General features: G+C 37.9%; 1 protein-coding gene across 1 annotated transcript; it reads left to right on the top strand.

The window, feature by feature from the left end:
• Positions 1–6,163: 6,163 nt before the first annotated feature.
• Positions 6,164–72,869, top strand: SH2D4B (SH2 domain containing 4B). Its single transcript, XM_086752379.1, has 8 exons — positions 6,164–6,347; positions 20,165–20,324; positions 21,434–21,581; positions 30,767–30,911; positions 39,405–39,615; positions 42,296–42,423; positions 68,559–68,779; positions 72,456–72,869. Exons 1-8 carry the CDS (start codon positions 6,164–6,166, stop codon positions 72,546–72,548), a joined length of 1,290 nt encoding a protein of 429 aa, XP_086608505.1. The 3' UTR covers positions 72,549–72,869.
• Positions 72,870–144,179: the final 71,310 nt, after the last annotated feature.

Genomic DNA, 144,179 nt, shown 5'->3' on the forward strand with positions numbered 1-144,179 from the left:
TGACACTGTAAATCATCATTGCACCATTAAAATCCCAAGTTAGCATCACTTCACTTACAGCTATGTGACTGACAGTGTGATAAGACATCTTGACGCATTAATTGGTTTGTAGCTCTTTTGCTGCATTTTGTTTCTTTGAGAAGAGTTTTTAATCTATTTCATTCCTATTTTGCTATACAGACCTCATGGGGCTTTTTTAATTTTTTTTTTTAAATTTTATTATGGCAGTGTCTTGTAAAAATATCAGTCTCGAAATCAGTACAAAGATGATGACAAACATGCACAGTCAGTCCATGCTCCAAAACGTCATGGTCTGATTTACTGATACTCTCTCCGTATGGAAAAGGAACGTCTGGGAAAACATACCCTCACTCTTGTTCTGTGTGATGCTGTATAATGGAACAGCAGCCTCAGGGAAATGCTCATTCTGATCCAGCTGCAGATTGTGCTGTTGAGGAGCTCGTTTTAGCCCTTAGAGGGAGCCACAGACTGGACTATGGAAATGGAGGAACACCAGGCAGGTTTTGTTACATCCATCTGTGAGGGAGGAGGTGGGGAGGGGATGGTTCTCAATTGGTTTTTGGTTTGGTTGGTTTTTTGTTTTTTTTCCAGGTTTTAATTGATACCAACGTGCAAACCAAACACTAAACTGATTTGTTGTGATGAGTGCCCTAATGTATTTGCTTTTCTAGTGATAGATTTGTAGAGTTTAGAAGGCGTTAACAACTGTTAATTTTACTTTTCCCCTTTCCCATTTTCAGCTCCCTCCTACAACGTTCAGTTCCAGATTCTACTGTTCTCCTTTTGATACTGACACAGCAAGACTTGAAAAATTCAGATACTGTACACTCCTTTCTCTTAAAAATGAAAAATATAAGAAAGACAAACCACAAAAAATTTGTTAAGGCTATGGAGTTCACATTCTGGAAAACACGATTGTCACATTTTCTGTTTATTGTTTCCTTCTTAATTGTATCCTTTTCTTTACAGAGATGTACACTACCCCTCCCCTTTTGCTGTAGTATGTAGGTTATAGCAGAATATTTTCATGTAAATGACATGGCTAAAGTAGGTTATATGGCTGTGTTGTAAAATCCAAATGAAAATGCTGTTCTGCTGTCTCAGCATTCATCCGCGTTGCTAGTGAGCTGTTCAGTTCAGGGAATGGAGGATGCATATGCTCAGAGGAAAATGGATGAGGAGACTTGCAAGCCTTGGCCAGTTAAGCATGTCCCCTTTTCTTAAAAATGAAATTAAACTGTTTTTCTCTGCCTTTTCCTCTCCCTCCCTCTCCCTTCCCCAGCAGATTTATTCTAGTGGCAGTGCTAAGAACTGCTTAGCCAGAAAGATGCTATACCACAGGTGGGACAGAGTATGTCTCCTCCTAGAAGATACCATTAAAGATTAAAGGAAACTCCAGACTTAAATTTTAAACAGCTCTGAGCTACTTGCAGAGACTGCTACTAATTAGAGCATCAAGTTGTGTGGCAGTTATTGTAACGTAATGACTGCCAACAAAGAGCTGCGTTAATGGTAATTTTAATTTTGTGTATAGGCTGCTAAGATGTAATGTCTTTCTGTAACGATTTTAGCTTAATTTGGACTGTTGAACTAGGGGTAACCAAGATGGAAGAGCAACGGAAAGGTTGCTTCTAAACTATTCAAAATACTTCCCAGAAAGGCTGGGAAGATGACGAATGGCCACAACCACAAAGTGGGCACCATTACTTCTCATTTTCCTGCTCTTCTAAGTCATTAATTCATCCATCCCTTAATCAGGTCTGGGAAAAGAGGGGAAGAGAGAATTTTTATTTTGCAATATAAAGTTTTACTTTGTGTTTCGTCTGAGCTATCTCCTATTCCTCAGCTTTCTGACTCTGGATTGGATGGAACTGCAAAGCTCATCCATTACAAAATATGAGCTCATCCTAGAAGTAGCAAGACTTTTAAAAGTAGATTTGGTGTTTCTTCAAGGTTTTGGAGTTTTGGACCTCATAGATTTTCCAAATTTTCTGCAAAATCAGGAAAGTTCAGATAATTTGTTCATGATAATTCAGACTATTCACTTGGAATAGTTATGGAAAGGTGAACTATACTGACAATCAGTGTCTACTAGGTTAAAAATCCAGTCTTGGATTTGCATAGGATACCGCTGGGAACATTTCATATACAGACAACAGGGTCACTGAGATAGCCAAGAAACAAGCAGCCCTTTTATCTCTCTAACAGGACCATATCTTCAATGAAGAGAAAAATCATGTTTTAGTAGGCTGACACTTCATCTCCCTCTAACAGGATAGGTATAGAACTGGAAATTCTGTTCTAAGTTATGCAAGGAAATCTGTGACCTGTTATTTTTTAACTTTAAATGTGGTAATTGAGAGTTCTCTTTGAGTTTTTGATTGTTAGACATCTCTCATATCAGAATCTGTTAATTTTTACCTGAGGTCATTCTAAACATCATTTGTAGAGGAGTTGGGTGTCTAGCTTTGTCTTAGTGAAGAGGGTGAGCAGGAAGCAAAGCTGCTCAGGTGCCTGTGTCTTGCTGGTCCTCCTGACACCCCTGTGTGTGACGGGAGGGGGCTGTGAAAACAGTCTACTTTTGAAGATCACTAAAGGCCAGATGCACAGAGGGCCTTAACATCTAAAATGATGCCTCCGATAGGAAGACAAGCAGTGCAAAAAGAGAATTCTTTTACACAATTATTCTTTCCTTCTGGAAAAGGGTCACAGCTAGTTGGGAAGGCTTTTAGTCTGGACTGCCAGATGAGGAAACCAGCTTCTCAAGAAGCTACATCACACTGGGCAGGAAAGCAAGTGGAGAGGCTTGGAAATAAACTGGACTGGAAAAAGAATGAGGGGAAGAATTTTCCTGCTGTCCATCCTCCCCATGATGGTTATTACAAGAGGGGGTATGGCTACATTTTGTGTAGTCATGTTTTGTTATTCCTTTTGCAGTGCATGTTTGGGGTTATTCTGCCTGTATCAAAGAGGTCATTTAATTGTTTTTTAATAATTCTTCAAGAATATTTCTTCCAAGAGGCAAAACGTGATTTTGAAAGGACTGGTCAGATGCAGAAGAGATTTGAGGTACTGGATTGTTGGTAATGACAACGCTTCATTGCCTGAATGATTTATTGCTCCATAGTGCTTCCAGTCTGGCGAGGGTATATGGGAGGTGGATATCAAATTCTTTCATATCCTGCAAGGTGCTCAGCATAGAGAGGTTGAGTGTTGCCAGCCCCTGATAAAGGAGCCTTAGTTCCTGATGAAGCCAACAGGCTAGGCCTAGTTTGGGCCAAATACCTCATTGGCCAAAAATATTAAAAGCTTGTATGTCTGGGAACACCATCATTGATCTTTTCTGATAAGTAGAACATCAGATGGTTTCTCAAGCAAGCCTCGTATTGACTGACATGACTGAGACTCTCTATAGCTTTGTGATCTGCAGCTGGTAACCATCTTCCATTCACTCCATTTCCAAATCGCTATAAAATCAAATGTTAATTAGTAAGAAAAGGAAGGGACTAGTGAAAACACTTGATTCTTCCCATTGGTGATCTTGGCTTTTCCACCCCATAAAGAAACATAAGTCTTAAAACAAGCTTAGCTACCAATGAAAGTAAAGGGAGAGAGTTGAGGAAAAACTGCCACCCATGTGAGAGTTCAAAGACCAAATATTCTGAGGCAGAGTAATTTTATCCTGGATGAGAAACTAATGGCAGACTTTATGATGTGTCTTTCTACTACTATTGGATGTTGGCTTATGTCAGATAAAGTATTTCTTTATCTTCCTTATTTCCCCTTTGCATTTCTGCAATTTTTTATTTTGAGGTTGGTACAATCCAAAGAAAAAAGGCTACCACAGGGGAAGCTGATTAGATTCATTGCTGTGATTAGGTGATAAAACTTCCATGTGTGACTTAAAAAAAAAAAAAAAAAAAAAAAAAAAAATTCCCACACAGATTAATTCCACTTGATCATTTGGCTACCATTCTCAAATATTTTTGGTGAATGATCTTCAAGCAATGAGTTCTTTGAGAAGTATTTATTTTATTTCCTTGTTCTAGCTATTTTCGTTGCGTGACTGCTCACTGAACATTACCAGTATTTGCCTGAAATTTTTTTGTGTGCTATCATGTATCTCCATCCTGAGCTACTTCTGCAGCTAAACATGGTTCAGAAATGGTGGTTCTTATAATGCTTAAATGCACATGATCCTTTATGAAGAGTTTGTTCTTTGCACTCTGATAGCTTCTGATCAGGATTTGATTTCTGTTCTGTGAAGTCAAGTAAAATAAAATAAGAAAGATGACAAGCGAGTAGAACAGCAAACCTCTTGCCCTGAAGCCTTTGCAAACGCAAGTCTTTTTCAATTAGTGCCAAAATGTGGAGCCACAGCTCTAATGTAATTGAATAAAAACAGAGAAACAAAGGCCAGCTCCCCGAGGCTCTCCCCTTTCTGTACCTGGCCAAGTGAAATAGAAGAAAGAAGAAGTAACAAAGTATTTCCTACCCTGTTTTTTTTTTTTCTTGCCGAACTGTATTTCTTGAAAAATAAAAATAAAATTCAAGCATTTTATTTTAGGAGACAAAATCTGTACCTAAGAGAGATCTTGAATTGCAGAGTAACATGCATGTGAACTGAACTCTGTAAAGCCCAAACTTGATGGGTTCTGAAATTCTGTTTCAGCGGAAGGCATCATTCAAGTGTCATCTTCGGATTTATCCTTCTTAGGTAATACGGTGTTTTCCCTTGAATTTTATTTTAGATCAGATGTATTTTCTGCCTAAATTCAGATGATAGTATTTTGCTTACCTCAGAATACTGTTGCATGAATGGGTACCTTAGCAGTATAAGGTTTTGAATGTGAGGATCATGGAAGTCATATAAGAGTTTGATACGTATCTATAATGCAGGTTTCTTGTGAGGAAATACAGATCTGCTTTTGCTCTTCATTCTTGTGTGTCCTCATGCAGTGGGATGCGGCTCAGCCTGCACATGTGATCCATGTTTTGTTATGACTCGTAAGTGGCCACATCTTGGTTCGCCTCAGAAGACGGGCCCCTTCCTGCAAAGTGCCACCGCTCCCTCGAGCCGCTGGGCACCTGCCCTGTGAAAGCTGGCTCTGGAATCCTCCGGGTTTGGGGTTTGGTATGTTGTAGGGTTTTTACATCATTATGTGGCTGTTGACTCTGGTGCTGAAATAATACTATTTTACTGATTTTGATTAAATTCTGTTAAATAGTGAAAAGCCACAATTTGCTTGAAGAGCAACATTGTGACTTTCTCCAGTCAAAAGGTGGAAAATGAATTAACAGCAGGACTTGCATAGTCTGTGTGAACTGCTGAGAACTCAGTCCTGTTTAATTAATATTAATTTACTATTTATAAAGTGATAACAAGATTCTTGTGGCTTTTGTTACATCTGCTTTTAATTTTAAAGGCCTTTTAATCAATTTGCTGCATGACAATTTTTGTCAACACCAGGTAAACAGGACCTCTAATATGACCTACCCTGTTGAGACTGGTTAGCGGGCTAGACTGGGAAATAATATGCAAACTTGTTTCTCCTCTCTTATCAGAAGAGATCAGTTCCCAATGTGACATGGATATTGTTGGTGTAGGTGATACCTTTAACCATGACATCACTGAAAGCCCCTGGGCAGCGCTTACACCCTTGGGAGAGGGCATTGCTGCTGAAGGGAACCGCTTGAGCTGCAAGTCTGAGACTTTCTCTATGTAGAATTTCCTTCTGCTCAAGGGAGCAAAGCGGATGGTTGCAATCAGCAATCCCTTATTTTTACCAGCTTGCAGTCAGGAGCACTGAAGTGACTTTTTTTTTTTCCTCCTGGCCTTTTTTTTTTTTTTTTCTTTATTCTTGTCTGTTCCTCCCCCTTCCTTTCACTTGACACCTGTCCCTGCCTTTGGAGGATGAGATAAGCAGAGAACTCCGTCCCTGTAAGAGACAAGGAGCAGAATATGCCTGCACAAAGAGAGCCAGAGCAAGAATCAAACATCTCCTGGGCAGGCAAGCGTGAGAGAGCCCCTGTGCTGCAGGTTGCTTTCTGGAGCGCTGTCGGTGGGGTTTTGTCACTGTAGTGAGTATAACTGGAAGCACGTTTATCTCTTGGATTTGTTGGGGTTTTTTTTGGAGTCGTCATGCTACAGCAAATTTTGCGTGATATGTATATTGACCCTGAGCTCCTGGCAGAGTTGAATGAAGAGCAAAAGCAGATCTTGTTCTACAAAATGAGAGAAGAGCAGCTGAGGCGCTGGAAGGAGAGGGAAGAAAAAGCACGAATGGAGGAGGCCATGCTGAGAAAGACAGCGAGGCGCAGACAGAGTAAGATTTGTGATCTTCTTCTGTACTTGAGAGCTGGGGATGGCGGGCATGCAACTGGCTGTAGTGCAGCATGCACATGGAAGGGATTACAAAGAAAGGTGCCAGCTGTCCTCATCGGCAAAAAGATAGCTGTGGGCAGGAAAAGCACAGTGTTCCTGCTCCTTGTCTCTCAAGACTGGCTCTTTCTGCTGGGGAATAGTTCAGTGTGGGACTAAGTGGAATCCCTTTGAAGTGTCTCTTTCAGCCAGGAGTCACTGTTCCTGTTCTCTCAGTGGTGACACTGGTACCATGACCAGCCTTCCTCTCCAGTCCTAAGGCTTTTTTCTTCACTTATCATCTGCACCCCTCCATGCCCCTCAGTCAGGCAAAGGCAGCCTTGCTTGTGCTATTGAGGTTTCTTTACTTGGCATTAAATGTTTCCAAAAGACTCTCTCCAAAAGACTATGTTTAGGGAGTAGAATAATGGTGGGGTGAGCATGTAAGAAAAAAAACAACAATCAAAACCAAAAGAGATAAAAATAAAAATGCATTTTCATGCAATATGTAGTTAAACTATGGAGCTCCTTTCACTGACTGTTATGGATGATAAATACATGTGTTGACTTAGAAAGAAAATAAGCAAGATTGTGGAAGAACACATAAAAAAAAAAACTTCTCCAAATGTCATTTCTGAGTGTCTGGTCTTGGGTCCAAGTGGTTTGTAATAAACAGAAATACTTCCTTGCTATCTTGTCTGAACAAGTGGTTTACAACTCTTTCCCCATACACAGGATGAATTTGTTAGGCTAATAGATAGAAAGCATTTTCATCTCAGAAATGCAGTTGCAGTGATTCCTCGCTCAACAAGGAAATGTGTCAGACATATGTCAAACACTCCTTTCCCCGTGAAAAGCCAAAGATCTTATCCTATCTTTAAAACTATTAAACCGTTAATATTTCTAATAATTTTGGGTGGTTGATTTTAAGAAAGCACTTCAATATCTGTGTGACTCTGCAGTCAGTGTTTAAAGTTTTGCTCATCTTAACACATCCATGGTAGAAAGCTTTGCTTGGAGCACCTCAATACAAATAGATTACTGGATTCAATTGTCAGACTTCTTAAAACGTTCAGAGCCTCTGAAACCTACAAAATGCCCATTAGATAGTTAACAATTCAAAGACTGTTATTAAAGAAACATGTTTCAAAGCAAAACTAGTTTCCAAGACCGACTTGAAGCAAAGACCTTTATGAAATGACTCTGGAGTAAGTTACGATGGTAGCCTTAAAATGAAGGGGGAACGTTCAGAGCACCCTAATAGAATAGCTGTAATAGAAACTTAAAATGTCCCCTCACAGATGGTAAGGTGCACACTGGAAAACCTAATTTCATTTAATTTCTGTTTTCTTCATGTTAGTGTTCCTACTGTGAATGGCAGTCTCCTCAGAGGTATGGCATCAAAATAGCTTCTCTCCTACAGCACAAAAACCCTGTTCGTTTTGATTGATTTGTAGCTGAGAAAAAATTAAAAATGCAGTTCACCTCCACATTCCAAAACAACATATCATTGAGATAATCTGTATTATGCTCATTCTTTGAGGAAGACAGATGCAGAAAAATCTAACTGCAAAAATATTTATGTGATGATTTGTCACAGTGTTGACACCTAAATTTCCATATATAAATTATACATTACACCTGTTCACGTTCCTACTACAGGAGACCATTTTCTGGGTAATTAATTTTCTGACTTATAAAGAATAAGAGAAAGGAGAGCAGCAGAATAACCTATAGATTATGTTTGCTCTGACAAAAGTATTCACAAATACACATGGAGTTAAATTTCACAATAGCCCATTTCCATTTTACCTACTTAAATTGCCAATTTAAGGTATTGCTTAGATTTGACTTTTGCCCGCTGTTAGAAACTTTCTACTTCTTTCAGAACAGCACTTAAGAACTGATGTTACTGATGTTTTTGTTCTAGCGAGAACTATTGGAATTAGAGTTGCAAGTCAGGCATTTGGTTCCGCTGAAAATATATCTTGATTCCATAAACTGACGTGTGCAAGAGTTTCAAAACATAACTTCCATCTTTCAGGCATGCCGGTCATTAACTATACATATACTTGTAACTGATTTCTACTGTACAGTTCCATAATACAGTGGTAAATGGTCTTATAGTGAAGCTAGTTTCCTATTAAAAAAAAAAAAGTGAAAAAAATCAATCAGAAAATATGAGTGTATGATAGGAATTACTGTGGAATATTTTTGCATATATGACTCAGAGTCAGAGTAGATTATAAGTGTTTCTTATCTTAAAAAGTGATTTTTTTTTTTTTTTTTTTTTTTACCCTAAAAGACATCAGCACCAATGTTTTTTGGACCTTGAAACTACTTAGTTTTCAGTTTTCATTGATGTCTAAGTGAATTTCCAAAAATTCTCCCCACACTACACTGTGTAGAATAAGGAGCTTTTTTATTCCTCTTTAAAATTAGTGGCTAGCAGGAAATTTAGAGCTACCACAATTACATGTTCTTCCTTCCTTTGAAACTGAGGGATTTGAGCAGTTTCATCTGCAAGGTTATGTTTTTGACTCTACAGCATGACATAGGTTTTATGTTTGTGTTATTTTGTTGAAGCCAAGAGTTAGTCTGGCTTTATAGAGATTTTTGTGGCCTGACATATAGTAGAAAACAAAGATGAGACTTTAATATCGCTAATGTTGTGACAAGTTTCTGAAATTTTCTAGCTGACAGAAGAATATGTATGTTGTTTGTGAATATGACATAACATTTGTATACAATATTTTTTTTTTACTGATTTAATCATAGTTATCTTTATAGGACTACCTTTCAAATCCTTCTGTTTTCCTCATAGTTTGAATATGAAAACTTTGCCTCACCTCTTTGGGACAGGACAGCGCGAAACAGAACAAAAGGAATTAATGACAACAGACACTTTCTAATTTAAAAATGTTCCAAAAAGTTCTTGGGCTTGATCTGGAGTCCTATACCCCAGGTGGTACAGTTCTGCATCAGTTCAAGAGCTTACCTGCAATGGTCCGTGTTAGTCTAGCAGCACAGCAAAAGGCGTGGATTTTTCGCAACAGAGCAGTGGTTGTGAATCCAATTTTGATTTTCTGCAGTGACTTGAGGATGAAGGGTTCTTGTGCAAGGTTTAGATGTGCTGTCTTACAGAAGACACAAGTACAGAGTTGGGGAGGATAAAAGTGGTACATGCAGGTCAGATTTGCCTTGTTCTAGGGTTAAAATCATCAGCAGGTTTAGGGAATGCTTGTCAGTGTAAGAATTTTTTGTTTGGAAACTAACTAGCAAAGGCCCAAAATCTACAGTGATTTTTATAGAAGCGCCACTGAATGCAGATTGTCCATAAGTCTCCTGTTGAGTACTATGAAATTTGCTGCTTAGAAAACAAAACCAAGTCCTTACCATGAAATAAGGTGTAAGTTGTTGGTAGTGTTTAGCAAGCCAAATAGTGTAACAGTCTTATTCTTCATTTCTAAAGAAAATAATATTAGTCAACTTCAGTAAATGCTAAGTTGTGCTTGCTTTTTTTGTTTGGATTGTTTGGTTTCATGTGTCTTGAGGAAAGGCTAAAATTGAAATTTTTATCAGAATGAGTCCATGTTAAACAAATTGTTTCACTTTGGGGGTGAATTAAATGTTTTCAGATTATTCAAAAGTTTTAATTTCCTTCCCTTTTTAAAAGCACAGATCAATGTCTAGAAGGAAGCAATATATAAATATTACTTCAGAATGAAATATTTTCTTTAGAAGATATTGAATAAACTGTTTCCATGGGTTTTTTTTGCTGTTTGTACCTAGCCTACATTTGTACCTTGCCTAAAAATACTAGTAGAATTTAAGCATCATTTGGGTTCTCCCAAAAGTACAGTGTTTAGTGAACTTATTAAAGATTAAAAAAAAAAAGTATTTTGTAGCTCTAATTAAATCATGACTGCTGCCTTGTACTGAAATAGCTTCACAAGTGAGTTGAATTCTTGGAGATCTGTCTCCAGTTCATTTACAAATTACTCCTGGGCAGATCTTTCAGGAACATATTTTTATTGTAATAAAACAGATTGCCTTTTCTTATTGTGCTAAAATCACTAAGGGATGTCTCCTCAAAATTTCAAGACCCCTTTGAGATTTGCTGAAGGTTGACTGACAGGCAGCTTTGCCATTTGCAAAGAAACATATTTATTTGATTAGGCAGGAGCCCTTTAACCAGTATAGCTGAGTTGGGAGTAAGCGGAGGACCCTGCCAATTTGGATTTTGACTCTGATGCAGTATCCAGAGCTGTCAGCATACCCAAAATGAGATCTCAAAAGCTATTGAGCATTAGGTAGCTGAAGGACAGCCATGTGGGAGTGAAGACAATGCTGGTCTGCTGCTGCTTATTCTGACATTTATTCATTGTGAACTGCAGCTCATGATGTTCAGACAGGAGCTATTTGTAAACACTCTTATTTACCTGTCCTTAACAGGAGTAGCTGGGAGAAAATTAGGTAGGCTTATCACAGCATGGCTAGAAAATAATTTATTTAGCTAAATGGCATTTGTGTTAGAAAATCATTAGAGAATAGATGAAGCTATTTGGAAGCAAGCATTTCAAGTATCACAAGTGTATGGTTGGAGGATACATCAGTGTCACACGTGAAGGCCAGCAAGTGGGCGTGTGTTTCAGTGTGTGTATGAAGGGTGGGCGGGTGTACACGCAGTGACAATTTTTTCGAAGTTTTTGAACTCAGAAATGTATTCCTCATTTAGCTAAGCATTACCAGGCCTTAGTATAAGATTTTATCTCCTACAGAGGTGTGCTCCTGGCAATGTTCATTGTGTTTTTCTCTGTATCTCTGGATATGGGTCTAACCAGAGACATCAGACTTGAGTATTTCTAAAATTTCTGGCTGTATGTGGTCTTGGATTTTTGTAGAGCCCTGTCTTTTGTTTCCAATTCAGATACAACTGAAAAAATAACAGGAGAACATTAGTGAGAATGTGTTATATTTTAGCCCCACTCGGGACCAAACTACACAGTCTCTCTCACTCCCCCACCCTCTGAGAGAATAGGGAGAGATAATATAAAGAAAACGGCTCGAGGTTTGAGATAAAGACAGGAAGAAATCCTTAAAGTCACCATTACAGGCAAAACAGACTTGACTTTGGGAAAACTCTTCATTTATTACTAAAACCAAAGCAGGATAATGAGACAGAGAACAAGATAACTTCCCCCCACCCCTCTCTCTTCCCAGGATTAACATTATCTCTAGCACCTTCCCTCCACGAGCGGCACAGGGGGGAAGAGGGAATGGGGCTTGCGGTCAGTCCATTACACCTTGCTTTACGCCGCTGCTTCCTCCTTGGAGGAATAGCTCCTCACATTCCTCCCCTGCTCCTTCGTGGGGTCCCACCCACGGGCTACAGTCCTTCTTCAAACTGCTCTGGCGTGGGTCATCTCTTCCACAGGGTGCAGTCCCTCCAGAACAGCTGCCCCAGCGGGCCCTCCACGGGCCACAGCCTCCTTCAGGCATCCGCCTGCCCCAGTGTGAGGTCCTCCACGGGCTGCAGGTGAATCTCTGCTCCTCCGTGGGCCTCCATGGGCTGCAGGGGGACAGCCTGCTCCACCATGGTCATCACCACAGGCTGCAGGGCAATTCTGGCCAGGGTCCTCATTATTCCTCCCCTTCCTTTTTCACTAACCTTGGGGTGTGCAGCCATTCCTCTCACAAGAAAATTCTTTACAACAGGCAGGCAGATGCCTCACAGGATCTTTTCACATCTGATCTCTCTACTTCTTGCAACCAGGCTGGGCTGAGTCGGGCCCAGTTGGCTGCCCAGCAGGAGGCCAGAGGGTGAGGCCTGCAAGGCCCACAAGGCTCGCGCCTCCCCCTGTCTGCCCCCACTCAGAGTCTTTACACCTTCTCTTTTTTTTTCTTTTTTTTTTTTCTTCTCTCTATTTTTCCCCATCCTAAATATATTATCACAGAGGCGTTATCATGGAACATTCTGCTACCAATTGGCTCGGCCTTGGCCAGCAGCAGGTCCGCCCTAGGCCCGGCCGAGTCCACCAGACAAAGGGGAGCGACTTCCAGCAGCTTCTTACAGAAGCTGCCACCTTAGGCCCCCCCCCCCTCACTAAACAAAACCAGAACAGAATGTTAGAATAATTTTTATTAGTGGACTGAGCCAACTAATTTGAAGTAATTGGAAAAGTTTTAATGTAGCATTTGCAACATGTTTAGCAGCTTGTGACAAGAAGTGTTTTGTTAGTGCTGTGTACCCTGGGGCCAGAGCTCAGCTGCTCAGAGCTCGAGCTCAGTGTGGCTGCGTACTGAGGTACAGTTAAACAGCAGCTTCTAAATCGTCCGTTCACTTCTCAGAACCTGGGGCTAGAAAGAGACCTCCAACTACCATATGACCTACATATGTACCAGATGGAACAAATCCAGAGGGACTTCTCTCCCCTCTTAGGATTAGCTGTAAGTCTATGCTTTTTAGTTTCATATCCTGCCCTGCAGCTGACTTCTCTGTTTTGCAGAAAAGTAACAGCAGAATATTGCTGGCTACCTGGGCCTTACTGCACTGGAGGTTTCTCTTGCATGTGTGTGATCCTTGGCGCTCCGGTTGCCTGAAGCATCTGGCATCAGCACTTTCTGAGAGAGGCTACTGGGTTAATTGAGCCACTGGCACAGACAGCATTCCTCTGTTCCTCTGTGGCATTGTGTTTCTCAGCCTCTCTGGACAGAGTGGTGTTAGATGGGCTTTCTTGTACCTACTAGTGTGCTGGTAGTGATACGAGGTGGTGACTGTCTGCAAGCTCTTGAATACTTGATACGGAAAGAGAGCAGTACTGCAGCCAAGGGGAGAATGAGATTCGCCCAAGCTAATTCAATATTTCTTTGCTGATTATGCCAGTTTTTAGCATAAATTACTGAAACATTCAAAGACCGAGGCACCGGGTTTTGACAGCAGGAGTTGGAAGACATGGGAAAACTGAATGTATTCCAGTCAGCAGTGGATTTAGCCAGTCTAAATGATGGTGGTTCATTAACCTTCAAGTCCGCTCATGTGCTGTGGTGCTAGAAAATCTCACTGTAGTGGTATAGTTCTTCCTGATTTTGTAGTCCTGTGTGCCTGGTAAAAGGAGTCCGTGCAAACCTGCCATGCTGCATTAAGTAGGGGAGTTTGGTGCAGAGGGTGATCTACAGTTCTCTGTTCATTCTGTGACAGAGAACTCAGTCTGTGACAGAGAACCCTTATCCTTCTGCTTTGAGTTTCCAGCAAACCCTGAAGTAGCTGTGCAGACTTGTTTTTGTTTATTCTCTGGCAGTGGGAGAACCTGCATGCTTTGTGGTAGCTCTGATTATAGCTTTTACTCTTTACATGAGACAATTGGGATCAGGAATCAGAAATTATAGTGCTATGTGCTTTATTTTTTATGAAGAAAAAAATCAAATTAATGATACTCATGTGAATGATTTTACAACCTTTGACTTTGATCTGATGTGTACCTGCAATTTCATACTGTTTATAGTGAAAGGGTCATGAAAATGGACAGACAAGAGACTACCTCTAGATTGCACACGCAGTTAGAACAATGTCTTTAAGAATGAGTTCTGAATGTTATCTCCCAGTTGAAAGTGGGCAAATTACAAAATTGCTATGTTTAACAGCGTGCCTTGGCCAGGGATCCAGGAATATCTGGGACATACTAGGTAGAGACCGCATAAACAATACTTTATTTCTGTGTTTCTTTTTTTTTTTCTTCTTCTGTTTTGGTTTACAATATGCAAACGTATGTATACATATTTCATATATACATACCATGTGATAATGCAAACCCACTTAACTGTGAGTGTTATGTACAGTTATCTTTGCTACATTTGTTAATTACCAATAGTATTATTTGAGTAACTGTTTCCTCCCTTAATGTTTGCTCTCTTGCAGTCACTCTTTCTTTATTTGATCCTGCAGGGGTATATTGCAGCATAATTATTTCCATGGTAACAGGCTGTAATTCCATAAACAGAAGATTGAGTTTGTTATATGATCAGGAAGCAGCTGGAGAGCCGTGAAGGCTGATTTTTCAGCAATACTCAGATCCTGCAACCCTCATTGATATATTAATGTAAAACAGCTGAATGTCTTTCTGCCTCTGCAAATCCTCCTTTAAATAGAAAGGCACATAATACAGTGTTGAAATTGGAGCGTGTGTAATCTGAAATGTTGGGGGGATGCTTGAGAGAAGTTCAGAATTTTTCCCCATTTTCTTGTTGTTTTAAGAATTGAAGTGACTGGTTGTTTTGAATGTATTCTTGGAAGAGACGAGTTCATGGTCCTATGAGTATTAGCAAGGGCAGCCCACAGAATTAATTCTAGAAGGTCCTCAGTTTATTGTGAGATTATATTATTTTCTTTACTTTCATCATTACCACCTAATTATTCTGTATGTATTTGAATAGATTTATGGCAGTTAATGTTTGAAAAAGTGCATTGTCCAAAGTATACCAGACAAAGTATACTAAACTCCAAAAGGATAAAAAACCCAACCCTACAACACACCAAATTCCACAAGCTACAGTTTATCTCTGAGTAACAAAAGTAGATCAGGCTGATCAGCCTGGCATCAGCAGTGAATGCTTATGCAGCCTATTTCAAATGCAGGATAAATTTTGGGAGCCTTTTTCTAGCAGAGAGAGAAAATAAAAGGAATATTTTCTAAAGAAAGAGTCAAAGGGTATTTGTATGGCTACAGAGCTTTCCAGTGAGTGAGGAAGGAGAGTCGTAGTCAGTTGCTGTTGCAGAGATCTGTAGATTCCAAGCAGGAGAACTATGGTGGGAAGCCCAGCCTCAGGGAAACAAGACTGTTCATGGAAATAGCAGACTCTTTTGAGAAAGTTTAAGCAGACTTTGAATGCTATTCCATGTTTCTGAGATTATCAGTCAGTGATCTTCTAACTTTCTGAATCTACACTTGATGCAGCTTGCAATATTCCCTATGATCGAAAGGCAGTTGGGGTTGCTGGCACTCTTATCATTTTGCTGGATTAAGCAGGCAGACTGTGGCTAAGTGACAGCACAGCTGGGAGACTTGACACCAAATCCGGCCTCTGATGGTCCTTGGAGTAGTTCCCCTGTAAACACTGGAGATGGTCCACCAATGGGAATTGTTGGGGATGCTGTAACTGTTAAAGCAATGACGGAAAAGTTTGGAGGAAGCAAGCTGACTCCAGCAATATTCTGTTTGCTCTGACTACTGTTATTTTTAAAGCACTTTTACTTAGAAACGTGTGAAAATAAACCCAGATATAACCCAAAACTGTCACACATTTCCACCCCCCACAACTCCCCCCCAAAAAAATCCCCGAACCAAACAATCCAGCTCAAAAACCCAAAACCCGGTCTGTGGTTCTACTCCTCCTCCTCCTCCTCCTCCTCCTCCTCCTCCTCTATCCCAATTAGCAGAGGCAGCATAAGACCCTTTGTGTAACTCCATTTGTTTTAAGCCTGAGTCACAACGTGGAAGTCTGAACCGATTGGAATTGAAGCCAGATTTACCCTGAGCACAGCACTCAGCCAGGATTCCCTCTCCCATACACCTTACAGGTGCTGTTTTCTTCCTCTCCCAGCGTGGCTGGTAGTTTGTGTTTTCTGGCAGGGTTCAACCGTGGCAGTCAAGATACCCTGCCTACACCAGGTAGCAGAAAGGCCGAGAGTACAACTCATGGTTGGCCTCCAGCACTCTGTGTGTGTATGAGATTAGTAGTGCTGCTGGTAGAGGCTAATAAGTCTTATAGGTGAGAGCCTTGAGTTTACTATTGCTCTCCAGGGCATTGTTTTATAGTTTTATTGCTGGTATAGAATTGACTGCATAAATACAAACAAATAGAAAATACGATTTGGTGGTATTTTTGATTCTGCAGGTTTGTATGTGCAAATCTGTGTTGGTTCAGGCTGTAGGTCTCCAAGAAAGTTTTCACTGTGATCCTTTTGTGCTGCAAATTTGGGATACACAATTTTGCATTGGTCCAATTTTGCAATTGGAGCAATATCTAGAAACCAATTTACTGGTCTTAAAGTGGTATAGATGTGATATAGGTTAGGGGAACTCCGTGGAAGACACTAATTCATGGAGGAGCTGCAGGTGAAAAGAACTGCAAGAATTAATGTTGCCTTCTTGTGGCCCTACAGAGTTGCTTCTGACAAAAAAAAATGGTAGAATACTACAGCTGATAAATTGTTGTTCTGAAGAGTAGAGATGGAAAAGACTTGGTAAATTATTTAGTACATTTTCCTGATAAAGCACTTTTTGTTTCTAGAACACTTTCAGTTCTACTCTCCACACTAATTTTGATGTCCACTACTGCCTAATGGTAATTATTTGCAGCCTACCACAGTATCTCTGGGAAAATAAAACTACTTTTGTGGTCAAGGCACAAGAGTGGGATTCAGGAGATTTGATTTTTATTTCCTGACTCTACACTAGGCTTTGTGACTGGGCACAGAGGCTTGCTTCTGAAGAGGAAACATGAGGTTCCCTCACCTAGATTTCAAATTTGTTTAGTCAGGGCTTGTCTCTTCCTTTTGGAGTTTTTTTTTTTTTTTCTTTTTCAGTTTCATTTGAAAATAAAATGTGTTAAAAATATCTTATTTTGCAGAAAAATGTAATACTTGAGAGGCATCTTAAAGCAGAAATTATTTTGTAATAATCAGACCTCAATGGTGGTAATTCTCTGCTTGCAAAGCAGACAGCACTAGTTTCTTAAAAATATTAAGGAAAATAATTTTCTGTACTGTCAGCTCAGATCTTGCAATTGGTTCTACAGTTTAAAAGTGCAAGCCCAGTATCATTAGCCTGGAAGAGCTGACACTGACCACTGTAAACTTGATTCTGCAGACTGCAAAGACTTTTTGTATGGCAGGATTCTGCTTTCACAGTGACAGATATCCTCCCTGAGCTACTTATTCCTTTCCCTGCATTCCCATTTTAAAATGCTGTTCTGTGCTAAGAAACTACCAAGTTTTATGATGAGATTGTACAGTAAAGCTCATCACCAGCTTTATGGGAGTGTAGGTTTAAGGGGAGATTTGCATGGGAATCATTTCTTGAAGTAAAACAAAAAGGGTGGTTGGATGTGAAAAAGACCTTCTCTTCTTGTTCTAAAGAAAAACCTAAATAAAGCCATATGTCCTCAGATTGAATTGTTCTAAAATTGTACACATGGAGGTCTGTCTGTGTAATGCTGAAGCTTAAAATTGCCGAGTTGTTTGATCCTACTGTTATCTTTCAACTTGAGCTATGGATGTGTACACAGTACTGTACTGTAGTATACGGTAGTTAGTGCTGAACCAACAATATGTTATCCTGACGTTTTCAAAAGAGTTTATACATCTACTGTCTATAGCTTTAGACAAGAGATCCATTGTTTTAAAAGAAAGAAAAAGAACAATTTCTCAGGATATGTCCACAAATCAACTATTTGTTTTATGAGGCTGGGTAGTAATGGATAAGCTGTGCCTCTGAGAAACATATTAATAACTTTTTGGCACAGAAAACCTAGAAAGAAGCAAAGATAAAATTTTTCTGCTTACCTGAAAAGGTTTTTTTAATTCTCTTTTTATCTGGTGATCTCGTAAATGAGCAGAAGTAGGGAAGTTGTCTCAGAACAGTGGAAGTATTTGGTGTCTACCAGTTACGATACAAATAAATTAACATGAGGCATGTTGTTTGAAATGTTTTCTTTAAAGTACTAAATACACAGGAAAGACTAGGATCCAGATTCTTCCCAGGAAAGAGGACATGGGTGGCTTTTAAAACAAAAGCCGCCATTGGTTATGTGGGATCAATACTCCTGGGAGATCATTCCATACTTCTCGAGATACTTTACCATGAAATGCAGAGGTGAAAACCTTGCAGGCAAATACTGATATGGCCAGTCAGTTCTCAGCAGATGGTATTTAAATGCTGTATCCAAAAAAACCCATAATATATAAATGTTGTGCTGACAGGAACATGGGAATGTACAGAATAGGAGCCATAATAAAATACATTCACATTTATAACCTGAGACATAATCTGATAGACTCTGAAAGAGCAAATGCTTTTGAGAGTTATTGAAGGAAAACATTATTAGCTTAAATTTCCACCTCCCTCTGAAGTCAGTACTGTTAGGCCAACCCTGGGAATTCATATAAATCACATTTTCAAATTTGATATAGAATATTAGCTTTCATTGAGAGATCTGATATGGTTGTGCCTTCAGTTCGTATTGTCAACGCTTGCCAGTGGGTTGGCACTGGCACTGCCTGCTGTCAACAGCCCCACGTCATTGCCTCTTGCAGTTTTCTCTCTTTGGTCTGGGATGTCAAAAACACTTTACTGATTGTGCATTGGGAAACTTAATCTGGTTAAATGGATACTGTCCTATTGCAGAACAGCAATGGTTGAAGGTAAGAGTAGCTAAGCTGATGCTAGTAGAGAAAGATGTAGAAAGAGCAGAAGCAAAGACTGGCGTTTCAAACAGGACCAGGTTTCTTTTAACACTTCTGGGAACATCAGAGAAAAACTACCTGAGAAAATGGCAGACTCTCAATTTCTTCACATTTTCAAATAAGACAAGATGCATTTTATAAGCTATATGGTGATGCATGATTTACTAACCTCAATATCTGAGTAAGAGAGTGAAATGTAGTGGACTGTAATGCACAGGAAGTGAGATGAATGACTGAGCCTTTGTGGCCTTTTCGTCTGCATTCTTTAAAACAAATCTATTGTCCATCTTAGCAATTGTCTTTGTGGTGGAATATACTGTTGTGATGAACAGTTTCAACAAAGTTGCAAGAAATAAAACATAAGAATGGATGCATAAGAGATGTTTCTACTCATTCCTTAATATGAACCTCTAAAAGGCATAAAATATCTGTGAGTTACAGGTGTAAAAGCAGAGGGAAAAGATCAACACACACTAAGTCAGGTAGCGTATAAGACTATTAAAATATATTAAGATAGGATCTAATCTACTGCCCTTTGTAGTAATCAGGAATCCTATAGTTGGTTCTTGGACATGAAGGTTCACCAAATGTAGTCTATTTTGAAAAGAGCACTCAGGCTTTTTTGGTGTTTAAAAAATCACTCTGTCAACACCGTAACCGTAGATTTTTGCATGGTGTCTTTCATGAAAACTGAACCAGAAACGTAATCCTTTTCAATTGCCTGCCTGAACAGAAAAGCATCTGCAGCGTTGAGTGGTGTGCTCTGAGTATGCAGGCTTTCTGAAACTCCTCCTTCACACAGTGGGAGCAGAAAATTCCTGGATTTTTTGCAGAGGTTCCGATGAAGTCTCTATATGCTCAACACTCAACATTATCTGTGTTCTGTGGCTAGCCACATGATGTCACTGGTTATTGTTGTCACTCATATTGTTGTTCTCTTCATTCATCCGTTGCCAAGTGAAGTAAAAAAATATACTTACCACAATTAAAAAGGGATTATAATACCTAAATTCTGGGAAATGCATGTCAGGACTAATAATTCCTTATTTTTATGGGACAGTGAGTCTTTAATGATTGTGTGATCTGGAGTGTACAAGCCCTTTTGCTCTTTCTTTCTCTCTCCCCCGCGCTGCCCCCAGCATGGTAGATGGGTCAAATCCAAAGATTTCATCCAACGAGTTAGTAATGTTTTATTCTGAGTTGTAAATTGCAAGCTTACTTGCAATTTCTAAATTGCATATTTTCCATCTTCTCATCTATGTTCACATAAGAATTTGAGCCAGTATTTACATTTTTGGTTTGTTCTGTGTCGGTTGCAGGTAATGGCAAGCACGTGCAGTGGCTACATGGGAAGGATGGTGAGGTCTGGGTCTGGGTTATGGGAGAAGCCCCGGGCGACAAGCCATATGAACAGATATCAGAGGAGCTCATAGCAGAGCGAGCCAGGCAACAAGCACAGAAGGAGGCAGAAGAACTATGGTGAGGATTTAAGAATCTGAATTCAGGGTCCACTTGGCATAATGGGAGACATGGCCTTGTAGAAAGGCAGCAGGTAATGGTGGGTAAAACTGGTAAGTATGTTTTGTGAACACTTGCTTTCACTTGTTTTGGCAATTTTCCAGCATGTGAAAAAATGTAATTTTTATTGAATGCCAAAAACCCTTTCACAAAAAAAAAGGGAAGCAAACATTTTTCTTTTGGGGAATTTTGCTAAACTATTGGCCAGTTTGTAAATAAATAAAAACAAAACAATCTGCCTTTGAGATGATTAAATTAGAAATGTTTGTTATATCACACGTCTATGCCCACAGTGGGGATTTGGTACATAAAATCATTTTTGAAATTGATTTTATTTGCATATTGCTTGAATTAATTCTTACCTCAGCAGTTCAGGAACTGATTACACAAAGTGCCAGGCTGATGTTTCCAGCAGGGCCTCTTCCAGCTTTGGGAGAGATTCCGAAGTGTTTTGATGCTTGGTAATGTTGGGAAGTAGGCCACCTGCCTCCTGCGCTTTCTTTTGTAGTGCAGCACTGAAAAGTGACAGTTTAAATATCAGATTATTCTAGCTTACTCCTTTTCATATGAAATTCTTCTTGCTTGTAGTGATTGCATATTTAAGCAGGGATTAAAAGTTTCAACCTGTGCTCTGTGTTCACTTTACGTTGTAAGTACTAATAAACTATCTAGTGTAAGAATTTGGCAGACATTTACATTGATATTTGGAGAGACAATAAATTCCCAGTCATTCCTTGCTAAACTGACTGACAGAAAAATCTATTATTTTATAGCTAGGGAAGGAAAAATATAGGGTATGACTCAAAGACATCCAAGAAGTACTTCTCTAATATAGAAGGTGCTATTTTAATTAGTCATTTGTCAAAAATTGAAAATGTCTGTTTTCTGGATATTTTCCTCAAATCTATTTGTAATAGGTCTTTTGTTAAATACATTTTAATTCTTTCCTTGTGTATTTCTGTAAAGTCTTATGCTAATTATTGGTTGCAACTAGTGACCCAGTATTGATCCTCAATTTAAAACATCATCAGTGTCTTAAATTATTTTTATTTTCAAATTGTTTTTTGTAGGAGACAAAAGGAGGCTGAAATTACAAAGAAATTTCGGGATGCTATGGCTCAAGAAAAAGCCAGAATAGTGGCAGAAAAATGGAAAATAGAAATAGAGGACCGGAAAGCTGCCAAACTGGAGGAGGAAAAAATTCAGGAGGAACTGAAGGTTTGCATAGAATAATTTAGCTTTTTTAATAGTGTTTTTATATAGATTCAAAGTTCTTGTCACCTTCAGTGCATGTTTATTAATAAGCTTTAAAACCCAGAGTTGTAATTGTTCATCCTGGAATATACAAAGAACTACGTGGTGTTCATCAGAACAGCTGAGTGATGCGAAAAAATTACATATCTCATTCAAAAGTGTCAGGACAATCAAACTGGTTATTCATCTCACACATTAACAGAATTGTTCAGTCAGCTGTGCTGAGTGAATCATACTGGGGGAAAAAATGTACAATTGTGAAATGTCTCATTTTAAGTTAGTTTGCTTGAACATATTTTGTGTACTTTGGATGAGTTGTTCACATATTTAACTTGAAAATTCTGTCACTACTTTCTTTAAGATAATGAGGGGTGGATCCTTCTCCTACTCGACATTTGGAAAAGTCCAGTTGGCTTTGCTGGGAGAAGTTCATTTGCCTGATTTTTATTAATTTCATCATGATTTTTCTGTGAACTCAGTTATAGTATTTTAATGTTCATTTGTAATATTTTTTCCCATTCTCTTGTTGACAATAACAATTTGAAAACTAAAAATAAGGCCTCTCTCTACCCTTTTCATGTTACTTTATAAAGATAAAAACTTTTTTTAAGTGAGAAAACAAAATATAATTGTTTTAGTGTGCAGAGAAATTAGCAGTCTTCTGAGTCTGGGATGTGCACTCTGGGATTGTGCAAGATTGGTGAGGCTGGATTTCCATGGAGAAATCCTGTGGCAAAATACGACTCCTAGGAGATCTGCATCCAGTAACTCCTGTCTACCCACCTCTCCTCTGCTGACAGCTACCATTTCATTTTTCTCTTCCTGGGATGGTGATTAAAGGTGTGGAAAGTGCAAATAGACTCCCCCCCTCTTGTCCCTCTGTGATGGGAAGAATGCTGAGAAGTTCAGTATTAAATTTACGTGATTTGATTACGAACTAGAGTCAGCAAGCTACTTGTCACTCTATAAACTGTAGGCCTGGGATTTTAGGGTACCACAAAACAAGGGTGGTTCCTGTAGCCTCCTCTGCACAAAGTTGCTGATTTACCTTTGTACAATTAATTTGAATTCATAGGAGAGAACAGGGCCTTTGAAATGTGATGTCAATGAGTAATGAAACTATACCTTTCAAGTGCCTTTATTAATGTATGAATAATGAGCAGAGCAGCTAATTAAACGCTCTTTCCTCTGCTTTCTGGAAAGCAAAGCCCTCTTGAACAGAGACTGATACAGGCCTTTTCACTTATATCTCTGTGGCTGATTTACAGTGCACTTGATGAGGTAAATGTCCACAAGCTCACTGTTCTTCTGCTTCAAAGAGACTTTTTCCAAAAGCAGAGTGGGCAACTTCTGAGACTTTTAGTGGCCAGTAGTGATAATTTTCTACTAAGGAAAACTAGCCTTTCAGTTGTTGACACAATTTAAAAGAAACGTCACCAAATTCTGCTCATTTTCATATTGTTGAAAAGGTAATGTCACAGTGATCTGTGTTCCCACTTTCTCAAGAAGTGAGCAGATCTCCTCCATCCAACTGTGTGCCTGGTAGGAGCAAGAACTGCACTGCTGTAAGTGGGATGAGCTACTTTGAATGTCAAATACTGACCTTTGGCTGGGATTTCTTTAGCACTATTCATAAAGTTGCCAACGTCTTTATTTTATCAAAGAAACAAACTTTTTTTTTTGCCCTATGGTTTTCTTTAAATCAAGCATTTGAAAATAATATTTGCAAAAATTTAAATAAATGGACCAAAAGTTGTAAGCAAGACCCAATAGAAATGAACTCTGACTTCAAAAATGAATTTGGAAACAAGATATTATGCCATCATTATTTTTTAAAAATGCCCCTTATATTGAGTGTGCTCCTGGTATTTGCTGTATCAATACAACAACATAGTCTAATTACCCTTCCAGCCCTGTGTATTCAATTAGGTCTATAATTAGAGATCTGTTAGGAGGGACTCGGACTAAGACAGTGTTCTACCAGCAGAGATCCAAATGGAGGATTAATCCCTTGTACTGTAACACCACACCTTTGCTGTTCGGAAAAGCAGCTAATCTATAACTGGGTCTGGAAAGAGCATATCTTGTACACAGTGCTGGAGAACTACTTAAAAACAGGGTAGGCCTTTCAAAGCCAAGTGACTCTCACAGGCTCATGTGGGGGAGCTGTTAACTTCTCTGTCCATGGCCTGTTTAAGCTCTCTTGACTTTCCTTCTCCTTCCCATTTTACTCTTCTGTAACTGTTCTCATGCAGTGGAAGAAGTACATTAAATATTTACAAGCTGAATGAGTGGAAAGGTACCTAGATAGGAAAACAGGAAAGTTTGTTTCTGGCATCTACCTCCCAACTACAAAAAGTGAATAGAATAAAGGTATTGGGAAAAAGATGAATTAATGAATCTACTCATGTATGACTGCAGTCATTGAAATAATGGAGAAATGTACCTTTCATGAATGATTCAGGGTGTGGAATGAGATGCAGATCAGTTAGCAAGCCCATTTTAACAGGTTTAAAATATTTAATGCATTGCTAATCGTCCTTCTGCGGAGATGACCAGACCATGTTTAAAGCGGTCTCCAAACTGGGGTATGAAAAGTTCAGTCTCTGCTAATGCTTCATCCTCTTGAAGCATTTTGACCTGGGAGATTTAAACACTGTCCTTTCTGCTGATGTGTTTAATTTCTAACCATATTGTATCACAAAAACTTCTTTTAAAAATGCTTTTATTCCTCTTGACCTATCATGGGACTTCAGGGCTGTCTGCACTAGATAAATGGTATCTCACTTATCAAAGTGAATGATGATCCTTCTTTCATTTTCCAACACTATTAGAAAAGTATTGCTTTCCTTGGTGTTTCTTAAGCAGAAATGCCTTTAATTTATGATGCTAGAATATAAATGTTGACTGCTCTATTTTTGCAGTCTAAGGACTGCTATTCTTTTATGCACGTATTGCAAAGGACAAATAAGAGAGCCAATTACTATCATTAATCTTTTTGGTAATTCACAAAGGCTATGAGATCATAGGCATAATTTCCTACTGTTATCAGCTGCTGTCATTAAGAGTCTTGAACAATGTGGAGAGCTAGGGTAAATTAAAAGTATGAGTGTGAGCCAGCCAGGGGCAGGTGTTCTCTTTCAGCTACGTTTAGAAATCACAGAGAGATGCTCTCTCGGCTCACTCTTCATGTGGTCTACATAAAGCAGGGTAATATTAATAGTAAAGTATTAGCTATGTGACAACATCAGATACTTGCCAAATTTAATAATATAATAATATTAATAATATTGACAATAAAGCTAGATTGCTTTTAAAAAATTCCTTGGGAGATGAAAGGTGTGTTAACCAAAAGCTGCATGTAAACTTTTACAGGCATTGTTTTTCTTCATGCATTAAAAAATATTTAGTTGGTGTTTTAATGAGTGGCACTTAGGGAGAAATAATTATTCTCTTGATAGGCAACAAGAGAGTAACTGCATTATAATTTCCTTCCCCAATTTTTTTTTTTTGGATGCAAGTTCATGAACTTTCATTCCAGTTGGGATTGTGGTGAGTGAAGTGAGCTGTTTTAATGTGTGGATCCAAGAGTTTCTGTGTCTTGGCTGTTTCCATTCTCAACAAAGAAGACAGGTTTAGAATCAGCCTTCAGAGAAGAACAGAAAAATTAGTGCTTCATTTCAGGAAACCTCTAATAAGGACAGCTTCACTTCAGTCCTATTGACTTGGATGGGCTTTCAACACATGCCTGAGTGCTTACACTGTGCCAAAAGTGCTGTGGACCTGATTCTTCAGACAATTGCTGTCAGGTGTAGAGAATTTAGGAATACAGTGAAATATCGCTACCACCATTTATGGTGCTGTGGGCTTCTTATAATATAGCAGTGAGCATTCTGTCCTGATCTGAAAAAAGCTCTTGTCTCCAAGTAAACATCAAGCACTTGAGTGGGCCTGTTATCTTTAAGTGTAAATAAGCTGTAAGTTCAGCTCTGTGCTTTGCTGTGCCAAGAAAACACTGAACTCTTTCCCAAGGACAGCATATTTAGAATCCAGGAATATGACAGCATCTTCTTGCTGGGGTTTGGCACCCAGTTCATTCCGAAAATTCCTCAGTTAGGTTCAGTCAATCACAATTACGATAATTAGTAATACTTAATTTTCTTTTCTTTCTTTTCTTTTGTTTTACCACAGTTCATAAATTCTTTTTTTTTTTCCTCTGCAGTTGTCTCTTTAACAATGTTGGAAGTGAGGCAGCTGTTAGTTTTTGTTGGGAATCAGGTCTTCAGGTTTTTCTATCCTACTTGTGAGGAACTGTGACACTGATTTTAAAGAAAAATCGTTTCCCCAGTGACATCAGTAATGACTGTGCTGCTGAAGCCACTGTCTTTATCCTGGATCACTAGTAAAAACCAGCAAAGCTCTGATATTTTCCATTGGTAAATGGGAAAATCTGAGCCACTAATGATAGTTTACATATCAGGAAATCAAGCTGTGAAGAGTCCCTAAGATCCAGAGACACCCTCTTAGTAGATTGTCACTGGATCTATGAGAAGTTACCCAAGCACAGTCTGCTCCAGCACGTGCAATAAATCTCAGATCTCTTGCAATCAGGAATAGTCCTTAGCTTTTTTTTTTTCCTACCTCATCTAAAAGAGAGGCTTTGTGAACAAAAGTATATTGTTACCTCTTTATATGAGCCATGTGTGAATAGCACATCCTGGGGCATAGCCGTGACTGAAATGTAACTTCTTCTACATAAAGCAGGAACGCGTTTCGTACATTTGTCTCTGTGCAAATACACGCGCAGTGAAGCGATGCATACCCTATGTTCCTTTTGAGATACTGGTATTAGAGAAGAAAATAATGTCTCTGCAAACACTTTTATGAGGCAAGTGAGAGAATTTTCTCAGAAAAAGGCTGGGAAGGAGTTGGACATATGTCTGCTGATGCTCACTCACAGCTCTGTTGGAAACTGTCGGGTGGGTTTGTGGAGAACTCCAATCTCCGAGTTCAGCCTGCTGCACCAGCCTTGCTGAGAACAGGCTGTCCTGGAGCTGGGGACCCCGCCACTTCCAGCTGCCTTCTTCAGAGCAGGCAGTCCTAAGGGCTCTGATCTGAAGACAAGCTGTGCTCTCAGCTCTGTGGCAGGGAGCCCGAGTGTCTGCCCTCGCTCAGGGGTGACTGCTGAGGGGTCTCAGGAGGTTCCTAGCTGCTGGAGTGCTGCCGACTGGCAGCGCTTGAGGCTGCCAAAGACACTTCCCGCCAGCCTGAAGTGTTGAGGGAATCCCAGGCATCCTTTGCCTCTGAGAGGACTACTGTAACAAATATGTCTTGTAGGTTTTGCCCTGAGCAGGATGGCAGTCATTTAGCTGCCCTGCATCCCATAAGACTCCCCAGAGAGCCCCCAAGAGCCATGACAGCCAGAGCTCAGCTTTCCATTGTAAAAAAATAAATTGCTATATTTTGGCTTTTCCTCAGTGGATTTTAAAAATTCTTCTGCAGCAAAAAAATAAATGCTGACCTCATCTCCTCTCATCTACATTGGACTGAAACCAGAGCTAATACTGAATATTATTTAGAGCTGGCTGTAACAAGGCTATCAAACATTGTGAGCACACATTTACAGTAATAAGTAACAAGTTTGTGGTAAATGCTCAACTGCCAGAGGCTAGATAAGATCATTTAGCATGTTCAAATTCTCCAGTGGAGTTATAGCTGGAGAGGATTACTGCTGCCTTTTGAATTGCCAGTGTGATTTGTTGCAGCAGGTTGGGATTTCTTGACAATTTGCAACTATGTACTGAATTGTCACCTTCGTAATTATTCTGGAAGAGCTGAAATGGTCACAGCAAAAAAAAAAAAAAGGTATAATTTTCCTAGTAGGTATTACTGCTTTCCATTAAGAACTCAAACTCTACCTGAACTCTAATTTGTTGGGTTTTTGTTTTGTTTTGTTTTAGACACTTTCATCTTTTTACTACAAATGCTTCAACAGTAGCTACATTAAAAAAAAAAAAAAAAACAAATTTATGACAAAACTCTTGTGTGATTCAGTGAAAATGCTGTGAGATTTATTTTCTTTTTTTTTTTTAATGACTTTTAAATTTTTGTTTTCCCATATTAAGTTTACCTTGTGATTTGAGATGTTGAATAGAAAACATTTTGATAACCCAGGATTACCCTGGTGTCTGTCCGTCCTGAAACAATAGCCTAGATGTGATGGATTTTTTTAGGTAGCTGAGGAAAGTGAATAAATATTCTCTTCATAAGAATAAAGAATAGCTGATTGCATACTTTTCCCAGGAAGGGAATAAAGCCATTTACTAGCAACTGACATATAGAATCCTTAATTCTATGGGGTATGTAAAAAGATAATTGTATTTTTTTTTTTTTATATTCTGGAGAAGCTGATGGGCTTTGAAATCAGTGCTTCCTAAAGGCATTGACTTTTCAAAAATAATTAACTGTCCACTCAACTAATCTTTTTAGGATTCAGGAGATAGCAGTGGGAGGATGATGTTAGAAATAATCAAAGATACCAGCATTAAAGTATAAAAAATTGACTGAAGAACAATACTAGGCTTTTCTTTCTTAGAAATAATAAGAGCAGCCTAATTTATTGTTCATTATGTGTATTATAGAACTATTATTCTCTACACAGGTACATCATTATTAATACCCAATATTTCAGGTCTTTTGATTTGTTGTATTATCAAGACGACAGATCCTCTGCTAGTGTAAACAGGTGAAGCTCAGCTGTGCTATATGGAGAAATGTTGATTTATGTTACTTAGGGAGATGGAACAGTGGTTGAATTCTTTCAAAGATTTGCATTTGCTCCCTTTTCTCACTCTGGTGGTGGTGTTGCTTGTCACTGCTAAATTGCTTACTTCTATTTGGTCTTTTTGGGTTGTCGGTGGACAAAAGCATTTAGAGCCCTGTCTGCTGGCTGACTATTCCTAAGCAAACCATCCCTGTGAAACTCAAGTCACCTGTCCTTGCTTATTGACAGTTGGATTGACACTGTTTATTCCATATTCATGCAAGTATAACATGTTATTTTTTTCCCTTAGTGTGCTGGTGTGATCCATGACCAGAACAACCAAACAGTCCTGACTCCTCCTGCTGCTTCTGGCCCTCGCTGAGCTTCTAGAGGTTGCCAACAGCAATATTGTTTGCTTTGGAAAGCTGTCTTCTGAAAAGAATTAGAGTTGTTTTCCTTTAATTCAGTATTTCTGGTTAACAACAAATAACTGTTGCGGAGCTAGAGAGAACTGGATGTCAGGGGAGGAGGAGAGAGAAAAAAAAAAAAGCTTTTCCTTCCCTATGGTGGACAAAAGTTTTTTTTTTTTTTTTCTATTTCCCAGTCAGACATTCCAGGTACCTGTTTCACCATTGGGAAAACATGTATGGGTCCCTCTCAGGGGCATTAAACAACAACATTGTTTGGACATTCATATTACTGTATTCGGGCTGTTTTCAGACAACCTTTGAATGAGTTATTTTCCAATGTATTATAAACCACAAACTATTTCCTGTAGGGAAGTGTTAATCAATTAATATATACTTTGCCTAAATTAATGGAGCTTTTGGATAGTTCAAGCCCTTTCAGCCTAAAAAGAGACTGAATTGTAACAAACGTTTATAAATAGTGTGAGTTTTCGTATAAGTAGCACCTTCAAACACTGAACAGGAAGAACCTATATGTAAAAAAAAATAATAGGTATGCAAGTTACTTTTTACAGGATTATAAGCAACATCATGAAAGCTTAGTTTTGCCTGAACCCACAGACAGAGTTTAGAGAATAATAGAAGGCGGTTTTTAGCCCCATTTTTAAAATCTCTCCACTTATATTTGTAGTATATACTGAAATAGACCATAGATTGTTTTGATCATGCTGTGAATCCTACTGTGATGAGAATTTGTTTTCAAACTTAGAAAATATGCCCTTCCACAAAGTTCACACTGCACAAATATGATATAATAAAAAGAAAGCTAAATACATCTGATTCCTCTTTGAGAGCAGAAGCGATCCCATCTGAACATAATTTTCAGACTTTACGTCATACCATGTCTTAAGAAAAAAAGAAATTACCAGTGCAAAGTCTGTAGCTAAACATTTGCTCAAATATATCAGCTCAGCTGATTGATAGAACATGTTGGTGCATTTGAGAAAATCGTTTTCTAGCTTAAAGTAATCATGGGTTTTTGTTTGTTTCTTTTTCTAACTATTGCTGGCCCCATCACAATGAAATATTACAAACCCAGCTAAAGGGAGCAGAGTTAAGAAAATGCAAAGATCTTATGAAATCCAACTTCTGACCTTTAAGAAACAAAATTTATTTAAGGAAGACAGAAAGATCTCCCCCAAACCTTCTAATATAAACAGCAGAGTTCCACCAGATTTTTGTGTGTGTGTGAAAATTTATTAGAAAACAGATATGGATTCCTATTTCTGCACTAGTCAAGCTCCTGTGTTATTGATAGTATGTGGAAGGGCAGCTGTAGAGGCAGTCATTCTCAGATTTCCATGTCCTTTAAGGCCTTCTCAGAAGGGCATTTTTTTTGTACGTTACTTTTAGCTACATTTTGCCAAGTGACTGGTGTGTGCTGAAGGATCTGGCTTTTCTTCCAGAATGTGATGTTCTTAATATTTGGAAAACATTATTCTCTGTGTTGGTTATGATGACACATGATGAGAGCTACTAAACTAAAAACACCAGTAAATCAGTTACTGAATTCTACAGATTCTGTAGATGATGTCTATACTGCTTGAGTGACAGTGATATCTCTAATGGGAGTGCAGGTGGGCTTAAAACAAGCACTACTTATGGATGGTAGAACAGCACAGGCTTTGGTGCCACATGATAAATCGTATTTTCTGTATAGATTTCAGGTCTTAGATACTTACATGTTCCTTATTCCTGTGATACCTGTGCATCTCAAAACATACCTCCCTCAGAAATTCCTAAGAGGTAGGAAAATTCTCTTAGTATGTTATGATAGATGAGAAACGTGAAGTTAGAAGAGACAGTGATATGACCAAGGTAATGTAGCTACTCAGTGGGAGAAAATAACTGAAACAGTGTCCTAACTTTTGGCACATTCTTCCTCTTTAGTCACTTCTGGTTTACTTCATTTTGCCTAGAAAAGAGAAGAAGAGGAAAGACAAAAGGGGGAAGAACAAATAAGGCAGCAGGAAGAAATCCGAGCGAAAGAGTTGTATCTGAGCCTCAAGCAAGCCCAGCAGCATAGTCAACACAGCGACGATGACCAGGAGTGGGAAGAACAGTGTGAGTAAAATTACCTTCAGAGGATTAATGTATTTCTAAAAGGAAATAAAAGGAGACTTGTAGAATGGAAAAAGATGTTGCCAAAAATCTCTTCTGCCTAGAGCAACACAAAATGCTGTCTTATTTTGCAGGAAATTACCAGCTTACAAGCAGAAGTTACAGTGAATTTACCAATTTCACATTTCTTTCTTAATAAGAATCCATGTCAATGCCTAGTAGAAAATTTTTCATGAACAGTGACTGAGATAATTATTTTTGTCTAATGCACTTAATAAATAGTTTTGGCTTAGCAATAATACTTCTGGACATAGTTATTTCGACATCTTGTCCTCAGCTACCTCTGAAGAGGTAAAAATCTGTCTTCATCTGTATTTTAATTACCTCCATATGGTGATGGGGTCAAGCTATGATATCAGCACTGAAACTCATTTCATTTCAAAAGTTTACGGTAAATAACACTTAGATTGTAGCCCCCAAAAAAATTCTTATGATGATGATCTTACTCTATGGAGGTGCTGTTCCTTTTTAGCCACCCTGAATTCTTTATTAATATCATTATTGTGATTAACTTAAAAATGCATTAGTGATTTTTAGAAGCCTATAAGGATCTATATACATATAGAGTATATATACGTATATATGCATACATACTGTAGGTAAGTAAAGGTCTACATTATGAATAAATAAGAGGTTACGGTGAATAAAATGTACTTCTCCATCTGGAGTCTATTGTATTAGCTGGCTTTAGAAGCAGGAAAATTGTAATAAGAACTGTGCATTTTTGTTGGGGGAAGAATATTTTTTAATTTGCCTCATCTATACTGATTTGATTGCTCTGCAGAAAAAGGAAATGTAATGATTGGAAAGGTTTAGCTCATATGGGGTTATTGTATTAATTATGTATAACAGAGGTTAATTAACTAATACTAAAAATGGAGTTTTAGGGAGCTGATAGTCAGCGTGTTGCATGGAATACCTCATGAAGTAGGAAAAAAGTATTGCTGTAGTGTTACTTTTTTCCTGACAGAAGTAAAAGGAATGTTTCAAAATATGCAATGAGTTTCTTCTATGGTTTTAGTCATCAGTTCAGGAGTTCCTGCAGACTAATTACTGAAGTCCTGTTTCCTGGATTGATGTGACTGTGAATCATTCTGTACAATATGTATTAAATCTATGAGAGATACACTGGTGCCATTTTCCAAGCTCATAGCAGGCTATGCTCATTTTTGATCAATAAAACCTCTCTATATTGCACTGTCAATAAAGAGAATGTAATTATTTCCTGGAGAATTATCTAAATCTAAGTATACATGTTTATTCAGAAAGGAAAGCTGTAGTTTTCTGTATTTTGGGTGTTTAAGAGCAGATTGAGTTGGTGAAAAAATAGTCCTTTAGTTTTGCAGAAAGTAAGGCATCATCAATTAGCATCAGCTGGCAACCAAGCATAGAGGATGGTATGATGTACTTTAGCATTTCTTTGATTGTAGATAAGGAAAGAAAACACATTAGCAACCATGTTATTAAAAAAAAATTCAGCCTATCTTTACACAAATTGGTAATAAAACAAAGTACTATAAACATTACTAAAACCAGCTATTGTTTTTTTACTATAGACGAAAGAGGTAACTGAGATTTTAAATTGTTGTCTGAGTTTTCTCAAGGAACGCTGCTTGTACAGAGACAGATATCAGAAATGTTATAAAGGAATTATGGGAGAAGGCAGAGAGGGAAGGAACAAGCTATGAAAGGTTTTGACCATGATTTCTGTAATAGCATTGTTGGTCTGTCAAGACACTTGCAACTGCATCATATGCTGGTGGATACAATCTACCACCAGTACTTTTTCTTGTGTAACGTTTGGAGTATTCTCTATGCTCTGAAGGAATTCTATCACCTCAATACCTATAGACCTGTCTGTGTGCCTCAATACCTATAGACCTGTCTGCTTGTGGTCAAAGGGATGACTGACTGCAGCTCATGTAATTTCAAGCCATCTAGCCTGGTCACCAATAATAGTGCTGCCATGGCAAACCAAAAGCTCAGCACATTCTAGCTGGCGGCACCACAGTTGGGTTTTGCAGCCTACTATAAATTCTGTACTGCCAGACTTTATGCTGTTATCTGTAATTGATTTAGCATTAAACTAACTGCAGACTAATGACTAGAGTGTATCACATCTTTGTTTATCCTCTTATGCTTATCTCAGTGTCTCAATTTATCCCAGTTGGTTTGAGGGCTTAGAACTGTGTTCCATTAGCAAATGGGTGTGACAACTTAAGATATGAAGATGCAGTGTTTAGTGCCTTATCTGAAACCAGTTCCTGGCTGGTTTAGACTATGCCATCAGACTTTGCATTGAGCTTCCTGAGGAGTGTTAACATCTTCCATTTCCTTAACTTTGCTGCAGAAGCCAAAACCTCCAGCAGGCAGGCGATAACAAATATTTGGAAGAGGGAACATCTGATATTGCTATGGAATGAACTAGTACCTCAGGTTCACCAGATTTTTCACTTTTGATTTCAGTGTCAGATTATTGGGGTGGGTTTTTTCCCCTTTTTATGGTAATACTTTCAATTTGTCTTCAAATATTCTTTTGGGGCACTGAGAGGAAATTTAGTCAAGTTGGGCAAAGCTATCTACTTGTCATCTTTTCTAAGCAATAAATAAATGCATGAATGCATAAGAGAATTACAAGCAGATGTAATATTAACATCTTTTGTCTCTACACACCTGCAATACAAACCATATTGCCCATTGGGAACAAAGCCACGCTCCTTTGTGTCTCACCTCCTGGAAGCCAGCCCTTCATATTCAACAGTGCTGGGGGCTCAGTACTGAAGAGGAACAGCCGTGCTAGAGCAGCTATTGTGGAGAGCAAATGTAGCAATGATATTGATGACACTGCTAATTTATTTAGTAGATGGAATTTAGAATGTGATGAGGATTCATCTCTCCTCATCACATTATCCCTCAGCTGTTTATTGCCAAGGCAATAAGCAAAGTGTTGCTAATATTAGTTTCTGTTGTTTGGTTCAGTTTGCTTCTGCTGTTTGCCTGATTGTACCAAATAACAGTAAAAGCCCATAGACCCACTGCGTTAATTGAAATAGGTAATTTTAGTGCTTTTTAATATACTAAATGACAAATCTAGAATAACTTGAGAAATCAGTACTAAAATGAAAAAAAAAATTGTAAGAGCAATTACACAGTTTGATTTCATATAATGGATATATGTTGGGGTATTTTAGAGGACATTTGCGAGTTAATACGTGGAGCAAGTCTATTGGTTGGCAAATGAGATGATGAATAGTGGTAAAGACTGATGCAGAGAGTCCACTGTTCAAACCTCTTATTCTTTAAAACTGGGAAGTGAGAACTAAGGTTAAGCTTGGATAGAGGAGTGTATATATTTGGATTAGTTTTGGAACTTTCTATGGGCTGTTCCTTTCTGTAGGTTTCTAGAGTATTCGATAAACAATACCTTGTATCCCAGTCTCTTATATATGACCTCTCTGTGTGAGAGCAGAAAAGGAATGTGCAAAACATAATAGGAAAAACTATAGCATAAATATTTATCTGATTGAATATTATAAAAAGCATTCTGTTAGTACACTTACAAACCCCTGCAAACTGCATCAAGCAATGAAGTGCTTAGATACCATCCTACCAGCTGTACTCGTCTCCAGACAAAAATTATTCCAGTAAAAATGTAAACAGAGTTGAGTGACTTGATCTATTCTCATGCCTTTCCCTAAGCACCCACTTTTGGTCTCGGTTGGAAGTAAGATATCAGGCTGACTCATTATAGCTTCTTTTATGTTGTTGTGTTTTTATGTTCTTCTACAAATTGTGTCTATGAATTTATTTCTGTCTGAATCTTAAAGGAATTTGTGTTCGTTCAGTACTTATCTTCCACAGAAATTCAAGGGAGTGAGTTTACTGGCAGGAGCATTTGATAAAATCCTTAATTTTAAAGTGAGTAGTCCCCGGTTCAGCTATGCATTAACTAAGCAAGTGCTTAACCTTAAGTATGTGCTCACTGAACTTCAATAGGTCTCAGAGTGCATTGTTGAATAGGGATGGGATTATTCACATGCTTTTAGAGAAGAAGATTGCTGAACTGGAGCCATATTGCAGAGTATTTGCAGGAAGTTATTTTCCAATTAGGAGAAGGAAAAACACAGTTTGATATGCGCACTCAGAAAATGTGAAGATTGAATTTTATCTATTAAGTAGTCATTTTGAATTGCACATAAACAGGCTTCCAAGAATTATTAACAAGGGTAAAGCTGAAACAAAATAATTAAAAAATTAGGATGCATATTAATAGCACCTGGGTTTTTTCTGTGTTCACATAGTTCTGACTGTAACTCACTGCTCTTCAAAAGCACAAAATAGATTATACAAAATGGTGAGTTCCTAGTCTTTCACAAATTATGCGATCAAGTTCAGCTGCAGCACATCATGAATTAATCCTCATCTGTATCAAAATATTTGGTTTTAGAATTTTGTGAGGACTGCTAATAGGGATTTCCCCAATACTGAGTGAAAATATAAAAGGCAATCTTGCATTTTCACTCGAAAAACAACTCTAGGTTAGCATAGAGGAATAGTAGATTATCGTAAACTGTTCAAGGAAAACAAGACCTATAGGATCATAAGAGCTATTGCATACACAAGCTTTGTGGTTTCTTCTTTGTTGTTAGAGTATGTTCACATGGCAGGTCATGTAGGAGTGTCCAAACTGGCTTTAAACTATGTATTTCTAGTAATTATAACCATATAATCATGACAGCAGAGACCTCAGTCTGGATAGTTTTACCAGTTTTCCAGGAGGGTTTGGTAACCCATTTTTGGCCTGCTCTACTGCAGCTACAATTATATTGGCCCCCTAACATAATATACACACAGCTCAGGCATGTCTACACAAGTTACAGTGCCATTAGGGCAGAAGTGTGCTTAACTTTGAGTGCTGAAGGAGGATGTACTTGTTGTTAGTATCGCCAACATGTGAAGATGAAACTGGTAGTGGAGATGGACTTTACAGGACCTGCCTGAAATGTAGTTTTCCTGTGAGCTTGAGAGATCAATCAAATCCCTCATTTCCAACTCTTGTCAGTCCTGACATTATTCTGTAATATAAAAGGAAGATGAAGAAAATGTAAATTATCATTTGTAGTCATTCTTGATGCTAGAAATATGGAACTATGGTGATGATTCAGAGATTTTTAAGGATGGAAGACGCCATTCAGATATCTGATCTCCCTTCGAAAAATACTGACTATTGAATTTAATGGTTTGCGCAGGGGACATGCCAGAAGTACATTTACTGTGAAAGGACAGTACAAAAAGTTATCTTGTTTCTGTTTAAGATAGTACTAGAAGTCCTGACTACTTTTGCTTTCTCATTGTGAGAAAGGCTACGACATGTCCTGAAATACAACAAGTAATGCAGAATTTATGGCTTCTTTGATCTTAATATATTTATGCTAGACTTGATCCAGACATAAAGTTCTTATTTCTAGTGAGACAGTTCAGCGTCAAAGAGATAAATATGAATATTCACTAAGTTCTATGGTAAGAAAAACCTGCTAGAGAAATATGTCCAGATTTACCTTCAGACTTTGAGTGACTTTCTCAAGATAGGTAAAGTTGTGGGGGGTGTTGGTATGGGAGGACGGCTCACGTGGCACACGTCATCTTGTCTGAAGTGTAGTGGAAAACTTTTTTGTAGATTCCTGACTGTAATGGCTGGATGAGTCTTTATCCACAATACTATTTCTAGTCACCAAAACCAATTATTGATGCCAGTGACTTTGATTATTTACCTGATACAAAGTACCTTGACCAATCAGAGAGTTTTAAAAGAAACTTGGGATAATATAGCAACACACATCCACAGTAGGAGCTGTACTAAACAGCTCCAAAAGAGAGAAGAATGTGAGGAAAGAGAGAGAGGTTTCTGGGAATAACTATAAGGAATGGGACTAGGAGAAAATCAGGACTCCAGTAATGAGAGAAAAAAAATGGATTAAGGGACCCTATGTGTCCCTGTGGTCAATTATATAATTCTTCAAATACCTCAGCTGGGAAACTTCAATAAAAATTCTTCATAATGTGAAAGACATGCCTATATGTGTTTATACATATATATATAATAAATATGCATGCATTTAGATATCTGTGGCATGCAGCCTTCCCTGTCCTAACACATAGACAGACAGATATACACATGTATGAGTATATGCATGTATTTAAACACACATATGCGTGTATATATACATGGATAGGGGAGGCTGACTGTCATACATACATTCAAACAGTTTTCTGAATGTTGGTATTTGACAGTTGCAAACTATGCTGCCTCTCCCCATTGCTTTGTGATAAGAAATGTTAAAATTTGATAGTTTGGGAAAATATAGTCCAGGTTACTATCTTCTGATTCTATAGATTTATTAGCAAGCAAAATGCAGTAGGAATGTCTGTTGAAAAGAGTATCTATTGCTGAGGAAAGCAGGACATGAAGCTACCTTGCCTTTTTCATTACCAGGCAGCCTGTACATCAGTAGAAAAGAATTCCAGAAAGCTCCAGACAGTCTGCCCTCCATCTGTATACTGTGATTGTGATGAACAATGACTGGTTTCTAAATGTCTTACCAAGCTGCATTGCACTCATCTTCCTTGCTGTCTCTTGTGATATTGCAAACACCAAGTCCACATTTAAAGCAGGCATTCCTGAGTGGCTTTACAAAGGATAAATCACAGAAATTTTGTAACCAGTATACTTGAGCCATTGAAGTAGTATAATTAGATGACATTGTCTACCCTTAAAAATAATGACCTGCAAGATAAATAGTGAAACCTGTTACTCATGTTTTCATACTATACAGTTGTTTGTTACTCTCTTTAGCTAAAACTAAAAGGTATGTAGTTAAGTGAAACTGAAATTCTGCCAGTTGTATACATATGAAGCATCTATGATTCATTTATTATGCTATCTTGATGAGCTTTTACTCTTGTATATCTTTCTACTTCTGATAATGGTATCCAACTCTAAGCTTAAAGGTCTTTTCTCTTTCCCTCATTTGCCCAGAGGGTTTTACTTAGTTTCATTTTGCTTTGAGAGCTTTTATTTCTTGATTCCATTAAACCTTTTCATAATTTGGACAAATCCATTTATACTTCTGCTTGCTTTGAATCAGGAGTGTAAACCAGAGGCATGCAAACAGCCTAATGAAGTGCAGCTGTCTGGAATTATATCATGCCTTCCTAGTCACAGGTACAATCAAAATAGAGTAAGAAATAGTGTGTGCACTTTATGAATTGGGTATGATCTAAGCTAGGATAGTCACGCAGGATTGATAATTGCTACTGGAGGCAATAGCTTGCTTCTTTAATATTTGCTTCACTGGATGTTAAAGGTTTGTTTTGCACTGGAAAAACTTGCCTGCCTGAAGTTATTTGTGTCTCAAAAAAATCATCAAAATGGGGCTTGAGGCACCAGAAAAAAAAAGCTGATAGATAACAAATATTTGCAGTACAGTTCTTGGTGCCTTTAAGTTCTACCATTTTGAGGATAGGATTTTTAGGACGTTAATTTTAAAATGAAGAAGCTTTAGTGAAAGATGCCTGAGCTGCAATGGCCAGAGTAGCAGTTTCATTTCAGGTTATGGAAATTTGTATCTCCCTGGTCAGTGCCGTTGATAAGTGTGTATTAAATCCTCCAGTTCAGATTCTGGTTCTTTATGTGCAATTTCAGAGACTCAAGTGTGAGACAACCACATCCATAGCATCAGCATTTCCTTCCAATGGCTATTAATTTCTCCATTGTTACTGAAACCATTTTTAGACTGCTATTTTCGAGACGTACACTTCTGTGACTTTAAGTACTGTAAAAAAAATAGCATATGCTTTTCAGAAAGAAAGCAACATTAACAACAAGAAGTGTGACCTACATTTTTTAGGTTTTATAATTGTAAATCTTGGGAGTAGCTCCTGCAATTCTAGTTATGTGCAGAGTTGCAAAGAATTCTGTTACACTCAGCCTTAATTTTTAGCAGTAGTTAACATGCTTTCTGGAAACAGAAAACTCGGTGCACTGCCAGTGGAAAAGACGTCCCGAAGGAGAATTTCTCTTATTACAGCCAAAGCAAGTGTCAGATGCAATTGCAGTTTCTAGAGGCTTAGTTATTGCCAGTAATGATCAGACCATTGATAGCTCAAGCCTGGCATGCTTCTTCTAGTGGTGGGCCTGTATTTGAAGCATCAAGGAAGTCATCTCGTTGATGTAATTTTTAATTGTAATTTGTAATTTACAATATGTAATTTACAATTTTTATAATTTACAAAAAACAATTCATTGTAATTTGACTGTTCTTAAAATCAAGTCATATAAGGAATAAAGCTAGTAAATTGTTCTATAAGGAAAGGAGTAAATTGCTGTTTGTATTTCTAAAGTCTGTCCTTCCCACCCTTCCCATTCATTCCACCCAGTGCGCCGCTCCAAAGCTGCAGATGAGGAAAGGAGCCACAAAGCACGCAGGGCCCGGGATGAATACCAACGACAATCCTTGCGTGCCATCCAGAAGGGAAGAGTGGCTGGCCTGAGTAACTTGTTCCAGGGGACAAGCCTGAATAATGATCAGGAGATAAAACTGAACAACAACAATGCAAGTTCTTTGCTGTCTCTCTCTGCAGCATCCAGGTTGGTTTGTACAGGTGTGACTTTGAAATAGTTTTCTATTGAATTGCTCCCTCTCCAATCACCACCATTTCAACAAGCTCTTCTTCAGTTGCTGGAAATTCTCAAAGTCTTGCTCTTTCACTACTCTCTTGGAGAAAGCAGGATCTTTAAAGTTACCATCAAATCAACTTGTCAAAGGAATTCTCTCATCATTTTTACAAAGTACTTAAATTCTTCTTCAAGTTGAAGTAATAAAAACACTAGTAAAAGTGTCAGATTTTGAAAAAGACAGTCCATAATTTTGACCTGAAGTTCCAAGCTTCTGAGATTAGGTTATTTACTATAGAATTTGGTGATGCTAGATGTGATCCTTTTTAAAAAGGGCCTGAAAAAAAGCTGAAAAATATTCTGGTCATTATCCAGCTTATGTTCAGTACTGTCTATCTGTTTCTAAGCTATGCCTATACCTCAAAAAACACACAGTATTTATTTTTCTTATCTCTTACAGCTCCTCTTTGTCTGTCCATAACTTGATTGTGAAGGTATCAAGAAAAATAAAAATTGCTTCAAACGTGCTTTAATAGTGAATATACATAAATGTATATAATTCAACTTCTCACACGTAACACTAGTACGGTAAAGCAGGGGCAGATGTGCATCTAAAATTTTACTTTGCCAGTGACCTGGCAGGTCAAGGAGGGGATGCACAGTGTGTTGTTATTTACCACTAGTGTGAGACAGATTTTTTGCCTCAAGGGAACGTGGGTTCAATGTTACGTCTCTAAGTTTTTCAGCATGAAGCATAGCTCCTGTAGTTTTTGCCTTGCCTTGCCTTTTCTTTTAAAAGCCACATGAAAATAGTATTCTTTTATTTTTACTTGAGATTTTTCTTTCTTACAATTTTGATGTAGTTTAGAAAGCTTTCATTCTATTCCCCCCCCCCCCTCCCCCCCGCCTACTGCCTGTCTTATTTTGCTGAGTGTTCTCTTCCCAATTAAACTCTTTGGTCCACTTATTCACTTTTATCCTTTTACCGACTGTGAGGTTTTTTTATTTGTACTTTTGTGCTTGTATTTCTTTCTTTCTGCCCCTACTGGAGAAGCTTGACCACAGTAGCTGTATAGAAACTGACAGAGGAATTTTAAGATTTGGCACAGGGCAGAAAAAATTATGGATTTGAAAGTTTTTCAAAACTAAACTGAATTAGACAGAAAGAAGTTAAGAAATGAAAATGGGCTGTAGAGCTCTGGAATTCAAAGGAGTTCTTCTTTCTTTATAGAAAATATTAAAAAACAGAAATAAGAAACACATGTAGTTTGGGTTTTTTAGTGTATGTCTATAACTGAATTATCACTTTCTCCCCTAACTCAGGTTGTATCCTCAAATTTTATGTTGAATATTGGTGAGATCTACTCACATGTGTTCATGTAATTTAGCAGTAATTATTATATTGACCGTGAGCTGCATTGCTTAATATTAACAGAATCAATCTCTAATTTTAGTAATAGTAAGATAAGCTGAAAGGAGGACTCCATTCATTATCATCAAGCAGACAGCATCTTTTTGCTTTTACGCCTTTCTAAAGAGCACCTTGCTGTCATGAATTGCAAAACTTTGATTGGTTCTGAGGGTCCTTGATTATCTCGCAAATTAGTTTAAAGCTGTTTGGTGACTTCTGAGCTGACTTTCAAATTTTAGTAATAGTTCTCCATTATATTGTCTAGAAATATACAACATTAACTGGCAGCTCTGTGGCACGTGGAGTAGGAAAGCTACAAGTATGTAGCCAGCTACTGTACTGGGCACTGGGAAGTGTATGTCTCACCTAATGAAAGTGAAATTACAGTCCAAGTAGACATACCCGCACTAGTCTTCATCCTGTTTATCTGAAGAAGAACAGTAATGACAATTTGGTAACTTGTGCTAATAGTTTGAGGACCCAGAAACCCATAGGATTTCAAACTATACAGAAATCGATTGTAAAACCTCCCCTTTACTACGGTTGTCAGGATAAATGAGATTGTATGCTTAATTGGAATGCAGTCATACTTTCATTTGATAAAATATACTGTACTCCTTCTTTGGGATAGATGGAAGGATTTTCCACATATTTTACCTGATTTGCCTCCTACTAGCTAAAATAATCTAAAATGGATAGAAACATCAAGGGGGGCTGTCAAGCAGAGAATGCAAAAGGAACATGAGTGTTTAAACAAAACATTCCCTCTATCATGCTCAATGGTTTGGATACACAACCTATTATAGCTGATTCTGATGCAGAAGTTCTTGCCAGTGAAAAGGAGTTCACTCTAAGCAAAAAAATAAATTTTGCTTGTCAATATGTACATTGGAATAAAAATGAGGTGGAAAAGGTACGCTGACTGAAATGTCCATTGCATGTTTTGTGGTAAATTGTTGTTCAATTTAAATTCTGTGCTTAAGAAAATGTTTAAGATTCCATTGCAAATGTAAAATCAGAATATTCTAGTTTCCATAAAAACTAAAAAGAATTTTAACAAATTAAGAAAGGCTGAGATTGTTCAGTGAGCTATACTGAACAGCAGTTATATACTGACCATTTTGTAGCTGTATGTTTTGTAAATATATAAAAAATAGATTAATATTCATATCATCCCTTGCTTTTATACACTGCTAATTCTCTATATGACTCTTTTCTGTAATTACTTGCCTTTCAATGCAGTAACATCTGGGAGCGTCCTCCTAGACCCTTCTCCCGAGACGTCATCATTCGCTGGTTCAAAGAAGAGCAGATCCCTCGACGTGCTGGGTTTGAGAGGAACACCAACAGGATTGCTCAGTGGTTTCATGGTAATACACTGATCCTTCGTGTCTTATATCATAGAGCTGTAAGCACACACTCAGAAAATAAATCTTGTCAGCTTTCACCAAAAAAAGGAGCATCTACTGACATTGTGAAACCTAGTGCCTGTTAAAAGAAGATTTTTGCATCATTCCTGTTATTAGCATGTGATTTTCCTGTTTTCTATTTTTTGTGGTTAAGTAGACTAATTTGTGACTCATAGCACCAAAGTTGGTTGTTTTTTTTTCAGGAATATTTTGACTGAAGTGTACTTGCTGTAAGATAGCAAGCCAAGGAGGAGAAATGAGATCAAGATAGGGTGAGGAGGACTCCAAAATAAACTGACAAATTCCATAATGATATGATATGTGGATGACTGACATTCAAGTTTTTGTTTTGCCTGATTTGCAAGAAGGCCTTGAGCTCATATCTGTTTAATCTCTGTTGTACTTCCCAAACCAGGGTAGCATTATTTCTTTCTCACTTTCTTTTGCAAAGAAAAATTATTGAAAGATCTTGATTTTTCTCAAAAAGACCTGGGAGTGTATGTTTTAGGCAATTTTCCTGAAATGGGAAAAACAATTACTGTTCAGATTCATAATTTGCTGTCGTATCTGCTGGAGTTCCTAGCAACTCTGAGGTTTTTGCTCTGTATAGCATTTGCTATGCAGCTGAATCTTTGGTATCAAATTCACAGATAAGGTATTAGCAGTGATGTTTATATTTGTTATCCTTAAATATGCAAAAAAAGTACTCTGGTTTAATAGCTGACATAATTGAGGGACTGGAAAGGCCTTAAAGTTAAATCTCAGTATTTGTTCATTGCTGCTTTTGATGCGTCTGATATTTCTTTGTTCAAAGCGCTAAGCTGACCCTGACCTATAAGATTAAGATGTGTGGGCGTTCTAAACTGAAGCAGGCAAGGAAGATTTCTGGATGAGTTTAGTGTTTCATATATTTCAGATTTCTTTATATGATACATAAATTTTTATGTGTTAAAAGACATCAGCAAGCTGCTATTTTCATTGGTTTGATTAGTCAAAGACACTGAAATCAGTCATGAATAGCTTGTAAATGCTGCACACTTCCATTTCTTATGAACAATGATGCAGACAGGGGTTGTTTTTTTGTTTTTTTTTTTTTAAAACAGACATCTGGTGTGGTTTTTCTCTGAGAGACAAACTGATTAAAATTTCATCTGTTGGACATTTTTAAAAAGTATTTTCAATCATGATCTTTCTGTGTGGTCCAGTGGTAAATGTTTTCCCCGCCTGTGGGAAGTTCACATCCACATAAATTGACATGAGTAGTTTTGAACATAATTCACGCCTTAAGTTAAGAAGGCATCCGGACTTGAGCTAATGCCTGTGCAGTCTTTCTACTAATTCAGTGGCTTTTGGATTAGTCTACTAATCACTGCAAGAATTGAGGATTCTTTCTTCAATTTCTTAGATTATGCGATTCATATCTTAAGAAACTGTGACTATCCAATGACATTTATAAAAGTGAGCAAAGTGCCTCACTTCTCCTCCTCCCACTTGAGTAGCCTGACAAAGATAATTAAGATAGATTCCCAGGACAAAGCTCAGTGGTTTTCTTTGCAAAGATCCACGTGAATGTTGTTTGCTGGGTTAGCTGTTTTAGCTTCTGTTCAGCTCTGGTCAGATTCATTGTAATCCTTAGTGAACAACTCAGCTGCCTTGTAACTCTTCTGGAGTGGTGGAAGCTAGACATCAGGTTGTTACAGATGCAGCAGTCAGTGTTTTATAGTGTTATGTAGAGTCTATGTTACATTTTGTAATGTAGACAAACTTTGAGGAAAAACAAACAAACAAAAAACCCGGAGGAAAATATTAGAAAGTATTGACATACTTTAACTTCTTTTTTCCAGAAAAAAAAAAAAAAACCCTCTTTATTCAATTGGTCTCCAGTTTGGAGGTGGAGGGAGGTGGGGAGGGGAAGGCAAACAAAAAACTTTTGACCCAGCCAAAAATCTATTTTCTATTCTTTATTTACTACTTATTAAAATAAAGATGGTGGCTTCTATTGTATAGGCGTGTTTACGATCTTCTGTGTGTTGTTGTTTTGTATTGTAGTTGGAGAACCAGGACATTATGTATGCTTTTAGTGCATGAACAAAAATACAGCAGAATATGTCTCGCTTGTATAAGAAATTTGCAATACAAATAAAAGCCATTCCTCAAAGCCCAGAATTATGGCTAACCACTTGAGCCTATGGGGCAATAATATAATCATCATTTGGATAGATGGATGTTTCTGTGGAAAGAACTGCTGCCTAGTACTTAATATTGTCTAGTGTTATGATGACAGGTTCTTAAAACTTCAAGCATCTCTCAAAACAGATATAATCAGGTCCTTCACATCCTTGAACAATTTCTGTATTTTCCTATGTCCCAGTTTTGGACCCTAAAATGGGAGTATAATATTCTGCCTCGCATTAAGGGCTTTTTGAATGCAGTGCACTTAGAGATCTATTACAGCTTTACTGAAGAAAATAGACATTCGTTTGTTACAGAATTACATGTTTTTGCCCAGGTCAATAGACCTTTGCTTACCTGCTTTGACTGTCAAGTTGCTCAACTTTAGCTAAAAAGTTAAGCATTAGCTGCTTCACTGTCTTCAAATTGTGCTATGGACATATGATATTCTCTAATTACACAGGGGTGAAGGTTTGAGACAAATGTATTTGGCTAAAATAACAAAGTCCAAATAATAATGCAAAAATGTTTTTACCCTCATATATTTGGCATATTTCCCACGTTAAGTCATCAAACTGATCTGGATTCTGTTTTAAAATATATTTTGTGTCAGGCATTTTCGTGGTATGTGAAATGGGTTAACATATGGCATAGTTAATGAACCTGAATTTTTCCTTTTGTCTTCATTTGAAGAATCGCTACAAAATGTTTCATTTGAAGTGGAGTGGTAAAATCTGCAGTAAAGGAGTCTCTTTCAAATCTGAGCATTTTATTCCTTATTAACAAAAATTACTTCTTAAATGAATATCAACTTCAACTTCATCTCTGTTTCTTTCTTGAAATTATCATCAGTTATCTGAACTCCACTAACAAATGTTTTTAGCTCATTTTGAATAGGCTTTACTGTTTTCTTTATTAAAAAAAAATTGATGTTAAAGATGCAAACTGTAATGTTCAGCTGAATTTTTGATGTAAATTCTATTATTTTTGCTATGTTTGATTAATAGGTCCCTGCCAAAAACTAGATCATTTACCCCTTCAATGTAGGATGATTTTTTTAAGTTTGTAAAGAAAAAAAATTATTATTTTAGAATGTCTATTTTAAATGTTATAAATAACTTAAAATCATATGTAATCCCTTCAGAAACCATAAAATTAGATTATCTTTACTTCATTGAGATTGGGAATCAATGAACCTTTTTTTTTAAGTGGCTTATGCTCAGTTAGTGGCCACAGTGCAATGATGCTCAGTTCTCAAACCGCTAAAATAGAGGAGAATCAGAGCAAGAGATTAAGGTGCACTGAGACTTTCTTGGGATATGAGGTAATTGGTGTCTATATCTTTTATACAAAAACCAACTGTGCCTTTTGTAGTATTTAATAGTTGTCTTAGGTTTGAGTGAAATGAATTATGCTTTCAATGTTTTGATTATGGAAACTAAGAAATTGGTCTAAATTTAAAGGTAAATAGTGATCATTTTGATAACCAAGAAGTTAATAACTGTAGTCTGATTTCTTACCTGCTAATTGATTAATATAGGCAGATGAATCTGACAATGGCATCCTAATATTGTATCAAGATGTATGAAACTTTTTTGTAAATCTGAATTCAGAACATAACATTCTTTGCTAAGGTCTCAGTTGGTGGTACACTTTGAAAGCTGGGAAGTAATTTGGTGTTTAGGATGGGAGGTCTGTCTCTCAAAAGCACTTGAAAGGGAGACACGCTTGTTGTTTTGGCCAAGTGTAGCTTTGAACTGAAATTTTCTTTTCAAACCTCTGTGTGACCCATGCCAACTAAAGGGAAAGTTACCAGCCTTCCCTGTATGGTGAAGAGTTTTGCCAAACTCTATCGCAAATTGTGATTTTCAGTTTACCACAGGCATAAGACACTGGGAATAGAATTCCATATAGCAACAGAATTCGAGGCCTCTTGCTCCCATAAGTATTTAACAAAAGGATGCTAGTGCCTGAAACAGGTTATATTTCCATTTGTTTGCTCTATCTTGCATTTGCCCCTTAACCTTTCTCTTTTGCTTGAAATGTGTTTCAGCATTTTTTTTTCCATTCCAAATGGCTTTTCAGCTGTTACTTTTGATATTTTTGATATTTCTTTTTAACTTCAAATGTTAGATTTTTCACTGTCACATATTCTGTTCTGCATTTGGTTATTTTCCATTCAGAACATAGGAGAGTGTTGCTGTTTGCAGGGGGAACTGATCTCTAAATATTTCTCTAGCTTTAGTTGAGACTAACGGTTTATGATTGTTGATGTTATTTATCCATGATACGAAAGGGATCTCTCAGATGTATAGTGGGTATAATAAAGTATGACAAAATGAGGAATTTATTCTTTGCTTGTCTATGAGGTGGCTGTATGTGTGTTTGCTAAGCATCTACTGTAGCACTATCAGATCTCTAGTTGTCTTCAGGTTGAAAGGAAAGAGGCTGATACCACAGATCTGGAAACATGAGGTAGTTGCCCTGAAGGTTGTACCTTTACAATGTGATTGCAGTAGCGTGGTTCCTGTTGTGAAGAACTGTGTAATCACGGGAAGTCAGGGTGGCAGCGCAGTTACTGGCTAAGGGAGTGGCAAGCTGTGAAGAAGCTGATTGAGCAAGTTGAAGGATGGATTGAAAAATGCCGAGAGAAGCAAAAGCTGAGTAATCCCTGAGGTCGGGGGAACGAGGGAAGACAATTTTCAGTTTAACAGGATCAACCGTCAGCAACCAGCTGGAGTGTGTGGAGCTCCGCCTGGGGATGGAGGAAGAGCTGACAGAGAGCTTATGGGTCAAGATTAGAGGATGGGGACGGACAGGGGACGTCACGGTAGGGGTCTGTTACAGGCCGCCTGGCCAGGAGGACAGAGCAGATGAAGTGCTCTATAGGCAGATAGGAGCAGCCTCACGGTCACAGGCCCTGGTCCTCATGGGGGACTTCAACCACCCTGACATCTGTTGGAGAGACAACACAGCAGGGCACAGGCAGTCCAGGAGGTTCCTGGAATGCGTGGATGACAACTTCCTCCTGCAGGCGATAGAGGAGCCGACAAGGAGGGGGTGCCATGCTCGACCTTGTGCTCACCAACAGGGAGGGACTGGTCGGGGATGTGAAACTAAAGGACAGTCTTGGCTGCAGCGACCATGACATGGTGGAGTTCAAGATCCATGGGGCAGCAAGGAAACTACATGGCAAGCTCTCTGCCCTAGACTTCAGGAAGGCGGACTTCGGCCTCTTCAGGGACCTGATGGGCCAAGTGCCATGGGAAGCGGCCCTGGAGGGAAGAGGGGCCCAGGAAAGTTGGTCCATATTCAAGGAGCACCTCCTCCAAGCTCAGCAGAGGTGCATCCTGATGAAAAACAAGTTGGGCAAAAAGGCCAGGAGGCCCGTGTGGATGAGCAAGGAGCTCCTGGACCAACTGAAAGTGAAAAAGGAAGCCTATAGAGGGTGGAAGCGGGGACAGGTAGCCTGGGAGGACTACAAAGAGGCTGTGCGAGTGGCCAGGGATAAAGTAAGGAAGGCCAAAGCCCTGGCAGAACTGAATCTGGCCAGGGATATAAAATGTAGCAGGAAGAGCTTTTATAGGTACGTAGGGGACAAAAGAAAGTCCAGGGAAAATGTAGGCCCCCTCCAGAAGGGAACTGGTGTCCTGGTTACCCAGGACATGGAGAAGGCTGAGGTTCTCAATGACTTTTTTGCCTCAGTCTTCACTGACAAGAGTTCCTGTCCCACCGCCCAAGCTGTAGAAGGTGCAAGCAGGGACTGCGAGAATGAAGAACCGCCCATTGTACTCGAAGAGCAGGTTCAGGATCATCTAAGGAACCTGAAGGTGCACAAGTCCATGGGTCCTGATGAGATCCATCAGTGGGTCCTGAGGGAACTGGCGGATGAAGTTGCCAAGCCACTGGCTATCGTATTTGAGAAGTCGTGGCGGTCTGGTGAGGTCCCCGATGACTGGAAGAGAGGGAACATGACCCCAATTTTTAAAAAGGGGAATAAGGAAGACCCAGGTAACTACAGGCCGGTCAGCCTCACCTCTGTGCCTGGCAAGGTCATGGAGCAGATTCTCCTGGAAACCATGCTAAGGCACATGGAGAGCAAGGAGGTGGTTGGTGACAGCCAACATGGCTTCACCAAGGGCAGATCATGCCTGACCAATTTGGTGGCCTTCTATGACGGGGTGACGGCATCGGTGGACAAGGGACGAGCAACTGACATCATCTACCTGGACTTGCGCAAAGCTTTTGACGCTGTCCCGCATGACATCCTTCTCTCTAAACTAGAGAGACATGGGTTTGATGGACGGACCACTCGGTGGATAAGGAGTTGGCTGGATGGCCGCACTCAGAGAGTGGTGGTCAACGGCTCAATGTCCATGTGGAGACCGGTCACGAGTGGCATCACTCAGGGGTCCGTGCTGGGCCCGGCCCTGTTCAACATCTTTGTCGGCGACATGGACAGTGGGATAGAGTGCACCCTCAGCAAGTTCGCCAACAACACCAAGTTGTGTGGTGCTGTCAACATGCTGGAAGGGAGGGATGCCATCCAGAGGGACCTGGACAGGCTGGAGAGGTGGGCCCGTGCCAACCTCATGAAGTTCAACCAGGCCAAGTGCAAGGTCCTGCACCTGGGTCATGGCAATCCCAGGCACAAATACAGGCTGGGCGGAGAATGGATTGAGAGCAGCCCTGAGGAGAAGGACTTGGGAGTGCTGGTGGATGAGAAGCTTAACATGAGCAGGCAATGCGCCCTTGCGGCCCAGAAGGCCAACCGCATCCTGAGCTGCATCAAGAGAAGCGTGGCCAGCAGGTCGAGGGAGGTGATTCTGCCCCTCTACTCTGCCCTGGTGAGACCCCACCTGGAGTACTGTGTCCAGTTCTGGAGCCCCCAACACAAGAAGGACATGGACCAGTTGGAGAAGGTCCAGAGGAGGGCCACGAAGATGATAAAAGGGCTGGAGCACCTCTCTTATGAGGACAGGCTGAGAGAGTTGGGGCTGTTCAGCCTGCAGAAGAGGAGGCTCCGGGGAGACCTGATAGCGGTCTTCCAGTACCTCAAGGGGGCCTACAAGAAAGATGGGGAGAGGCTGTTTAGTAGGGCCTGTTGCGATAGGACGAGAGGTAATGGTTTTAAAATAGAGGGGGGTAGATTTAGATTAGATATTAGGAAAAAATTTTTTATGATGCGAGTTATAGAACACTGGCACAGGTTGCCCAGAAGGGTGGTGGAGGCCCCATCCCTGGAAACGTTCAAGGCCAGGCTGGATGAGGCTCTGAGCAACCTGACCTAGTCAGGGATGTCCCTGCTTCTTGCAGGGGGGTTGGACTAGATGGCCTTTGAAGGTCCCTTCCAACCCTAACCATTCTATGATTCTATGATTCTAAATTGCAGATGTTTATAGATCAAGGTTTAATTTCAGATGGCTAATATTGTTTTCAGGAAGAAACATGTTTTCTAGAAGAAAATCTAGCAGACCTAAGTAGTGACAATGGTTCTGCAAATCAGATGCTCTTAGTAAAGGATTCAAGATTTAATATTTCTGAAAGTCTACTAATTTTGAGGCCTTGAGCAGCAGTGGCAACACTGGGTGTATTGGTATAGCTGAACTGTGGGAAATAGAAAATATAGCTCATCTTGTAATATTTTCTGAGGGACACAGAAACAGAAATGGTTTGGTTTGAAAAACATCTTAAGAATGTATACAATTTGCTGCTTTGAACATAAAAGCACGTTTTTTCTTCTGCTCTTGAAGAAGAACCTCCCAGTCATTCAATAAATGCACATTAGGAAGACGTAAAGCAAGTGTTGTAAATCCAGCAGAAGTACAGCCTTCTTGATATTAATGATCTGTTTTCTAATTCACTGCTTTATCATTTTCAAGCTTTTAATTCTATTTGAGAAGGTACACAGATTCTCTGCTTAAGTAAACTAAGCCACTTGGGTTTAGGATTTTTTCCCCTTCTAGAATTGTTGCTGATGGGGTACTTTGTTGGGGAAAAAAGATACAAGATGTTGTTAAAAATGTCCTGAATTCACTGAGAGCTCTGCCACTGTCTTCCACAGGCCTTGAAAGACACATCCAAGAAATAGCTATATGCAAAGCTTGGTACCTAAAACATCCTGTGATTGGGAAACATCCAGAATGGAATCAGAGAATTCCTGACTCAAATGATAAAACCAGCTAAAGTAAAAGCTGTCAATTACAATGTACCTGTTATCTTGCACACATCTGCAGGACAGCTCTGAGTGCAGGCGTACACCCAGGTCGACTGGTTGATGGTTATTGCCACTTGGTTGATCTTGTGTAAAACAAGCAATGCCACAGTCATTCTGTATTAATCATCATTCCTAATCTATGTGGATTTCTCAAAAGCTGTTGTTAAGAATGAGTGTTACCTTTGCTGGGAATCTTGGCAGGAAGAACAGTTATGAAACGAGTTTGGACACCTAATTATGCTCTCATCATAACCCTACATTAGCAAATGAGTTGAGGCGTACTGTTAGGCCTGAGTGGGGAGGCATGCACTGCTGTCACCCCGTTGTCCCTATTCTGTGGTTAAACAGACTGCATGAGTTTCCAGGGCTCCTTAGTCCTGCGCTTTTCAGTACTGCTGAATCCAGACAGAGATGAATGATATTCAAATCACAAGGGTTGCGCAGGATGAATGAGAGCCCTCTGTATCATATAAAGGGGTTGCTAAACACTGAATGAGACAAGTCAGACTGGAAAATCTGTCTAGCATTTGAAGGACTGATCATAGGCTCACTCTGGTTTTGCACCATGGCCTTTAAATAGTAATAATACTGTAAGTTTACTTTACTTTGAAATAATTATAAAGCAATAATTTTTATAACCTACACATAAAAGTTTTATTGGGGCACTGTACACAAACCAGTTTGTGTGGTTGCAGTTTTATATATATTCTCTATATGGTTGGATTACAGCTACAAACATCTGCTTACTTTTTGTGAGATGGAACGCTGTATTTTATATTTCCAGAACATATTCCTATCAAAAACCTACTGGATGTTTGGTTAGTATTTTTCAAAGTTAGTACAGTATTTGGAGTTAAGTGTTTAGGTCCTATGGTAGATTCTGGTACTTGATTATGGATGTCTCAAGTCAAGCCAGATCCATAACATACGACAAAACCCAAGTACTTCATTAGCTCTAATTCAGTTCTCAGCTTCTTCCTTAAGAAATAGGAGGTGTTTTGCTGTTTTCTGAGAAATAAGATCATAATGATTGCTTCGGTCTGTCAGTTCTTTAAGGCTTTGGAATTGTTTTTCTAGTGCCATTACAGTTCCAAAGTGTCTATGCAGAGAGGTTATTAGCAAACAAAATAAATGTTTCAGACTCATGGCTCCCCTTGGAAGGGAGCAAAGTATCAAAGTGAAGTAATGTGAGCTGTAACATGCTGCAAGGAGAAAGGAAGCACAAAAGAACAGCAGGGAAATTGTAGAATGAGGCAATTGAATAATTAATGTAAATAGGCTAATTGCTAATGTGAAATGAGCTTTCTTATTCTTTTACAATACATTGTCCTTCTTGACTGCTTTTTAACTGGAAGCTATATTCTACAGATTAGGCATGTTCTAAAGATAGAAGGCAGCAATGTTTCTGAACAACTATTGTAGACACTAAAAATGAGAGGTAATAAAGAGCATGTGACCACAAAGGGAAAACACATTTGATGAAGTGTTAATGGTTTCATGGATACAAACAGATCAAGTGCAGTGCCCATACAGTGCACTGCTAGTCAAAGATTTTAAAAAAAAAAAAAAGTCCTTTCAAGTTCAAGTTTGTGCCAGACAATTCTTTGCATTTGTGAAGAATACACATCAGCTTTTTCACAGAGTTTACTTCCAGGTGAATTTACCAATCTCTTAATGAAAAAATATTTTGCTATTGAAAATCAAATTGCTTTACATTCTGAAGACTTCTTGTTCCTGATATTTAAAACAGTTTAAGATTTTCTTCTCCATGTGCTACTATTAGAGCATGCCATAGTGAGCAATTATGATTATTAAGCCATTGCAGTAGCTTAACGTATTTACCTGTAATTTTACATTACAGTTCTGTGTTCTATCTCCTTATTGAACTGGACTGTGTGTGAGTGCACATCTCTATTCCTGCAGCTCCTTCAGTCAGGCTTTCTTTATCACATTGCATAAAACAAAAAGGAGAGGTGGTCCTGAACAGAAAGCTCTGCTGTTAGTGTTGGGAGATAAGGAATCGTTTATAAAAATCAAGTGATATAAAAGCATGAGTTATTTGGAAGAAATCATATATAAAGACTTAAAACTGACCAATTTTAAATAAAATAAGGAATGTTAGATTCAAGTAAAAAGCCCTGCCATCTAAAAAGGTTGTTTATGCTAAGACTGGAAGAAGTTATGATGACTGTTTATGGTGACCAAAGCAAACGCAGAAGGCCTTGTTCATCTGTCCAGCAGCCTGAATCCAAGCTATTATTCCCTTTTACATACATTGTAGTCTGTTCCTTACGTGCTGGATCATGCTTTCTCCTTTCGGTGTCGATTGTACTGTGTTCATTGGTTAGTTTATCCATGCACAAGGTGCACTTAGACATCGGTCACTACCAGCACAAGAAGCTGAAGCACATTCAGCTCACAGGGCATATCCTTAAACGCTGTATCTGGATGTTTCCCAGCCATCTCTGCTAGCATACCATAGGTGTCCTGTGTAGAACCTTGAATTGCTGATATCCTGCTATTGTTAGTCCATATCTAACTGTTTATCAGCCGTGCCTCCAGCTCTTGTTCCTTTGCCTGCACACTGACAATAACATGCCTTCTATTTTACCAACTTCCACATATTTTATTCAGCTTACACTAGACTAAGTTATATTTATTATTTTATCTGCAGTATTTCCTGTATAAAGCACAGCAAATACTTGCAGACTCAAGGTCAGAAAATTTTACTGGTTTCCCAGCAGATGGCCTTCTTACTGGTCCTTCTGTCTTGCTATGTAAAGTATTGAAACCGCAGTCCTATTGATCCAGCCTCAAGGCAAAAGATTACAAGTTATTAGTTTGACAGCTCCTTTGAAATAATGCTATTTTCCTGATAAGCAAACACAGCTCTCTCAAACAGGATATCAGCAGGTATGGTGTGTAGTCTTGCAGGGGGGAAAAGCATGCAACTGCGCAAAATTATTTTGCTGGTTTAGCGAAACTCCGGCGCACCTGGTTAGAAGCAGATTGTGACACTTAAACTGCTTTCACCACAGGAGATAAACAGTAGGGGATTGTATGAAAACAAAGGGAAGAGATTTCTGCAACTCTGTAGGCAGCTAACCTGTATGTGCAACTTCACTGTATGACACTGGCATGGAGGCAGAATGAGGTGGAGTGTGGGGAACATAAATTTGCCCTTCCCCTACAAAAGTTAAGGGTATGACAGTTCCCCCTTTCTTCCCTCTTGGATTTCAGAAAGGCCAGTTCTTCCTTCTTGTCCTGGCCTTTCAGTGAATGGGACTGTCAAATCACACACTCACGAATCTTTTTAAGAGGCAGAACTCCAGAAGAACTACACTGATTAACACTGACTCTGACGGGATCATACCCTACCTCGCTATCCAGTATTAGCACCTGTAATATAATACACAATAATTCTTAGTGCGTGATAGAGAGGACTCAGATGTAAATTATATATAATTTCATGGAACATTCTGCCACTGCTGTTACTACTGCTTCTCACTATTAAACACAGCATGGGTCTTTCATGAGTGCATGTGGCTGTTGTAAATTCATTCCAGTTTGCTTGATAAAAAGAATCTTTTGTACTTGAAGTAAGCTGCAAATATTTATAGATATTTCAGTCCAAGAGACAAGAAAGTAATAGTCCATTAGTCATGAGACAGAGCTCCCTCTCCTATTTTCTCTCTTAACCATGCTGCTGTTTATAGGGTGGAGATGGAAGATTTGAGAGCCAAGATGGTGGTAGCAACAAATGGTTCTGCACACTTACTGTATGTGTCCAGTTGCTCTTATCGTGTAAACTGTAATAGTTCCATTCATGAAATGTAGCATAAATGAAGGACTCTTAGTTCCAGACTTTGTATTAGAAATCTAGTAAAAAATTCTGTTTGTTTCTATTTGTAACTTTTTCAGAGCCTCAAATGAAGCCATTTCTGCTTACTATGAAGTGGCTTCAAACACCTAATTCAGATTATCCTGCTGTGAGTTTGAGCATAGCTGCTAGCTCACTTACCTTAATTCCAGTGCTGGTAGGAAATGAGACTATTTAGTGGCTTTTTCTTTGTGACTTAACTGAGAACTGGGTCAAACCCTAGAGGATGTCCAGAACTGGATAACTGTAAGAGCTGTGCACAGTTGGTACACTGCCACTCATTAGGTGTGAAGTTTTTGCTATCCCAGTGTTACTCTCATTTGACTTTCAACAGTGCTTCAGTGTCTGGTTCAGTTTATTGAGTGATTAAAGGTAACTTTTTCCCGTGAGGAACTGTAACTAAATTAATATGCAAGAATGTTGCAAGCAGCTACAAAGCACTGTAATTAACAAAGTTAGCTTGAAGTTCCCACATCTAGCCAACTCTGTGAGAAGAAGAATTAGTTATCAATATTATCCCTAAATTTATTTTCCTTTGAGCTTGATAAAGTAGTACAGTTTCTTAAGTAACTTCAGAAAATACCATAATCAAACTGATTTGTAGAAATCTTTCTGGAACTGCTATTTTCATCTGAATATGTGAAAATACTCCAGATATAATATGATTTAAATTTGTATCCCTTTTAGCAATAAAAATTCCAATGATGACTTGATTAAAAAACATGTAGAGAGATTTCTTCTAAACTCAGTGATGTCATCTGGAAGATTCTCACAGATGTAAATAGATTTCAAATTTGACTGCTAATTTACCTAAAAAATGTATGCATTCTTAAACGTTACATAACTGGAATATATTTGAGGCAAAACCATTTTCCTTCACCTATGAAAAAAAGCATGAAAAGCAAAGAACACAGTATATTTTTTCTGTTTAGTTGTCTCTTGTAACACCAGCTGTAAAATTTTAATTCCAGGGCTCCATGTTTATCATGACTTTTATTTTTCTCCTTCTATTGAGTGAGCTCTGTTGAAACTGTGATTTACTATTACAGATGTCATTTAGGTCTATGGAAAATGTATCTTGACGGCTTCTTCAACACATTTGAGATTATAGTGATCTAGATAAGATATAAGATATATGTGCTTTTGAAGACCATCATGGACACATGCATGTATTTGTATGCATGTATAGTTTTCCTACTTTTTGGATCTATTAATCTCATTATAAAAAGAAGGATTGGTTAGTTATTTTTGAGCGTGGGATATAATTTTGTTAATAACCAAGGGGTGTTTTATTATTTAAAAACAAATCGAGAGTGCATTCAGCTGCTTTTCTTCAGTCTAATTCACAATCAAGAATATTATCATTAAAGCCTCCTGAAAAGTTTTTACACCTTAGAGCCACAAATTGTTGTGATGATTGCAGAGCCAATTGTGCTACATAATTGCCATTATCAGCTGATAGCTACTCAGTATATTCATAATAGTGTGTCAAATTGGCTGTAAACTGTGGATCAAATTCATAACAATAGTTTAGGTTCTTCCTGAAATTAATAGTTTCATGCTGGGAGCATACAGCAACCCTCAGCTATGTCATAAGGTACAAGGAAACATACCCTGGGAAGAGAGAAGCTAGAGCTTACTGCATCCTAGTGCCGATGCCGTAGGTGGTCCCTACCCACCTGAATGAGCCTTTGAGTGCCTTTCTAGGGCTGATGTAGAACGGACCCCAGAATCAAAAAGTCAGCTCTCGTTGCTGGTGGAGCTGGAGGTCGAATTAGAGGTTTAATGAGTCTTGTAAGATGCAATGAAGAATCAAAATCTAACTTCCATATACTCAGATAAAAGGCAAATTAAAATTAAAATACTATAGCTACATCAATACGAATCAGTATCAATATAAAAAGGGCAGTGGAAAACATTAGCACCTCTAGCAAATTAGCAGCTTGTCAGGGCTGTAATGTGATATTTTGTTTACTATCATGTAGCTCAATTAACTTCTAGACATTTCAGTGCCCGTTCATTGGGCAAATGCTCTTACAGTGAGACCACTAAATTAATGAAGTTGAATTCCTAATGCATTCCCAGTATACTGAATGACAAATCAATACTAGCATAAAATACAGCCATTTAAACTAGCAATGTACCAGGAAGACTCCTGAAGAAGGCTCTGAACATTCCTAATGCTCAAAAATATGATCAACCTAGATAGCACCTCTCTGTCATTAATCAGTAGAACTGCAAAACCTTTCCCACACAGCCGTGCATTTTGCATTACGCTGTTCAAGATGTTTGTTTGCAGAAATTTGACCTTTGCATAAAACTTACTAAGTATGGATATATATGAAGAGATTTGGTTTTCAGTTTACATACAAGCAGATTTTTAGTATCTCATAGTCCTTACTCATGTCAAAATTATACTTCTCTGTTTCACAGTAGTAATTGTGAAGCTTGTTTGTTTTAGGTAGTACTGCAAGTTAACTGCCTTCATAGAAAGTAATTTAAGTATTTATTTAGTATTATTTCTGCTGCAGACATGCATAATACAGAAAACTATTTGGATCCACAGAAGTATTAGTGACATCTGCTAGTTTAAAGCCAATCCAGTTCTCTTCCTTTTTACACCACTAGCATCTGCATGTTCTGCAGATGTTCTTTGGATGTGCTTTCATTCAGTACATCTCACTTATTTTTTTTTAAGTTTTATTCTAAATAGGATTAGAGCATATTTCCTGTTTGCCTGAAGCTGAAATCTATATTTTTGGTTGCTTTGTTGCACTCAAATAAAATATGTCAACCCTCTAATAAAGACAGTAACTTCAGCTTCTAAGTCCAAATTGGGCTTTATCTTAATTCACCAAAATTGTAAAAAAACTTAGTATGTATTGAAGATATTCTTAAATGTACTTTGTTTTTGTAATGAAGAAATTCTACTGCTTTTATACAAGACTAATTGACAAGCTTTATGGCAATGTGGGGAAGGAAAGAATGCCTGAGAATTACTCCTTTATTTTTTTTTTTTTTCCTAAAGATAAGCTTAAGAAAGCGGCACTGCTGGTTTTCTGAGTTTTAACCATTAAGAATTTCAGGCTTTTTATAATTTAGCTCATGCCTGAATATGCTAGTTTTCCCTCCTGGTTTTTTTTTTTTTTTGTATGGTTCTTGTATGGCAAACCGGAGAACTTGCACTCAATTCTGATCCTAGTGCCTTGAGTGTTTAAAATGTCCAGTGATTGACAATTTTGAATTGCAAATAATTTCTACTTTTATATGAATATTTCTTTAAATTCTTTTTTTTTTTTTTAAAGGAGCCTTTGAGTCAAGAAAGAATTCCCCCCAACCTCACAAACTTTTCTCAGTTTCAGTGTGTTCAGAACTGTACCCCCAACACTCCTTCAGCCAGGCTCTTTGAAACCATGTCTCTGTGGGAATGTCATCCCAGCCAATGCTGTTTCGTCGTAGCGCTTTTCCATGCATTGTCCTTGTCTTTGGTCCATATATTCACGCTGGAGTGTCATCTGGCAGTGTTGCCTCAGAATGGGTGGTACAAAGCCAGGAAGAGACTACCTTTAACTAATTCTTTTAGTTTGCCTTTTTACAGAAATCTAAAGTAAACAAAAATCTCACTGTGGTCTTTACTTTGTTTTGTGCAATTGGTTTGATAAAAGCTCAGTCTTCCATGTTTTTTCATGTCTATGCTGCCCTCAGAAGTATTTAGGAGGAACAAGGACTTACGATGGCTGGAGCTACGAGGACATAAATAGATCCCAGGAGGGCTTTTGCTCTTTCATCCTCTCCTCGTGCAGATCAGCTTTCTCATCTTTTTCCTTAATTTAGATCTCATTTGCAGACCAGAAGATTTTCTCTCTCATTTTCAAACTCAGCAGAATTTGAGGATTTAAATGAGAAGTAACAAGGTGAGTAATGTAAACAAGTGAAGTGGTTAAGAAGTGCTTGCAAATGATGCCCACAGGCTAGAATTTCCTTTTATTTTTCCTCTGTTGCTTGCAAGACCAAGACTGAACAAATGCAAATATTTTTGTCTGCCTGGAGAGAGGATGGTGAATACTGGCCACTAACCTTCTAAAAAACTGCCATGCTTTTCAATTTTCACACAAAACACAAGATCAGTGACTACTGTACCAGAACAGATCTATTTCTTTTTGCTGGACCAGGATCAGAGCTTAAACCAGCTTCTTTGCTCTACAGCGGTTTTGTATTACACCACTGTACTATTTCTAGCCCTGTCAGGCTGCTCTAGTGAGGTATTTCTGTGTGCTTTACTGATTAAGCAAATTTTAATATTTCAGAAGGTACAGTAAGGCCTTAATATCTACTTTGCATATGTTGCATCACACACCTATCACAAAAGTTTATTGATAGTCTGGATAGTTGGCTATCTTTCTCATACATAATAGAAATAAAAATTCAATCCCATCTGTATTGTAAGGAGGTGAACACATCCTACAGGAATAATATTTGTAACAAAGTTCCCTACATGGATTAATGTACTGATATTTTCTCAAAGCATGTTTATTTCTTATTTAGAGTTTGAAGACATCCGCAATATGCTTATTTTCTGTGCTACCTGCAGGAAATATCAACTGCCTTTAACAACATCTAAAATGCTTATATAGGCCTGGAAGTATTTACTGATGTTTTAAAATTTTTATCAAAAAAAACCCAAAACAAAACAATTTTCTTATTTTCCAATCATCCTATCAGCAAAGAAAAAACATAATTATCAAGAATATTTGTACTGTTTATATAAGGCATCCTATTTAGATGCTAGGAACCTCCTTGTTGTTGATATTCCATTGACTTTACTAGAACGTAATTTACTCAGTGAAAACAATACAAAATTGAATATTTTTTCTCCTAAAATTCCATCAATTTGCTGATGGTACATAGTAATCTATACACAGAGAACACAGTTTGAGAAACTGCTGAAAATGGAATGGTTAACTGTTACATTTTTTTTAAATGAGCTTCTTCTCAGAAGCTGTTAAGATGAGAAAACTCACAAAAATTAAAGGGTAATAGCAGAGGTTTAATGCAGGGATTTCAGGTGAGAAGAGCTCATCTCTAAAGAAAAAAAATCAAGAATTATATATATGAGATAAAAGGTTAAAGGTCTTTTTTGCTGCCTTTTCTCCTCTGACAGGTGACAATTAATAATGTATAAAGAGAAGAGAGAGATTGAAGTCTTTGTTTTCCTCCTGGCTAATTCATTCTATAGGCTAATCTGAAAGGAAGGAAAGAAAGAAACCAACACTACGCTTTGAGGAGACATTAACAGCGAAATTTATAGCTCTATTATACCAGTGGTGTATTCAGGCATGTAACGCAAACGCCTATCTTTTATGTGCTGCGCTGCTTGTTAGTGAATATGGTGTAAATATTTTGACAGTGCGTATAAAGGGTTTTTACTGTATTTGGTAGTTTGGATATAGAATGAACTTTAAAGGAGACAATTAAGGGGTATATTTTCTGCAGAGTGCATAGGGAATTAACTGTGAGCCACACTGGCAGCAATGGATGTAGCACAGCTGATTTTCTGTAAACCTGTAGGAAAATACCCATAATAACTGCATTACTCGTTTAGACAGGATTTTTCAAAGATTCCCAGGGGAGTAAGGCACCCATTTCCTCCAGAATTTCAGTAGGTTTTTAATTGCTTTAAGAAATCTCAGCCTTAGGGAATTAAAGCTTCTGATGTTTGAGTTTTCTTTATTCTAATAACTGATTTATCCTGACAGAACAGAGAGATTAATCTATATTATTTTAAAAAACCCCAAAAACAACAACAACAACAAGAAACCCCAAACAACAACAACAAAAACCAGACCCCGCAAACAACAAAACAGGCCTATATTTTTTTTCATATGATGCTCCTTCTTGGTGAATTTCTCCTGTGTATAGAGGCTCAAGATAGTCCTATGCACCACGTAAGTCTTCAAGGAGAGCTTGTTCAGGGCATGGTGCATTATCAGTGTGCCTCATCCTTGCCTGAAGGGATCTCTTGCCATCAGAAAAACATTATTCCTCTGGGCCTTGGTTTTCTGTACATGTCTGTACATAGCCCAGAGCTTACCTTCCATAATGAGCAAGGCGCACTGGGGTGGTAGCTGAGATTCACTGATGTGTTGTTTCCCAGTCCTGCGTATATCTTAAACCTACCAGGATGGCTACAAAGGAGAGTAACGGTGAAGAATGGGTAATGGACTCTTGCTCACCTTTGAACAGCACAGATTTATCTTAGGTATGCTGCTGCATGCATTGCTCCTGAGCTTGTGCAGAATAAAGGGTGGTAAATGTGGAACAAAGAAAAGTTTCTGCAGAGGCTCCCTAACCAGTGTTGCTTTGCTTTGCCTGTGCACCTCAGAGGAGGCTGGTGCCATACTGACCACTGAGTACTCAGTGACATGGCCAGTGTATTTCAAATGTGCATTTTACCTGTTGATTTCTAAATACATCCCAGCTTTGTCTCCCATTGCAGTTCTATGCAGACATGTAGATTTTAGTTTGTTTACTCATATTTTAGGGTTTTCTTTTTGTCACCTATTGGACATCTTTTCTCTATTATCAGTACAGTGGCCTGTACCCTCTTACTTAGCAATATTGTGGATACTGGATGCTTAGCAATATCTGTGGATGCTAGGACTTTGAAATCAGATTACCAACATGCAGCACAGCATTAAATATCTACATTCTCACCAGCTGTAAGGAGGAAAAGCATTTCATAGGAACTCAGCACCTCTTGGCTCTTGGGCTCTTGCCATGACACTTGTGCCCAGATTTAGGAAAAAACCCAGTCATTGTGCTGGTTGTTTTGGGTTTTTTTTTTTTTTGTTTGGTTGTTTTACTTAAAACAAAACAAAACAAAAAAACCCAACACAAACCCTGTCCATTTATTTTGATGCCTAAATGGGAGCAGAACTCTTTTGAAGATCTAGTCCCACGTGAGTTTATCCTGCATTAACAGCAGATGGTGAATAGCTTCAACAGCTTTGTTTCTATTACCAGCCATCTTTGATTTACTCCCTTGCTTTGCTTTTCAGTCTTTATTGCTTCTGTTCTGAAATAGCAGAGGCAGAGCTATTGTTATCTCTCAGCCATAGCTTTTTTCACACAATGCTATTGATCTCTTCTTTCACTATTTGTTTTGTCGCACTATCCAAAGAAGTATTGTGACTAAAAGGAAGGAGAGGATGAAACCTTTTGAATAGAGTGGCACACTGTAAAATCCTATTGCTGCAAGTATTTGTGCATGTATTTAGTTGTGCATGCTACTCCTGCTGTAAATGCCGGAGGAATTACAAGGTAGGACCTAGATATGTACGTTATCCTTTGGCTATTTCAGTTGAAGATCACTCCATAAACCACCATAACTGATAACAATGTTCTTTAAATTGTACGTGACATTGGTCTCATGGATAACATAAAGCATTCATTCTAAACATCATAGTTTTGTAGATTAATTGTGTCCTTCCCAATTAACCACCATAAGTATGTTCAGTCAGCTTAAGAGTCTACATATAGACTTGCACCTGTGGAAGAGAATTGAAAAAGTCAACCTGAGGAAACTATTGCTTTGAGTGATGTAGAGACTGCTTTTCCTTGAGAGCATAAACTATAGCTGTTCTAGTTCTTGCACTGCAGGGAAGCAATCACTTCATCTTCCCTGTTTTTATGCATCTGATCTTTGTGTGGTTAAAGGAACTGGATTTTTCACCTTCTCCTAGACCAGAGCTGACTTCTAGTGTCATGCATTCCAATGTTTGTTTCAAGCCTTTGCTGTCCCACCTTATTATGGGATCTAAAAAAGGTCAGATATATTCTAAACCTTAGTTCTCCAGCTTCATTCTTCATCTTAGCTTTTGTTTGTTCCTCATGTATATCTTCCTTTGCTGTGGGCTCTGAAATCTATGCCCCCCTCCATGAGGCTCATAGGTGAGTGTTCTTACTGGCTGTTCTTGCACAGTGGTTTGTGTTAATGCTGGCATGCTAACACAGGCTGTTAGCTCTTCTGAAACCATGCTGCCTGCAGTTGGATTAATCTGTCCTGAATTTCTGGTTACTTTTCTGATTATTTCTTTCAAAACCGATTGCCGTTATTCGTGATTTGGCCCCAAGTAGGTTGAGTCTTTACTTCCAACTACATTATTCTTGTTATTATAATGATGTAGGCAGAAAAACCTATGACATATTTTCCTCTCTTCAAACCAGAACTTTTCTGTTTTGATTAGAAATACCCAAGACCCTAAAATCTATTCTATACAAATTTATTTTCAAGCTTTTATAGTGATTTGTTCTGAAATTTGTTTCAGTTTTTTTTACGAGGTGAGGTATAACCCAAATTTTGACTCTTAAATTAAGTCTCAGAGGAAATTTATTTGGAAATTTTTGGAGAATTCACTTGTTCGTTTCCCTTTGGGAAAACATTTTGTTCCAAATGGTATAGTTATAGTAGTATATCTGTCTAGCTCAATTTTTTGGTTCCAAAGAATTGAAGGGATTGGCTGGTGCTTAGCAAACTGGTACTTCGAACACTTGTGCCATTTTGTCACTGTCTTTTAAATTACTGTTTAGATCTGCCTGTATAATTGGACAAATATAGTCTTGTACATTATTTGGGAGTTATCTGCTAACTCCTCGTAAATCCTTGTGTTTACTCATTTATTTATTATTTACACTTGCTCTAGGTGACATGTGTCTGTATGACCTTTAGCATGTGAGTTATTCATGTAATGATTGCCAGGAATATTTGTATTCATATGGGCTTTGATCTAATCCCATTGAAAACAAAAGAGATACTGGTATTGGCTTCTCTGTGTTTGAGATCCTGCTCCTAATTTTGATTGGTGACCTAAATCACACACTTCCCCAGTTAGATGTCTTAAGTTGTATAAACAGGATGAGTCTCCTTCCTCTTCATTGATTACCTGTGAATATTCATAATTGTTCAACGAATCAATTTTGCATGAAATAGAAGGCTTTTCATAATGGTCATGACAGCACTTTTGGCACAAATGCTCTTATTAATATTTATTCATGCCAGTATTCGTGACGCTTTCGCTCTGCAAGTAAAACCTCATGCACTGGAGTGTTTGAGATCAAGCTAATGAAAAAATATGAAAAGAGAAAACATCGGCTAAGCAAATAGCTCCTATTGCAGAAGGGTAAATGACTGCTTCTGGGCTGTGTTTATACCTGCTGTCCCTCTAATCTTAGTCGACCTCCTGGCATATATAAATGCACATATACATATTAAAAATATATAGATCATTAAAGGCCAAATTATATTTACATATTGACATTGTTATTAGATGTGGTACATTAGACCACTAGTAGACTACAACAATGGACTTCTCGTTTATAGTCTTCCCTTCTTGACAAAGTTTATCAGCTTTTCTAGTTTGGATTTATGCTTATTATGGCATTCACTTAGTAAATATTTATGTATTTCACCTCTTGAATTTCACTCAAGGATGTATGTAGGATAATGCTGAGAGAAGAGTGGGAAGATGAAGTGTCATTGCTTAATATTTCAGAATAGCATTTTCTGCTATTGAGGCTGCTGTAAACTTGGAAGGCAGCATTGAGATTTCTTAGCTGTGCCCACTAAATTCATAATGGGCTCTGAAGTTCCCACGTGAGCTTAGTATACTCCAAATGTTAGAATGTTCTTTTTCCTTTTTGGAAGATTGGTGACCATCAAAAGCACATAATTACAACAAAAATGTTAAAACTTGTCTATCATCTACAAATTGTCATTACAGGCACTGTATTTTAAAATGAAGCTGTTAATTAGGAACATGTCAGTTGATGATGAATGTCCTGTGATTTCAAATAACTGTCTTCCAAAATGTTTTTCTCTTGCTAAGAATCCAAAATGTTAATATGTATAAGCATTGCAAAGCTAGCAAGTTTAAAGTGGACACGTAGATGCACATAACATGACAGATGCATGGAGTGAATTTGGGAGGCAGGGGGCTAAAACTCAAGCCAGCTGACAGGATTTCCATGCTTTCAAGAGGAGTTAGTTACACCTTTGATCCTCTCCCAGTCAAAACCCTACTGCTCTTTTACAGTTTATAACAGACAACAGCAGTTTCTATACTCTGAGAGAAATTATATCAGGCATGACAGGTAGAAGAAGTTTCATAGGGTAGCTAACTGCTGTCCAAATACTCTGCTGTGTATTTGGCCACATGATGTGATAAAACGATGATACTGATGATAGATTGATTAATTGTGAAGTATTTATTCAAATGACTGATTTGCAAAGTTGTGCTTATGTGAAAGGATTACTGCTTTTGATACAGTGCTGCTTTACACAAAGTGAAGATGTTGCCTTTTTTCTTTTTTTTAAGAGATTAGCAAGAATTAGACAGAGGGGAAAATTAGCTTTCAAAGCATCAGTGTTTTCTTTTCCAGATAATATTTCCAATTAATATCCTAACCAGCACAAATAAGAGCGTCTGTGATTCTAAACCTCTTAGTAGAGCCTTGGGAACCAAAGTTTCTTGACTTCAGTGCAAACAATTTTAAATGTTCATGTAGGGGTTTCACAGATGTTGTTTATTTCTCTACAGCCATCTCAGGAGCGAGCAGTGCCACTTTTTTTCAAGTTGTCTTGAGAACAGTATAATGTTTTTTTAAAGGGTAGAGGGAGACTTTCATCGCTGCAATCTCCACCTACTGAAGAATTGAACCAGTGAAAAATAAAATAACTGTGAGGCAGAGAGAGGGAGGAGGTGGTGGGGAGAGATGGTTTCTCATGAGCTGTTAACAGAATCAGGAGAGAAAAAGGGAAGAAAGCAGCTGGCTGATAATTTATTACACCATCTTTAGCAGAAAAGAGAATTAAAACAGAAAAGAACTTGGCCGTGAGCAATGTAGCATTTCTCACCTACTCAATGATATAAAGTGCCCAGAACAAAAATAAGGTCTGGCAAAGAAGATAGCATCATGTGGAAGCCTGCAGTGTTTTAGCTCTACTGGTGGGAGTTGAGAGCAGGTGAAAGGATTGTTTAGCGTTAAACTAATCGATGCTAAATTAATTTCATATTATATGCCTGATAGTGATGGTTGTTCAAACCCTAGAAATATCATAAGAATAATGTTCTCCATATAATACAAACCCTCTTCTTTTCACAACTCTCTGTTTTTGCAAACCCTCTATTTTTATAGGTGCTAAATTGTCTAGGCCACCTCATTCCCTAGCAGGGCTGCATAACAGTTCTGACACTGCTTACAGAAGGCCTCCCTGTACCAGCACCCAGTTCCTATCCCAAAACTTACCAGCATGGTAATCAAGAATTACAGTATAAATATTGATTATTTGGATTAATGTGGTATTTGCTGGTGATGGAACTGTTTAGGTTTTCCTGTATCCTTGAATGTTCTGAGCTTGTTAGTGTGGCTTATCTGCGTGTATTTCTAGCAGAGATTTGTCAAGGAAGTAGGCATCATAATCACTAATAAAACCTTTCATTGTATAATTAAATTAAGGCAATTTGAGAGAAGACTGGATATTTGCCTTAACAGTGTGATTTCAGAATAATTTTTTTGTGTATAATTCTTGGCATGTGGCACCTGGTATTGGGATCTAGTGATACAGCTTCACGTAATATGCTGTATCATATGGATTCATATTAGTACTATCTTTTCATTTGAACAGAGTTCAAGAATTTCTAAAAATTCATCTTGGAATTCCTCCAATAAAACTGTTTTTAGTTTTGCAAAGTGCATTACTTGCCACTGTTGGCTGACCAGTTGCATGCTGTTTCTAAACTAATGCCTATGTTTGCATGTTTATTGTCTGTTTATTTATTTGTGTGGTGCAAAAATGATGTAATAACATCCTCCAGAAAAAACAGCTGTAGGTCACTCAGCAGAGTATATATGCTCGTGTTTGTTATCAGTACTGAGAATATTTCAGTGGGGGCCTCTGAACCCCACTGAGATTGAACCTTTGTCATGTTCGTCATTGTACCAACTAAAACTGTAAAAGGAATTCATTGCCTCAAAGTAGACAAAAACGGAAACAAGGTGATGTTTTTCTATCTTTCCTAGCATCACACAATGCTTGCTTTTAGGGCCTAGATCTCCTCAGTCCCTTCCTGTGGGGAAGGCATAGTTTTCCTTGTGGACTTAATTAGAGGATCCCAAACTTTGGTCTTTCAGGTAGGCCCCTCTTTGCATGGTTATTATTACACTAAAACAATGTAACTTTTCAGTATTGGACTCCGTGGAACTCTCACTAGGACATGTGTCGGATTCTACAATGACAAGCAGTTCCATTAAATACTACATGTATTGTTTTGAGAAAGTTTAGCTTCACGGAGAGTAATTTTGGAACATGTACATATATTATTTATTGACGTTTGTGCCATGTTCACATTCAGGATGGCCTAATTCAACATCTGTTCCCGATTAAACTGAGCATCTGGTATTTCACAGATAATTATGAGACATGAGCTTACCATCATCAAGGCCTACCAGACAAATTGGAAGCAGGCTCTCTAGATGGATGGTAAGACCTGGTTCAGTGCTGGTGCAATTCTGTTCACGACTTTTATGTGGGATGTGATCAGAATAGCGTTTATCTATTTTACCCTGTTTGCAAGCAGAAGTACCAGCAACTTCAGTGTTGTGTCCTAGGATCAGAAAGAAAAAGACAGATGAAGATTTTTCCAACATAGAAGCATAAAATGGGAAAGTTCTCCTGTTAAACTTTTCTCTTTTCTGAAAATCTGAATTTGTGATCCTTCTTTTCCCCTGTCAAGTAAGTTCGTCATACAGCAAAGGAATGAATTCACCTATAAAACAACTGCTTGGTGACTAGGATATGGGGAGATTTTGTTCCCTAATTGAATTTGTCCAGAGAAGTAAATTAGCTCATACAGAAAATGACCACAGGATGACTGTTATGTACTGCAAGAAACCCCAACTAATTTTGTCTTCTTTTGTCCCAGAGCAAGGTGCATAACTCATTATTGCTCATTGTGAATTGTAAAGACAAGCTCACTTCTGGTCAACAAATGCAATATTCAATCTTTTCTTTCTGTTGGTACTCTATTTAGCTCATGGCTACAGTTTGTAACTAGAGGAGACTATTTCTCTGATATTAAGCCTGAAAGGTCCCAGAAGGAAAAGACTATCATCTTTGTTTCTTGTTTTCCTCTTTGACAATGTTCCCCAGAAATGCAAACCCGTGAATAAGCAATCTAACATACTCATCTCTGTTAGCAGCTCTGTTAGTTGTAGGGTTTGATTTCTTTGTGCTCCAATTTATCTAGATGGATCTATGGATGTTTGTGTGTATGGATGTACAAAAGCAGACAAATGCTTTTTTCTCCTGGCACTTGCTTAATGTTCCTTCTTTAGGACCTATAAAACAGTTGTAAGGCAACACAGTCAGAAGTACTGCAATACAATTGCAAATATCAGCAATGTATTGCAAATTCAAATTGAACCGCCAAACCATGCCAGTCTGCTAAATGCTCACTTGTGCAGAATTCACTGGTCTGACAGGCTGGTTGTATTCATGCACTTCTTTTGAAAAAGCAGTGTGGATGGAAAAAAACAATTCTTAATCAGATATTAAAAAGCATATCCCACCAGACTCCATCAGAATTCTTACAGCTATCCTTTGGAAGCAAATAGCATAAACATTACCTCCATAGCTCTAACTCTTCCTATAAAAATTTCAATCTTGAAAAGTCATGTCATTTTAATTTCACTTCTGCTCTGTATTTGTTGCATTTTATTTACTCTAATAGACCTGTTATCTGTATAACCATAGGTTTTTTTTCTTGCCAGGTATTATCAGCCGCCAGGAGGCAGAAGAATTGTTGATGAATAAATCTGAAGGAACATTCCTGGTGCGAGTCAGTGAGAAAATCTGGGGCTACGCGTTGTCTTATCGCCAGCAAAGTGGGTTCAAACACTTCCTCGTTGATGCTTCAGGGGATTTCTACAGCTTCTTGGGGGTAGATCCAAACCGACATGCAACACTGACAGATCTTATTGATTTTCACAAGGTAACACTTGCTAGGTGGAGATCAATAACTGAGTGGAATGGATTAATAATTTAAAGAGGAACCATGTAATTTGAAACCACACTGGAATGTAGAAGCAACCATAGTGGGGAAAAGAATAGATGTATATATTCTACAGTAAACCTAGCTGTAACGTTTATAGTTTGTGTGTGTCTTCTGTTGCAGTGAGCCAGAAGGCTTTTCCCCTTCTTTCAAAGGCTTCAGCATGTATTTGTGTCCCCTTCTAAGCAGATTTGTACACAATGCATGCTCTTCTGAGCTAAAAATGCACTAATAAGGGCTGACAGAGCTAACACTTTTGGAGCCTGTCTGCTGTGCAAAATGGGATTGGAAATACCATAGAAAGGTCTTTCAATGGTATTTCAGCATTTTTCGACCTTTGTGTGAGGGCTGTAACGTGCAAAAGCAAAAGAGTGTGCCCTGCAGTAAAGAAGGGAACATGGAGGGATTCTTTTTTAGGGATGTGCTAAGGCTCATTCCTTTTAATCCAAAACAATCTTATCAGAGTAATTTATTACTAGTCTTTGACTTTAGATGGGTTTGAATTACTTTGCCTCTAACTTGTTTCATGTTCCCAGACTGTGACTAAGCAGTAGCAGTTTCTGATCATGTAGGTTGTTTTCATCATCTTGCATCTCTCCCCATCTTCATTAGTTGTAATTCTGCTTTCTTCTTAGCCACCCTTATAATTTCTCTTCATTGTCTCTTTTCTAGCTCTTTCCTTTTTTATCTTATTCTCACTCTTGTCTCAAACTAATTCTGTTAATTTTTTGCTCCTCCTTTTCTTCACAGCTTTTATTTTTTTCAGTATTCAGTCTCACAGACACTAAGTGGAGATTATTTTTCTTGTAATTTCCTTTCTCTTTTAAATCTTTCTTTCATTTCAGCTAGTTTGTAACATCTCTTCAGTCAAACCTGCACCCTGTTTCTTCCAGCTGTAATCCTTACATTTCAGTTTTTAAGTCCCCAAACAAACAAACAAAATATCAAGAGCAGAAAATCCCAAACTCATTCAGGTTCACGGAAAGAGATTAATTTGTTCTCAAAGTTAGATTTTTGTTGGTCTCCTCTCCCTCACCTTCTTTCTCCCATCTTAGCTACTGGCATGTGTGCACACAGAGATGGCTTTATTTTAAGATCAAATAAAAAGTTAAGACAAAGGAGGCTTGCCTTAGTGTCCCTCACAGATCACTATGAAGTTTTATTTCCACAAATTTTATTTCCACGTGGGAGGATAGTAGGTGTCACATTTGACCAAAAAATACCTCCTCCTCTAATTTGATTAAATTCTCTTTCAATGGCCATCTTGGAAGCCAGAACCTCCCACACCCTTCTTCCTCTATACCAGTTTTTATTGCCTAGCGTGACATTATATGGTATGGCATATACTTTTGTCCAGTTTGGGTCAACCAGCTGGGCCGTGTTCCCTGCCAGCTCCTCACTTCTATCCAGCTGACTCACTGCCAACAGGGTCTGAGTGGGAAAAATAGAAAATCTTGATGCTATGCAAGCTCTGATCTGCAATAGCCAAAACGTTTGTGTGTTATCAACGCTTTTTTTTAGCCACGAATTCAAAACACACCACCATACAGACTGCTGTGAAGAAAGTTAACTTCATCCCAGCCAGACCCAGTACAATTGGAAAAAGTCTAACCAGGGCCTTGTCAGAGAAAGAAAAGCACGCATACAACACCTCAAATGCAGATTATCAGGCATTGGGTATAGGAGCTCTGGCTACAGTAGTATCCCCTGTACTAGTATGCTGCTCCTGGAGACGGGCCATGGTGACAACCAATTCCAACCACCTCTGCTCCAGCTCTGTTCCTATATTTTCATCATAGCTCATCCTAGGCAATCACTGTACTGGAAACACATCTGTTTACAGACAGCTGTAGGGCACTTGTCAGAAGCAGAATAGCTTTTAGTTCCTGACATTTAAAAACAACAACAACAAAAAAGATGTTTTCTTAACTGTCCCCTGATAATAGTTAATAGCTTCCCCTGTAGTAAGCCTGTCAGAGAAATTGGTTCACCTTTAAGTCACCACACAATTCTCTTTTAGTTGTCTAGCTTACCGGCTATATTAAACTAGTCTCTTTGGCAACCACTTCAGGAGACATCCTGTCTCTCGCATGGTTTTCTTTGAAGCTTTTCTGCCTGCCCTTGCTGGTGAAGTATATTGTCAAGTGTCCCAAAGCCTTCTGGTAACCAGCTATGCAATCGTTATGTAAATGGTTGTGTTGCAGGCACACTTTCTTTTGCAGCTATTGCTGTACTGTTTGGAAAAGTTGCTGCTTCCTTGGGACTATTTTTGGCAAGAGTAAGTATACTTTCCCACCCCAAAAGTTGCATGGACTTCTCTTTGAGGGTCCTTTTCACTTTCAGTCAAAATAAGCAGGGCTGGCATAACTACTTTTTTAGTTGCTTATATTTATTCACCTAAAACTGCTTCATTTTGATTAAAAAAAAAAATTAAGCAGAGATCACTCAGGCAACTCAGCTGGCAGATACAAGGGGGTTGTAACTGTTAGCTGGAAGAATAAACGTCTTACACAAGAGGGTATGAGTGTGCCTTTTCGCTTATTACTATTTGCATTTAAATACTGTGTGGAAAGCAGCAATAACACAGCCAAGGTAGTTGCTAAATCTTTGTATTCACTTCCTCATAACCTTCTCAAAAGCATTTAGTTTGAGTAGTAACTTTGTGAACTTATCCTCAGTCTGACATAGTGATTGGGAAGGAACCACAACTGGGAGCCTGTGTGTGTTCTGAGGAAATCAGGCACCAAATTGCCATTGAATTTCAAAAGAAATTAGATACATTTTGAAAATGTTAGGCCTATGTATAGATTCATAACTTGGATCTAAACTTTCAGATGAAGGATTGCTGTTTTAGTCAATATAATTCTGGATTCTGGTGGATTTTGGTGCACCTATAAATCTTAAACTTCTACGAAAATAAAAATGTACTATCATTACTCTAGGAATAAGTGTAAAGATCAAGTTCTCTACTTTTCCAGTAATTTTTTTTTTTTATTCACTTTGATAATAAATTCCTGGAATGACAGACTTGACATGTTGGTATTTAATTCATGAGAATAGGTGCTATTTGTAAAGATTGTCTTTACCCTAGCAAGGTTGATATCTTTCATCTCTCTATAATCAGTCAGAAAGCTGTTACCGTTGTGTGTGAGCACTCAACATTGAGCTCTTGCTCGGTATGCCTGGGGAAGCTTCCTTCATCCCAATGACTATGGGAGTAGCATAGTAGGGCTGGCATATGTCTGTTAAATTAATCCTTGAGAACATCCTTTATAGACATCTAGGCATTTGTAGGTGTTTTTCTTGAGTAGCGTAGCAACTTGCAGGTAGTGCAAATCACAGCCTTTTTTTTTGTACACCAGCTATTTGATTTTAGTATTTGATACTAGCACAAGTTACTAGTGGCACAAGTACAAGATAAACAAAGCATGAAGAAAATGAATAGTTGATAGGATCTCTTTGTGGATCTGTACTTATTTTATCAATTTTTTATTCATAATGGGTTACTAATTACAGTGGGGTGGTGGTCTTTATTGCTATAAGTTGCTTTTCTTAGAAGACAGGGAAAGGTTTAAGACATCTATAAATGACAATTTAATTGGTTTTATCTTTCTAGGAAGAAATCATCACATCCTCAGGTGGGGAGTTACTACTGGAGCCATGTGGACAGCAGAAGAATCCACCAGACTACAGCCCTTTATTTGAATAACTGAGCCAGGACTAACAGGAATGCATTCTGGATAGCTGCAGTAATAGATAGCTACAAAAGTAAACACTGAAAAGTAGTTAACAAACTTCCAAAGCCACTATTTTTGTGGCCAAAAAGTATCCTCATTAGATCCTGGTTTGCATCTGAATTATCATCATTATTCATATTGCTAACATTTTAAAGGTGAGAAATTACTGGCAAATTACAAATGAGGAGTATTCCCAGAAATTATTAAAGAGGTTGTGGCCAATTGCACTGAATGCTAAGTTCTTATCTTAATTTCCTTAATGTCTGAGATTGAAAATGCAAAATGCAGGAAGAAGTATGGGTGGGAGCTGTTTATAAAGTACTACATGAAGTACCAATATTGGGGGCAGATTCTTTTTTTTCCAAAGCAATGTTTGTCAGTTTCTGTTGACAATCTCATTACTTAATGGTGCACTTTTGATAACAAGAGAAGCAGTCTTAAAATGTCCTTTGCAGTCTGTGATTGCTTAAATGGTTAGGTGTAGCTGGAAACTTGCCGTTGTGCTTTTGAATTCAGTCCTACAAAGTTCACCACAGCAGAGACAGAATAAGGTCATTCACATTTTATTTACAATTTCATGCAGTCCAACAGCCTTGAAAAGAATTTTACTCCCGTAAAGGAAGTGGTCAGTTTATTCTAAACTAGTTAGTCAAATGAAAGCAGTTTGATTTGCGGCAGCAACAACCCCTTGGTATGTTTTCTGCTTTCTGATGTTCGAGATACATGCTGAAGATTCTTAGCTTTACTTTGGTTATAGGACAAGATATTTTCCTTAGCTGAGCTATGAGTGAAAGGGGGCGGTATATTTATCCCTACAAAAGGTACAGCTAATTACATTATGATCATGCTATTTCATGTTTAAAAAAAGATGCACACAATGTGGTCTTGATCTATTTGTTATACATACTAAAACCCATGAAAATGACTCGTAGCCTAGATCTATGGAGCAGTTGCTTAGTGTTTGGACTATTAAAAAAATATATATATATATCTCATCACAGCAGTTAATTTGCCCTCCTGAAATTTGTGTCTTAGCAGTCCTTGCACTCTGGGCTGTCACACGGTATAGATGTAGTCCTGCATTGTTTCACTGGTAAGCTGTATACTACTGAGGCAGCCAGCTCAGGAAATGGAGCAAGATAGTTGCAGAACTGTTACTATTACCTTCCTGTGCTCCTTGTTCTGTTCCCATGAATGGCCAGATACAAACTGCTGAGTACAGAAGTGTTCTTTTCAGCTCCAAAAATTGATTTTGCAGGGCAGTATTTCAAGTAACCGGATTGTAACAGTTTTGTATGCAACTGATTTGTTTCAAGAGTGAAGTGAGCCATGAGGGAAGTAGTTGTGTATCTACTGGTTAGTCTTGTGGTCATGCCTTTAATAGGCAGTTTCTCAGTACTTTTTTTCATATATGATGTGTATTTTCAGATGTAGAGTGGACCAATCCATATGTGTTACTATACCTCCATGGTTAATTTTTTCCCGGGAATCTCTGAACACATCGGAAAGGCACACTGAGTGTATTTCTATATGCTACTGCTTTGGGAAGTCTCTGATTCTCCATGTGATTCCATTCCAAATCCCAGTGTAGGCTTCCCTTGCGAACCCCACGTAAATCCATCTCTCCTCAAACAGTCATTTCTCTTGACTCACTGTTACCTTCAATACTTTGTCTGACCTAGACGGTAAGCTTGTCTAGGAAAATAAACTTGTCTTATCCAAGCTTATAAAGCATACTATATGTTTAATGTGCTACAATAATAATAAATACCTGTGGTAATAATAGCAACAATTTTTTCATAAGTAATTCTACAGTTAGCCCATATTAAAGAACAGATTTTTGCACACAAAACTTGATTGTTGTTCAGGAAAATTTCCATTTGTTAACATTGCTTTTTGTGTGACTTAATCCATTAATGTTTGTGACCTATGAAAAGAAAATTCTAATGAACTTTTGACAGAGACTTAGCTGGACAGTTTCTGTATTAATCACTTGGGACACTGGCTCTGGAGGTTTTAAATAGTTACTGTTGGCACCTCATAACAAAGCAAATCAGCACACAGCAAATAAGCAATGCTTATTAACTGGAGCAGCTGTTCTTAGTGCACAGTGCTCAGTTAAGACAACAACTGGGCTTTTCACAGCAAGTAGTCTTACAGAGGTAGGACATTCTTTAGATATGTGTTTGATACCTTGAGAAATAAAGTCACTTGGCAGGTAGAGAAAAAGTCACCATACCCAAGTAGTCTTGGAATTTTGTTAAAGTATGGTCCTCTGCAGGTGACCAGGGGCTGGATTCTCAAAATGGAATACAGCTCTGCAAGTCTGAACGTAGTAACACTTACGTAGTACTCTAGGAGGATCTATAGTCTCCATTAAATGAGAAACCTGGTATGTGTGATCCAGGATCAGAATACTCCTGGTACAGGTATATACAGACATGGAATCTAGCTACCAAAATGCAGAGCTCACCACAGAGTAATTCACTGTGCTTCAGATACAGACTGTAAAATAATCACAGAGTGTGCTCCTTTTTTTCTAATAGAACGTTCACTAAGTGCAATCTACCTCCTCCAAAGAGCCCCAATATCTAGCAGCTGCTTCCTCTGAGAAACTAGCTGTGCAGTTGCTCCCTCTACATAGGCATCTCAAGAGCCACCTCAGCCTGAGGTTATTCACAGCTGCACATGTTCCATCACAGAACAACTAGACCCCTACTTTAAAGGAAAATGAAAGAGGACGTTTTAAAGTTAAAAAATGTAGGTGTCTCTGGACTTACCTCTGAGACCAGACAGCAGAAACTGGCTGTGTAGGACTGAGGTGGTACTGGGTAATTAAAGTGGTATTTAGACACCTAGACATCTTTGCAGACTGGTGTTTTGCCTTTATGAACTACTAAAAAAAAAAAAGGGGGGGGGTGGTTATAAAATGCTGCCTTCTCTTTGGAAAAGGTGCCAGGCATGCTAGAGAAGAAGATATGCAATTTAATTTCCAATGTTTCTGTAAGATTACTCAACCCATTGTACACAATTTTGGGAATGTTTATAGACAGAATATTCAAGAACTTGTTCCATAAGGAATTCAGATACTGATAATAATATGGCTATTTATTTCTAGTGACACACTTCCCAGCAACTGCTTGCATTTTGTTTAGCCAATAGGAAGGCTTGGAAATATTAACTCTTTAGCTTATGTGTCATCTTGTGATGTAAGTAAAATCACAACAGCATCATCATTTTCACTTTGGAGGACATTTTCTGCTCTTAATGTTCTCAATTTTTCTGTCTGTGTTCCATCCATTTCTCATTCTAGGTTTTACCTGGCTTTAAAATAAAACCCTTGTAAGTTACCCTGCAAATGAAATTACTTGGAAAACTGCAATTTCATTAGAGTGTTTTATTATGCTAATAAATGTCAGAATTTTCAAGTAAAGGAATAGCTTTTTTTTTTTTTCCACAGCCCCACAGACATAATGAAAAATAGCCAGCCAATTCGTAGAGTTACCAGGAAAGACAAACTCAGCAATACATAACCAGAAGCAGCAGCAATAAAATACAGTGCAACTTAACTGAAGATAAATTTTGAAGGAAAAAAAAAGGAGATTATAGCAAGTGGAAATTAAGAACAACAGAAGCTTTCCTTGATAGAGATGTGCAGCTGCTGCCAAAGACCTGAAGGCTGTGGGCAAAGTACAAATGTGGAGATGTTTTCTAAGCTAACAAATGCTTCTTGTTGTCTTCTAGAAAATAAATGGACTATGAAAAGGTAACCTTTTAGTAGGAAGAATAGAAGGGAAAGCAGTGAAGGAGTAAATATGGAAAATGAAGAAAATAGGTAAGGGGAAAATGTGTTATGAAAGCATTTTGGATTATTGCTGCTCTGGGAGGAAGACTGGGTGCTGCTACTTCCTTTTTGTTCTGCAAGTATCCAAGATAACAACTTTAAGATAAATCTACCTTGGAGCTAGATTTTACATTCTCAGTCTGTAAGAGTTGGAGTGGTCCATACTGCAGCCTTGTATGCTGCATCTGCTTCATGTTTTCTGCCTCTGCATTTGGTGCTGTCTGAAGCTGTTCACCATGGTAGGCAAAATCTTTTAGTGCTGCATTTTCATTGTGTGGAATGGCTAGCTTTACTCTGTTACACAGTGACCTTCAAGTCTTGCTTTGTCACCTATTTTTCTAGTGGTAGCTATTGTTGAGTCGTCAGAGGTGCACGTTATGGATTTTCATTATAAGATTTCCTGTCAATATTTCTTGTCAATGAGACCACTGGGAATACACTGAGACACCTGCTATGGTAATTCTGTTTAATAAGAAAAAATGCTACAGCAGTAAGGAAAACTTAAAAACTTTTAAATGAATTGAACTTTTCTTCATATCTGTTTCACAGCAACACAAGGTTCCAAGCTTGTTTGTACATACCTGTGAAAAAGTAGCTCTTGAAGATTTATTCTTACTTCTTCCTGGATCCACAGATGCATCCGTTCTTTCTAATTCTGTTTTCATCTATTATTATACATAGACATCTCCAATTTAATACTTCTCTCCCCTCTAAAAGAGAACAAAAACCAAGCCAAGGAATTGACAATCATGGATGAGATTCTCAAGTCTACTCAAAGAATACAGATGCCAGTCTATTACCTCTTAGAATTACTATAATGAAATCATTATGTAGTACGAGTATTTATGTTATCAGTTTTCATAGAATCACAGAATGGTTTGGGTTGGAAGGGACTCTAAAGGTCATCTAGTTCCAACCCACTGCCATGGGCAGGGACACCTTCCAGTAGACCAGGTCACTCAAAGCCCCATCCAACCTGGCCTTGAACAATTCCAGGGATGGGGCATCCACAGCTTCTCTGGGCAACCTGTTCCAGTGCCTCACCACCCTCACAATAAAGAATTTCTTCCTTATTTCTAATCTATATCTACGCTCTTCCAGTTTAAAGCCATTACCCTTTGTCCTAACACAACATGCCCTTGACAAAAGTCCCTCTACAGTTTTCTTGTTGGTCCCCTTTAGGGACTGGAAGGCTGCTATAAGGTCTCCCTGGAGTCTTCTCTTCTCCAGGCTGAACAGCCCCAGCTCTCTCAGCCTGTCCCCATAGGAGAGGTGCTCCAGCCCTCTGATCATCTTTGTGGCCTCCTCTGGACTCACTCCAACAGGTCCATGTCCTTATGTTGGGGGCTCCAGAGCTGGATACAGTATTCCAGGTGGGGTCTCGTGAGAGCAAAGTAGAGGAGGAGAAATCCATGTCCCTCCAGTTCAGAGACAGGGATGTCATGTGGGACAGTGTCAAATGCTTTGCACAGGTCCAAGTAGATGATGTCAGTTGCTTGTCCCTTATCCACCAATGGTGTAACGCCATCGTAGAAGGCCACCAAATTTGTCAGGCATGATTTGCCCTTAGTGAAGCCATGTTGGCTGCTAACAATTACCTTCTTATTTTCCACGTGCCTTAGCATAATTTCCAGAAGGATCTGCTCCACTATCTTGCCAGGCACAGAGGTGAGACTGGCTGGCCTGTAGTTCCCCAGGTCTTCCTTGTTTCTGTTTTTAAAAATGAGGGTTATATTTCCCCTTTTTGAGTCAGTGGAAACCTTATCAGACTGCCACGACTTCTCAAATATGATTCACAGTGGCTTAGCACCTTTATCTGCCAGTTTCCTCAGGACCCACGGATGCATCTCACTAGGTCCCATGGACTTGTGCACCTTCAGGTTCCTTAGATGGTCTTGAGCCTGATCTTCCCTGCCTTTACCTTCTGCAACTTGGGTGGTATGGCTAAAGCCCTTGCTGGTGAAGACTGAGAAAAAAAAGTTGTTGAATATCTCGGCCTTCTCCATGTCCTGGGTAACCAGGTCTCCTTTTCCTTCTGGAGAGGGGCCACGTTTTCCCTGGTCTTCCTTTTATCCCTTATGTACCTATAGGAGCTTTCCTTGTTGCCCTTGACGTCTCTGGCCAGATTTAATTCTGTCAGGGCTTTAGGTTTCCTAACCTGATCCCTGGCTGCTCGGACGATTTCTCTGTATTCTTCCCAGGCTGCCTGTCCTTGCTTCCACCCTTTGTAGGCTTCCTTTTTGTATTTGAGTTTGTCCAGGAGCTCCTTGGTCATCCATGCAGGCCGCCTGGAATTTTTGCCTAACTTCCTCTTTATTGGAATGCATCACTCTTGAGCTTGGAGGAGGTGATCCTTGAATATTAACCAGCTTTCTTGGGCCCCTCTTCCCTCCAGGGCTTTACCCCATGGTGTTCTACCAAGCAGATCTCTGAAGAGGCCAAAGTCTGCTCTCCTGAAGTCCAGGGTAGTGAGCTTGCTACACTTCCTCCTTGCTGCCCTAAGGATCTTGAACTCCTCCATTTCATGGTCACTGCAGCCAAGGCTGCCGTTGAGCTCCACAGTCCCGACTAGCCCCTCCTTGTTAGTGAGAGCAAGGTCCAGTATAGCACCTTTCCTTGTTGACTCCTCTGTCACTTGGAGAAGGAAGTTACCATCGACATTGTAAATGAATAATCAAGGGCAACTATTAAGTACTAAATCCTGATTGTGCTGAACAAGCACTGAGCAGAAGAAGATAGCTCCTGCATCAAGAAAGAGAGATCTAAAATTTTTAGTTACAACGGAGATTATTTTCAGACTGACTGAGTAGAAACTGTTTCCAAAGACCAGGTTCAGAGTGAGAATTTCCCCTATATTTCAATGAATTTGAATCAAATTACTAAAACCTATTTCTTTGCTGAGGTGAGCCAAGATTAATACACTGACTACAGTAAAACAATTCAGTTTTTTATGAAATAGGGATCCACTTCTGCTCATTCTTCCCCTGTGTCCCCACAGACCTGAATATATAGCATGAATGGAGTTACACTACATTTCACTGCAGTCTAAATCCTTCTCTTCACATAATGCCACAACACAAACCTGATCTCAGGTGAAATGTGGTAGTTCACAGTGGGAGAAATTTTTCTATTCCTTTGTATGAATAAATTTATTTGCATAATTTACAGGTTGGAGTTTATTTTTCAATCATTTTCAAGGACTGACTTAATTTCTGTTTTATTATGCATTTGCTTTAAGATTCCTTTTTTCCCCTCCCAAGAGGGTTATTGACCTCTGTGAAGTAATAATGTGTCCCTGACTGGGCTATCAATTGCTGAATGAGGTGTTTGCACTTGACCAGATGTTTGATTTGTGTTTCCTGAGATGAATTTTCTGGATAGATAATATCTGTCTGATGATAATGATGTGTAATTGATTTTTATTGCTAATTTTTTGCCATGCAAGTGCTGTGTGAAGCCTTCTCTTCAAATATTTGTTTACTTCTAGTGATTAGTCCTGTAGCTTGTATATTTACATTATGACCCGTAGCTAATTCAAATTTTCTACTAGGCTAGAGCCTTCAATGAGTTTGGTTTCTTCTCTCTTGGAATTTCTTCCAGTAGTTTTAAATGAAGGTAACATCATTTTATTATATCTTTATGAAGCATCAATAAGTGATTTTTTTTTTTTATAAGAGAAATAACTTCAAAAGAGATTGGACATTTAATTTGGTCCTAATTGTTTTCATTTGATCTACGTGAAAAGAAAACACTTAGCATGTTAATGTCTTCTTTAAAGTTTAGCTGCCATTTCTCCCCTGCTCTCAGTTTTAATGAGAACTGTATGTGGGGGAAAGTCATATGCTCACGAGCAATGGAGAGAAAAGAGAGGAAGTAGGATTGTCTTATTCTCTATAATTTTAAATATAAGAGCAGGCAAAGTCTTGAATTAAGTATTTCCTGAGATGCAATTTCAGAGGATGTAGGTTGAGACTTTTCCCTTACACACCTGCAACAGGAAGGTACTCACGGTGGGTGTGAAAAGGGCCAAACTGAAGTTGAATGAGTAACATTACAGGGCCCCAGGAATGGTACAGAAGTAGTGTAGATCAAGAACATGGTAAAGACATATTTTGTATATAGGTGTAGAGCTAGGGGTAATTGCAAATTCTTGTTTGGTAGAAGTTACTTAAGTATCATTACTGGTCAATGCATGTGAAGACATGCCCAATCTTAATGAACTTCCTATTCCACAAATCCACAGAACATAGATTGCCTGAAAGAAAACCCAGAAATCCTTATCTTAGATGAGAGTTAATATGCATTATTGTATGATATTCGGGGCACAGAATTTTAGAAGGTATTATGCATCATCGTCAGTATATGAGAAGCTAAATACTGCTTACCACATAAAGCATAATGTACTATTCAGTGTAATTTTTATAGCACTTAAAAAGTCAACGAAGAATAAAGCTATCCTTGGTTATAGTCCTCTCCTGTAGGAAATGCTGTTAATATTGTAAACAAGAAAATGTCTTCACATCTAGGAGTTTAAGCTTAATAATGGACTGAAATATTACAGCAAATCATTTCAGAGACCTCTACACTGAACACTGCTCTCCAATTAGTAAGACAGCCTGTTGCACTTGTATTTGTTCTTGGTTCTCAAACTCGACTTGCTTGTGATAGCCTGATGCTAACAAGAAATATGTTTTTAATAAGCCATTCAAATCCAGCTTTACGGAAGTTGTGTTAAGGTATATGTTTCATTATAATTTTTGCCACTAACATTTTCTCTCAGGGGATCCCAGAAAAAAAAAAAATTTCTAAGAGCGATGACTAAATGCGTTCAGTTTTGGTCTAACTGCTAGACAGGATTTTGTTACCTTTTATGTGCTGTACTCACAGCATGCTGGTCCATTCATTTTGAATTTCAGTATGCTATGTGCTACATTGGAACCTATCTACATTTTTAAATAACAAAACAGTAAAGAGCTGTGCATATGAGCAAACTGTTCTATGGGATGAACATGTTCACCCAATTCCAATGCTGAGCCTCCACAACATCCACTGGAGTTCATGTGGCAATCCTTAGTTGATAAATATGAGAATTATTTATAAGGACTGCCTGTCAGAATCACTTTTCACTTCCCCCAGAAAGAAATTGAGCTACTCTAAAATCTTCCATTGACACTTTTTAATGGAGAAACACTGTTTTCAAAATGCAAAGCTTCATGAAATTGTTTCAATTTTTTAGAGAAAAAAAAAGAAGTATCTAAAAGCATTTTAAGTTGAAGAAACTACAAAAAGTATGCACAAATTTAACACAAACAATTTCTATTTTTTTTTATTCAGCCCTAAAAGAAAATGTGCTGCATTAGGCTCCAAAGTCAATACAGATATTCAGTGTTTTTGCCATTTCATTAGGTATCCGTTCTCTCCCTTAATGCTAATTTCCATTTAAGGGAGAATGGAAATACCCAGGGAACAGTTATTCAAAATGTCAAGCCCATTAAATATCAGATGTGACAGCTGAAATAAATTTTTGAAGGTTTAAATAAGACCCTAGATAATGTTTTCTGCAGAAAAAAAAATCAAAATAGCAAGGTGGGTGAGTTCAGAAATAACAATTGTATATTGTTCACAATTTTTAATATTTTGTGTTACATGCTTGGACCCTTACAGTAGGATTTCCATTTATACACTACTAAAAAGTGTGAGCACTGAAAAATAATTAATGTAAATGGAATGAAAAATAATGTAATGGAAATTAAGTCTGCTATTCCAGTTTCTCTGAAAAAAAAGGCTAATTCTATCAACCCTATGGTTATGTAAAAGACTAAGGCTATTTGTGAACTTTTGCAGGGAAAAAAAGATCTAATTTTCCAAGTTGTCATTGTGACTAGTCACAACAGAAGTCTTGTCCTGAATGAAGGTCTCTGATGAAGAAATACGAAGTTCTGACCACATGTTCAAATACCAAATGGAAACATTTGCAATGAACCAGTTGCATGCAAATACAAAACATCCCACAGAATAGCTATTGTCATGTAGCAAAAATGAGTAACTTGGACTCCACTTGTTTACCTTAAGCTGGACTGGAAATGTTGACTTCATCCAGATTTCCCGGGCAGTGTAGTATCAGCTCATCTGTCAAAGATCACTGGTTATCTGAGGAGATGTGGAGTCAGGAGGGAGTGTGAAAGCTTTTGAAACATTGAAATATTTCCATGATAGGACAAAAAATACTTCCCCTTCACCACCTTAGGTAGGAGTCAGTTTGCAAAGGGAAAAAAGGAGGCTTTGTGATACCCTTGCAGCCATCTTTTTCCTGTTGGTGAGTAGACATTTAGACAATTTGTTGAAGTCAAAGAGAAGTAAGCAGGGAATAAGGATTTCACAGCCGAGTCATTTTTTATTCATTCTGTTCTACAGCACCGCATATACAGTTGTGAAGTGCTAACCCATCTGTTCTCGGAAGTTGTTCAAAATCCAATGGACTAAAAATATTCTGTCTGCCAAGGAGACAGTCAAGGTGATTTGAAAAGGCTTGGATGCTTTTACTTTGGGCCACAGTCTGCTGATAAATTAAGAGGCAACAGGGTTGGATTTTTTTTTTTCCCTCTCCTCTTCCTCCAGACCTATTAATAATGAACAAAATTCACAACAACCAAGGAGAAACCTGCCTGCTGGCTAATATTCTGTTTGTAATACTGTGTCTGCACCTGCCCAGGGTGTTAAAATTCACTTCAAGTTACACTTTGGTAATTGATGATCACTTGCCGTATCCTTTTATAAAGCTTTTTTTTTTTATCAATGTCTTTGGTGATTCATTTTGTATCAGCAGCAAATCAATGAAATTTTAATGGAACAGAGTGCTCTACTTGAGACGGCATTAATGTTGTTTTACCTGTTTCAATATCAAGCGAAGTTTTCAAAGTCTAGAAGGATAATAGTTTTTCAGATTTTTTTCTTTGATAACTTTGTTTCTGCACAACGGTGGCATCCTTGTGATCAGCTGTAATAAAGATTAAATGCATTAATGAACTTAGTTTAACGTTAGCAATGTACTGTGAGAGACAGTGAAAAATGTGGGGTTTGAAGCTGACAGCAGGATCCTTGTTAACGTAAATGCCACAGAGATGTAGCAGGGAACATTAACTCCTAGAATACTAGCTGGGGAGTCAGGGAGGATCTGAAATGGTTTTACAATCTCCAGGGTAATGCAGTGATTAACCATTCACAGAGAAGTACAAGGTCATGGACTGAGTTCCCTTCTTTAAAACTGCAGGAGGAGCCTGGAATGTCAGAATAATGCCTCAGCACTGCAGGAACAACATCAGCCACTGCACCCACCTCAGCAGAGCCTGTGAAGCACAGATGGCTGGCCTGCCAGCACTGGGGCTTTCAGGGCGTACATTCTGCCTGTCCATGTCTATTGCAAATTAAGAAACTTAAGGATCTTGAGGAGCTCCAACAACTCTTACGTTGCCTTGCAGCTCTCTGTACAGCAAAGCCATGGAGCTGGTTTATGCCCCTGTAGAAACTGTATCTACAATGACAGTTTAGCTCACGGCTTGTGCTGCAAGTTGCATACAATTTCCTGCCCAGCTAGAGCTGAGGCTGCGTGCTGTCTGTCATTGGGTGCACCTGGCAGAGCCGGGTGGCACTGGTGACAAGATCACAGAGGCCATCACAGCACTGGGCACGTGCTCACGGACTGGGGGAACTCGGTGCACAAAACATGAGAGCAGAATCAGCCTACAGCCTTAGCATGGCGCGGGTAGGACGATCAGTTGTTCTAGAGATTTCCTTGAAAGTTAAACCTTCCCACAAATCGAGTATTTCAGGAGGTTTGAGAGTCCCGCGCACGTTTTAGAACAATTAGGTTCCAGGTGTGGAAGCTGGTCTGCCCACTGAGCGCGCCCTCACCGCCCTACCCGTGCGGCCCGGCCCGGCCCGGCCAACGGCCGCCCCTCAGCCCGCCCCGCCCGCGCGCCGGCTCCGGCTGAGAAGCGCGCGCCGCTCCCGCCTCCAGGGCGCGAGCCCAACGGCAAAGCGGCGACCGCGCCCAGGCGGCAACGGCGCGTTCTGGATAAACGTCCCTTCGTTTCGGGCTTTCCAAAAATGAGGCTGTTAGACTTTATGCTTCAAATGTGGCAATTTTTTTTTAGCCGTTCTAAAAAAGAAGGACACCCCCCCCCCCCCAGCTTTTCAAATGAGAGGAAAAACTGAGATAAGTATCAAAACCCTACCACCTTGTTTTGTGCTAGATAGCATTAATTTAATTGATCTAAATTAAACCGAACTGAGCTGGATTCATTGCCTGGCTTTCCTTTTGTTGCCAATTTTGAGAGACTTTCCTGTTTTTCCCCTGCTGGCCCCAGTCTCTCAGTGTGGCAACTGGATGGAGAAACGGTCCGCTAGCCCAGCCTTGCCACCCTGTGGGTTTTGGGGTGAAGGGTGGTACGGCCCTGCCAGGGTGCCGGAAGGAGCTGGCAGCTTCCACAGCTGTGGAGGAGGATGCAGGATGGAGCTGGCATGGCACAGCTTGCTCATCAGTGCTCCAAAGTGAAGGCTTGGAGGTTGAGGGGTTAATCTTGCAGCTTCTTTGGAGGAAACTTTCAATAGCAGTTTTCATCTGAAAAAAAAGCTTCCTATTTACTGAGTCCTATCTGAACCAGGGCCCAAAAATGCAGGCCTGATAAAAACTTTTTCTATGGGTTGATTCCTCTCAGGCTGAACACAGCAGATAATTTACAGATTGACAAGATAAAACTGACAATAGGAAATACATGGGGGAACTGTCCTGATTTAAGGACACTTCATCTGCAGAAGAGGACATATTCAGTTGTGCTACTTGTAGCTGGACAATAGAAATTGAAAGACCATAAGGAAGGAAGCTTCTATATTGCCTCCAAAGGCAATGGGAAGGAGCCCTCTTCTCCAGTAATACTCACCTGAAGGAGGTAGACTGGTAGGTAAGATGCATTTTTTGTTTTTGTTGTTTGGCTTAGCTTCCCAGAATTGCCAGGATAATGGTGCTGGCATGCGGGAAAGATGTTGTCTGATTTTTGAAAGAGGAAAACCCCCAGTAATTGCTAAGGAGGTTAGTGTCTGCTGGCCCAATTTGTTAACCAAGTCCAAAGGTCAAGTCTGATCTAGAAAATCTAAAGGAAAGAAATGTCCAAAATGTTTGTATCTCCATGAATCACTAAAAGAAAATCAAATGTCAGTTCAGTATTGAGGATATTTACAAAAATGTAAATATTTTCCAATGTTTCCAATGGGTGTTGGATCAATCCTTGAACGCAGAAGAAGGTAAATGTGCCTTCTCATTTTCACAGTCGCAACTGGAACAAAAATTATCAGGGCAGCTTGTGTTTCCCATAGTGGAACTGTTTCTATTCAATGAAATAAAGTGTATCAGTCTCTGAAATTGTAAATTTAAATCTTATCACTAATACCTTTCTCCATACAGCACTAAATACAATTTCAGATACAGGAGAGGGAAAACTGTCTGAAGACCTAGATATGTCAACATAAAGAAATGTCTAGAACAGAATTATTGTGGTAGAAAAAGTTGAGTGGCAAACTCAGCTATATTCTGGTTGATTTGATGTGCTTTGGTACAGTCTATAAACTTTCAAAATCTTGGACTGTTTAATACATACTAAAGTAATACTCAGTAATGTAATGTAGTAAAGCTTTTGCATAATAAGGAATGTTGTAAATAACTAGCAAGAGTACAGTGATGCTTGGTTTTCACAATGAAATTATTATCTTTTGATTTCTTTTTCTAAAATAATCTCAACATGCATCCTTTCACTACAAAAGAACAAGCTAGAGCACATCTAAATGAAGTTAATGTCTTCTTAAATAGTTCAGATGAAATGTTTATGCTTATTTAATATTTTGTGGGTATTTTCCATGGTAATTTAGTTTTCAACAAACCAAGGAGTCCAACAGAGAAAATAAAATGTCGACCTATGATATGGTAATTTTTAGTTGATTAGAAGTAACATGTAAAAGATGAAGGAGAATCTCCTGCCCTCATTCTGCATAGCACAATGCTGGGTTAAAGAGCCGCTTTACAACATGAAAGAAAGGGAGCTAGAAGACTTGTAGAACCATACAATACTTTGAGCTTTTAGGAGATCTTTGGAAGTCGTGCTTGTACTAAAATTTTAGTCCAGGCTTCCCCTGGATTTGTGCAGAGTTTGCTCAATATTCTTTAGTCTTTCAGCACCTGGGATTTTTTTGATTTTTCGTCCTTGTCACCACACCCTCTGGAGGACCATAGTTGACTCATTTATCGGTCCAACCAATAAACTTTCAGATCAGTCCTTGTATTGTTGCAAATTTCTTTCAAATTGTCGTTCTTGGAGTTAATCTTTCAGTAAATTTTTTTCGGTACACTTTTTTTTTTTTTTTTTTTTAATCCGACATTACAACAGAGATGTTGGAATTAATTATTTGTTAATATGGGCAGAAGCTCTACTGAAAGAGGCTGAAAAATATTTTACAGAAGCCAACCGGGAATTTTTGCCTGTTTTGTTTTTGCAGTACTGAGGTTCTTAATATGTATGTGATAGAGCTATAGAGGTGGTTTTGCTGCTGGTTTTTTTTGTTTGTTTAAAAAACTATTTGATGGAATACCAGAGGATTTGTTGAAGGCTTCATTTTAGCGTAGACAGCTGCAATTTCTTCTTTAAGCTTGATATTTTACAGTGACTGCTGTTGTTGCATGTCTGATAAAACTGTTGCTATGCGTTATGTAACAGCTACAGATATGACTGAGAAAGTGAGCATTTAGCCCATTTCTAAACAAACAATGCAAGGAAACAATTTGTCACTATTGACAGCAGGAAGATGAATAAATATTGCAATAGATATATGTCTAGTCAATGTGTTTATATTAGCATCTGAGTGATGTCCTGTCTCAGGAAGGCTAGTAGACCAGCGTTATTAACTTCCTTCGTGGAGATCTCTCCTTTCAGGCAGTGAATATGTGGTGTGAAATCAACATCTTGTTTATTGTTTTTATTGTATTTGTTTACTTTCTAAAGAAATGTGCATATTATGATATCATACTCTGTTTTAAAAAAATGTTAAAAGGTCTTAGTTGCATGCCCAGAGAGAGACTCCAAAATTCACACTTTGGAACCAAAATAGAAGGGCCAAACTCAAAAGTCTCAGATAGTCCACATAACTTCATATGTACAATGTATGTTCATCATATTGGAAAAACTACAGTTCAATATAGATGCAAAATAATAAATTTGGAGCCTATGTTGAGGCACAAAGTTCTGACAGTACTTGTCAATCTAGTTAGACACACATGATGACAGTCAATAGTAATCATAAGGCTATAAAAGGAGCAAATGGATCATGTTTCCTGGGATAATAAACAGCTAATTGTAGCACAAGTCAGCCTATGAAGCAGTTCAGTGCTTCTGCTTGATTCTTATTGCCCAGTTTTCCAGGTCCAGGATCTTCTGGATATCTTCCCCTTCTTGATTTGTTCTCCTACTCCCCCGCCCGTCTAGTGTTCGCTTCTAAGTTGTAGTCACTTGGGTGCACCGCTAAAGTGTGCTTGAAGCATTCTTTTGGCAACCATGCCACAATAGTTATTGTAGAAAACATATTGCAGAAAAAGTGGAGAAGAAAAACTCAGATAAACAATTTAGTTAGACAAAGGAGAACAGTTTCAGGCAAACTGTATTCATTCTGGTTTCATACATAAGAATACCAGAACTCTTTTGAAGTTTAAGAAAAGCTCAGTGTCTTCACTTCCATTCTCCTCTTAGGCTCTCCTAAGTTCCTGATTCTTACTAGTTTTGAACTGAGTGCTGAAAGGATGCTCTGTTAGTGCCTGACTGATACAAAACTCCTGGAAATCCATGCAAGTCTGCTTTTGTCTTCATTTTCCAACTTGTTAAACATATGATATAAGAAGATATATATATAAAGAATAGGAAGTCTCAAAGACGACTTTTCTAGGAGTAAATCAAATGGACCCCAAAGACCTGAATTCAATTAAACAATTTCAGATGAGTGTCTGAACTCTTGTGCTTCATATAAAAACATCTGAACTTTTTGAGAACAGCCAATCTCTAATGAAAATGTCCTTATATATTTTTAAATCTATCCTGCTACTTAAGATGGCAAGTCCTTTAATAACTGTTCAGAATACATCAAAATGTCCTGCTGTGCTGAACGCCTACTTTTTTCCCCTCTGGATCCTAGCTTAAAAATGAATGCTGTACATTAGGAGATCATTTTGGATTACAGAACAACTTCTCAAAATGTCAGTGGTAAATAGTCAGCAAATCCCTCATTATCAATAAAATGGCACTGATACTCAGTAAAAAGCCATTTGTAATACTTTCAAATCCATATCCTCACAAACCTTTTATCTTGTAGCAATCCCACCAGCACCAAGCAAAATACAGTTTAATGCAAGAGGGATCTTTGGGTTTTTTTTGCATGCCTAATAACCTTGAGTAAAGGTTTTAGAAACTCCTACTGGACAAAGGACTTGGATTTTTATACTACTTTAAATGAAACCATTTAAGGATGTTTTTAATTCCTCATATTTCATCACTGTAATAGATATAAAATCCTTTAGTATGTGTTCAGATACCATTCATTTTCTGAGTAAGAGTCTGTTATTGTTTATGAAATATACTAGCTTGAATGTTACTAAATTTAAACTTGGTGAGGGTTTTGGTCTCTGACTTGTGTTTAGTTACCTTATTCATTTACACATATTCCTTAAAAGCTCTCTATCTTGTGTGAAGTGAAAAAAAACACCTCTCTAGTGTTACTTGTGTGGAAATTGTAACTCAATAGGCCTAAAGCCAGTATTTCTCCAATGTAGGTCAACTGTAAAATTCCCATTGACTTCATTGGCAAAGGAGGTAAACCCGTATGAGAAGCAGAGAAAGAAAACAAGCCAGTGGAAAAAATACTATGAAAATTTTATATCGTCAGAGAAAATGTGGTGATGTTCAAGACAAAATGTGTGAGCATAGTGATAGGCATTGGTGTTGGATTGAAGAGTGCAAGCTTGTTTAACTACAGTGCTAAGCTTTCAGCCCTATGTTACTGTACAGTTCATCTTGGTTCTGTAGATTTTAAGACTGGGAAGACGAATTTGGCTGTATGCTTTTGACTTACCTGCTGAGGTTTTTCAATTGGTGATTAGGTAGCTGTTTACTGGGAATCCCCTTAATGTAAGATAGCTCATCTTACGTTAACTTCTATAAGTCATCAGCCTGAACTAAGCTGCCCTTGAATAAATTATTCAGAAGGGCAAGTCTAGGTATCTGGTCAATCCTGGCTGCTAGCCAGTCAGTCCTATGTATGTGAAGCATTAGGAGAGCTGTTAAAATATAACTCATAAAAAGATAAGTTTGCCAGGAGATAAGCGGATCTTCAAATTTTTTTCCAAAAGAATAAGAATGAAAGTGATCTTGTAAAATGCATCTGCTACACCTTAGATATTGTTGCTTACAAGTGTTCTTTCAGTAACGTGCAGTACTAGGTCTTCAAATAGAGGTGTTTTTGAAAAGAAAATGCTCTCAAATGTTTTGAATAAAAAATGGCTAGATGTGACTTCCAGAAATGATGCAATTGAGTAAAACACTGCCACAAATGTGTGTCAAAGTCATTCTCGAACACAAAACCATTTAAAAATCAGATTTGTGGATAGTAGCTAAGTTTCAAACATACACATTGTTTTCTATAACATATTACTCACATGCTCATAGCAAAAGTTTGTAGACAGACCTCTGGTTGACTTCACTAAAGCGATGCCCACATCGCTGTTCTTTGTCAAACTTGTGGTTTCTGAAGTGTTTTATGATTTTTTGTCCAGCTTCTTTTTCCTTTTGAACTGCCAATTGTGGTCCATAATTAAGCAGTCAGCAATGCTGACAGTTAGTGGATTGCATAGTTGAATCTCAAAGCACTTTCTGGTAGTACAGGTTAGACTATTGCAGTGTTATGTCTCATTTAACACTCAAGCAGAGGCTAGGGCTGAACTTGAATAACTCCATCCAAAAGGGAGAGAGAGTGCGTAAGCTCCAGAGGATAATCTAGACACACTTTAGGATGTAGGAAACAGGTCTTTAAGATGTAAAAATGGGGCTCTTAGGTTTGGTGATCATCACAACTCCTCCTCTAAAGTAAAAGCAAGTAAATGCATGTCCAGCCATTTCCACAGTCTATGCCTTGGGCATTATGGCTCTAAAGAATATAATCCTCAGCTTCAATTCATTCCCTACATGGGGATTTAGATGATTTTCTTCCCTTCACATTGTCTACTCCTCTTGTCCTGCCAGAGAAAAATTCAGCCCTATGCAGAAGACCGGCACACAGCCAACACAGATATTAAGTACTGTTTTGAAGCTCCTGAGTGACTGTGCAGGGATAGTTATTAAAACTGGTGTAAAGAGAAGGGCTTTGAAAAACTGACTCTCTCAGAAGATCAGCATATCTGACTTCTTTCCTTTTGAGCATAGTGTACAGAATCTGAAAATGAGAATATCGTCTAAATAGTCTTATTCACACAGATATGAGTGAACTCTTGCTTTGCATATTTCTGCTGCAAGCAGATGTGAATGTATTCCTCCTGTGTTCAGAGATCTGAAGCGAGTAAACACAGTGTTGAGTCAAACTAACAGACCCTAAACCAAGCGGGTATGTATTAACTCAGCTCTGACACTGTGCAAATCGTTAAGCCTAGCTCATCGTTTTTGGTGCTCAACTTCATGATCATCCATAACTCATAATGCTGGAGTCAGGAAACTCCTGGTGGGCCGAAGTTGAAGAAGGAAGAAAGAGGAAAGAAATCTTGCCAGACTTGTTCCGTTTTACTTTCTCTTCCTTTTTTTTTAGGTGCATCAACATGCTACTTGATTTTGTTCAGCTTTCATAAATCAACAGTGATAATTATTCTCAACTTTCTATTACCATATTCTTATAAGCCTTCTTCTAAAAAACATTTTAGTGTATGATAGTATTTATTCAGATGTTCAAGAGGTTTAGTCACTAGGACAAGCCTGATGAATTGGGATTGTCCTGCTCACACAATCCCAGTACTTTGGCTGGTTGCCACATCTTTTAAAACAGTATTTTACTGAAGCAGGCTGCCAGGTCAATTTTTTTTTCTCATTTTTTTCTTGGTATAATAGGAGATCTTTGAGTGACTGTAGCACCCCCTTGTAGCTGGCTTAGTTTTGTAAAATATATATACTGGAATAAAGCCTTTCTTCTTATAAGATAGGGAACCCCCTGCTGCAATATTCTGCCAAAATTTGACAAGGGTGCCTAACTCATCATAAATATATAATGACAGTAATTTTGACCGGCATGGAGTCAAGAAGGTTGCATTCTGGTTTTGTCTGGACATTCACAATTAAACCCTTCTCAGAGTTTGACAGACATAGCCGACTTAAAATCTTTCAGATCACACTAAAATTGGAAGAGGCATAAAATCCTCCTTAGCTAGTGTGCCACTGTCACTGCAAAAGGCCTGAGAACTGAAATGTGAGTGAATTCACTTTCTCTTCACCCTTCTACTTAGAAGACAAGCAGACAGCACACGCTTTTAAAATAAATATTTTAATAGCATTTGGTACTTTGGCTTGTTGTTGGCTTGGTGTTATGCCTTTGAAATTAAAGCCAGAGAACAAGACAAAAATTGACTTGTTTTGTAGAAACAGTAGCCATTTATGAACTAGGATGAGTATATGCTCTTCCAAGAAATATAACAGACAGGGCTGATCATCTTGGCAGACAGCACCCTGCACTTCATATATTCATATCTCAGTGTATATTTCAAGCACAGCCTTGGTTGGGAATATAATACAGCCTAACTTTTCAAATTTGATGAGTGGTTTTGCATTGTGTTGTTTTGTTAGTTAGAGACAGCTTGTAAGGTTTTATATTTGCTAGTGCTTTGCAGAACAAATCCTTTCAAATTCAGGCGAAAAATTGAGGCATCCAAAATCATTACTTATTTTTGAACAATCTTTCTTTCCTTGCTATTTGATAAAATGCTTCTCAGTAGTTCTTGATTAGAGCTTCTAAGGGAAATTAAGAGTCTGGAATATGGTTATCAACAAGAATGCTCAACTGATGGTCTCCGTTTTGATGGATAGTTTTTATGTATGTTAAATACAGTACACAGATGCAGTGCTGTAAGCCAGCCTAGTCAAGAGAGAAAGTCTAGCTCCTATCTGTCCCACCACCATCTTTTTGAGAAGATATGGGGATGTGTTGCCAAAACAGTAAATGCAGCTCCAATGATGTACAGAGAAGAGGTTGTTTGGCCAGGAATAGAACTGTGTTTGCTTACAAAGAAGAGGAATTCTAAGAAATACATGAGCCTTTTTGGCTGACTCATCCTCAAGTGATGTGGAGCAGTGGGAGCATAGCAGCTGCTAGAGCCCTGGTACTCGGCTGAGGGGGATGATGAATGCTGTTTTGTCCCTCCAGTCCATTGGTATTTCCATTGGTTGATGCAAATTCAGGACCTCTCCTCATTTTCTCTTCCCTTTTTGCTTATTTGCATATCTGAAACGAATACTTGCAAAAACAGTAAGATTGCTAAGCAGTCCTAAATTTTGGAAATATGTTTGTGATACACCACAGCACTGCCAACGCTAAATTACAGACATAATAGCTTCAATAGCATAGCATTATTAATCACATTTACTAATTAAGAAAATTGCACTGTTCCCCCTAAATATAATTAGAGAAAAATTATACAGTATTGACATTTCCATGAGAAATCAACATTAAAACCAGTGTTTTTTCCCTCGTAATACAAGTAATTAAATAGGGAAAAAACAGCATCAGCACTAGATTCCATGGGTTTCAGACATATGATAGCAATGGACATTGTGAATCAGGGTTTAAAAAAAGAACACGTCTACTGTGAATACTTTGTATCTTTTTTACAAGATTCACCTACAAAACACCAGGCAGTTCTAAACTTTTATTTGAATAGCATAAAATGGCTTAGCTGTTACTCAAAGTCTTTCAATTACTTAAAAATAAGCTTAAAAAAAGCAAGCAAATAAGCTTCTTATGGTCAGAATTTCTATTCAGGAGTGGCATAGGCATTAACCAGTTAAAGATTACTATTACCTATTATTGTCACTGTAAAGCTGCATGAATGTGTACAGTGTTCACAGTTTAAATGTGCAAAAGAATATAGTCTGCATGCAGAACAGGTGATGATCAATACAATTTAAGCATTTCATGGACCATCTGGGCTTTCAGTTATTTTAAGATGGAGAAACAACTGCTTGACATGTTGATTGTGAAGCTGCAAATACCACTATTGTACGATATTTTTCACTATTTAGTTTTGTGTCTTTTAGTGAAAGCATGCATGCAAATCTTAGAAATATAACATTAGAAAGAGACCTTTTTTATCTAGCTCATCTCCTTTCAGTGAGATAAGATTAATGATAGATGCCTTGTCCTTCTTTGTCTAAGCAGTCAGAAAACTTCCCTGGCCAGTCTAATGATAAACACAGAAACACTCTGAATCAGAAGATTTCTTCCATTATCTGTCTGAAGTCTCTGCTGCAACCAAAGTTTGTTTCTTTTTTTCCTTCTTCCAGTGAGACTAGAGAACAATTTATCACTATAGCATTTTTGCCAGCCTTCATATTAGAGAACTGTTGTCATGTTACCTGCAAGATTTCTCTTCTCTAGACTAACCCTACTGAATTCCTGCAGCTTTCCTTTTTAGTTCACATTAAAAAAACCTGTTATTACTCTTAATGATCTCTTCAGGACTCAATAATTTGCTTTTGTCTGCCTTAAGCAGACTGGCCCAACTGCAGTCAGTGTTCTCGCTGAGCTCTCACTGGGATGATGAAAAGCAGAGCAGTTTGCCCCATTTCAGATTTACAATATTCCTGTTAGTATGTTTCAGAATAAGCACCCTGTATGATTGACACTTATTCAGGTTTTATATTAACAACCAGACTCTTTTCTGACACAATCTGATTGTTTCTTTTCTTTGTGTTTATGCTCTTTATTTCCTCTTCCTATGGGCAGTGTTTTGCACTGGTCTTAACTGAATTTATTTTTAAACCATTTTTCTGACTTACCAGAAAGGGTCATTTCAAATTCTGATTTTCTCCTTCAAAGTGCTTGTAAATTCTCCTACTATGATGCCATGTGTGAATTTTGTGTGTTTATTTCATTACTCAAATAATTTTCAGATATTATAGCTTGAATAGTTAAAAAAAAATAATCTAATGACAGACCTCTGGAAGACCTCACCTAAAATCTCTTAGTCTGATAATGAGTCATAAACTATTAGTTTTTGAGATTATTATTTTACTTGCCATTCTGCAAATATTTCCAGTTTATTATAATGTCACAGGGTCAAATACCTCACTAAAGCTGAGGTGTGGCACTTCTATTGCTTAACTTTGTTCATTAAGCTAGCTAGAAGGAAATTCAACTGCTCTAGTAAGATGTTTTTGATAAGACCATATATAATGGAGGAGTTTATTTTATTTACCTGTCGCTATTCTCAGAATGCTTAGCAAATCTTCTAGGATCTTCCCAGGTATCAGATAAGGCTGAGTGATCTGTGATTCTCAGGTACTCCTTTACTCTTTATTTTTTTTAAAAAAAGGTACGATTTCCCCCTTCTGCTTTTGCAATCTCAGTCACGCATTTCTGTAAGAATCAGGATTGGTTTCTGATCCTGAGGCACAAGTGTATATACCTGTATTTCTGAGGGGGCTCCTTCCAGCTGTAATTTTATTCAACTTGCAGTCTCATTGCATTTCTCTCCTAGCTGTCACTAGCTAGATAGGCATGCATGCATGTATATATTCAGGCAGTCTCAGAAATATTTATATGACAGAACTGACTTTAGAAAAAGCAGGATAGAGCCCACAGAACAATAGAGCATTTTAAAAAACTATCTCACAATATCACTCTTTAAAAAATATACATAAAGGAATGTTACTAGAGATGGAAATTTACTTGTACCCCGTAAAATGGATTAGTTACTTGCCAAGGTTCTGCATTATACGTAGATGTAAACAAACATGCAAGGTACAGAACATTGGATGATTATTTTCTTCATTTCCACATCCAAAACTTCTGAAGGGAATGAAAAGAACTATCTCTGAAAAACGCAAGCTGTGACTGTGACTGTGACACAGATAGCCAGAGCTCCTTCTCAGGATCAGAGTGTGCACAAAATACTGGAAGCTGTTAGCACAGGAAAGCCATAGTCTCAGCCTGAATTATCTAATTACAGTAATAAAAAGATTTTTAATATTAAGCAAAACTAAAACAGTTTGTATAAATTAATTTGGAACTGCAAACACACCCCACAACCCCTGCAACAAACAACCATATATTTGCCTGTTCAGTAATTTGGGAGGGGAACAGGATGGGGGGCAAGGGTGCAGGGATGTCTGTATTTTTATTAGACATCATGCATTTGATGTAGTGTGATTATAGGTCACAATCTAGTGGATGAATTAAGATGTTTTTAATAAAATATGTGTCAGAGGAAGACCCCAATTTAATGAGGTGGTGGAAAATGAAATCAAAATAATAAAGTTGCAAAAGCTAACTTTGCTCTGTATTTTTTATTTTAAATTAACCAAGCATCAACATTGTTGCATGGGTGGTTATTTGCTAGTATTTATTTAAGAACTGAAACAAGAATGCCTGCATTGTTAGAGCCCAGTCATTGTCACTGGATACATACAAGTAAATAAAGTGAGAGCAAAGGCATTGGAAAATGTTCAGTATATTTTAGCCTGCTGCAATTATTTGGTGAAAATGATTCAGAGCATATCTAAGTCCTCAGGGGTGGTCAGCAGAAAACTGAAAAGTGTATGATGATGATATATAAAGCATATCTCTGAATTCCACGCAAGAACAATTACTAATAGAGGTTTTGCATAAGACCTCAAAGAAGCACTACTGTAGATTGACACCATTCAGACAGGATTACCATCTTAAAGTGCTGTTCCTGATGTTTTCAGGTGCTGACAGGTCAATACAAAGACCAATTGAATAAAGGAGATTTTTTAAGTGTGCTGAAATTACAAATAACACTAGTTAATATTATTATGTCAGAATGGCCAGAAGTATGCCTTTAAGAAGTACTGGCAAGAGCCCTGTGGATTGATTATTGCAGGTGACATGTCAGTTGCAAGGGACTGGAGCAGACCTTTGGCAATGTATTTTTTTCCCCGAGATATTTCTGAATACTACCTCACTTTCAGTGAGAATCTTTGTGGGAGGCTGAGACAGCTACAAGGTTAGACAAAAGACTCTAAAAGCAGGAGTTATTTTGAAGTAATCTGAATGACTAATTAGCTGATCAATATACAGCTTGGAGCAAGGCATCTAGAAGTAGCCAATACTCTATTCCAAACTGAGAACTCAGTTGGAGTCTCACAACAGAACAGTTTTGCAAATCCTTATAATGAAATGTCAGACCTTCAGTACAAGTTGCCCAGCTTCTGTACAATCAGTTGAATTGTATCAGTGTACACCAGCTGAGGATTTCTCTCACGGACTTGTAACAACAGAAGCATGGACAGTAAGAGAAACAAAATTGGTGTGCCATGTTTCCTTTTTGGGAGCTACAGTTTATATGGCAATTAAGCTTTAGCATAGGGGAGAAAAAGTCTTTGAGACATGAAAATAATTAATGAACATTAAGCAGTGATTAAAGCAAAGTTAAAAGTGGATAATTGTGCTAGTAGTTCAGATCTAATGTGTTGTTATTTTTCTTTCAGAATGCTCAGTCAAAAGGACTGAATTAAGAAAGGAAAGCCAGATAATAATAGCCTCCTCGTTTAATTGTAGATACTGATTTCTACATCAAAGGCTCAATTTCTGCTTTTAATAGTAAGCGGAGAATGCTTTGAGGATTTCATTTTTTTCTCAAGCTTATGTTTTTCAACTCCAGCATTCCAAAACTGATTCCACTCTCCTAATATGCGGTCTTTCATCACACTGTTAACTTTGAGAAAAGTCTTTCCAACATTTCAGAAAATCTTTAATAAAATAAATGGCTACAGCTACAATCACTGGTTCTTCTAGCCCCATGGGGTTTCATGTTTCTGATAGCTGAGGAGCAAATATATTTTTATATGTTGAAAGAGAAGAACGACATATTCAAGCTGTCATACATTTTATTGCCCGAGACTTTATCATGTTCATTAGGCCTTGAAATTAAAGTTTCTTGTAAAGCTGAATGTGCTTCTTCTATGATTTGCCTGGACAGATGCAAGAGCGTGGTTATACAAAGACAAAACATCCCCCCGCCGCCCCTTTTTTTTTTTACAGTAACTTTGAAAGTTACAAGCCACATATGTTCATTTTTTAGCTTAAGTCAAAAGCTACTGTTGTCTGAAACATTAACATGGCTTTAGGGATGGTAGATCACTATGATCATTAATTTTCACATTCACTAGATGAACTTCTTCATGCTGGAGGCGTGGGACAGAAAACCTTGTTATATGCATTCTTTATAACTCCTAGTAGAAACCTCATGGCTACAACTTTACAGCATTGCTTGTTTCTTCCTCATCGTAACATGGAGAATGAGAGCAGAAAAAGTCTGGTACCATTTTTTTCTGCGATATCTACATCTGAATCAACCAAAGTCTCAGGAGTCCTTCCATTAATTTCAGTGATTTGCTATCATCAGTGCAATTTAGAGGCTGATTTGATAGCCTAGCATGGACTTCAAAAATTTTTCATGCTATTGTTGTAATTGCTGTTACTATTAAGAACATTTTACTTATTCACTCATTTTTTCATAACTATGAATCTAACTATCCCTAAGTGGATATTAGTGCCATGCCTTCTTAAGGTTATTTGATGCTTCCAACAAAAGCATAGATTTTTGAGGGGGCAAGGGGGACAGGGGGAGGCTTTTGACTTCTCTAAATATTTGAGATGAAGAACAAGAAAAAAAAAAGGAGAGGTTCTAAAAAAGCTATATCAAACTTTCAATTTTGTAGCAAATTAAAACCAAATTTTCCATGACTGCAAAGTAACTTTTTCCTCTTGCTGTAGTTTTGAATTGTTTTAAACCACAAATAGTAGTTTAAAAAGAAATAGCACTGTGACAGAGAGGACCATATTGAGTACATTTAGCTAAATAAATAAACTCTATAATCTCCAAGGATTTGATGGAACACCAAGATTTTCTATGTTACCACCATTTAGAGTTTAGAATATACCACCCTTTCTTTCTTTTTTTTATTACTAGATTTATACACACACATACTTGCACAATATATATGTAAATATGTACAATCTGCAGTGACAACTGTGGCAGGTGTTGGAGACATGCAAGTGATTATTTATTATTAATTATTAAATTATTAATTCTGTTTGTTCTCAGTCTGAAATATCTATTATTCTATAAGAGGAAGATACATTATCTAAGCCTCAAAAGGAAACTGGTCTCTTATTCATAAAATCAACCAGTTGAGAACATTCAACCTAGAGAATGGTGTTAGTAGTTAATACAGAAAAGAAATTGTACAACAGTCTCACTTGTAATACAAAAATAGGAGTTCCATGCTTTAAGATTAGTCTAACTAGACTATATTTTCTTCTTTCTTACACCTTGCTAAACATTCATTCAGTAGGACCCAAATAAGTAATCATTCAGAATTATACCTATAGACTAATAACTTTCAAGAGCCCTTTGGTTAAGTTTTTTTCTTGGTGAACTGGGAAATGGTAGAGATGCACCATGAAAATACTGAAAATAAGTAAATTATGCTGGCTCAGCTAACATTAAAGCACTGGAATGAAACCATACATTACTTAGAAGGGTATCTTAAAGAGCTCAGTGTATTTTTCTTATATAATAAAGTCATTGTGAGTGGTAACTTCCTAGAAAGTTCCCAGTACTGTGCAACTGTTGATACTTGAAGTAGTTGTAGTGGAACCTGGGTATTTGTATTCTGTATTCTTGGAGCACATGCTTACAAGCAACTATTATAAAGTTCATACTACAGTGGCACAGTTGCCTTATAGAGAGATAGCTTCGTGCTGCTTCTGCTGGGACTAGAACTAGACTGAGGTAATCATGCTATTTTTCTCTATTTCATCTGCCTCTAATACCCATGGTTAAGGGTCAAGACCCTTAATTCTCTGGGAGTCCTGCGTATCTGATTTCATGCTGCACTGAGCCCTTCCCTAGAGAATTCTTGCAATCTCTCATCTACTGCTATTACCATCAAGAATTTCTGTTGGCACCCAGCAAAACGAGGTCAATAGAACCGATAGCAAATCGGGAAAAACCTTGTGCATTTTAGGTAATCACTGTTGTACTTCAGTGAACACCTTGCAGGCACACAGAAAAAATAGTCTGAATAGTAGATAGACAATGCTGTTTATTTTAGCAGCTCAACAAAAACAAGTTACAATCTTGAAAAAAAGATAGAGCAAACAATTAACATATGTCTATTACCAATGCAGGGGAAAAAACCTAAACCTTTGTGGTATTTTGACTTAAGATTTAGAAAAAAAAAATCTTCCCAAAGAAGTTTGTGAAACTGATGAAGGTCTATGATGAGATCAAGAATGGGGAAACTCAAAACAAAGAAATCCCAAATACAGAGTCAACAATAGCTTGCAAGAAGAAACCTTGTACTGCATGAGATATCTCTGATAAATTGCAGCTCTTTCTGACATCCAGTTATGTGAATGATTATCCATTTTGTAACATTAACTTTTGATCATTGCATACCTGCCTTCATAGGTATCAGTATTTGTAGTTGTGATTTTATACTGCTTCTAGTATTTGCAGTTCTATAATTTTCTGGCTTAGTGTCTTGGTTTAGCTCCACTCAGTGGCCACTCCCTCCTTCACTCCCCTCCATCTCTGCCCCACACCCAGTGGGATCGGGAGAAGAATCAGGAGAAAAAGAAAGGCAAAACTCATGGTTTGGGATAAAAAGCTTAATAGAACAACAAAAGAAGAGAGAAAAAAAACCAGAATATACTGAGCATGTGATGCATAGTACAATAGCTCATAGTGGATCCTGACACCCACCTTGCTCCCCAAGTATTGAAAACTCACCCCTCAGCAGCATCCCCACTTTATATACTTTCATCCTGGTTCTGGCTAGGATAGAGTTAATTTTCACCTGAGCTATTGGCACCTGTGCCCTGGGAACACAGCTGGGATAGTTTGCAGATTAGCCAACAGCTGGGACAGTTTACCCAAATTGGCCAAAGGGCTGTTCCATACCCTGGGACATTGTGCTCAGTATATCAGTGAGGAGGGTGCTGAGAGGAGGCTTCTGTTATTAAGGAGGGAGCTGGGCATCAGGATCTGCTGTGAGCTATTGCACGGTAAGTTACATGCTTCAGTATTTTCTGTTCTTGGATGTTTTTTTGTTTTTGTTTTTTTTTTGTTTTCTATCTCTGTTTTATTTTCTTCTGTTGTTTTCTTGTCTCAATCTAGGAGTTTTGCATTCTTTTCTTTACCTGTTCTCCTCCCTGCCCCACTGGAGGGTCGGGGGAGTAAGTAGGACTGTGTAACTTGGTTCTGAGCCGGGCTAAACTATGACAGCTTTACACAGTGAGCACGATAGTCACAAAGGTGCTTGATCAGAAACAGATCAGCAGGAAGTGTTACAGGTGGATATGTAAAAAGGCTCTATTTGAAAGTGGGTTAGCCCTTATGACTATGATGTATATAATCTTGGCCTGATTTGCGATAGTAATGAAGGACCATAGGCCAAAATAATCTTTTGGGAACACTTTGTCTTGTAATTGCACCGGGCCAAAAATGGGAAGGGGGCATTAGCCATCCCCTGATCGGTGGTAGGGTCAGCTTTCTGAAAAGTAGGCATGGAATTTTGTCAAAAGGTGCACCTTTGCCCATATCTAACTAAAATGTGTAAGACCTGAGGTGATGAAATCTTAACTGGAATCTAATTTAGTAAGCTCTGCCTTTGTTTGAGTTGTAATCAAAGGTTTGATTCCTTAGGCAAATTACTTGGGTTCCATGGTTTGGTTCTGTTTGCAGAGTGGGGATAATACTAACAGGTAGCAGCACATGCTGTGAAAGGACAAGGAAGCTGATACCGAGTGCCCCTCTGGCTGCCCACCTATGCGCTGTCCTTCTGGCTGTTTGTATGATTGGTACTGCTGTTCTGCATTAGAACATCCAGCTACGTTTCATGGCAATGTTGTAATACAAATAGCCCTGGCCTCCCTTGACCATGTGTGTTCACTTGAAAATCTAACTAAGTTAGTTGTTAATAAGAACAGACACTTCCATGACTCTGTTCATCAGGCTGCTCACATGCATCACAAGGGGAGCTAAAATTCCATAGAGAAAAATTTTTGTTCCTTCTGTCAAGCACTATCCAGAGGCAGAAAAAATGTTATCTTGAAAAATGAGTGAGGCTTTTCTTTGCAAAATTTCACATAAATTCCTATCAGCAGAATTTTTTTTTTCCGAACCCAAAAGGCTTAAAACATTCACTCTGCCATTGTTTTGGCAATTACTAAATTGTTAAATTTGGCCTGAAGTTTAAATGAAGTTGAACTCAAACAAATTAATATTGTCCCCTTAAGAAGTATAAGGAAAAACCAAGTAATGTATAAAAAGTGATAACTGAGGAAGTATTTTTGTATGATTATCTGTTCACGATTATTCTGTCTGTCTTCATGGTTTTGGATATGGTTCCCTCTTTCCTCCCCTCCATTTCTGATTGAATAGTACTATGCAAGTCTGAAGGTCTTATAAAGTGAACAAAAAAGCAAGTTTAGGTAAACTGATGAAGTCACCATTCCACTGTCTTAGGTATGCGGCTGACTTACAGAAGAAGCCCAAACAGCCTAAAAAAAATAACACTGACTTGATGTGTAAGCCAAAATTTGAGCTCAATTTTTTTTTTTTGATAGGACATATGTCAGGTAACTTTAACACCTAGTAGCCTACTTATATGATGTATTAAATCTTGGGGAAATGTAGATCTCTGGGTTCTACCTTTACCTCTCTATCACACAATTTATGCGGTATAGAATTCACCAGTTTGCTCTAGCTACCTCTGCTGTGCAACTGAAAAGATATGTTGGGTTATTACTTAAGATAACATCTTACAGTTATTAGTCCACAGAAATTAGTGGCTACCTGCCTATTTGGTCACTTCAATGCATGTATTCCATATTTACTTGCACATTCACATTTGCATGAGAAAACTGAAGTCAGCTGACTCTGTCATCCTGGTTATAATTATAAGAAAATTTCTTCATCTTATGAAAATAAAGGGGAAATTATATTTTGACAGAATAGTTATCAAGATGGAATTAGTACAGATTGAAACATGTCTGGGAAAATTAAGTGCGTGCACCTGACAAATAGATTCTTCTTTCTTGAAAATAGCATTGCATTTGCTTGCATATAGTGAAAGAAAACAGGAGACCCATGGCAAAACAGGATGTTTTTCTCCTTTGGAAGTATTTGCTTGTAGAACAGGGTATCTTATATAGCATACTACAGAAAATAAAATTCAAAATACTTATGAAAGTAGTTCTGCATGTCACACTTGAAAGCTTTTGCACACTCTGTGTTCCTGAGTGTACCCTGAAAGTTCATGTCACAGTTACACAAAGGAAAAAAATTGGAAGGAAGGCTAGGGTAATACTGTAAAGCTCAATAATAGTCTACCTGTGAGTTGATATAAATAGTTAACACATTTGGCATCTGCTATTCAGACTGTAACTCATTCCTCATCATAGGAAAAGAGAATTCTTTTTTCCAGGAAATTGTTAGTAAGTGAAGGGATGGCCGAGTCTAGTGCATTCTCCTATAGATAAGTCTCTTAGAAACTTGACATCATCAATGTACATGGCTGCCATTTAAGAACTTTAGTATTTATAGGGAAGGACTACTTTTTCTATCTGAATGGTGTAGTAAACTGTGTCAATGTAAAAGTGCTGTGGGGACGGGACGACTAAGCAGTTTTGGTCATGTGATTTTTTGGAATAGAATGTTTGAAAGACAAAATACCACAGAAATGCCTTTGAAAGCTTGATGTAGTGTTCTGTATTCGTTTATTCGGATATCATGCGGATTAGAACAGAAAATTAAGATAAAACTAAATAGGTGGACCAAAGCACCTGTGGCTACTTAAGTTTGTAATCTAATGATTATTTAAAATTATGGCAGATTTCTTACGTGGAGCCCAATTAATACCTTTTGCAATGAAAGCTGAGTAACACAGTGAACCTAGTAACCTGTACTCTGCTCAGAATTTTCTTTCTCTTGCCCCCCCACCCCCCTCCCCCAAGCCTTTTTTTCCAAGTACTTATGAAGACTTCAAGGGAGAATCTTAAATCTGATTTACTGGGTCCAGTGCAGTGGAAACTGGGTGCTTTCTGCTGGTTTATGTTACATGATAGATGTTAGCAGTTGACTGAGTTCACCGGTTTCATTTTAAAATGTATGAGTCAAGGTGTCCTTCCTTGTTGTACCTCCAGAGGCTGTGTACTGCAAACTTAGAGCTGCACTTGATTTTTCTCTTCAGAAAGTTTCCTGAATTATACTTGCTAACAGCTTATTCATTTCCACACTAGGGAGCAGAGTTTACAAACTGTGAAACAGATCACCCTGTCTGTAGCCTTGTCCTCATTCTGTATGGTTCCATTACTTTGAAAGCAGATGTGTGGTTTGTATTTTTTTTCCCCTCTTGTTTTACTCTTGACCATGAGAAGATGTTGCTGGGAAGAAAAAGCAAAATATATATGCTTCAGGCTCCTGAATTATCCCTGTGTTCCAGGGCAATGTATGTCTAGGGTAATGCTAAATACATGCATGCAGGGACTGCAGGCTATGTCCTACAAACAGTAGTCCATGTCTTCTGGAGGTATGCAAGGTGCTGGAGAAGATCCCTCTGTATTTCTGAATGGCTTTGGCACTAGAGTGAAATAATTCCAGCCCCAAAGAGATTTAGATCTTCAGCTCAGTATTTGCCCTTTGTCAGTGCATGACCTTGACTTGAAGAATTTTGTTTTGAGGTTTAACAAGGCAGCTGTGTTAACTGGTGTAGAAGATGAGAAGTGTTGACGTAAATTGAGATCTTCTGATGTGAAAACACAAGCATTCACTTACAAGTCACTTCAATTTTATGAGCTTGACAGTGGAAACTGTATGTTTTGTGTCTGCTTTCCTTCCTTTTACTTTTGTGCACGCTGTGGTTGTATCTCTCTGAAATAATTTGTCTCTTAGCTGTAACAAAGGAAAAGAGCACCTACTGCTTGAGGTGCTAGCATTTACTAATACACGATGACAAAAGCCTGATTAAGGTAAGAATATTAAGAATTAATAAAGAATGATTTGAAGATAAGTCCTTTAAACTCACTGTTGAAATGTGAGGAAGATACAGATAGATAACATGCTACCTCCTATATCTGTGGCTTACTTGCACCTCAGCTGACACTGATTTCTGGGCAACTGCTGGACGGATGCTGTCCTCCTTTGTGTTTGTCCACCTTTAAAAGAGGATGAAACCCTGCTAGGGGAAAGGTGCCTTACTGCGGTACGTTATGCAAAGCACGACTGTGAAAAGATCCGCCCACGAGCAGTGCAGGCGGTGTAAAATGAGGGTGTACCGTCTGAGCGAGCCACCGGCCTCGGAGGCGCAAATGCCTTGAACTTCGTCTCAGCAGGTGGCGCTATTGAGCCTATCATGTTAGCAGGGCTGCTTCCTCACTAGGTTTCTCCCTCCTCCTCCCCCGTTTGTTTTTTTTTTTAATTACTTTATTTTAATATCACGGTGATGCATTCTGCATGTGTCTCAGACTGCAAGTCATGACAGAGTGTTTTTGTACCACTTTAAGTGCCGAGGGCAGCAAAAACTCTACATGGGAGCAAGGTTTCTCATTGTTCGTTCTGGAAGTCCATTTCTTTCTGCTACTGGAATAAAACCCATTCTGATTATGAGTAGAGCCTATTTGTATTATATTTTAAATGACTAATTCTATTCCTTAGTTGAAAGAAATTCCATGAATATTGATAGAATATGTACTAGCACAGCAAACAGTTATGGACAGAGTTTGATAGCTAAAGTCCTATCAGCATCTTGCCCTGTGCTTCAGATGCAAAATATGTACTACGGGGGGGGGGGGGGTGTGTGGGGGGTGTGTTGGCGGCTACATGGGCATTATGAATGTTGGCCCCAGCCTTGTAAGTAGTTGACTCCCAAGCAACCTATTGGCAACACTTTCAGTGTCATTCTGCAGAAGTACTAATGTATGAAATACTTTGAACACTCGGAACGTTGAGGTTACTATAGTCAAATTTTTTAGTTTCCCTGCACCTGTCAAGCCAGTTTCCAATGGTTGAATACTCACGTTTCACCCCTGCTGGTTCACAAACTGTTGGATCTTGGAGTTGTCATTGGCAGAAAACTGAACATAATGAATGTCTAATCTGTTAAAGCTGACTTGTGTTAGGGCCAGGTTTGGATTTAAAGGAGCTAACTATTCCTGATTCATTCTTGTGTGGCTACCGACTGAATTAGCTGCTTCTTTTTAAAGGAAGTGTAAGCTAATTCAGATCTGTATGCTTTTTTTTTCTTGAAAAGAGCAGGGCCAATGACAGATAATGAATACGAAGAATCAGGAGTAACAGCTAAGAATAATTACCCCTGCTAACAGTTCCTCAGTGTAATTTGTAGATATTCTACATTAAGGCTCAAGGAAAAAGAAAGAAGACAGACTGTCACTTGAAAATGCTTACAACTGGATGTTAGTGTTGTTAGCAAGGAAATAATAACGTCCTTCATATGTCATTTACATGCATAACACGTCACAAGTGAAATATGGGTTCCACAAGGCAATTGAATGTGTCTATGTTCAGCATTTCCACCCAGAGATTACCTCCACTGTTGTTGTTTTTTTTTTTTATGTAGATCATATCCACTCTGGAGTAAACTGTGCCCATGGCACAATACAATGCGGATGCATCTAAGGTGTTCCTGTGCATATATTTTGATGCCTTACTCATTATTTTGAACACATTTTCTGCAAGTGTCAGCTGTATTCCTATACTCAATAACATGAAGCACACTACATGTTATGTGTTCAGGTTTGGTTGACTTTGTATGAGCAAATAAGAACTGGAAAGTGACTAAGAGGCATGCTATGTGCAGTTCTGATTGTGGTCTGTCCTTAGCTGCTTGAAAACATGGGCATGGTCATGATGTATTAAAAGTGTATTATGGAGAGCTGGAATAATACTGACCACTTTTGACAAGGATCTTGATATTTTGTTCAGAAACCATCCATTGACATATCAGTTACTGCCTAGGATTTTCAGTTCATGAAAAAGAGAGTATGTTTCTTTACTCATCGCATCTGAGACACTAACAGCTTCTCAGGCATTCCATCTAACTGGAGGCTCAAAAGATACAGGCTTTTTAGAGCAGATCTTTTAGCCACATTTGATATGACTAATCATGGGTGATTTCTTTAGCAGCTAAGAAATGCTACTGGAGTATCAGAATTTACCCTCTCAAGACCAATAAGAAATAATCAAGGTGTAGAGATGGTGCCCAGAGGTATGAAACATGATGTGTTTAAAGGATCTGTCTCCAAACCTCTGTTGCTCAAAGGACATGTGAAACCACTAGACAAAATTGTTTCCTAACACAGCATAGAATAACATCAGCACTCTCATAATGCACAGCTGTGTATCTTGTACCCTGTGGAGTTTAGTCTCTGCTCTGGAGAATTTCTTACACGACATTGCCATCTGGATGCATACAAATTATTTTGTTCTTAGTATTATAAGAACGTTAGCTTGGCTGCTGAGGGGAGGTCATCCAGGGTGTCTTTATCAACATGTACATAAACACATTTTCCCTGCCCAGAGAAGCTTACAATATATTGATGCAAGGACACAAGAATTGCTTGACACAAATGATAGTGATGCTATAGGTTATGTAAAGAACGTAGCAGTCTGCCTACTTTATTTTACTAGTCAAGACTGTCATTAGAGCAAGCCTCTTATAACTATCACTTGTTGCAAACTACATTTGTTCTATCATAAGCCCCTTTTGCTGGACATAGTATGAAAATGTCTCAAACTGTACATGGGTATGGATATGACTGGCTAGCATGTTTTGGAAATATATGTTCTCAGAATAAGTACTCTTTGTCTAAGAGAATAAAGAAGAATATTTCTCAGGTTGCTGTCATGCTTCAGTCATTTTAACCTTTAACAGCAACTCAATAGCACTGTGGATGAAGTATATTTCCCTACTGATTCCCCTGGTTCATAGTACTTAACTGTTGAGGTCTGCTTAAATGTTAAATGATTCCACCCTGAGGTCAAATTAAGGCTTAAATTCTTGAAACTTTGACACCAACATGTGACAGGTTATGAAATGGAGCTAACCTATGCTTCCTTATTTAGAAGACACCAAATAAAAGAGGTAATGGATTTGGGGGTACCATGTGACCTTTTAAAGGCAGGAATACTGAAACCTTATTGCTGTTCTAATTTTGTCAAAAGAATATAGACCAGGAGAAATACGAAGAAAAAGATAGTTGATGTTGTTCCTTCATCTCTTATAGACTAACTTTCTGGATTATTTCAGCAGGCAATATCAAGCAAAGAAATGCTGATATTGTCTTTTAAATAAACCGCTCCCACTGAAAGTATTCAAGACTTACTTGTACCCTTGGCCTCTCCAAGTTATACTAGGTTGTGTTGTCTCAGAAAGAAGTAGCAAGCAAATACGGTTGCTGTTACAGTATTATACTCCATCTTTTCCTTCTTCTATGGGAAATAAGCTATCCAAGCTGTTTTCTTCACCCATGTGAGTTGCTCTCTTAACTGGCACAGCTTTTCTGCCCAGTGCAACCCAGTTCTCAGTTCTCTTTGTAGAAACCCACTAAATTATGGTTTTGGTCAGAGACCATGGAAAAAAAATGCTTAAGCAGAGATAGAACTAGGAGAGCTTTCTTTTGGCAACCTCATGACAGAGTATTTCCTTCATTCCTCCTTCCCTGACTTATTAACATGTTGACTTTCATAAGACATGGCTGCCAAGAGTATTTTATGGTGCTAAAGAGAAATTACTGGTGGATATTAAGAGCTCTCAACTTTTGCCCTTCTGATCAGTAATTGCCTAAACTGCATTGGATTATTCTGTCCCTGATTGGAAAAATTATCTGATCAGTTTTATTAGGTGTGGATGGTAAATATTAACTCCATATGAGTCTTTCTATTTTCTCTAAAAAGGTGCGGTTGTGTAGGAAACACAGATGTCAGGGTGGATAGACAAAAATGAGCTTTCGAGAGAAAGCCGTGGAAAGAAGTTTAAGGGAGTCCTTGGCTGTTTACAGTGGAGATTGGTGAGAAGGGAAGGACTTTAATCTCTTTTTGCCACAGGTAAGAGTGATACTGAAATTCTGTGTGAAGTGCCAGTACCCATGTTCTTCAAAAGAATGTTGAAAATCTTCTGACAGTGCAAAAAAGAAACAAAACCCCTGCGTATATGAATTGGAGATTATTAGTTATAGCGAGACACAAAAGAGGTCAGACTGATTAGCTGACCACCAGGGAAGACTAAGAGATGGCATTCATTACAATGTATGAGTATTTTCAAAATTAAAAAGTGCTTTGTAGGAAAAAGCTGTTCAGTGAAGAATGATTTAATGAAATTGAATGTCAGGAAACTGAAGCCTGAATGAAAATAAAATAACTCTAAAGCACAAACTTCTAACTTTAAGGTTATATTTTGTTGTCCCTGTGTCAGGACCCTGCTAACCAGTCACTAATCCAGAACAGTGGGAAATATACTATAGTCACCTTGGCAAAAGAGGAGGGCATGCGAGAAGGTATGGCAGGGTTTTCTTTATGCAACTGTATAATTTATGCATTGCATAGTTGTAGGTGCTTGTCATGAGGCATCTACGGTTTCCACCAGTTAATTTCATAGTTAACATTTTTCTGTAATTGTGAAAATTAATTTTTTTCATCTGACCTTAATGAGCAGTGGCTTTGCATAGTGTTCTCACTTCTGCCTACATTCCAATTCAATAAAGATAAAATACTGATGAGTTGGAGGGAATTATTATTGACTTCCTGGTGTTTTTGTCCATGGTAACTGAAGCAAGATCTCTGGGTCAGTGAAGGACACCCCTTATCAGTCTGACGATAGTATGGAGTCATGAAAATGTGAAGAACAAGAATGAACACTTACTTAGCATTTTAACATGATAAAACAATTGTGTTTACGTGACTGTCATCTCCAGTGACTGCAAACAGTGCATAATAAATCACCTAAATTATATCTAGAGATTCTTACTATTCTGTAATTGCTGCAATAGTGTGCTTTGTATGCTGCAATTGCTTTCTACTATGCTTGTTTCATTTGGAAGACATTGAACCTCTTACCTGAACAAATTTTTACCCTGTACTGTGTTTCCTAGGCTGCACAGTAGACAATACTTTTCAAAGAGCAGGGGTCAGGAAACGGAAGCAGAGTAAAGAAGTGAATACTGGGAAGCATCTAAATATGTTGTCTCACCACGAGTAAAGCAGTGACAATTTGAACAATAGCTAGGGTTTCTTATGATTATTTCTTTCATGTTCTTTCTATGAATTCTAGATTAGCGTGCAAGGTGAGAGTTTAACTACAGTACTTTGCTTTATAGATGCTCGTGGGCACCGGAGCCTGCCAAACTTTACTGGAATTTGAAACTGCAGTCAATGACATTTGCTGCCATTCTGATGTTCATCCTGTTCAAACAGTCAAGTTACTATCCAGTCACAAGTTGCCTTGTCAGTCTAAACAGAGTAATGCAGGGCTTCAATGCATAAGACAATCCAACATGAATGACAGCCAGTAAAAATACTCTTGTGTTTGCTTTTTAATTATGGAGGGAGCCTTTGATCTTCTAGAATTAATGGCCTTACATCCTTTGGGGCTTCCTAGGTGCATAAGTCCAAGTTATACATGGCAATAAGAAAGATGGTCCACTAGCACTTTCCAAAGCTAAATAGTGGAATCAGATATTGATGGGAAGCAAAATAAAATATTATGATTAATCTGTAATTGTTTCATCAGAGGCAATAGGCCTCATTCTTTGCTCCCTTTCACTTTGAATAGTTGCATGCAGTGACTCTGAAATTCACCTGGGTGAAGAATTCATGGTCCACCACCCAGTGAGTATTTTCTACTCACTGATGCACATTGTAACATTTTGTATTCTCTTGGCACAAATTTAAGCAGACATAGAAGATTAACAGCCCTGGAGACTCAGACCGATGGTGTTGCTGGAAGTCATTATCGACCTTTTAATTTTGTGTATTATGCACCCTCAGGGACGCCTTCAGGATAATGGTATTTAAAATAACAACAATAATTTGATGTGAAAACCTAACAAGGACAGTAATACAAACTTAAATCAGAGGTCTTACAAACAATTAATGTACAGCCAGATACTGGAGGGATATGTTTAATCCTGGAGGCCATGTACCTTTCTGTTGTGCATATTATTCCTTTTAGATGGTTGGCCTCAAATTTAATGTTGCTGAAGTAAGTTATAAAGTCCACTTCTAAATATTTATGCAAATCATTAGAGGGAACAGAAAACATGATAGATAAGAATGAATTCTGCTGAGAAATGTAACTCTGAACTTGTCTGTTCCTCATACATGCTATCTGTAATATTAGTTCCTCAGGAAAAGGAACTATCTAGATATTGTATAAGGTGGCCTAGCATACTGGACAACTGAATCTATAATAATCTAGAACTCTTAAGTTAGCTGGGAATCAGCAACTTGACATTGTTTTCCTATTCCTGACACAGCCTTGGCAGATGACTTGAATTACTTAATCTTGGATGGTATTTTTGTATTACAGATGTAAGACTTTCAGCAGCAAGAAATAAATACCGTGGAATAGAAAGGACCAGAGAATTTTTTTCTTATGTTTTGTGCATTTTTCATTATGTTTCTTTGATGTATACCCTGAATATGTCCACTTGTCATTGGTCTCCTGTCTTGAGGGCACATATCCCCTGGCAGAATGTCATGCAGAATTAGCTATCTGAACCATCGCGAAAACTACCAAGTCAGAACAGCTGACACTGCACAAAGTATTGGACTAAGAACTATTAGACTTACAGAACCAAGATTGTCCATGGTTACATTTCAAGCACAACACACTTAGGGAGCTTGTACTTCCACTGTATATGCTACAGTTGTCCTGAGATGTATGAAGAATTCATGTTCTAGAGCTCTTCATCTGGCAGTTTTCATCCAGAAATATTCATCTGTCCTGAAGCCATTCCTGGCCAGAAGCAAGGAAGCAGCTGTCTGAGGCAGCACATTACTTTCTGAAACAAACCAGCAACAGTACCGCTGTCTGTTTTGCCTACATCTGATCCTTGAGAAGTGGACCTTGCTACTGTTTCTGTTAAGCTGCTGCTACTGCTGCCACGTGAGGGGGGTAAGTGAAGTTTTAAACTGACTACAAGCCCTGCTCGCTACTGCCAGTTGCAGCAGTATCAGTCACCAGGAAGCTTGTCTCTTTTAGATCAGTTTCTGTTGCCACCCAGGACTCAGTGGAACCCTGCCTCTTCTCTCCCTTTCTTAGTGCCTCATCTCTGTGGTAGCTAAATTCAGTGTGTCGTGGTTTTGTTAGTGAGGGGGGGCCTAAGGTGGTAGCTTCTGTAGGAAACTGCTAGAAGTCGCTCCCCTTTGTTCAGTGGACTCGGCCGGGCCTAGGGCGGACCTGCTGCTGGCCAAGGCCAAGCCGATTGGTAGCAGAATGTCTCGTGATAACGCCTCTGCGATAACGTATTTAAGAATGGGAAAACAGAAAAAAGAGAGAGAAGAGAAGATGTGAAGAAGCTGAGCGGGGGCAGAGGCGCAGAGGGGGAGGCGCAGGCCTCATGGGCCTTGCAGGCCTCACCCTCTGGCCTCTCGCCAGGCAGCCGACTGGGCCCGACTCGGTCCAGCCCGGCTGCAAGAAGTGGAGAGGAGATGAGAAGTGAATGAGATGCAAAAAAGATCCTGAGAGACACCTACCAGCCTGTTGTGAGGAACGGCTGCAGACACCAAGGTCAGTTCAGAAGGAGGGGGAGGAGTAATGCAGCTCCTGGCCAAGATTCCCCTGCAGCCTGTGGTGACGACCATGGTGGAGCAGGTTGTCCCCCTGCAGCCCATGGAGGTCCACAGAGGAGCAGAGATCCACTTGGAGCCCGTGAAGGACCCCGTACTGGGGGAGGTGGATGCCTGAAGGCAGCTGTGGCCCGTTAAGGGCCCGCTGGGACAGCTGTTCTGGAGAGACTGAACTCCGTGGAAGAGATCACCCATGCCGGAGCAGTTCCACAAAGGACTGTGGCCCGTGGGAGGGACCCCACGCTGGAGCAGGGGAGGAATGTGAGGAGTTCTTCCCCCGACCATGAAGCAGCAGCGTAAAACAACATGTGATGAACTGACTGCAACCCCCATTCCCTCTTTCCCCCTGTGCCGCTCGGGGAGGGAAGGTAGTAGAGATAATGTTAAGCTTGGGAAGAGGGAGGGGTGGATGGAGGTTATCTTGTTCTCTGTCTCATTATCCTGCTGTTTGTAGTAATAAATGAATAGTTTTCCCCAAGTTGAGTCTGTTTTGCCCGTGACGGTAACTTTAAGGATTTCTCCCTGTCCTTATCTCAAACCTCGAGCCGTTTTTCCTTATATTTTCTCTCCCTGTTCTCTCGGAAGGTGGGGGGAGTGAGAGAGAGACTGCGTAGTCTGGTCCGATCGGGGCTGAACTACGACACAGTGTCACCTTCAAGTTTCCTTCCAGCTACCCATTGTAGTATGGAGAATACAATTATAGATGTATTTTAAGATGGTAAAGCAATACAGGCTAGGATGATTTGGGCCTTCATTGACCCGAATTTCAGAAAATTACATAGTAAACTACAGAGATTTTGAGTCTGTTAACTTTTAATGCAATGACAAGTTACTTTATCTTATACGAAATAAATCAAGGCTATAACAAAAGCTGACACATCCTACAAGACTGATGTTTGCATGACAAGAATTGGGAACAATGACAAAAACTCCCCTGGAAAACTGATTTGAGACCTGTTAGTAAATCTACCCAAATTGTATTAATCCAGACACTTTACTCAAAAGCTATTACCTGAGTCTGTTACCCCAAAACTAACTGGAGAGAAGGATAAATGTTTCAGTACTAAACTATAGCACATTTATATTGATGTGCTTAAGTACACCAACAGAGTTTTGATTTATCTGACAAAAATAAACTCATCATCTAGAGAGATTCAGTGGTTAGGACCTAAGGTATGATTTTATACCATTCATAATTGGTCAGATGATACTTTAAAGAAGTAATCCATCCTATAGGTAAAGGATATGAAAGATCTGATTTTAAACAAAAAAAAAAGCCAAGCAATCTACACTTAATTTATGTCACTATGAGAAGAATAACATCTAACAGTATAAGTTGCTTTACACTTTTATTCTTGTTTCTGAATTTCTCTTCATTTTTAAAATTAAATGCAAGTTGAAAGCATTGTCTTTTGTGCCATTAATGCTAAAAAAACCCCCCAAACTTACAAGATGAGATGAAAGACTCCATTTTGTAGCCTACAAGAACTGGCATAGTTGAATGTAGAACCTTGTTTAAGTCCATTATCATCTGGTTTGCAAATAAGTAATTACGGACTTTTTAACATCTCTTATTATTTATGTGTGACTTTTCTACCTAGGAACAGAATTACAGGATTATTTAAGCCACGTGGTATTCAGTAGTTGGAAAGAGCCTCGAAAGGATTATTGGTTTGCACCACTGTGTAATTAATAAGTTGTCCAGAATGAGTATGTTTTACTCCAGCATTATGGCCTTTTTAAGGTGAACACACATTGCTGGATGAAGGTCTAACATACTCCAGCAATTTTTGCTTTCTAGGCTAGCAATGTCATAGTCCATATGATCTTTCGTATTTCTTCCCTGCACTAACTTGCATATATAATTATTAATGTCAAGATATGGGTTCACTTTCAAACAAAAACACAAACTTCATTGAGCAAAGTGTATTAAAAAAAAATTGTAAAAATTGCTTTTCAGTTTTTTGCTAAGTATCTACTGATCCTGTGCTGAATCTATATTTCCATTTGTTTGTATGTGGAGAGAGCCATCTACCCGTGTGTAACTTGCTGACTCGTAAGAAAACTGCTTATAGTGGAGAAATGAGAACCTTGTATGTGTGAAGCTTGATCTGAACAGTTCAGAGTTGGAGCACATGGTTATATGGGCCTCTAACACTGTTTTGCATCCAGAAGAGGACTAATACTTGGCCAATTTACTGTTATAATGCTTTGAACATCTCTTATTCAAGGTTCTTGAAGAGCTTGTGTTGTCCAGCTATGCTGTGTATACCTTGGGAGCAAAGTTCATATAAACAAATTATGTTCATATGAATTTGAGCAATGACTAAGCCACAAAATGTAAGCTATTATCACTTTTAACATTTTTCTTTTTCCACTGAAAAGGGAAAGAATACTATGAAAAATCGTGTTTCCTGCAAGGTGATGTAAGGCTTATTGCATGCAATATTGTTGCATTTTTAGAATTGCAGTTGGGAAAACAGACACCTTCATGAAGTCTGCTATTCTAGATGACCTGTGTCTCTGGTAAACAATTGCGGCTTCTCCTTAGACTGCATGGAAGGATATTTTGCAAGAGTCATGGATTTATCTCAAATTTGTGATTTCTTATTTATTCATGTGACAAAAGTGTAACTTTATTGGAGCGTAAATTGAGGTGCAGAGTTGTAAATGATTACACAAAGGTATTCTAGTGCTAATAATCTACTGGCACAGGTGTGAAATGCAGAATATGTTTTCATAACAGACAATGCTGAGTGACAGATGAAGTCATTTATAAGAAATATACAAGTATTAAGCTCCTCTGTTAGAATCACTGTGGCAGGATCCAGTCAAATTGTCTACTTGACAGATTAACTATTTCAATTTTTGTTGTGGTTTTTATTAATAATAACATCAATTACATGGGTAAAAAAAACTACCTTGAGTATGTATGGGAAGCCTGCTTCTCAAAAAGTTCCTGTTTGATTTGTTGTCATTGATCCAGTTTTATGGGATATTCAATATGGGAGAAGCAAAGAAACCATGCAGTTTTTCATAGTCTAGAATGAGTGAAATTATTAAAGGCTGGTTTCTACTTGCTAGCTGCTGTTTAGGTTTTCTGTCACTGTCTGTTAAATTCATATAGACTGACACAGCATGATTCTTTCCAATACTGCAGTTGCTTAAGGGTCGATATAACTTTAACCAATCATAGAACATTAAAGTGTCTCACTGTAATTCAGTGCACCTAAATATCCTGCCCTGAGCCCTTTACAATTTATCTAAGTGGTGAAAACTCCAATGCATGACAAGTTGACCACCTGCCAGCTTCTTTCTCTTTGCTTTCTAATGCAGTTCATAATGTCTAATATTGTCAGACTTTAATGCCTCTTTCCAAATATTTTTGCCCTTTTTATTGCATCAAGAAGGGGCGTGCTTGGAAGTTCAGCAAGACCAGGCTCTAAATGGGGTGATGACTCATGTTAATTATTTGTAGATTAATTGTGTGGAAAAGGTGATATCACTAGTAAAAAGCAGTATGTCACAACCTCCCATTCTACTCAGACAAACAGTAGTCACACTTGCAAATAGAGACATTGGGCTGAATGGTATAAAGATCTGGGACTTAACCACTATTTAGTGTTCAGAAATGCTGAAGGCACTGAGTGAGCGCAGCCTAAATGGTCTCTTTCATTCGTAATCAGTACACTTTCCTTTTAGTCAAGGATTCAGAAAAGTTCAGGAGTGAAGCCTAGACTCCGGGGGCAGGGGAGAGGGGAAGGTAAAAAAAGGTGAAGGAACATAAGAACATCATGACAATTCGTAATGTTTCAAGAGTTAGTGATGTGTTTTCACCTATCTAGATGCTGTCTGTTTCTCCTTCACTTTACTGGTGTAAATCAGCTTGAGATAGTTAAGTACTAGAGTATCAAACAGTTCTTAAAAATGGAATCACTGTAATCATTTTAATAATAGCAAACTCTTCAGGTATTCAAGTAAATATCATGCATAGTTCCACTGCAGTTATGATAACCTCTCACAAATCATAAATATCTACCTATATAACATTAAAAAGTCTCATCTAGGGATTTTTTTAATCTTTGAGAAAGACAAAGATTCTATATTTGTATGAGTGCTAAGTAGCTCTAGAAGATCATGAACATCTATTTAATTCATGTGGCATAATTAGAAGAAAATATTTATTTATACTGGATAGCTGTGAAATTATTCAATTATTTGCTGCTAATGTATGAACAATGATTAGTACTACCCTGTAAGATTAGCGACAACAATCTTTTCAGAATATGAAAAAAAAAAAACAACCTGGAAGAACCTCACTCATCTTTGTTTTTCAGTTTCAAGAACACAAAGTGCTATAACTTCCCTGGAGCCAGACTGTGTAGCCTACATAACGTGCCTTTGTTAGGGGACTGAGGAGAAATAAGTCACCTCCTTATTTCACTGTGACAGCTTGCAATATTTATAGTATATCTGCAGAGTTGCTGCTATTCCTCTAGATAAATCACAGTAGGCCCAAACATTTGAAATATTTTTTAACAAATGGCAAATACAGATTTCTTTTAATTTCTTTCATATTCTTTTAAAGCCATTACTGTTTTAAAGATTTCTTCCTTACCTTGAAACTTTAACTTTACTTTTTAAAATTGACATTATCTTAGAATGACATGCTTCAAAGACTAGGTGCTTTCAAGGAAAACTAACCCAACATTGCAGGACCTGGGTAAGAGATATGGTACACGGTCACACAAGAAGGCAAGGAATGAATGGACAAAACCAGGCACTTCTCTCTGAAATGCTGAGCAAAGCAGGCATTATAGAAAGTCATGTTGCATTAGGTCTGTACTGTATAGCCCTTCAACAACAAGGAGGCAGGCCATCACTGTCACTGTTTCTCAGTTGCTTCTCAAAATGCCATATCCACACATGGGATTTGTAGGAAATCCAGTCTACAGTTCAGTCTGTTCCGTCATAGCTTCAGAAAGCTATGAAAATAATTTTACTTGAAAAGAAATCACTTTGTTGAGGAAGGAGAGAAAGAGGTGGTATGCTTGTGTGTGACAAAGTAAGCAAAAAAACTAGACTTAGGGAGAATCTTTAAAACCTCTTATTAAAGTCTGAAAAAATTCCAGTGCTCTGTGGCATGGCTGTAGATGTTTGTCAGACAAGAAATGATGAATCTTACAGAACTGGCCCAGAATTGGTTATTTACCTTTTTAATGTCCGAGTGTTTATATGGGTGCTTCTTTTGTTGCGAAGGAACGGTGGAAATAGAACACTTTCTTTAACATGTCACTATTGGTTTTGAGAAAAGTGCTCTTATCAATGTGTTTTTCTTTTTTCCCCTCCCAAGGACTGACATAAAACAGGTCTCTAGGGCAAATAACGAGGGGTTAATCTCAGGTTATTTGTCAAGATATCCTTACTTGGGAGTTAAATTTATCTATTGTCTCTTCTGTGTATTTTCTCCTAAATAGCCAGATCTGTAGGTAGTTTATTTCTGTTGTTACTGCCTGCTGAATATTAAGCGTCTCACTTATTAACAGATATTATCTTAGGGGTTTACAGACTACATTTCTTCACAGCACATTGTGGAGCTTCTGCCTGTGTGATTTTATTGGAGTAACAGGCTTGCTATGGTACACCTGGGTTACTAGGGTAGTGGAGCATACTGTTACTGGATTTGATGTAGAGGAGGGAGTGTGAAGTATGTAAGAGTTGAGAGCTGGATGTGAGTGGCTGTGACCATGGAGTGCTGCAGTGAGAGCAGGGTGCAGGGGTGGAAGGATGAAATTGGTGCCTTTGAGTTGCTTTGAAACTGCTTGACTAATAACCAGTTCAATTTATAAGACTGATAAGAGGCTTTCTTCCTTCTATCAGACTATTGTGAGTGAATAGAAATCATTTCATTCTCACAAGGGAGAGAGGTTTCTACTGTCCTCAGATTGAGATCTTGTGTTGCTAATTTATGTTTATAGTGTAAATATGTGTGCATATATGTATGTGTGTATAACTATATGTATATGTCTTCAATGTTTGCCCATAATAAATGAAATTCTTTTCTAAGAATCCTGTGAAATATTGGGTGGTTTTGTACCTGACAGGTACTTAAGCACTTTGTCTAGTAGCAATAGCAGCATATAGAGGAGCATGGCATAAGAATCATATACTGCAACAAAAACTAAGGTCAAAAAGGTAGGAAGCATAGCTTCCCTGTAATTTAAAGTACTGAGCATTTCAGAAATGAATTGTCTGTGAAATGTTTAAAGGATTGACTTGAGATCAGTAAAGCTGGAGAGAAAAAGGAATTCCCATTCTTCCCTCCACTTTAGCACTTTAATCTCTCACTTCAATCTTTCATTCATATATTATAATTAAAAATGAATTATCATTACTAAAAACTAATTTAATGTAACCAGATACAATCTGGACTCACATGATTTAAATTTTTTTATTTGGAAAGGAGAAATCAATGATTGCATCACATGCTGGGAGACCAATGGGTAGTCTGCATTTTTCTGTGCCACAGTATACTTGGAAATACTTTTCCTATCTTGAAACCATTATTTTCACTATCGGAGAAATCAGATACAACCTTATTTGCATTGTGCGATTTCGCTTATCCACCAGTACTGGGAAAATGCAGCGCAATACAAAAGCATTACTATTTATTTTTGTATTAATTTTTCAAGTTTAAACATGGAGGTGTGGAGGAGGGAGAAGTACTTCAAATCCTTAGCTAGAATCAAGTCTTTAAGGTAAAGGTGATCAAGAGGAGCAAGATTTTATTTATAATGATCATATAATTACCCTACTTGAGATGAAAACTTGCTGTGCATTCAGGGAAATGCTTGATTGTTTGCTGTCTGCATCTGTCTCATGAGAGCTGGTTGACAGACATGTTAGTGGATTAGCGAAGAATTTGTTGGTCTTCAACACAATAATGGCATTACTACTGTGAGTTTAGTAGATTTACAAAGCCCTGACTCAATGCTCAGGAGTCAAATAAGCTAAAATGAATTTTAGAATTTTTCAGGAAACTCAAGGAAGCAGAGAACTTAATTATGCCTGGTTCTGTGGCCATGGTCCATCCATATTATCAACACTATATGCATCTGTTCCCTTAGCTCAGAGTAGAAGCAAAGACCTCTCCACAGACAAATGGGGAGAAGATATGAGAGAAGTCTATGAAGTCTTGGATGGCTTCCTGCTTTCAGAGAGTATCAAGCAGCAGGTGGACTTTCATAGGCAAAATGACCATGACTGGGATATGACTGTACAGAAGGATTGTCATCTCTCAAAAGTAACACAAAATTAACTTTTTTAGTGTTTCACAGTAATATTATTACACTGTCACCATTTCTGTTCTTTCTTATTGTCTGCTCCTATTGTGAGACAAATTAGATTACATGTGTCGTTTCTCATCCACTTTCAGATACTTGTACTCAAAGTAATGCCATTCAAAAGTTGCCAGGTGTTTGACCCGTGAAAGATATCACAAAATTTGAATCCCTATTGCATTCTATAATTTCAATGCTTGTCCTTTTCCTCCAGTATAAAATAACTAACTTGAGAAGAATTAGTATAGTAGGCACCCAGTAAAATTATATATTGGCTTAAAAAAAAAAAAATCCTATTTCTGACTTAATTCATTGATGCAGACGTTGGAGTTCAGAGAATTAAAAACAGTTGCAGTAGGGACAGCTAATAACACAGCCTTTGTATATCCATGCAAAAATCTACATTTTCTTTTTCTTTCTTTTCCCTGTTGTTACATTAGATTCCATATTTTGCTCCCTCTACTTCTTTGTCAGGAGCTTTCATTCTCATGACTCAGTTTTGAGGTTTTGGAAACTGTACACCAAAAAAATCCCATGTATGAGAAGATCCAAAATCCTCTCAGAAACTGGCTTCAGAAATACTACCTTGTGTTTGCATGACTGCATACTTCACTCTTTTTGCATCACTCTGAACTTCTGTTTGTAGACAAATGCATTTCCCACTTGGACTGTCCTAGCCAGTGTGGTAATCCATTTCACTCTTGAATGGATGCCACACAACTTTAATTTCATGTGATATGAATTACTTTCCTTTGGATGTACAAAAAACATGCTGAACTTGTTTTATATGATGACATCACTAAATCAGGTGCTTTAATTCAAGGCCCAAGAGGGCAAAAGGTTTCCTAGTTATTCACTGTGCCCCTTGCTGAAACAGTGGCTAGAAAATGTCTATTTATCAACCTGTTAAATGGTAAGAAATTATATTTATATGTGCAGTTAGTATGTAACCTTTTAACTGCTCCCTGTGCCTTACATTCCTGATGTCTTTTTCAGATGTCAGTCTGAAAATGTCATAGATAAAATCCTTCAGTAAGCACGTAATATAGAACAAACCTGACTTATGACTTTAAGATTGATTTTGTTGAGCTTCACTCTTTCCATTTCCAGAATACGGCCTCCTAATCTGCATAAGGTGATTTTTTTTTTTTTTTGTTTTGGCTTGTTTCTTTGCTTTGGTTCATTATGTTTGAACCTAACATAAAAATGCTCCTAGCTAGTAGAAAAAACACTTCATGCATAAAAATCGACATACTTCCTTAAATAAGGAATAAGTGGCAAGTATGGACCTACATTATACTTTCAGGGAAATACCTTCCTGTATTCCCTTCAGTTACATCTACACTAATAAAGCTTCACAGGAAGGATAGAAGTTTGTAACTCTAGTTTATGTTTATTCATATTTTACCAATTGCTCTGGCAGGGTGCTGAAAATGTTTCCTCTCAGAATCCTGTTTTCAAATTAGCCAAACTGAATTTCAAAGAAGTCCTTCTACAAAACAGATCCATAACTGATTAAGGATAGCGGCTATTAGCTAATGTGATTATTCCTCAGTGGTGCAAACAGTACCACTGTCACTTCTGTTATTTTGATACTGGAATACTGGAGTTTTGACTGTAGATCCTAAGAAAGCTTCAATATTCAGGGAAAGCTATGTTTGGATTGAGGAGCTGCAGATAATGTAGCATCGATTAATCTATGGGATAATGTTTGTTTAGATATTATTGGTTTCATTGATTTTTTTTTTTACTGTTGTAGCACAATAATTATCAAGTGTGTTCTAGGTATTATCATCAGCTGTCACAACTATCACTTCCCCAGAGAAAAGTGCCATTGTAAACATAAAACATCCACACCGAAGCTAAATGAAAAAAAAAAGTATTGTGTTATACTGTGCAGTATCTGTGAAAAGCAAGAATTGTTTTTCTTATTCATTTATTTAGAAAATGCAGCTGGTCTATTTACAAGTCCTCTGACACTTGCCTTAAGAATGTCAGACTCGGATTCCATTGTAATAACCGTTATTGCAAAACTAATTCTCATCCACTTACCTATTCAGACACTTGGAAAGGTGGTGACGAAAATGCTTCTTACCAAGCACAAATTAAAAGGGAATACCTTTGGGTCAGTCCTTGTGCAGAATCAAGCCATTTTGCTTCTGAAAACTTTCAAGTACACCATCGTGGTTTTCTTCCAGGCCGAACCCAGGCTGTACACCATAATCTATTTCCTGATCCTGGTTTCGGGAAAGGATTCTGTTTTGCTGATGGCAACTTCTGGCAGGTAAAACATCTACTGTGAAACTGTGGTAGCCAGTAATCCAGGTTAATTCTTTCCTTAGAAAAATCTGTGCAAGATGTGGTATAAATGCAAAAGCAACCCATGGCTGCTCTCTAACTCCTCTACCACACTACCAAAGCAAGAAGGGTGTTGTGGCACCATCCTGGGAGTAAGTGGTGTGATCCCTGCCCCAGGAGAGAAGGAATTGGGGGCCATAATCCTTCTCTCTGGCTGAAGCTGTGCACTTGTGCTTTTTCCTGCCATCTAACTATTATGTAACTTTAGAGGGGTGTCTATCATGACATCTCTGCGTTTGTGGATGAGATGTTACAGAGTTACTTTGAAATCTCTCTTGGTTCATGGTCTATAGCTGCCAAATTAACCAAAATTGACCTGTCATATCATCCAAAATTCAAATTAAGCCATAAAGAAACCTGTTAGTCTAATTCTTTGTATTTCAGTTTGCCTTTTAAAATCCCTTTCTCTGGGAGAGGTTATGAATTTTCTATTTGAGACAGTTGAGGGAATGCAAAAGATGTTTTTTTTAATCCCCCAAGCAAATTCTACTCCGCTAGTATTTTTGTAGAAATAATTAATTTGGATTTAATCACAGCAAAGTTTTGCCTAGACAGCTATAAGCAGTGTGGCAGTTAATTACAAAAACTCTCAAATAATTGTTACTGAAGGAGTATAATATGGAGGAAAGAATATTAATCTAGTAAACCAAAATTAAATGAGCTAACAGGAAGAAAAATAAACCAAAACCCCTCCCCAAAAAACTTCTTTAATTTTTTCAAGAATTTGTTCTTTCCATTCCCACTCTTCCCCAAGTACTGTCAAAAAGTTGGCTATAAAACTTTTTTTTTCCCCCAGAAATGTAATTGAAAAGGGCATCTCATTTGCAGATGAATTATGTCACTGAATACATTAGTGAAATATGCAGCAGCCAAACCACCAAAGGAGCACGTATAATGGAAGAGATCGTGAGCAAGTTCTAGAGTGATATCTGTTTGTAAATTCATGTGTTGCAAGCTTTAAACAATGAATAAATCTCCATCTCAGTCGAACCCATGGTACCTGTCTGACTTCAAATCTGTTCTTGAGGTCCACTGAGGCCAAAAAGACTTTACCACATTGCTAGTAATTTCCCAGCAAGGGTCAAAAAGACATAGAGGTCACAAGAATGACAAAGTGTGGAATGCGTTGACATAATTTTTCATGATGCAGAATTTATAAATGAAAGGACTTTGCTATTCCTCAACAAATACCAATACCAGCCTTATTTTATTCCAGGTATTCTCATCAGATTAGTCAAACTTGTAAGCAATAGAAGAGTTAAATTTTTTTTACTGTTTTAAAATGTGTCCACTTCTGCATGGTTACTGATTTTAAAAGTAGAAATGAATATGCTTTAAGATAACAGAGCTGCGCATAACTATCAAATTTAATGCAGTTTTTGCCTATACAAATGTAACAATTTTGTGACTTTTTTTTTAAGAAATTTTACAGCTTTGCCACTTATGCAGAGTAAAAACAACTCTTAAAGCTTTTCATAGCAAAACTCATCTTTTATTTTTAGCAATAAACAGTAAAAAGTACTGTTTTCTTTCTGCTGACCTTCCCATCAGTGAATTTTTTTGACAATGTTCATGAAATGTACCACGTCATTGTTCCATGATTTGAAGATGCAATTTAATTTCAATGTTAATTAACAAACAATGATTAATTAGAATAACAATAGTCCTCCAACTTTATTCTCTTTCTGGCCTGATCCAGGGTACAAGCTTTATTTTAAAGTCCTATTAAAAAACCATAAAATATCCTGTACTACTGCAGTGCTATAGCTTGCCCTGTTTTTAAGTCATAGTATGACACATACTTAGATCTTTTCATACCCGTCTACACCCCTTTTGAAACTCTTTTCCACAGGGCTATGATGAGAGGGACTGTCAAATTCTGCTGCTATGTATAGCCTTTCATTTATCTATTTGTGTTTGGGAAAATGTTGAGTTTTGGGAGGACAAGCTGTGATGTTCCTAATTTTAGTAATACTCTGTGCTGAGTAAAAGATGTATTTTGCAGAAGGAAGTAACAAAAGAATTTAATCACCCATTGGAACGTTAATTCAAGTGAGCTCTTAGGGAAGAGTTATATGAGAGGAATAATTGCTGTCTTTGGCTGGAATCTCCCCAGAAATGTTAGCCTAGAATCACATTTGTTCTTTTCCTTGCCTCGTGTATATGTGCAATTTAGTCACATTACACATTACTCGGACTTCCTCCGGAGCTGAAATGAAAGGTCTCAACTACAGGTTACAAAAGGAAATAGAATGCTAGATGAAAAGACAGCATTTGGTATCAGAAGAGATAACAAGAAGGCAGAATGGACATACAAAATGTTGCATTCTCCAAGTTAGTTTGTAAGATGATTGATTCTGCTGTGTAGCTGTTTTGCCTTCAGGTGACTGCCCCATGCCTCAAGGTGCTGGCTTTCTCTTTTTTTTTTTTGTTTTAAGGAGAATCTCAAAGCTTAAGCTGGCAATAGTCAGTGTATTCATTTGGTTTATGACTTCTCTGACTGTCTATTTGTCCAAGGAGTGTAGTTGTGGCTGAGAAACAAAGATCAGGTTTTAAATAATAGTCACTGAAGAACTCAATTTAAGCACACAGATAAAGCACCCAGATTCCCAAATCAATGAATGCTATTAATAATTACATCCCTTTTAGTGATGAATGTTTCAAATATTACATTCACCTTTTCATTTCAACATTTTCATCTGTCTGTCTTATTGCTTCCTAACATGTATCATTTTTCTGAGATACAAAACAGTGAAGAAAAATATTCACAGTAACACTGCTGCAGTTAATTGCTTGAGAATTAAATATTTCACAAATGTAAAAACTATTTTGTTGACAGCTTTTGTCCTTCATAAAACTATTGAAACGTTTTTCAATAAAAACAAACAGCAAAACAAGTGATACTGTCATCATCATCTTGGTTCAGATCCAAAGCTAAGTGAAATCAAGAACCTCTCCACTTTTTTTTCCATTGATGGTCATGTTCAGTAGAAGCAATTTGAGTCCTGCCTAAATATGTGACTCATTTGAATATTTTATTAAAATAACTGGATTATTTGCACTGTTTTATTGACATGACTGTATGACAAGTTTTTAACTGCCCATCGTTCTTAACTCATTAAATAACTCTACTAATGCTCTGCATACCTGTGGATTATAGATAATTATGCCAAAATAAATTGGCATACATTACATGAACTTATATACTCAAGTATGACAGTCAAGTGTGTTTATATATACTTATAAATGTAATAATGGCAGCTCATTTGGTTAAAATGACATCTTTAGAACTTGCTTAGTATTAGCAAGAAAGAAGAGCAAAAGAACTGTGCTCTTTCTTCTATGTACGCTTTGCTTCAAATCTCTGTCTACCCCTTTTATAATGGGTTATGTCTGTCTTGGGTTATATTATGAGCAGATGAAAGTATTTCTTTGTAGAACATAGTAAAATAAATCTTCAGATTCGTATCTTATCAAAATGCACTGTTTCCTCTGGGCTTACATGTTAGAATATATGATGAATAGTGTTTCTTTGTTCACGTTAGAGCCAATGCTGTTTTAAGAAGTCTGGGAAGAGGAATGGGAGATAGCTTTTTTTTTTTTTTTTTTTATTTATTTATTTATTTATTTATTTATTTTTTTTATTTCACAACTTCTGAGCCTGCTCAAGGCAGAAGAGGCTCCAGATCTACATCTGAGAATATGGAGTTACAACAGGGAGCTGAGAACCTGCAGCTCCAGCAGACAGTGTCAGACTTGAATAAGGAGCAGAGGCAAGAACAACTGGGCCTAACTGGCAACAGGTGAAACTTTCTTGGGGAGAGGAAATGGTGATTTAACTATTTATTTCAGTAAGACTAGGATTTCATATCAAGTTTTGTTCCATCAGAGTATCCTAAAGTGTGGATATGGATGCATGAATATACCAAAGTTAACTGATCCTGATAACTATTTCTAGTCCTTCAGAGGCTTTTTATTCAAATGGAAAAGAAAAGTTCTATAGAATCATAGAATGGTTTAGGTTGTAAAAGACCTTTAAGATTATTGAGAGGCCAACTGTTAACCTAGCACTGCCAAGTCCACCACTAAACAATGTCCTTAAGTGCCACATCTACATGTTCTTTAAATACCTCCAGGGATGGTGACTCAACCAGTTTCCTGGCAACCTTTTTGTGAAGAAATTTTTCCTAATATCCAATCTATCCTCCCCTGATGCAACTTGAGGCCATTTCCTCTCATCTTATCACTTGTTACTTGAGAAAAGACTGACACTCACTTCACTACAACCCCTTTCAGGTAGTTGGAGAAAGCAATGAGGTCACTCTTCAGTCTTCTCTTTGCTAAGCTGAACAAACCTAGTATCCTCAGCTGCTCATCATAAATCATGCCATCTAGTCCTTTCATAATCTTTGTTGCTTTTAATAATTTTGTGTACAGCATTGGAAGAGAAATAAGGAATTAGTGCAATCTATGCATGTGATGTCTAATAAGAAAGTAATGGCTTTCTTACATCAATTTAAGCCTTGGTTCCCACATCTATAATGCAATATGTGGTTGTCAGTAGTAAGGTATTGGTAAGAAAAGCCTGTTTGTTTTTTCCTTTTTTTTTTTTCTTTTTAAATTAACTCTGAATGATATGTAGAAAAAAACCAAAAGCTTCACAGTTCTTAAAATCCCACTATGATTAAAGCAATTTATTATTTATTGTCCCAGACTAAACCATATTTTTTCTTAAATCAGAATGAATTTATATAAGTAACATTTTTGTGAGAATGAAATGTTTATGTGGAGGAGGAAAGCCATTGAAATAATTTCTGACTGAAATTTTCTAGTTGCAATGAAACTGATGCACAGTTGAAATTCTCAGGGTACTGTGGGTTTTATTTATAAACCATAATGATCTTCAGGTTAGAAAGAGAACAGGATTTTTATGTCTGTGGTGTTTCGTAATCATTCAGAAAAAGTGTGTAAGTGAATACATGGTTTTTACAAATGGAATTTATGTTCAAAAAAAATCAATATATTACCTATGTATAACAAAATCTTATTTCTCCCTTTCCTTTTACCCTGGTGTGTATTGATAGAGCCCTAAGGCAACAGAAGCATATTTCAAATTTGGGTGCCTATGGCTGACAATGCAGTGAGCTGGTACAAAGTGTCAGGATGATGAAGCAGCACTCTGCAGTGCTTCATTTGCAGAGTAGGAAGAAAGCAGGAAAGTTGGAATGAGCTATAAGTAGGGGCAAAGGATCTCTATAGTCATAGATCATCTGCCAAATGCAGTGTCATAGGATGAATACCACCCTGAGTCGTTAGCAGTATCTCTCATGCGCTTATAGCTGTCCTTTGTGATCTGTGGAAATGTTCCACTACCTTTGGTGACCTTGTAAAAATCCTGTTTTACTGGAATTTGCAGAAGAGAACACTAGGACACTAAGTTAATAGATGTTTAAAATATAGTAGTATAGTAACTATGATGCTATTATTAGGTGGCAACCTGTGTACTGTTTAGGATACTGCTCAGTATCATCATGTCTTTCATTGCCGTAATTATTACATATATAACAGGAAGGAAGAAAAGTTTTTTGTTTTTCTTTTCTTTGTCTGCCAATAAGAAAATAAATTACAAGTCTTAACAGACTAGGTTTAAATCAGTTATTGTCCTTTTTATAGTAGAGACACTGAATGAGTCAATAGATGGTAGTACAGAGTGACCAGAGTAGGATCTATGGTTTCTTCTCTGAAACATACTTTGCCAAAGTGCTGGATGCTGAATTGCAAATAGATTTACCTCTGTCTGAGTTATTTACATACTATTTCAAAATGTGCATTTACTGAGTAGCTTTGATATTATCTTTAGGAAACCAGTGTGATGAGATTAATTTCCTTCCCTCCCACACAGATTACTCTGCTTTGCAAAGCTAATCATAATCATTCCAATGAGAGAGTTCTTTTCATTCAAACTTATTGTTACATTGCTTTATGATATTTTAATATAGAACTCTTTTTTTTTTACCTGATTCTTAATTTTGTTCTTCAGAGATACTAGATTTCTGAAAAGGTTGAGTTTTCAGATGCATAATATTCATTTCATTTGTTGGTTTGAATGGTAAAGCAGCACCTGTAGCTGATGCTTCTGAGTTATGACATAGACAGCAATACGTAGAATGGATTAGAATTAGGACCAGTGATGTTTCACACTCACTGTGACTGGTTTTAGATATTAGGTATTTTGCATCTAAAATTACATTCTGCCTGAATACTAAGTAGTCAGACCAGTGGGATCTGCAAAATGGTGCCATAAACCTCAAACAGTTTCTGTCACTTCTTCTGTCAAAAAAAAAAAAAAATTATTAAATAATTTAGAACTCCCCACTTGGTTTCCAGCAAAGAATACAGCAAAATTAGCTTCTTAACAACATTGCTCACTCTTTATTGCTGTCTGGATCAAACTCGGAAGTATCAACTCACAGAATTTAGAACTTGCTTTTTGCCTGAAAATTCTTCTGTTGAAGATCTAGGATGTGCTAGAGACAGAGAAAAGGAAATTCTAGCACTTGTTTTCAAACTTCCTTGGGTGCGTTTGACTACAAATATTGTGTATTATTTAAGCCTGTAGATATACTGTTGATCTATCTCTTAGACTGAGGGAATCACAATGTTTTCTTGTGAGAACCACTGCATTGCAGGGATATGAGAATAAATACTTGTGGATGGTGATTTGCAGGTGCTATTAAATGGATCACTTCCACAAATTGCTGTTTTTATCTGTGCCATGCACTTCTAAACTACCTTAGCTTCATAGTACCTGTTCTATTAATATTATACTCATCTTGGAAACACTGCCTTCTGAAATCTGTTCTGTTAGAATGGTGTCAAAATAAACCATACTCTACTTAAATAGCTGTGATACTGAATAATTAGCACATACTGTATTTAGGTTTCCAGGCCCCCCCTCTCTGCTTTGTTTAAAGGAGATAGGCATGAACGATAACCATGTGATCTGCTTTGGCCTTCATCTCTACCAACTGTGTGAAAGTTTCAGCAGTGTGAGATACGGTTCATTAAGAACACACTATGTTTAAGAAAACTGTTACAATTGAGCTGGTGCTATCTTCTAGAGTCTGGTAATCAAATGTGATATTCTATATTGTAATTGTAGTATTTGGAGGTTGGCTTCTGAATGTGTGGGCAAATTCTAATAGTAAATCCCATTTTAATGTCATGATAATCGTGTGAAAAATGCAGTGTGAGAAGCAGTTGTAACTGACAAGTTGGTGTATATGAAAAATTTTCACCCTTGAAAATACATTATTTTATTAGCTGCTGTTAAATGTAGTATATAACTGCAACTAAAATAATTATGCGCCTCAAAAAATGTTAGATATGTAGTATATAAAAACAAAAGTCGGCATAAGACAAATCTGGGGGAGTGGTATAAACAATCTGAAGAAAATTAGAAATAAGTTATATTTTTTCTTATATACATATAGTCATGAAATAGGTTATGGAATGTTGTGGAGAACTGGTGTTGCAGAGAGAAATGTTTTGGTAGTGCTACACTGGCAAAATCCAAATTACAGCTGAGTTTAAATTTCATACTTTTAGTCTTTATTGTAATTTTTTTCCTCATGTAATGTGTCATTTAAATATTGCAATTTTAAAAGAATCAGCTCTAGAAATATTTGGAATTTTCAGGCATTTAAATTGTTATCACAAGAGCAAGTCACATAATAGCAGATGGATGTAGCAGCTCCTACCCCACTGCTTACCCTCTGTCCCAGAATCAGAATGCACTGAACTGTTTGGTTAGATTAACAACAAGCAAAAGCTGAAATATCACAGCTTTGGATCACAGTGTATTGAGGTAAACCAAAACTGCCCTTTGGTTTTCTGTAATACATCAGGCTGTAACTCGTGGTTATTCAGTAGCTGACACACAAGTAGCTGAGCTTTCCCTACAGTCAGCTGGAGAAGAATTGGACGATTGCAATCTCGATGCAAGCCATCCCTTGTCATGAATCAGAGACCTGAATATTTTCAAAAGCTAAGATTTAGCAAATTATTTGTATCACTCTTCTCTCCTAACTAGTTTTAACAAGTTCTGTGAACTAATTAATAAACCCAGTCACCAAATGTGGGAACCAGCAAACTGGCAGTTTTGGATTAAAGAAGGAAGCTAAAGAGTACTTGATGTTTTTGCTGTAGGTGGTAAAGTATTACTGTGTCCCCCTCAGGGGTGGGGAAATTGAAATAAAGAAAGTTAAATTAGTTCACAAAGTCCCTAAAATTAAATGGAGGTAGATTTTTCTCAGATGAAATAACTTGCCTCCAGAGCTAAGCCCTACTTGCATGAACCTGGACTATTCTTCACTTAACTTCTTTGAATTGCCCGCTGCAAATAGAATCACTAATGATATGTAACTTTCCCTGGAAGTGTTAAGCAATAGCTAAATCTTTTCTATGGAATTGTAAAAAGTGTGAAGTTAGTTATAGGATTGTATGCAACAAACAGAATTTAGGGATTGCTGGCTCTTAGATTTCAAAGTATTCCTGTGAAGTGTGGAGTATCATGCATGCAAAAAATGGCACTACTACCAGCTGAAAATTTCCAAGCTGAATAATATTTTTTTTGAGCATTAGGAGTTTGTGTAGATAAATGTTATCCAGCTGAAATGTTAGCTCAACATTTTACTTTTTTTCTCTCTATGTGAAACTATGCTTCACAGAGAACTGCTGCTCAGATCACATAGTTCAAATCAGGATCAAAACACTTTATTGAATAATCAACAGCACGTAATTAAGAGACAATCAGTGAGCTATACATTCAGGATCAATATCAGAGAAGCCACAAAACTAAACACTTAGAAAATGTTAACAGATGCACACAAATTTCTAAACACCCCTACATAAGTAATCCCAAAAGTTTTAATACCCAACCCCCAGTGGTGGGCTCAGACCCCCTCCTAACCAACACACCCTCCCTGAGTGATGTACACCCACTCCAGGTGTAGGTCCTGACTTGGTGCACCCTGAGGTCTCACTCTTCTGGCTGGAGTGTGGCTGCTTATTGTGTCTGATAATGAAGATGCTCCATCAGGCCTTGAAAGAGGATGTGATGCTTTTGGGACAACTTGTGGCAGCATTAAACCAGGTTTAGACTACCTCTATATCAGCTTCAAGATCTCCTTTAAGATGTTCATGCTTTTTTATAATTCTTTTCAGGCTGACTTCTCTGCTTCAGAAGTCTCTAATTTCTCAGTTGTTATTTAATCTATCTGATGGTTCTCTTTTGCTTTAATGTGAATAATTTGGGGCAAACATCCTCCCAGATAGTTTTGTGTAATTGTATTCACTCATGCTATTTACACTTGCATTCCTATTTTTACAAATGTTGTTATCCAGGCCATTTGTCAAAGGTGGACCGTGGGAGCACTCTCATACCTCTCATACTATGTAGTTGAAAAATAATTTTTTATAGTAAGTGTTTGGAAAGCTTTTGCTTAGTTTTTAACTCTGGGCAGATGGAAACACTGGTATTGAAAATGTTGATTCAGATCTTAAGACAAATGTGAATGCTTTGGAAATTTTCACCCTGTCATAGCTTTGTTGTGTGCTTGCCCCTGCTTGTCTGTCTTTTGAAACAGTTCATTTTTCTGCCCTTAAAAGAACAGAACCATATTGAAAAATCAAGGATATATGTAAGTGTTTTTGTCACAGACATTTAGCTCCTATAGTAACCAATTGTACTAACTCTTATGTAAGATACTTCCCAATTTGGTCTTTAATTTACATTTTACAGTGCATTAGGGCACTTCAAGTCTCTTGGATCACCTTCTGCTTAGCAGAGGCAGATAAAAAGGATATTTAAATGCTTGGTCAAGTTAAATTCATACCTTCTTGTGTTTTACAAGTTTGTTTATTCATAAAAGCTAAATCGTAAATAGGAAAGAGCAAGTAGAACTCATGAGAGCATTCCTTTCTTCCTAGCTTACCTGCAATGGACACATTAAAGCATACATAAAGGTGAACAGAGAATCAATTTCTGTATTTTATTTATTTTGTCTCCAGGTCTTTAGTGCATTACCTAGAGAAAAATTTAGGTATTATTTGCAGTGTCAGTAGTCTGTAGGAGTGAACAAATTTCTTGTATTTAGCACAAGGCTGAGTACATTCAACACTTGTGACAAGATTATAGCTAGAAAGTATTGCAGCTCCTCTCATGGGCTTCATGAGAGTTACTTGCAGTGTTTCCATTGAAGACTGAAAAATTGTGCCTGCAAAGACACAGGCTCAAAATTCATGTGGAGAGCAAGACAAAGTCATGGCCTTTACCACCCAGAATAGCGATCTTTTTTTTCTCTCTGTAGCTAAAGAAGTAGAAAATAACAGGCATAAATGTGTTGCAGATGCAGTTTTGAAGTACCTTGGAACTACAGAAAACTGCCAGTTTCTGCACTCTAGGGCTCCTCTGAGGGTATACGATGTGTCCTTGCCCCTGGTATGTGCCAATTTCCACACTCTGGGGCTTTTCTGACAGCGTGTGATGTGTTTGCCCCTTGCAAGTGCCAATTTCTGCACATAATACAGCAAATAATACAGCAGCTAAACTGGAGGTCAAAGTCTCAAGCTCCTTAATTTCTACTGTAAATTACTTAAAATCAGTGAGGAGGACAACAAATTAACTGTCTTTGAAGAGTCTTTCCAGAAATGTATGGGATTTTCTGGTTACCTACATTCCTTCCTCACCCCCACTCTTCCAAGCCTCCAAGGACACAATAAGATTACAGTGCCAAACTGAAAGCCTCTGATGATAGATTTGAAGTGTTCGGAGATGTTAGTAAAGCACATTTGGATCTTCATTCTTTACTTAGATAATAAAATACCCTGGAAATGATCTTCAAAATGCTTTAAAATATGTTCCAGATCTACTCTAAAATGTAAAGTTGTGCATATTTTTCTGAAATACAGTTAAATAAGAAATAATATCAAACTTCATACTGCAGAACTATTTAAACAAGCATAAAGCAGGTCATTGAACAAAGTACCAGTAGACAAAACATGTAGTGAGGTTATTATTATTCCCTGCACTGATAAAAATCACTCCTATTACCACACTTTCTGCATAGGAATGAGTTAAACTTTAAAGGGAAGTACCTAGATTAGGAAAAAAATAAATTGCACAGTGGACTGACACTGTCTTGAAATCAGCATTTGTTAATAGTTTAGTTTGAAAAATATCCCAGAATAAAAAAAAGTGCTGAAAAAAAGAATTCAAAGTCAATTTTAAAAATGAACATTTTCACATTACATATTAGCACATTTCAAGACAGAAACATTTCAAAAATGAAATTTAACAAAAGTTACAAATTAAACCTCTCTAAAAATAGAATAAGCCATGTTTCATTCATTTCAGAATATTATTTTTGCTTCTGAGTTTTCATTTTAGTGGGAAAAAAACATAATCAAACTTCATATCAATTGTTTTTCCTTATGTTTATCTGCTTTTTTCAATCTCCTTGTATCAGAAAATGAGTGAGATATATATACATATACATAAAGTTCAAGTTGGCACAGAGTTTACGTAGTTCTTTTAAGATGCCTGTTATTTGTGGAAGTAATTATCAAGCCTGTAAAATTTAGCGGGTTTTGTCTCCTGGAGTCTTGGGTTCTTGTGAAATTTTCCTTTATTGAAATGGAAGCTGAGGTTGCCTTCTTTGCAGAGCAAAATGTGGCAACATGTTCCTCAGAAGTTCAAACAACTGAAGGGAACCCATGCATTGTATTTGTAAGATGCTAATCGCTGTTCTTTGGAGGACAAGCGTGTATTTGATTCATGATTCTTGAATGTTTGGAGTTTCTCTGATCTGTCAGTTTTCTGTGACTCAGACAATCACATCCTTAATCAGTGTCTAACAGACAGTGCTGGCATAGACTGAGTAAAAATCCAAGAGGGGCATTGGTTCTGAGTTTATCCATCTCTCCTCTCTAGAGCTTTAGCAAATGCAGAGTTTTCTTTTATATTAGAGCTGTACAGGACAGAAACATTGTGGCATCAAAGCTGTAGGCTGGGATTTTCAAAATCTGTATTTAAGCAAATGAAAATACCAAACAGCATATCCCCAATCTCAGCCATAGCCTCCTGTGGAAGCATTATAATTAACACATTTGCCTTTGTCGGCCTTGCTTGTTGGAACTGTTTGCAGCTAATGGTATTGCCAGACAGCACGATTTAATTAACAAAAGAGCAGCTTATTCATAAAAGGAATGGATTCTTCATAAAAGGATGTGCTGTCTAGAGTTTCTTCGTCTGAAAGTTTTCAATTGCTGCTCTTATTTACCATATTCAGTTTATCTGACTAGTTTTGGTGAAGGGGCTGTACAACCTGGAGGTTTATAAATTCTGTGACTGTCCCATTTAGTCCGAGTTCTTATCAGCAGAGTCTATCACTGTTGCTCGATGTTCTCTCCTATAACTATAGTAATAGCTGCTTCTGTTCTGACCTGATCTAAATTGTAATTCTGGTTATTTCCATGACATTCCTATGAATAAAAAAGTGCCTGAGCAGGAATTCATTGAGTGCATTCAGATAGGTTGTTCCTGTTTTGAAGCCTATATAAAAAAAGGAAATAAAGTTAATGAGTGTTAGAGGCTTTATATTGGTTTCTCAGTACAAGGACATACATGTGGAAGTATGTTTGGTTTTGTATAGTTTTTGAGTCTTTTAATGGAAGAGAACCAGAACATGAAAGTTACAGGTTGTAGCCTGTGATGAAGATAATTGAATTTCTCAAATCAAAATATCATTAATGTGCACTTCAGGACTTGTGTAATGAAGTCTTACTTGTATCATATTCTTAGCTGAACTGAAGATTGGTACTGCTGCCATCAGTGTGAACTCTGTCTTGATTGGAACAAGAATCTACTTCCTCCCATGGATTGTGTGATTTGTGGCAGGCAGATCACATCTTGTGTGCAGACAGTAGCGCATTTCCTCTGACTGCACAGATTGCATCTATTCTGCTCCAGGACAACAATTTGCAGATTAAAATGCTCAAATGTTGCACTTGTATCCTATCAGTGACAGGAAGATTAGCATACCCAACCTAAAGCCAGTGAAATTTTTGAGCTGCTGTTTGAATTACCATGATGTGTGGCAAAACATAGACCAGTAGGTTTGAGCTCCATCACAGCCTGTAATCATGCCCCTGTTTTAATTGTCACTTTTCATAAAATAGTTCAGCTGGAAAAATCGGAAGCTGTGACTCCAGATTTCCATTCTAGAAAGAGCTCCCTGACTTCATGAACACTTATGGCTGCCTTAATATTGTATCCCTGAACCTTTTCTTCTGTTGGTGTTCTATGAAAATGGAGGCAGCAATTTACTTTCAGAAGAGAATTCTAGGCTGTGATTCTGCATGGAAAGAAGCACCTTCTTTCAACTCTTGGTTAATCTTTATCAGTGGGTCCACTGGAGAGTTTTCAGCAAAAGAAGTAGGAAACAGGTCAGGCTGTTTTATGAGATACAGATCATTACCTCTCTGAGGCACTGACCCATTCAATTGTTGCTTTTTAAAACAAGTGGCTGTGCTATGCTTTCTATGGAAGTTCAGCGTGGTTCAGTGATAACGCAGGAAAAAACCTGTGCTTAAATGTCGTACCTCCCCTCCATAATAAAGTAGGTCTGCTATTTAGTTTTAGATATGTAAACTAGTAGGAAAATTTGCATAGAAAGAGTAGGCAAGGGAAGGCAAGACAAAAGTACTTAACTATGAAAGTTTCCCCTTAAAATTAAGGTACAGTTTCTGAGATAATGAAGAAATGACTGCACGGTGGATTTGTTTAAGTCTTCCAGTTATTATAAGCCTGTATTTTCCTTCAGTATTGAGTATATTAAGGGAAAATACAACTGAGTATCTTTCAGATACACTTTAGAAGTGGCAATCACTTTTTTAACCTTTGACAGTTAATGCTGTGGAATTTCATCTCGGATGTAGGCTTTAGAACAATAAAGGTTAATAAAACCTTATTGTCAAGGCTGTATTGTTTTCTGTGATGGAATAATTGGAACTTGAAAATTGAGTTGCACAACTGGAGAAAAGTATGGGAGGGGGGAAAAAGATTACATCTGGATGAAATGTAATTCAAAGGGAAGAGAACTACTGAAGTCATACCCAGTAGAGCTGTCCTACTCCACTTATTGATTTATTAAGCAAAATAGCTAACCAGGAAATGCCTATAGAACATGTAATTTTAATGGGTATGCTCAGACATGAAAAAAGCATTCATTACACTCAGCTCTCAAGAGCCAAATTTGTGATATAATGCAAACAAAGATTGAGTAAGAGGAATGTCTCAGTCTTTTTTTTTTTTTTTATACATTTATCAGAATAATTCAGAGCTTTTGTCTTTTGGGTGTGTATATGTGTGTATACATAGGCAAATATACATACCAATATTAATAACTTCTAATTTTTCTGCTGTATAATGCAAAACTTAAGTCACAGAATTCCTAATTTTGGGGAAAGCTGAAAAACCTATCTTTGAGTAATGGTATGAATGACACACTTGTAATAGCAGGGATATACTCAGCCTGTTGTCATGGGAGAGGTTGCTCCACCCTTAAATTTGAAGTGAGATTACACAGTTCTGAACAGGGTTACAATGTGACTGTATTAATGTCAGAGCTATGCTGTGATGCTGATTGCTCTAAGAACTCACAGAGGGTAGGCAAACATGGAAGTCTGAACCATCAGATTAGACCCCTATGTTAATGTTTCCATTAGGAATGAAATATGTTTACACATAAACTAGAGCTCTTGGGGTGGTGAGTTGGTTACAAAAGAATAATCCCATGCATTACTTACTTTTATTATATATTCCCTGTAGACAACTGGTATCCATATATGTCTTTTTGATGATAGCTTAAGACAGGAATGCCAGGGTTTTGACTGATGAAATAGCATTGCTGCTATTGACAGCAAAGTTTGTCTTTTTACATAAATGCAGGATGGTATTTTGATAAATTTATTTGCAAACACAGAGCAGATGCATGCAGCTGTGCTCAAGACCTTTACCCAGGGAGTACTGCACTTTCATCTTCCCCTGTATTCTTAGTAGGTCTTTTCAAGTTTTTCAGCCCCGCCCCCCCATTTATTCCAGGTCTGTTTTCCTTTTTTCCCTTATTACATACCTGCTACTCAGGAAGAATATGTAAATAAGACACCATTAATATTCTGACACACTCAATGAGTTAAATTAACCTATTTTGTTTAAAAGAAGAAATTTATTATCTTTTAGTAATAGTTAAAATTAAAGTTAGATAATTAAGACTTTCCTCTAGGCTCAGGAAATTATTTTAGTATAGCCATCATGGATATAGGATAACTGTATTTCCCCTGGGTGAAGAAGGTTGGAGTTAAAAAAGCAGAGAACCTGGGGATGATTACTGCATTACTAACACATGCAGTTTGTTTTTTTTCAAGTTCTAATTAAAATATTTAATGTGATAACCATTCTATGATTCTATGAAATCGCAGTCAGTGATTTTTTTTTTTTAGATCACATAACTGATATTTATTTCCCCATTTTAAGTCCATCTTAAAAGGTGGAGAGAATATGTGCTCTGTTAAAATAAACAATTGACAATTGTAGTAAATCTGGTCTTTTCCATACTGTGTAGCAATTAGGAACAAAACAAGGTTCCTGCTGAGAGGTCATTATCAGAAATTGTTTCCTAAAAGAATAGAAGAATTATTCTGTTTTTTTTTTTTTTTAATAAAAAAGCTTTTAAAAAAAATTCTCTTTCCCCTTTTTAACTTTTTTTGGGTGTGTATGTTTTCTTTTTCTTATTTTTTTCTTTAGATTCTTTTTTCCTGAAAGGGATCCCCAGGTCCTTAAGAGGAAAGTTGAGAGCTGGGAAAACTGTGCTGAACTTTCTATATTAGAGGAGGTGGGACTCATGTATCTTGCATTTAAGTGTAAATAGGAGTAATAACCATCGTAACATGATCTATCTTCAATATAGGGTCTATATACCTTCTGTGATGATTTTTCTATATCCCCACAAGGACACATTACTAGATTCTGCTTTTGGAACCTAACAGTATAAGCAGCAAAACCAAACCCTTGGAGAATATCTTAAGGAATGTTGAAAGAATTATCTCTTTACAGTTATATACCAGCAAATTCAGGAGAAAGGTGATTCTGAGTCCATAGGAGCCTGCATATGGCAACAGTAAGCTAAACCATCTTCTAGTATTTTCCTTGGAATAGCCTGGAACCACAATGGAAGAACAATAGCAAAAAGCTGTTTTATTTGATTAACACTTTCCCTTTTACTCACACACATGCACACGCACTGGTAGAAACATACAGAAAAAGTGAGTTGAGCAATCCTAGATTTCACCCCTTTACCTTTCCTTTGTGCATCTACTGAGAAGTATGGCAAAGTGGTAGGGTCCTGATGTTTGGTTTCACTGCTTATTAGCAATCTACCAGAAACTCTGTAATTGGGCTTGATAAAGACACAAAGGAAGTTATGATACCTACTATGAGGTAATTGCAGCCTGCACATGTCAGAGGAAGAAACCTCAGTATCATTCTTTAAATTTTCTTTAAATTTTTTTTTCAGCAAAGCAATATCAAATGATAAAATTCGTAACAATATCTATATACAATATCTATAGTAATAACAAAAGAATAGAATTTGTCATTTACTGACTGTTTTAAAATGACATTAATATAATAATTTAAAAAAAAAATTGGTTCAAATTTCTGAAAGCAAATGTCGTTGAAAGCATACGAGAAGGCTTAATTTGCAGAAGCCTTCAGAAAATCATGGTGCAGCTAGTTGTGCACTCCAAAAATGGAAACAGGCAATTTACCCATTTTCCGAGAGTAGCATACTTGCTTTTGGTTGTATTAAATAGAAGGTAAAAGAAGCATTCTATGACAAATGTTTACATATATAATATAGATAATAAAAAAAGATGTTTATTTTATCCTGACAGTCATTGAACAATGTTTTTTCTTAAAATAAATAAGAAGTTTTCTTAGGTTGGCAACAATGTAGACAGCTGCTACAGGAAATACAGGTAAAATTAATGTTAAAATCCATATGTCCCAACAGTGCTCAAGCATCATAGGGTCGTTTAATATTACTTACTATGAGTCAATTAGATCTCCAGTTAAAGAAATATTCTGCAGTTCACTGTTCATTAGCCTAACAGTTGCAAATGAACTGCTTGAAGTTAATGCATGGTTTAATCCCAGGGCTATGAAAATGTAGGAGAGTGTGAAGGCTTTTGTGCTTCTGTTTGTTTGGAACTTTGAGAGAAGATTTTAGGAATATTTTTATGATAGTAATATAGGTTGTCAAATCTTGTGTTTTTCTGCAGTAAATGAGGTTATCTGCTTTGTGGACTTCTAATTGACCTTTTTATTTCTTTTGTACAGGATAAATATATTCCTAGAAGTTTGTGAATGCTCTCACTTCCAAGTTATTTTCATGATAAATGAAGTAGGTTTCTTCCTTTCAGGAGTGAAAACTTACTGTTTTTATCCTAACAGAGCAAGAGTAAGTTTTGTAAAATTGGTCCAGTGTCTGGGGAACAGTATTGGGATTTGAAGTGTCCATATATCCCTTCTGAATTCAGTCACACACGATCACATGCTATGATCTTGAGAAAAGACATTTCAGTCTCTTTCAAACGAAGAGGCAAGAATATTTTGGTTTCGTTACTTACCTGAGTCGAGCCATTATTGTGTTTCAGCTGAATTTCTCACTGGCTAAATAAAAACTGCATTAGTTCCTGTCTCATGTGCCGGGTGGTCAGTTCAGTAATGGTTATTGGATTATACTAGTGATTTTTTTTTTTTTTTTGTTTAAGAAAAGCTAAAGTCAGTATGTACAAGGGCTGTGAAATAAAAAGATATTGTTCAAGGTCATTGACACAATGAAGGTCAGCACACTGCAGGCTGTCAGACATGCCAAGTGTAGTATTTTGACAGAGCAGGTTGACACTGACAACATCTCTGAATGGGTTTTTGCCTAGGAGTTCATAAAAGATAATGGTGGGGAACAGATGTCAGAAGCGTATAGATTTTTCTGAGAAAGGAAGAAGAAATGCTACAAGAAATGAAGATTACATGAGAACAGATGATCACAAAATTAGAGTGTCTGCAGGCTGACAGCCATAGGAACAGATGGAAACAGAATTCAGACCGAAGTAGAAAGGAAATACAGAAAAAATGCAGACGATCTTAGAGTACAGTGCATATATGATCTGCTGTACTATATATATGTAGGTATCAATACAAAAATAAAAAGCAAAACCAAGCTCTGTTAAACATGTGGATTTAAGTGTTACAGAACTCTACAATGCTTAAGTCAATTGGCCCGATTCTTACTTGTTTTTCACATTTCAAAGTGGAGCTAAAGCATTACTGTATTGTTTTTGTCCAGAATAAATGACTTCCAAAGGGGAGAACAATGGAGCAATGAAAAATTCAACACAGCGTCAACATGAGTAAGATTTGCATAATTAGAATTTTGTACAGCATCTAGCTCTATGATCAAAGTTTTCCCAAGCTAAACAGTTGTGTTAGAGTGATGAAAAAGAGTAGAAAGAAGAAAGGAGGTTAAACGATGGGACTAAGAAGAATGAGGAAAGGAGAGGGTTGCTATCTCCTTTGTTGTTACAGTTGTGTGGATATTAAACATTCACAGTTTCCACTGATATGCCTGTATTTGTGAAACTCCACTATGCAAAGAGAGAGCTAATGTATGTAGGCATCAAAAAGACTTTCACTGCCACGACATTTTGATTCTCTATGAGAAAGTCTTCCAGCCCAGCTAAAACAGCAGAAGTTCTATGATAACAGGAAGCCAGAGCTAGGTGCTTAACTGCCTCTGAATCTGTAGGCATAGCAGGGTGAGAATAATATTCCCGGTATTACAAAGGCATTTGTAGGTTACATTCATTGAAGGCTGGAAGGTGGCAGGAATAATCTGGTAATGGGAGGTATGTGAGCACTTTTCTTAGATAGATTGTGGCTACCTGGAAACGAAGAGAGAAACTCATAATCCCCTGACTTCTTGTGGCCTGTTTGAGTGAGTTTGCAGGTCTCAGTTACAACACAAGAGCATAGTATTAAAAAACCTTGTAATAATTAATAGTCTTGCTGGAAGACTGAACAGAAAGGTAAGGATTCTTGTTTCTCACTTAAAAAATAAATCTACATTTTCTGCTTTGCTAGAAGTGTAATAAACTGGAATTCTATGAGCAAATTTAGTTTCATTAATCCAGTATGAAAACATAACTCTGTTAGCTGATTTTGTGTGTGTCCCCTAAGTCCTGTATCTCCCTCAAATCTGAGTTTCTGTTAGCACAATATAACTAATCTGATTTAGGCCAATGCTATTTCAGCCAATTGTTCTCAACATCAGCACACAGATATTTTATATTGTTACAGAAAATGGGTTTAGTTGTCCCCTTCAACACAGGCACAGGAAGATCATGAGGAGATGTCTTTGGATGTGTCTGCAATATTCAGGTTAATAACCTGTTAATAAAAACTATTTAAGCTAGTGTGCTGCCTTTATGAAACTGCAGTGTGATATTCAATAGCAGTTACTCTTACTGGCAGATATGATCAAATTCCAGGATATTCCTTTATTAGCGACTATGTCTTTCACATGGACCCTTTTCTGCTCTACTTGTTTCTCGCGACTGCATCTGCTTACTAAAAGTAGCCATTTATAACTTTGCATTTTGTTATATTAAATGAGTCTTCATAGGATGAGACAGATCCCGACTATCCTGTTTTCTTGTATTTAATGTTACATTGTGGTGTGACAGTTACACTATTGTAACTGTTCTGCATGAATGGTATGTGGATATTATGGACATGATAGTGCTAGCATGGAGAATGAGAAGTTTTAATGACAGTTCTTGTGAGGTGAATGTCTTTTGTGACTTGCAATTGTGAAGCCGTATTTCGTGATATTATTGCTACAAAGATCACCTGAAAGTTCAGGAAAACTTATATGGTAACAAAGTGTCATGCTTATTTTAAATGACAATTAAATTTGTCCCTTCCATCATAGGATTTACTGTGCTTGTATGGACAGCTGTATAAAGAAGTAGCATAGCATCTCTTGATCTACAGAAGTGTGTTTCCTGGTTAGGAAGCTTTGCTATTTCACATTATTTTATTGTCAGATGAAAACAGAGGTTTTTATTACAATTATTAAACATTTTCCTACCTAAAGAGTGGCAAGACAAGCTGCTTCTGTTAATGAAATCAAGATACACACACACATCTGATACAGCAAATATTCACAATGCAAGGTAGACAATAACCTTTTATTTTCCTTTAGTAAGGCAAGCTACATTTAATGCTGTATGGGAATTCATCAAATTGCTGCAGTTCTGTGTTTTGGTGTGAGTGTGATAAGGGATAGAATTTGCAGAGCCAGGCTGTTCAACATTGTTGTCAAATAGTACAATAAATACAGAGGAATATAATTTACATATAACACCTTTCAGGATAAGCTTGGCAAATGTAATTCTCACCCCTAGGGAACGGTGTATTCAGAAAGAGGCTTCTAGCAAAACATGTATATTCTTGTTCCTATAAATTTGACAATGGCATTGTTTTGCTGTACGAGTTCTCTTATATCATGGGTTGCTCATTTTATTTTTCATTGTCTCAGAATTTTGTGATTGTTCTTTATCAGATGAGGAAAGAGACACATTATTTTAGAGCAGGTCTTTGGGGGAAAAGGAAAGTGACAGAATTACCTACCTGTTCATGGAATAGAATAGGTTTCCTCAGCCTTTCTCAAAAATTTATAATCCATTTTCTAAGGGTATTTTTAAAGTAGCTGGAGAATAAAAAGAGGATTTGCAGGGGCACTTTGAAGGGCATACGTGCTTCTATTTTGTATTGTATTGTTCAGTACCACTGATCTGATTTCTGGTACCTGGCACTCTGAATTACAACTGCTACCCAAACTTCTTTTTAACAAAGAATGCCATAGTCATACCCGCCAATATAAAACACTGCTCGTTAATGGCCTAATCCAATAAAATATCCTTTCTATCTGCTTGCTGACAATCCAGATAAAGAAATCTCTTCCTTTAGCCTCCTAGAAGGCCTGCTGCCTCTGTCCCCTGCCTTCTAGTTTTCTCAGTTTATTTTGCTGATTGCTCTCCATGCCAGTTCTATAAAATTAGTAAGTTAAAAACTCTTAAGTACTAACTTGTTTTTCTTTTCTTAGTTTTCAGTATAATCTGTATTACACTATAAAATTATGTTAGGGAGAAATCAGATGAGCAGAGGTGAGTGAGCAGCAGTCTTCAGGAGACACAAAGGCTAGCAAGATGAAGAAATTGGTAACTAGATAAGCCACATGTGAAATCAATTATTTGACTGTATCCTATCTGGTTTTGTTTGTTATAATTTAGATACCCTGTACAGTCTGTTATGATTCCAGCTCACCTCTGTCTGCTCTTGTGGCAGTCATAGCTCTGCTTTCTGGCTAGAGACCCAAGTAGCAGGTCATGATTGGGATGGGGGTGAAAGGCAAAAGGGGTGGGAGGAGAGAAAGAGGTCTGAGGGAGAGGATGAATCACACTGGTTCATGTGAAGATGCAGTGAGGGAGGGCAAAAAAGGAGGATTAAATTGCACAGAGTCTTTAACCTGTGGTGAATCAGTCATTCCACACAATGGAAAGTACAAGAAATGTCATTACATTGCCACGCAAGTCAACACTTCTTTCAGAGGCTGCTTTGACAGGGGGAGGAAGTCTACAGTGGTCCGAGAGTAAAGTGATTTCATGCAACTGCATGCATGTCAGCTTACCTTAGACTAAATGC

This window comes from Chlamydotis macqueenii, chromosome 7, assembly GCF_036417535.1.
Source record: "Chlamydotis macqueenii isolate bChlMac1 chromosome 7, bChlMac1.mat, whole genome shotgun sequence".
Classification (NCBI taxonomy): domain Eukaryota; kingdom Metazoa; phylum Chordata; class Aves; order Otidiformes; family Otididae; genus Chlamydotis; species Chlamydotis macqueenii.

What these genes read in the sequence shown, in the direction of transcription:
- SH2D4B (XM_086752379.1), top strand. Translation starts at nt 6,164, where the DNA reads ATGCTACAGCAAATTTTGCGTGATATGTATATTGACCCTGAGCTCCTG. An exon ending in AAGGAGGCAGAAGAACTATG is followed by an intron (nt 20,325 to 21,433) that starts GTGAGGATTTAA and finishes TGTTTTTTGTAG; the next exon opens with GAGACAAAAGGAGGCTGAAA. An exon ending in ATCTTATTGATTTTCACAAG is followed by an intron (nt 68,780 to 72,455) that starts GTAACACTTGCT and finishes TTATCTTTCTAG; the next exon opens with GAAGAAATCATCACATCCTC.